Source organism: Phalangium opilio, unplaced genomic scaffold (assembly GCF_054372755.1).
Source record: "Phalangium opilio isolate 3A_F unplaced genomic scaffold, DU_Popi_V2 ptg000019l_1, whole genome shotgun sequence".
Taxonomy (NCBI): domain Eukaryota; kingdom Metazoa; phylum Arthropoda; class Arachnida; order Opiliones; family Phalangiidae; genus Phalangium; species Phalangium opilio.
Window position 1 is genome coordinate 4,680,113 of NW_028324152.1, and position 139,804 is coordinate 4,819,916.

Below are 139,804 nucleotides of genomic sequence, written 5' to 3' on the forward strand. Positions count from 1 at the left end.
AGAAATCGTTGTCACGGATTTTGTATCTTGATGAAAAAAAAACATGCGATTTTTTCGGTACACTTTTGAATGCATTTTTTTCTGGACAAATTTTTGACCCAGTTCAGCTTAATTACCTACATAATACTCATTAAAAGTGATTTCATCTCGATTGATCAATAAATAAAAATGTACCTCGATTTTTAATAACATTTTTGAAAACGACGTTTCTCGACCAGAGAAGCACATTTTGAGTATTTTTTCAATATTTTCAAATATAACCACTGAAACAATTATTTTTGTACTTTTTGCTTTAATTCAAGCAAATGTAACGATATTCATTCAAAAAACTGTTTCAATTCAATTTTCAATAAGAATCGTTGTCACGGATTTTGTATCTTGAAGAAAAAAAACATGCAATTTTTTCGGTACACGTTTGAATGCATTTTCTTCTGGACAAATTTTTGACCGAATTCGGCTTAATTACCTATAAAATACTCATTAAAAGTGATTTCATATCGATTGATCAATAAATAAAAATGTACCTCGATTTTTAATACCTTTTTCAAAATCGACGTTTCTCGACCAGAAAAGCACATTTTGAGAATTTTTTCACTATTTTCAAATATAACCACTGAAACCATTATTTTTGTATTTTTTGCTGCAATTCAAGCAAATGTAACGATATTCATTCAAAAAACGGTTCAAAATGAATTTTCAGTAAGAAATCGTTGTCACGGATTTTGTATCTTGATGAAAAAAAACATGCGATTTTTTCGGTACACTTTTGAATGCATTTTTTTCTGGACAAATTTTTGACCCAATTCAGCTTAATTACCTACATAATACTCATTAAAAGTGATTTCATCTCGATTGATCAATAAATAAAAATGTACCTCGATTTTTAATAACATTTTCGAAAACGACGTTTCTCGACCAGAGAAGCACATTTTGAGTATTTTTTCAATATTTTCAAATATAACCACTAAAACAATTATTTTTGTACTTTTTGCTTTAATTCAAGCAAATGTAACGATATTCATTCAAAAAACTGTTTAAATTCAATTTTCAAGAAGAAATCGTTGTCACGGATTTTGTATCTTGAAGAAAAAAAACATGCGATTTTTTCGGTACACTTTTGAATGCATTTTTTTCTGGACAAATTTTTGACCCAGTTCAGCTTAATTACCTACATAATACTCATTAAAAGTGATTTCATCTCGATTGATCAATAAATAAAAATGTACCTCGATTTTTAATAACATTTTCGAAAACGACGTTTCTCGACCAGAGAAGCACATTTTGAGAATTTTTTCACTATTTTCAAATATAACCACTGAAACCATTATTTTTGTATTTTTTGCTGCAATTCAAGCAAATGTAACGATATTCATTCAAAAAACGGTTGAAAATGAATTTTCAGTAAGAAATCGTTGTCACGGATTTTGTATCTTGATGAAAAAAAACATGCGATTTTTTCAGTACACTTTTGAATGCATTTTTTTCTGGACAAATTTTTGACCCAATTCAGCTTAATTACCTACGTAATACTCATTAAAAGTGATTTCATCTCGATTGATCAATAAATAAAAATGTACCTCGATTTTTAATAACATTTTCGAAAACGACGTTTCTCGACCAGAGAAGCACATTTTGAGTATTTTTTCAATATTTTCAAATATAACTACTGAAACCAATATTTTTGTACTTTTTGCTTTAATTCAAGCAAATGTAACGATATTCATTCAAAAAACTGTTTAAATTCAATTTTCAAGAAGAAATCGTTGTCACGGATTTTGTATCTTGAAGAAAAAAAACATGCGATTTTTGGTTAACAGCCGAATGCGCTAACCATTGCGCCACGGAAGCCCAAAAAATAAATGTTCGTCAGGTATTGTGGGAAAACTTTGACTTTTTACGTCACATCTGAGGCCTCACAACACCGCTCCTGGGTGGGCTCGAACCACCGACCTTTCGGTTAACAGCCGAACGCACTAAGCAGTGCGCCATGGAAGCTTAGAATTTAAAATGTTGTCAGGTATTGTAGAAAAACTTTGGCTTTTTACGTTCCTTCTGAGATCTCACAACACCGCTCCCGGGTGGGCCCGAACCACCAACCTTTCGGTTAACAGATGAACGCGATAACCGTTGCGCAACGGAAGCCCAAAAATTATATCGTCGTCAGGTATTGTGGAAAAACTTTGACTTTTTACGTCACATCTGAGACCTCACAACACCGCTCCCGGATGGGCTCGAACCACCAACCTTTCAGTTAACAGCCGAACGCGCTAACCATTGAGCCACGGAAAGTTAGAATATAAAATGTTGTCATGTATTGTGGAAAACTTATGACTTTTTACGCTACATCTGAGACCCCACAACACCGCTCCCGGGTGGGCCCGAACCACCAACCTTTCGGTTAACAGATGAACGCGATAACCGTTGCGCAACGGAAGCCCAAAAATTATATCGTCGTCAGGTATTGTGGAAAAACTTTGACTTTTTACGTCACATCTGAGACCTCAACACCGCTCCCAGATGGGCTCGAACCACCAACCTTTCAGTTAACAGCCGAACTCGCTAACCATTGCGCCACGGAAGCTCAGAAATTCAATGGTTGTCAGGTATTGTGGAAAAACTTTGACTTTTTACGTCACATCTGAGAACTCACAACACCGCTCCCGTATGGGCTCGAACCACCAACCTTTCGGTTAACAGCCGAACTCGCTAACCATTGCGCCACGGAAGCCCAAAAATTAAATGGCCGTCAGGTATTGTGGAAAAACTTTGACTTTTTACGTCACATATGAGACTCCACAACACCGCTCCGGGATGGGCTCGAACCACCAACCTTTCGGTTAACAGCCGAATGCGCTAACCATTGCGCCACGGAAGCCCAAAAAATAAATGTTCGTCAGGTATTGTGGGAAAACTTTGACTTTTTACGTCACATCTGAGGCCTCACAACACCGCTCCCGGGTGGGGTCGAACCACCGACCTTTCGGTTAACAGCCGAACGCACTAAGCATTGCGCCATGGAAGCTTAGAATTTAAAATGTTGTCAGGTATTGTAGAAAAACTTTGGCTTTTTACGTTCCTTCTGAGATCTCACAACACCGCTCCCGGGTGGGCCCGAACCACCAACCTTTCGGTTAACATATGAACGCGATAACCGTTGCGCAACGGTAGCCCAAAAATTATATCGTCGTCAGGTATTGTGGAAAAACTTTGACTTTTTACGTCACATCTGAGACCTCACAACACCGCTCCCGGATGGGCTCGAACCACCAACCTTTCAGTTAACAGCCGAACGCGCTAACCATTGAGCCACGGAAGCTCAGGAATTCAATGGTTGTCAGGTTTTGTGGAAAAACTTTGACTTTTTACGTCACATCTGAGACCTCACAACACCGCTCCCGTATGGGCTCGAACCACCAACCTTTCGGTTAACAGCCGAACGCGCTAACCATTGCGCCACGGAAGCCTAAAAATTAAATGGCCGTCAGGTATTGTGGAAAAACTTTGACTTTTTACGTCACATATGAGACTCCAAAACACCGCTCCGGGATGGGCTCGAACAACCAACCTTTCGCTTAACAGCCGAATGCGCTAACCATTGCGCCACGGAAGCCCAAAAAATATATGTTCGTCAGGTATTGTGGGAAAACTTTGACTTTTTACGTCACATCTGAGGCCTCACAACACCGCTCCCGGGTGGGCTCGAACCACCGACCTTTCGGTTAACAGCCGAACGCACTAAGCATTGCGCCACGGAAGCTTAAAATTTAAAATGTTGTCAGGTATTGTGGAAAACGTATGACTTTTTACGCCACATCTGAGACCCCACAACACCTCTCCCGGGTGGGCTGGAACCACCAACCTTTCGATTAACAGCCGAACGCGCTAATCATTGCGCCACGGAAGCCCAAAAATTAAATGGCCGTCAGGTATTGTGGAAAAACTTTGACTTTTTACGTCACATCTAAGACTCCACAACACCGCTCCGGGATGGGCTCGAACCACCAACCTTTCGGTTAACAGCCGAATGCGCTAACCATTGCGCCACGGAAGCCCAAAAATTAAATGGCCGTCAGGTATTGTGGAAAACTTATGACTTTTTACGAGACATCAGAGACCCCACAACACCTCTCCCGGGTGGGCTGGAACCACCAACCTTTCGATTAACAGCCGAACGCGCTAACCATTGCGCCACGGAAGCCCAAAAATAAAATGGCCGTCAGGTATTGTGGAAAAACTTTGACTTTTTACGTTACATTTGAGATCTCACAACACCGCTCCCGGGTGGGCTAGAACGACCAACCTTTCAATTAACAGCCGAACGCGCTAACCATTGACCCACGGAAGCTCAGAAATTAAATGGTTGTCAGGTATTGTGGAAAAACTTTGACTTTTTACGTCACATCTGAGACCTCACAACACCGCTCTCGGATGGGCTCGAACCACCAACCATTCGGTTAACAGCCGAACGCACTAAGCATTGCGCCACGGAAGCTCAGAAATTCAATGGTTGTCAGGTATTGTCGAAAAACTTTGACTTTTTACGTCACATCTGAGACCTCACAACACCGCTCCCGTATGGGCTCGAACCACCGACCTTTCGGTTAACAGCCGAACGCACTAAGCATTGCGCCATGGAAGCTTAGGATTTAAAATGTTGTCAGGTATTGTAGAAAAACTTTGGCTTTTTACGTTCCTTCTGAGATCTCACAACACCGCTCCCGGGTGGGCCCGAACCACCAAACTTTCGGTTAACAGCCGAACGCACTAACCATTGCGCCACGGAAGCCCAAAAATTAAATGGCCGTCAGGTATTGTGGAAAAACTTTGACTTTTTATGTTACATATGAGACTCCACAACACCGCTCCGGGATGGGCTCGAACCACCAACCTTTCGGTTAACAGCCGAATGCGCTAACCATTGCGCCACGGAAGCCCAAAAAATAAATGTTCGTCAGGTATTGTGGGAAAACTTTGAATTTTTACGTCACATCTGAGGCCTCACAAGACCGCTCCCGGGTGGGCTCGAACCACCGACCTTTCGGTTAACAGCGGAACGCACTAAGCATTGCGCCATGGAAGCTTAGAATTTAAAATGTTGCCAGGTATTGTGGAAAAACTTTGGCTTTTTACGTTCCTTCTGAGATCTCACAACACCGCTCCCGGGTGGCCCGAACCACCAACCTTTCGGTTAACAGATGAACGCGATAACCGTTGCGTAACGGAAGCCCAAAAATTATATCGTCGTCAGGTATTGTGGAAAAACTTTGACTTTTTACGTCCAATCTGAGACCTCAAAACACCGCTCCCGGATGGGCTCGAACCACCAACCTTTCGGTTAACAGCCGAACGCGATAACCGTTGCGCAACGGAAGCCCAAAAATTATATCGTCGTCAGGTATTGTGGAAAAACTTTGGCTTTTTACGTTCCTTCTGAGATTTCACAACACCGCTCCCGGGTGGCCCGAACCACCAACCTTTCGGTTAACAGATAAACGCGATAACCGTTGCGCAACGGAAGCCCAAAAATTATATCGTCGTCAGGTATTGTGGAAAAACTTTGACCTTTTACGTCACATCTGAGACCTCACAACACCGCTCCCGGATGGGCTCGAACCTCCAACCTTTCAGTTAACAGCCGAACGCGCTAACCATTGAGCCACGGAAGCTCAGAAATTCAATGGTTGTCAGGTATTGTGGAAAAACTTTGACTTTTTACGTTACATTTGAGATCTCACAACACCGCTCCCGGGTGGGCTCGAACGACCAACCTTTCGGTTAACAGCCGAACGCGCTAACCATTGACCCACGGAAGCTCAGAAATTAAATGGTTGTCAGGTATTGTGGAAAAACTTTGACTTTTTACGTCACATCTGAGACCTCACAACACCGCTCTCGGATGGGCTCGAACCACCAACCATTGGGTTAACAGCCGAACGCACTAAGCATTGCGCCACGGAAAATTAGAATTTAAAATGTTGTCAGGTATTGTGGAAAAACTTTTATATTCTGGGTTACAGCTGACACCTCACAACACCGCTCCCAGATGGGCTCGAACCACCACCCTTTTCGTTAACAGCCGAACGCACTAAGCATTGCGCCACAGAAGCTTAAAATTTAAAATGTTGTCAGGTATTGTGGAAAACTTATGACTTTTTACGCCACATCTGAGACCCCACAACACCTCTCCCGGGTGGGCTGGAACCACTAACCTTTCGATTAACAGCCGAACGCGCTAACCATTGCGCCACGGAAGCCCAAAATTTAAATGGCCGTCAGGTATTGTGGAAAAACTTTGACTTTTTACGTCACATCTGAGACTCCACAACACCTCTTCCGGGTGGGCTGGAACCACTAACCTTTCGATTAACAGCCGAATGCGCTAACCATTGCGCCACGGAAGCCCAAAAAATAAATGTTCGTCAGGTATTGTGGGAAAACTTTGACTTTTTACGTCACATCTGAGGCCTCACAACACCGCTCCCGGGTGGGCTCGAACCACCGACCTTTCGGTTAACAGCCGAACGCACTAAGCATTGCGCCATGGAAGCTTAGAATTTAAAATGTTGTCAGGTATTGTGGAAAAACTTTGGCTTTTTACGTTCCTTCTGAGATCTCACAACACCGCTCCCGGGTGGCCCGAACCACCAACCTTTCGGTTAACAGATGAACGCGATAACCGTTGCGCAACGGAAGCCCAAAATTTATATCGTCGTCAGGTATTGTGGAAAAACTTTGACCTTTTACGTCACATCTGAGACCTCACAACACCGCTCCCTGATGGGCTCGAACCTCCAACCTTTCAGTTAACAGCCGAACACGCTAACCATTGAGCCACGGAAGCTCAGAAATTCAATGGTTGTCAGGTATTGTGGAAAAACTTTGACATTTTACGTTACATTTGAGATCTCACAACACCGCTCCCGGGTGGGCTCGAACGACCAACCTTTCGGTTAACAGCCGAACGCGCTAACCATTGACCCACGGAAGCTCAGAAATTAAATGGTTGTCAGGTATTGTGGAAAAACTTTGACTTTTTACGTCACATCTGAGACCTCACAACAACGCTCTCGGATGGGCTCGAACCACCAACCATTCGGTTAACAGCCGAACGCACTAAGCATTGCGCCACGGAAGCCCAAAAAATAAATGTTCGTCAGGTATTGTGGAAAAATTTTGACTTTTTACGTCACATATGAGACTCCACAACACCGCTCCGGGATGGGCTCGAACCACCAACCTTTCGGTTAACAGCCGAATGCGCTAACCATTGCGCCACGGAAGCCCAAAAATAAATGTTCGTCAGGTATTGTGGGAAAACTTTGACTTTTTACGTCACATCTGAGGCCTCACAACACCGCTCCCGGGTGGGCTCGAACCACCAACCTTTCGGTTAACAGCCGAACGCACTAAGCATTGCGCCACGGAAAATTAGAATTTAAAATATTTTCATGTATTGTGGAAAACTTATGACTTTTTACGCTACATCTGAGACCCCACAACACCGCTCCCGGGTGGGCCCGAACCACCAACCTTTCGGTTAACAGATGAACGCGATAACCGTTGCGTAACGGAAGCCCAAAAATTATATCGTCGTCAGGTATTGTGGAAAAACTTTGACTTTTTACGTCACATCTGAGACCTCAACACCGCTCCCAGATGGGCTCGAACCACCAACCTTTCAGATAACAGCCGAACGCGCTAACCATTGAGCCAAGGAAGCTCAGAAATTCAATGGTTGTCAGGTATTGTGGAAAAACTTTGACTTTTTACGTCACATCTGAGACCTCACAACACCGGTCCCGTATGGGCTCGATCCACCAAACTTTCGGTTAACAGCCGAACGCGCTAACCATTGCGCCACGGAAGCCCAAAAATTAAATGGCCGTCAGGTATTGTGGAAAAAGTTTGACTTTTTACGTCACATATGAGACTCCACAACACCGCTCCGGGATGGGCTCGAACCACCAACCTTTCGGTTAACAGCCGAATGCGCTAACCATTGCGCCACGGAAGCCCAAAAAATATATGTTCGTCAGGTATTGTTGGAAAACTTTGACTTTTTACGTCACATCTGAGGCCTCACGACACCGCTCTCGGGTGGGCTCGAACCACCGACCTTTCGGTTAACAGCCGAACGCGCTAACCATTGAGCCACGGAAGCTCAGAAATTAAACGGTTGTCAGGTATTGTGGAAAAACTTTGACTTTTTACGTCACATCTGAGACCTCAAAACACCGCTCCCGGATAGGCTCGAACCACCAACCATTCGGTTAACAGCCGAACGCACTAAGCATTGCGCCACGGAAAATTAGAATTTAAAATGTTTTCATGTATTGTGGAAAACTTATGACTTTTTACGCTACATCTGAGACCCCACAACACCGCTCCCGGATGGGCTCGAACCACCAACCTTTCAGTTAGCAGCCGAACGCGCTAACCATTGAGCCACGGAAGCTCAGAAATTCAATGGTTGTCAGGTATTGTGGAAAAACTTTGTCTTTTTACGTCACATCTGAGACCTCACAACACCGCTCCCGTATGGGCTCGAACCACCAACCTTTCGTTTAACAGCCGAACGCGCTAACCATTGCGCCACGGAAGCCCAAAAATTAAATGGCCGTCAGGTATTGTGGAAAAACTTTGACTTTTTACGTCACATCTGAGACTCCACAACACCTCTCCCGGGTGGGCTGGAACCACTAACCTTTCGATTAACAGCCGAATGCGCTAACCATTGCGCCACGGAAGCCCAAAAAATAAATGTTCGTCAGATATTGTGGGAAAACTTTTTACGTCACATATACGTCCACAATACATGACAACTTTTTAAATTCTAATTTTCCGTGGCGCAATGCTTAGTGCGTTCGGCTGTTAACCGAAAGGTTGGTGGTTCGAGCCCATCCGGGAGCGGTGTTGTGAGGTCTCAGATGTGACTTAAAAAGTCAAAGTTTTCCCACCATACCTGACAACCATTTAATTTCTGAGCTTCCGTGGCTCAATGGTTAGCGCGTTCGGCTGTTAACCGAAATGTTGGTCGTTCGAGCCCACCCGGGAGCGGTGTTGTGAGGTATCAAATGTAACGTAAAAAGGCAAAATTTTTACACAATACCTGACAACATTTTAAATTCTAAGCTTCCGTGGCGCAATTCTTAGTGCGTTCGGCTGTTAACCGAAAGGTTGGTGGTTCAAGCCCATCCGGGAGCGGTGTTGTGAGGTCTCAGATGTGACGTAAAAAGTCAAAGTTTTTCCACAATACCTGACAACCATTGAATTTCTGAACTTCCGTGGCTCAATGGTTAGCGCGTTCGGCTGTTAACTGAAAGGTTGGAGGTTCGAGCCCATCCGGGAGCGGTGTTGTGAGGTCTCAGATGTGACGTAAAAAGTCAAAGTTTTTCCACAATACCTGACGACGATATAATTTTTGGGCTTCCGTTGCGCAACGGTTATCGCGTTCATCTGTTAACCGAAAGGTTGGTGGTTCGGGCCCACCCGGGAGCGGTGTTGTGAGATCTCAGAAGGAACGTAAAAAGCCAAAGTTTTTCTACAATACCTGACAACATTTTAAATTCTAAGCTTCCATGGCGCAATGCTTAGTGCGTTTGGCTGTTAACCGAAAGGTCGGTGGTTCGAGCCCATCCGGGAGCGGTGTTGTGAGGCTTAAGATATGACGTAAAAAGTCAAAGTTTTTCCACAATACCTGACGGCCATATAATTTTTGGGCTTCCGTTACGCAACGGTTATCGCGTTCATCTGTTAACCGAAAGGTTGGTGGTTCGGGCCCACCCGGGAGCGGTGTTGTGGGGTCTCAGATGTAGCGTAAAAAGTCATAAGTTTTCCACAATACATGAAAACATTTTAAATTCTAATTTTCCGTGGCGCAATGCTTAGTGCGTTCGGCTGTTAGCCGAATGGTTGGTGGTTCGAGCCCATCCGGGAGCGGTGTTGTGAGGTCTCAGATGTGACGTAAAAAGTCAAAGTTTTTCCACAATACCTGACAACCATTTAATTTCTGAGCTTCCGTGGCTCAATGGTTAGCGCGTTCGGCTGTTAACCGAAAGGTTGGTCGTTCGAGCCCACCCGGGAGCGGTGTTGTGAGATATCAAATGTAACGTAAAAAGTCAAAGTTTTTCCACAATACCTGACAACATTTTAAATTCTAAGCTTCCGTGGCGCAATTCTTAGTGCGTTCGGCTGTTAACCGAAAGGTTGGTGGTTCAAGCCCATCCGGGAGCGGTGTTGTGAGGTCTCAGATGTGACGTAAAAAGTCAAAGTTTTTCCACAATACCTGACAACCATTGAATTTCTGAGCTTCCGTGGCTCAATGGTTAGCGCGTTCGGCTGTTAACTGAAAGGTTGGAGGTTCGAGCCCATCCGGGAGCGGTGTTGTGAGGTCTCAGATGTGACGTAAAAAGTCAAAGTTTTTCCACAATACCTGACGACGATATAATTTTTGGGCTTCCGTTGCGCAACGGTTATCGCGTTCATCTGTTAACCGAAAGGTTGGGGGTTCGGGCCAACCCGGGAGCGGTGTTGTGAGATCTCAGAAGGAACGTAAAAAGCCAAAGTTTTCCCACAATACCTGACGCACATTTATTTTTTGGGCTTCCGTGGCGCAATGGTTAGCGCATTCGGCTGTTAACCGAAAGGTTGGTGGTTCGAGCCCATCCCGGAGCGGTGTTGTGGAGTCTCATATGTGACGTAAAAATTCAAAGTTTTTCCACAATACCTGACGGCCATTTAATTTTTGGGCTTCCGTGGCGCAATGGTTAGCGAGTTGGTGGTTCGAGCCCATACGGGAGCGGTGTTGTGAGGTCTCAGATGTGACGTAAAAAGTCAAAGTTTTTCCACAATACCTGACAACCATTGAATTTCTGAGCTTCCTTGGCTCAATGGTTAGCGCGTTCGGCTGTTAACTGAAAGGTTGGAGGTTCGAGCCCATCCGGGAGCGGTGTTGTGAGGTCTCAGATGTGACGTAACAAGTCGGGAAAACCAAAATATTACCTCTCCGTGTCGAGAAGATTATATAAACTTAAGTAACCAATGAAAACGTCGACCTTTTTGCCCTCATCTTTTCCCGCGCTTTGCGCTTCCGCATTTCATCCTTACTCTCAACATTATCTTCCTCCATTTTACATACAAAAATCGAATACTCACAAAAAGAAGCGGCAAAAACCTGCTGGCTCTTTACAACCACTTAATTTGACTTAATATCCAACTTCCAAACACAAATATTTACTGGTAGATAAATTGACAACCTACAAGCAAAGAAAAATTCTCAAGAATGGCTCCCGCAAATTTAAAAGGTCTATTTTCAACTATTTTTTTTTAAATTTTTGGTCTAACTGTTATCTACACCTAGATGGTTTTCAGTGAAACAAACAAGGAGCATAAACACAATAATGGAAGCTTCAGTTTTATTTAAAACATGTAAAACAATTATCATCTCTGCAAATAACTTACACATGTCTTTTTTACCAATGCCTAACCGTTTGGATTTTTCTAAAGCAATCTCAGCACCAAAAAATATTTTTTGATACAAAATAAATGTTTTATATTCTTATTAAGAATAAAACAAGAGGATAAAAAAGATCTGTCCTCTCGTAATTTTTTAAGCTTTTATCAAGATTACTCTATACAACAGTAACAAGGAGTATAAACCCATTAGTGGAAGCAGTATTTTTTTTCCGAAACAATCTCGCTTATGTTTATCCTCTCTAGGCTTCGCTAAATACGTATTTCTCTTACGTAAAATATTAATAGACAGGCAAGGATTCATACCATTAAAGAAGGAGAGCAATATTATCCATATTTTCATTTCATATACAGAGAAAAGAAATTATTATGTTTCTGAGAGGAGCTTCCCATTTTTGTTGTTGTTTTGAAAAATATATCGCAATGCACGGGCCTTAATAGATATAGGAGGCAATGAAGGAAATATATCGCATGCACGGGCCTTGGTAGATGTAGGAGGCAATGATAATCTCTCTCTTTGCACGAGAGGTTTATCTTTAATATTTAAATAAATATAATTATTTTTAATTATTTTAATCTTCAATAATTAACATTAATAATAGTTAAATCGTTTAAAATAAAGTTATACCTATTATCATCTCAAACTTTGCTAATATTGACGTTTAAAGTGAAGGGTACCCCTCTTGCCCGCTTTTTTCAAATTTGGGGTATATATACGATTCGTTTCCATTATAATAGTAAGGAAAAAGCGCAATTGCGAAAACCTTTGGTGGAGATCCCACCTTAGGGAGGCTAGACGTTTCTCGTAACCCTAGCTGATCGCCGCGTATATCCTAAAACCAAACGATGATAATGGAGTAGAAGCCAATGATATAGATTGGTGTCTATGTGGAATAGACTTTGTGGATGGTGGTGTTAGAAGCCCAGTGTAAGTGCAGACTGGTGTCAATGTGGGATTGACAAAGAATAGAAGATGGTGGTGGTGGAAGCCAGAAAAGTACCAGACCGGTGTTCATATAGGATGGACGAAGACCAAACATGGTGGTGTGAGAACTCAAGTATAGAATAGCCAAAGGAGAGAAATACAATTTTCCAAATTTCTGTGAACTGTCAATGCGGTCCGGAAATTGGGAACACGTTTGCTCCGATACGCAAACTGCGAACGCGGTCACGTGGGTGTAACAACGGACAGACAGACACACAGACAGACACACACACACACACACACACAGACAGACACGGCCGTTACAGAACTTCTCCTGGACTACGTCACACGGAGAGGTAAAAAGTCAAAGTTTTTCCACAATACCTGACGACGATATAATTTTTGGGCTTCCGTTGCGCAACGGTTATCGCGTTCATCTGTTAACCGAAATATTGGTGGTTCGGGCCACCCGGGAGCGGTGTTGTGAGATCTCAGAAGGACCGTAAAAAGCCAAAGTTTTTCCACAATACCTGACAACATTTTAAATTCTAAGCTTCCATGGCGCAATGGTTAGTGCGTTCGGCTGTTAACCGAGAGGTCGGTGGTTCGAGCCCACCCGAGAGCGGTGTTGTGAGGCCTCAGATGTGACGTAAAAAGTCAAAGTTTTCCCACAATACCTGACGAACGTTTATTTTTTGGGCTTCCGTGGCGCAATGGTTAGCGCGTTAGGCTGTTAACCGAAAGGTTGGTGGTTCGAGCCCATCCCGGAGCGGTGTTGTGGAGTCTCATATATGACGTAAAAATTCAAAGTTTTTCCACAATACCTGACGGCCATTTAATTTTTGGGCTTCCGTGGCGCAATGGTTAGCGAGTTCGGCTGTTAACCGAAAGGTTGGTGGTTCGAGCCCATACGGGAGCGGTGTTGTGAGTTCTCAGAGGTGACGTAAAAAGTCAAAGTTTTTCCACAATACCTGACAACCATTGAATTTCTGAGCTTCCTTGGCTCAATGGTTAGCGCGTTCGGCTGTTAACTGAAAGGTTGGTGGTTCGAGCCCATCTGGGAGCGGTGTTGAGGTCTCAGATGTGACGTAAAAAGTCAAAGTTTTTCCACAATACCCTACGACGATATAATTTTTGGGCTTCCGTTGCGCAACGGTTATCGCTATCATCTGTTAACCGAAAGGTTGGTGGTTCGGGCCCACCCGGGAGCGGTGTTGTGGGGTCTCAGATGTAGCGTAAAAAGTCATAAGTTTTCCACAATACATGACAACCTTTTAAATTCTAATTTCCCGTGGCGCAATGCTTAGTGCGTTCGGCTGTTAACCAAAAGGGTGGTGGTTCTAGCCCATCTGGGAGCGGTGTTGTGAGGTGTCAGCTGTTACCCAGAATATAAAAGTTTTTCCACAATAACTGAAGACCATTTAATTTTTGGGCTTCCTTTGCGCAATGGTTATCGAGTTCATCTGTTAACCGAAAGGTTGGTGGTTCCAGCCCACCCGGGAGAGGTGTTCTGGGGTCTCAGATGTAGCGTACAAAGTCATAAGTTTTCCACAATACATGACAACATTTTAAATTCTAATTTTCCGTAATGCAATGCTTAGTGTGTTCGGCTGTTAACCGAAAGGTTGGTGGTTCGAGCCCATCCGGGAGCGGTGTTGTGTGGTCTCAGATGTGACAAAAAAGTCAAAGTTTTTCCACAATACCTGACAACCATTGAATTTCTGAGCTTCCGTTGCGCAATGGTTATCGCGTTCATCTGTTAACCGAAAGGTTGGTGGTTCGGGCCCACCCGGGAGCGGTGTTGTGAGATCTCAAAAGTAACGTAAAAAGCCAAAGTTTTTCCACAATACCTGACAACATTTTAAATTCTAAGCTTCCATGGCGCAATGGTTAGCGCATTCGGCTGTTAACCGAAAGGTTGGTGGTTCGAGCCCATCCCGGAGCGGTTTTGTGGAGTCTCAGACGTGACGTAAAAAGTCAAAGTTTTTCCACAATACCTATTGGATGTGGAACATATTGGACTATAACCTACTCAAAGGACATCCCCGTATCTCTAGTAGAACCTGAGTTATGGCATGTTTTTGAACATTTCGCTTAATTACTCGGCAAATGCTTGTCGTAGCACTAAGTTTATAGTATGGTTGGATGGGCGGACAAATTGGATTATAACACACTCAAAGGACATCCCTGTATCTCTTGTAGAACCAGAGGGTAAACGAGTGCGAGAGGGTGGGTTAGCTAAACGAGTGCGACAGGGTGGGGCTAGCTAAAAGTGTGCGACAGGGTTGGTTAGCTGAACGAGTGCCACAGGGTGGGTTAGCTAAACGAGTGCGACAGGGTGGGTTAGCTAAACGAGTGCGACAGGGTGGGTTAGCTAAACGAGTGCGACAGGGTGGGTTAGCTAAACGAGTGCGACAGGGTGGGTTAGCTAAACGAGTACGACAGGGTGGGTTAGCTAAACGAGTGCGACAGGGTGGGTTAGCTAATCGAGTGCGACAGGGTGGGTTAGCTAAACGAGTGCGACAGGGTGGGTTAGCTAATCGAGTGCGACAGGGTGGGTTAGCTAATCGAGTGCGACAGGGTGGGTTAGCTAAACGAGTGCGACAGGGTGGGTTAGCTAAACGAGTGCGATAGGGTGGGTTAGCTAAACGAGTGCGACAGAGTGGGTTAGCTAAACGAGTGCGACAGGGTGGGTTAGCTAAACGAGTGCGACAGAGTGGGTTAGCTAAACGAGTGCGACAGGGTGGGTTAGCTAAACGAGTGCGACAGGGTGGGTTAGCTAAACGAGTGCGACAGGGTGGGTTAGCTAAACGAGTACGACAGGGTGGGCTAGCTAAACGAGTGCGAGAGGGTGGGTTAGCTAAACGAGTGCGACAGGGTGGGTTAGCTAAACGAGTGCGACAGGGTGGGTTTAGCCAAACGAGAGAGCCATGTTTGTCGTAGCCGTAAGCTTTTATTAAGGGTGGATGGGGGACAAATTGGACTATAACATACTCAAATGACATCCCCGTATCTCTAGTAAAACCAGAGTTACGAGCCTCCAAAATAAAGTGTAATGTTAATCCTATGGAGTGTATGTTCACGAACATTATGCTTAATTACTCGGCCCTGATTTCCCTGAATTTTCCCTGAGGTTTTTGTCAACTATTTATTTCCCTGATTTTTCCAGATTTTCCCGGTTTTCCAGGTTTGTATGAGCCCTGATTCGAAATAAATTTATATTTTTGTTGTGGCTCGTTTTGTGAAGGAAAAGTAGGGCAGATTTCAGAAGAATGCTTCGACTAGTGTAGAAGTTGCAGGTGAGTTCTCCTTGTTTGTCATTCAATGGTACTAATTACGTTGTTAGTTTATAATATTGAATATCGATAATGGTATGGAAATGGTTCTCTGCTATATTTGATTTCGGTAATGGTTGGAAATGAGATAACGTTTCTTAATCGGGAATGGGAATGGTTGGTATTTGGAAACCACGGATCGGTAACGTATGGGGAGGTTGATGAAATCTATGGGTGGAATTGGTAAACAAAAATTTGAACAAGAGTGGTAGGGATATGGTAACGTTTGAAACTGAAATGCAGCTCTCTAAACCTTAGAGTATATCGTAGTGGTATCTATGCTCCTTGGTTTTCCGTTCCAAAACTTCCGTTGGCTGGGATCTCCGTCGAAAAGAAAAATGGCGATATGGTGGACGTAGAAACACGTTGCAATTCTTATATTAAAGATACTGGGAATAAATTTGTCCAAATCGTTTTAATTTAACCACGGAATTCTCACTCACACATATCACAACAAAACATCATTGACGATGATTTAAATGTTTTGTAGAAAACTAGAAACCCCGACTAAAAGCCAACTTTTTAGCCAAGGCTTAATTTACACCGTTCCGACAGAAGCAGACGTGAGCCATTTTCGCTCCCAAAATCACAAGATAAAAATAGTTCTACACCGGATGTGTGTAAGTTAATGCGCGTGGGCGCTAAAAAATGGGGTAACTATTTCTTTGGGAGTTAAGCGGTGTATGAATCCGCTGAGCTTTACGGCGAAACTTTGTTGTTACGGGCTTTTTAACCAGTTTCGTACTTCGGGTTATTATGAACTCCTGGTGGGACAAAGTTCAACTCCGGTACTAGCAAAAGCAAAACCTAAACGCTAGTTCAGCATAACCAAAAACTAAACAGAAATTCGTTTACTGATCATAAACAAAACTACTAAAACATAGCACCAGCGATAGCGATTAAATGAAATCCAAAACTTATTTACTTGAAAAGTATTAATGTTCATCAAAATAATATCAAAAATAAACATAAGCAAATTATCATCTTAAAAACAGATCAAGAGCAGCGCTATCCAGTTAACTGTAACCTAAACAAAAGTCCACACGAATAATCAATCATTATATGGACTAACAAGATTATGATACTTTACGAAATCATTTTTTAAAAAAATAGACTCTAGTCTTTAAACATATTAACCACAATACATAAAAAGAATAGAACAAAACACAAAATTTACAGAGCGCTCTAAATTAACTTCAAAGTGAATTCACATTAATCCATTTACTTTTTAATAACCCTACGCGTAACTAGATCTCTAGGTCGTAGTACTCTACTATCACTAAGATCATCACGATCATCCTGATCGTCATTATCGAATGGTTTAATTTCATTGTTTCCTATTAAACCTATACTGGTAGGGTGACTATCATTTTTCCGTTTGGTCGGTACCGAAATTTTGTCACCATTACCCGAATGCGTACTGTCAGCCTCGTAACCCTGCGCAAGGGCTGATACTGCCAGCCTTTGTCTTTGGACGTACGGTTTTAGCTCTGAAACATGATATGTTCCAGGCAATTCTTTGCCATTTGGGTGAGCCAACCTGTACGTTAGTTTTGATAACTTTTTCGAAATTTTAAAGGGACCTTCGTACTTATCCTCTAATTTCTTACTAAAGTCATCCGCAGCGCTGGATAAAAAATGTGTTTTACGTAACACTAAATTTCCATCCTGGAACTCGAAATCACGATGACTTCGGTCATAGTACGCTTTTTGCTTTTGTTGAGCAATTTTAATGCGGTCTTTAGCCTTTTCAACAGCTTCCTCCACTACCGAAGCTACTCTGAGACCATAAAAACTCTCAGTCTCAGGCACTAAATATTCTTCCGGATTTTTATCTTTCAGAACGCTACTGGCCGTTCTCAGTTCGCGACCAAACATCAAGAACGCAGGGGTGTATCCTGTCGTCTCTTGACGAGCGGTCCTAATAGCCATGGCGAACTGGGAAATGCCTTTGTCCTAATCTTTGTGATTATCCTCTACATAGGATACTACCATAGTTCCTATGATTCTATTAAACCTTTCTGTTAGGTTACCCTGAGATGAATATAAGGACGTATAGCGTTGTTTGACCTGCAACGTCTCGAAAACCTTTTTGAAAATACGAGAAACAAACTGTCGGCCATTGTCGCTTACTACGCAGGTGGGCAATCCAAATCGCGTAAAAATGTCACCGATAAGATGACGCACAATAGGCTTAGTAGTAGCGGTCCTTAACGGGAATATCTCCACCCATTTGGTTAAGGTGTCTGACACCACTTATCATTTTCTAAATATTGAAAAATCGCGCTCATTTCTTTGTCGTTACGCTGTGCTTGTATAATGTCGTCGCGGTCAAACTTGACTAATACCGGGCTAGAATGAGGGATGCTAGATGTTATTGCACTAAGAATACCTATATCACAGTCGGAGTTACGCGTTAATTGTTCATCCCTATTTAGGATCCTTGATTGTTCAACTACCGCTGAAGTTTCGGTATGCTCGTCTTGTTCCGGTATCCGCGAGAGGGCGTCAGCTACAACATTATCTTTGCCGGGTATATGGTTTACAGTGAAATCAAAAGCTTGTAGCCTTGCGTTCCACCTGGCAAATTTGCCGGTGGGGTCTCGCGCGCGGTAAAGCCAGCGTATTGCACTGTGATCGGTAAAAACTTCAAATTTTGACCCTTTATGTATGGGCGGAACTTCTCTACTGCCCAGACGACAGCTAAACATTCCCGCTCAGTCGTGGAATATTTTCTTTCCGTGTCGCTAAGTGAGCGGCTAGCGAATTGGACGACGTGTCGCTTTCCCTTTATTTTCTGCGACAGCACTGCTTCCAATCCAAGGTAGGAAGCGTCCGTGTGTAGTATGAAGGGCTGTGTATAGTCCGTTGAACTTAACACTGAGGCCGACGACAATTCTTTCTTCAAGGTATAAAGGTACGTCCGCACTAGGCGTAAATTTTCGCTCGCCACGCTACGTACGCTACGCTCGCCACGCACGCATCGTTACGTAATAAGTCAGTGTTTTTCCACAATACCTGACGAACATTTAATTTTTGGGCTTCCGTGGCGCAATGGTTAGCGCGTTCAGCTGTTAACCGAAAGGTTGGTGGTTCGAGCCCACCTGGGAGCGGTGTTTTGGGATCTCAAGTGTAACGTAAAAAGCCAAAGTTTTTCCACAATACCTGACGACCATTTAATTTTTGGGCTTCCGTGGCGCAATGGTTAGCGCGTTCGGCTGTTAACCGTAAGGTTGGTGGTACGAGCCCATCCGGGAGCGGTGATGTGAGGTCTCAGATGTTACGTAAAAAATCAGTGTTTTTCCACAATACCTGACGAACATTTAATTTTTGGGCTTCCGTGGCGCAATGGTCATCGCGTTCAGCTGTTAACCGAAGGGTTGGTGGTTCGAGCCCACCCGGTAGAGGTGTTGTGGGGTCTCAGAAGTAGCGTGAAAATTCATAACTTTTCTACAATAACTGACAACCACTTAATTTCTGAGCTTCCGTGGCTCAAAGGTTAGCGCGTTCGGCTGTTAACCGAAAGGTTGGTGGTACGAGCCCATCCGGGAGCGGTGTTGTGAGGTGTCAGATGTAACCCAAAATATAAATGTTATTCCACAATACCTGAAGACCACTTAATTTTTGGGCTTCCGTTGCGAAATGGTTTGCGCGTTCGGCTGTTAACAGAAAGGTTGGTGGTTCGAGCACACCCGGGAGCGGTGCTGTGATGTCTCAGATGTTACGTAAAAAGTCAGTGTTTTTCCACAATACCTGACGAACATTTAATTTTTGGGCTTCCGTGGCGCAATGGTTAGCGCGTTCAGCTGTTAACCGAAAGGTTGGTGGTTCGAGCCCACCCGGGAGAGGTGTTGTGGGGTCTCAGATGTAGCGTGAAAAGTCATAACTTTCTACAATAACTGACAACCATTTAATTTCTGAGCTTCCGTGGCTCAAAGGTTAGCGCGTTCGGCTGTTAACCGAAAGGTTGGTGGTACGAGCCCATCCGGGAGCGGTGTTGTGAGGTGTCAGATGTAACCCAAAATATAAATGTTATTCCACAATACCTGAAGACCACTTAATTTTTGGGCTTCCGCTGCGCAATGGTTTGCGCGTTCGGCTGTTAACAGAAAGGTTGGTGGTTCGAGCACACCCGGGAGCGGTGCTGTGAGGTCTCAGATGTTACGTAAAAAGTCAGTGTTTTTCCACAATACCTGACGAACATTTAATTTTTGGGCTTCCGTGGCGCAATGGTTAGCGCGTTCGGCTGTTAACCGAAAGGTTGGTAGTACGTGCCCATCCGGGAGCGGTGTTGTGAGTTGTCAGATGTAACCCAAAATATAAATGTTATTCCACAATACCAGAAGACCACTTAATTTTTGGGCTTCCGTTGCGCAATGGTTCGCGCGTTCGGCTGTTAACAGAAAGGTTGGTTGGTCGAGCACACCCGGGAGCGGTGCTGTGAGGTCTCAGATGTTACATAAAAAGTCCGTGTTTTTCCACAATACCTGACGAACATTTAATTTTTGGGCTTCCGTGGCGCAATGGTTAGAACGTTCAGCTGTTAACCGAAATGTTGGTGGTTCGAGCCCACCCGGGAGAGGTGTTGTGGGGTCTCAGATGTAGCGTGAAAAGTCATAACGTTTCCACAATACCTGACGACCATTTAATTTTTGGGCTTCCGTGGCGCAATGGTTAGCGCGTTCGGCTGGTAACCGTAAGGTTGGTGGTACGAGCCCATCCGGGAGCGGTGCTGTGAGGTTTCAGATGTTACGTAAAAAATCAGTGTTTTTCCACAATACCTGACGAACATTTAATTTTTGGGCTGCCGTGGAGCAATGGTCATCGCGTTCAGCTGTTAACCGAAGGGTTGGTGGTTCGAGCCCACCCGGTAGAGGTGTTGTGGGGTCTCAGAAGTAGCGTGAAAATTCATAACTTTTCTACAATAACTGACAACCATTTAATTTCTGAGCTTCCGTGGCTCAAAGGTTAGCGCGTTCGGCTGTTAACCGAAAGGTTGGTAGTACGAGCCCATCCGGGAGCGGTGTTGTGAGTTGTCAGATGTAACCCAAAATATAAATGTTATTCCACAATACCAGAAGACCACTTAATTTTTGGGCTTCCGTTGCGCAATGGTTTGCGCGTTCGGCTGTTAACAGAAAGGTTGGTGGTTCGAGCACACCCGGGAGCGGTGCTGTGAGGTCTCAGATGTTACATAAAAAGTCAGTGTTTTTCCACAATACCTGACGAACATTTAATTTTTGGGCTTCCGTGGCGCAATGGTTAGAACGTTCAGCTGTTAACCGAAATGTTGGTGGTTCGAGCCCACCCGGGAGAGGTGTTGTGGGGTCTCAGATGTAGCGTGGAAAGTCATAACGTTTCCACAATACCTGAAAAACATTTAATTTCTGAGCTTCCGTGGCGCAATGGTTAGCGCGTTCGGCTGTTAACCGAAAGGTTGGTAGTACGAGCCCACCCGGGAGCGGTGTTGTGAGTTGTCAGATGTAACCCAAAATATAAATGTTATTCCACAATACCAGAAGACCACTTAATTTTTGGGCTTCCGTTGCGCAATGGTTTGCGCGTTCGGCTGTTAACAGAAAGGTTGGTGGTTCGAGCACACCCGGGAGCGGTGCTGTGAGGTCTCAGATGTTACGTAAAAAGTCAGTGTTTTTCCACAATACCTGACGAACATTTAATTTTTGGGCTTCCGTGGCGCAATGGTTAGAACGTTCAGCTGTTAACCGAAATGTTGGTGGTTCGAGCCCACCCGGGAGAGGTGTTGTGGGGTCTCAGATGTAGCGTGAAAAGTCATAACGTTTCCACAATACCTGAAAAACATTTAATTTCTGAGTTTCCGTGGCTCAATGGTTTGCGCGTTCGGCTGTTAACAGAAAGGTTGGTGGTTCGAGCACACCCGGGAGCGGTGCTGTGAGGTCTCAGATGTTACGTAAAAAGCCAAAGTTTTTCCACAATACCTGACGACCATTTAATTTTTGGGCTTCCGTGGCGCTATGGTTAGCGCGTTCGGCTGTTAACCGTAAGGTTGGTGGTACGAGCCCATCCGGGAGCGGTGCTGTGAGGTCTCAGATGTTACGTAAAAAGTCAGTGTTTTTCCACAATACCTGACGAACATTTAATTTTTGGGCTTCCGTGGCGCAATGGTCATCGCGTTCAGCTGTTAACCGAAGGGTTGGTGGTTCGAGCCCACCCGGGAGAGGTGTTGTGGGGTCTCAGAAGTAGCGTGAAAAGTCATAACTTTTCTACAATAACTGACAACCATTTAATTTCTGAGCTTCCGTGGCTCAATGGTTAGCGCGTTCGGCTGTTATCCAATAGGTTGGTGGTTCGAGCCCACCCGGGAGCGGTGTTTTGGGATCTCAAATGTAACGTAAAAAGCCAAAGTCTTTCCACAATCCCTGACGACCATTTAATTTCTGGGCTTCCGTGGCGCAATGGTTAGCGCGTTCGGCTGTTATCCGAAAGGTTGGTAGTACGAGCTTATCCGGGAGCGGTGTTGTGAGTTGTCAGATGTAACCCAAAATATAAATGTTATTCCACAATACCTGAAGACCACTTAATTTTTGGGCTTCCGTTGCGCAATGGTTAGCGCGTTCAGCTGTTAACCGAAAGGTTGGTGGTTCGAGCCCACCCGGGAGAGGTGTTGTGGGGTCTCAGATGTAGCGTGAAAAGTCAAAACTTTTTCACAATACGTGACAACCATTTAATTTCTGAGTTTCCGTGGCGCAATGGTTGGCGCGGTCGGCTGTTGACCAATAGGTTGGTGGTTCGAGCACACCCGGGAGCGGTGCTGTGAGGTCTCAGATGTTACGTAAAAGGTCAGTGTTTTTCCACAATACCTGACGAACATTTAATTTTTGGGCTTCCGTGGCGCAATGGTTAGAACTTTCAGCTGTTAACCGAAATGTTGGTGGTTCGAGCCCACCCGGGAGAGGTGTTGTGGGGTCTCAGATGTAGCGTGAAAAGTCATAACGTTTCCACAATACCTGAAAAACATTTAATTTCTGAGTTTCCGTGGCTCAATGGTTAGCGCGTTCGGCTGTTAACCAATAGGTTGGCGGTTCGAGCCCACCTGGGAGCGGTGTTTTGGGATCTCAAGTGTAACGTAAAAAGCCAAAGTTTTTCCACAATACCTGACGACCATTTAATTTTTGGGCTTCCGTGGCGCAATGGTTAGCGCGTTCGGCTGTTAACCGTAAGGTTGGTGGTACGAGCCCATCCGGGAGCGGTGCTGTGAGGTCTCAGATGTTACGTAAAAAGTCAGTGTTTTTCCACAATACCTGACGAACATTTAATTTTTGGGCTTCCGTGGCGCAATGGTCATCGCGTTCAGCTGTTAACCGAAGGGTTGGTGGTTCGAGCCCACCCGGGAGAGGTGTTGTGGGGTCTCAGAAGTAGCGTGAAAAGTCATAACTTTTCTACAATAACTGACAACCATTTAATTTCTGAGCTTCCGTGGCTCAATGGTTAGCGCGTTCGGCTGTTATCCAATAGGTTGGTGGTTCGAGCCCACCCGGGAGCGGTGTTTTGGGATCTCAAATGTAACGTAAAAAGCCAAAGTCTTTCCACAATCCCTGACGACCATTTAATTTTTGGGCTTCCGTGGCGCAATGGTTAGCGCGTTCGGCTGTTAACCGAAATGTTGGTGGTTCGAGCCCACCCGGGAGAGGTGTTGTGGGGTCTCAGATGTAGCGTGAAAAGTCATAACGTTTCCACAATACCTGAAAAACATTTAATTTCTGAGTTTCCGTGGCTCAATGGTTAGCGCGTTCGGCTGTTAACCAATAGGATGGTGGTTCGAGCCCACCTGGGAGCGGTGTTTTGGGATCTCAAGTGCAACGTAAAAAGCCAAAGTTTTTCCACAATACCTGACGACCATTTAATTTTTGGGCTTCCGTGGCGCAATGGTTAGCGCGTTCGGCTGTTAACCGTAAGGTTGGTGGTACGAGCCCATCCGGGAGCGGTGCTGTGAGGTCTCAGATGTTACGTAAAAAGTCAGTGTTTTTCCACAATACCTGACGAACATTTAATTTTTGGGCTTCCGTGGCGCAATGGTCATCGCGTTCAGCTGTTAACCGAAAGGTTGGTGGTTCGAGCCCACCCGGCAGAGGTGTTGTGGGGTCTAAGAAGTAGCGTGAAAAGTCATAACTTTTCTACAATAACTGACAACAATTTAATTTCTGAGCTTCCGTGGCTCAATGGTTAGCGCGTTCGGCTGTTAACCAATAGGTTGGTGGTTCGAGCCCACACGGGAGCGGTGTTTTGGGATCTCAAATGTAACGTAAAAAGCCAAAGTCTTTCCACAATCCCTCACGACCATTTAATTTTTGGGCTTCCGTGGCGCAATGGTTAGCGCGTTCGGCTGTTAACCGAAAGGTTGGTGGTACGAGCCCATCCGGGAGCGGTGCTGTGAGGCCTCAGATGTTAGGTAAAAAGTCAAAACTTTTCCACAATACCTGACGACCATTTAATTTTTGGGCTTCCGTGGCGCAATGGTTAGCGCGTTCGGCTGTTAACCGAAAGGTTGGTAGTACGAGCTTATCCGGGAGCGGTGTTGTGAGTTGTCAGATGTAACCCAAAATATAAATGTTATTCCACAATACCTGAAGACCACTTAATTTTTGGGCTTCCGTTGCGCAATGGTTTGCGCGTTCGGCTGTTAACAGAAAGGTTGGTGGTTCGAGCACACCCGGGAGCGGTGCTGTGAGGTCTCAGATGTTACGTAAAAAGTCAGTGTTTTTCCACAATACCTGACGAACATTTAATTTTTGGGCTTCCGTGGCGCAATGGTTAACGCGTTCAGCTGTTAACCGAAAGGTTGGTGGTTCGAGCCCACCCGGGAGAGGTGTTGTGGGGTCTCAGATGTAGCGTGAAAAGTCAAAACTTTTTCACAATACGTGACAACCATTTAATTTCTGAGCTTCCGTGGCGCAATGGTTGGCGCGGTCGGCTGTTGACCAATAGGTTGGTGGTTCGAGCCCATCCAGGAGAGGTGTTGTGGGGTCTCAGATGTAGCGTAAAAAGTCAAAACTTTTCCACAATACGTGACAACCATTTAATTTCTGAACTTCCGTGGCTCAATGGTTAGCGCGTTCGGCTGTTAATCAATAGGTTGGTGGTTCGAACCCACCCGGGAGCGGTGTTGTGAGGTCTCTGATGTGACGTAAAAAGTCAAAGTTTTTCCACAATACCTGACGACCATATCATTTTTGGGCTTCCGTGTGGCAATGGTTAGCGCGCTCAGCTGTTATTCAAAAGGTTGGTGGTTCGAGCCCACCTGGGAGCGGTGTTGTGAGGTATCATTTGTAACGTAAAAAGTCAGAGTTTTTCCACAATACCTGACGAACATTTAATTTTTGGGCTTCCGCGGCGCAATGGTTAGCGCGTTCAGCTGTTAACCGAAAGGTTGGTGGTTCGAGCCCACCCGGGATAGGTGTTGTGGGGTCTCAGATCTACCGTGAAAAGTCATAAGTTTTCCACAATACCTGACAACCATTTAATTTCTGAGCTTCCGTGGCGCAATGGTTAGCGCGTTCAGCTGTTAACCGAAAGGTTAATGGTTCGAGCCCACCCGGAAGAGATGTTGTGGGGTCTCAGATGTAGCGTGAAAAGTCATAACTTTTCCACAATACCTGACAACTATTTAATTTCTGAGCTTCCGTGGCTCAATGGTAGGCGCGTTCGGCTGTTAACCAATAGGTTGGTGGTTCGAGCCCACCCGGGAGAGGTGTTGTGGGGTCTCAGATGTAGCGTGAAAAGTCATAACTTTTCCACAATACCTGAAAAACATTTCATTTCCGAGTTTCCGTGGCTCAATGATTAGCGCGTTCGGCTGTAAACCAACAGGTTGGTGGTTCGAGCCCACCCGGGAGCGGTGTTTTGGGATCTCAAATGAAACGTAAAAAGCCAAAGTTTTTCCGCAATACCTGTCGACCATTTATTTTTTGGGCTTCCGTGGCGCAATGGTTAGCGCGTTCGGCTGTTAACCGAAAGGTTGTTGGTTAGAGCCCACCCGGGATAGGTGTTGTAGGGTCTCAGATGTGCCGTGAAAAGTCATAACTTTTCCACAATACCTGACAACCATTTAATTTCTGAGCTTCCGTGGCTCAATGGTTAGCGCGTTCGGTTCTTAACCAACAGGTTGGTGGTTCGAGCACACCCGGGAGAGGTGTTGTGGGGTCTCAGATGTAGCGTGAAAAGTCATAGCATTTCCACAATACCTGACAACCATTTAATTTCTGAGCTTCCGTGGCTCAATGGTTAGCGCGTTCGGCTGTTAACCAATAGGTTGGTGGTTCGAACCCACCCGGGAGCGGTGTTGTGAGGTCTCTGATGTGACGTAAAAAGTCAAAGTTTTTCCACAATACCTGACGACCATATCATTTTTGGGCTTCCGTGTGGCAATGGTTAGCGCGCTCAGCTGTTATTCAAAAGGTTGGTGGTTCGAGCCCACCTGGGAGCGGTGTTGTGAGGTATCAGTTGTAACGTAAAAAGTCAGAGTTTTTCCACAATACCTGACGAACATTTAATTTTTGGGCTTCCGTGGCGCAATGGTTTGCGCGTTCAGCTGTTAACCGAAAGGTTCGTGGTTCGAGCCCACCCGGGATAGGTGTTGTGGGGTCTCAGATCTACCGTGAAAAGTCATAACTTTTCCACAATACCTAACAACTATTTAATTTCTGAGCTTCCGTGGCTCAATGGTTGGCGCGTTCAGCTGTTAACCGAAAGGGTGGTGTATCGAGCCCACCCGGGAGAGATGTTGTGGGGTCTCAGATGTAGCCTGAAAAGTCATAACTTTTCCACAATACCTGAAAAACAATTAATTTCTGAGTTTCCGTGGCTCAATGGTTAGCGCGTTCGGCTGTTAACCAATAGGTTGGTGGTTCGAACCCACCCGGGAGCGGTGTTGTGAGGTCTCTGATGTGACGTAAAAAGTCAAAGTTTTTCCAAAATACCTGACGACCATATCATTTTTGGGCTTCCGTGTGGCAATGGTTAGCGCGCTCAGCTGTTATTCAAAAGGTTGATGGTTCGAGCCCACCTGGGAGCGGTGTTGTAAGGTATCAGTTGTAACGTAAAAAGTCAGAGTTTTTCCACAATACCTGACGAACATTTAACTTTTGGGCTTCCGTGGCGCAATGGTTTGCGCGTTCAGCTGTTAACCGAAAGGTTCGTGGTTCGAGCCCACCCGGGATAGGTGTTGTGGGGTCTCAGATCTACCGTGAAAAGTCATAACTTTTCCAAAATACCTGACAACCATTTAATTTCTGAGCTTCCGTGGCTCAATGGTTAGCGCGTTCGGCTGTTAACCAATAGGTTGGTGGTTCGAGCCCACCCGGGAGAGGTGTTGTGGGGTCTCAGATGTAGCGTAAAAAGTCAAAACTATTCCACAATATGTGACAACCATTTAATTTCAGAGTTTCCGTGGCTCAATGGTTAGCGCGTTCGGCTGTTAACCAATAGGTTGGTGGTTCGAACCCACCCGGGAGCGGTGTTGTGAGGTCTCTGATGTGACGTAAAAAGTCAAAGTTTTTCCACAATACCTGACGACCATATCATTTTTGGGCTTCCGTGTGGCAATGGTTAGCGCGCTCAGCTGTTATTCAAAAGGTTGGTGGTTCGAGCCCACCTGGGAGCGGTGTTGTGAGGTATCAGTTGTAACGTAAAAAGTCAGAGTTTTTCCACAATACCTGACGAACATTTAATTTCTGAGTTTCCGTGGCTCAATGGTTAGCGCGTTCGGCTGTTAACCAATAGGTTGGTGGTTCGAACCCACCCGGGAGCGGTGTTGTGAGGTCTCTGATGTGACGTAAAAAGTCAAAGTTTTTCCAAAATACCTGACGACCATATCATTTTTGGGCTTCCGTGTGGCAATGGTTAGCGCGCTCAGCTGTTATTCAAAAGGTTGATGGTTCGAGCCCACCTGGGAGCGGTGTTGTAAGGTATCAGTTGTAACGTAAAAAGTCAGAGTTTTTCCACAATACCTGACGAACATTTAACTTTTGGGCTTCCGTGGCGCAATGGTTTGCGCGTTCAGCTGTTAACCGAAAGGTTCGTGGTTCGAGCCCACCCGGGATAGGTGTTGTGGGGTCTCAGATCTACCGTGAAAAGTCATAACTTTTCCAAAATACCTGACAACCATTTAATTTCTGAGCTACCGTGGCTCAATGGTTAGCGCGTTCGGCTGTTAACCAATAGGTTGGTGGTTCGAGCCCACCCGGGAGAGGTGTTGTGGGGTCTCAGATGTAGCGTAAAAAGTCAAAACTATTCCACAATATGTGACAACCATTTAATTTCAGAGTTTCCGTGGCTCAATGGTTAGCGCGTTCGGCTGTTAACCAATAGGTTGGTGGTTCGAACCCACCCGGGAGCGGTGTTGTGAGGTCTCTGATGTGACGTAAAAAGTCAAAGTTTTTCCACAATACCTGACGACCATATCATTTTTGGGCTTCCGTGTGGCAATGGTTAGCGCGCTCAGCTGTTATTCAAAAGGTTGGTGGTTCGAGCCCACCTGGGAGCGGTGTTGTGAGGTATCAGTTGTAACGTAAAAAGTCAGAGTTTTTCCACAATACCTGACGAACATTTAATTTCTGAGTTTCCGTGGCTCAATGGTTAGCGCGTTCGGCTGTTAACCAATAGGTTGGTGGTTCGAACCCACCCGGGAGCGGTGTTGTGAGGTCTCTGATGTGACGTAAAAAGTCAAAGTTTTTCCAAAATACCTGACGACCATATCATTTTTGGGCTTCCGTGTGGCAATGGTTAGCGCGCTCAGCTGTTAACCGAAAGGTTCGTGGTTCGAGCCCACCCGGGATAGGTGTTGTGGGGTCTCAGATCTACCGTGAAAAGTCATAACTTTTCCAAAATACCTGACAACCATTTAATTTCTGAGCTTCCGTGGCTCAATGGTTAGCGCGTTCGGCTGTTAACCAATAGGTTGGTGGTTCGAGCCCACCCGGGAGAGGTGTTGTGGGGTCTCAGATGTAGCGTAAAAAGTCAAAACTATTCCACAATATGTGACAACCATTTAATTTCAGAGTTTCCGTGGCTCAATGGTTAGCGCGTTCGGCTGTTAACCAATAGGTTGGTGGTTCGAACCCACCCGGGAGCGGTGTTGTGAGGTCTCTGATGTGACGTAAAAAGTCAAAGTTTTTCCACAATACCTGACGACCATATCATTTTTGGGCTTCCGTGTGGCAATGGTTAGCGCGCTCAGCTGTTATTCAAAAGGTTGGTGGTTCGAGCCCACCTGGGAGCGGTGTTGTGAGGTATCAGTTGTAACGTAAAAAGTCAGAGTTTTTCCACAATACCTGACGAACATTTAATTTCTGAGTTTCCGTGGCTCAATGGTTAGCGCGTTCGGCTGTTAACCAATAGGTTGGTGGTTCGAACCCACCCGGGAGCGGTGTTGTGAGGTCTCTGATGTGACGTAAAAAGTCAAAGTTTTTCCAAAATACCTGACGACCATATCATTTTTGGGCTTCCGTGGCGCAATGGTTAGCGCGTTCGGCTGTTAATCGAAAGGTTAGTGGTTCCAGCCCACCCGGGAGAGGTGTTGTGGGGTCTCAGATGTGGCGTAAAAAGTCATAACTTTTCCAAAATACCTGACAACCATTTAATTTCTGAGCTTCCGTGGCTCAATGGTTAGCGCGTTCGGCTGTTAACCAATAGGTTGGTGGTTCGAGCCCACCCGGGAGAGGTGTTGTGGGGTCTCAGATGTAGCGTAAAAAGTCAAAACTATTCCACAATATGTGACAACCATTTAATTTCAGAGTTTCCGTGGCTCAATGGTTAGCGCGTTCGGCTGTTAACCAATAGGTTGGTGGTTCGAACCCACCCGGGAGCGGTGTTGTGAGGTCTCTGATGTGACGTAAAAAGTCAAAGTTTTTCCACAATACCTGACGACCATATCATTTTTGGGCTTCCGTGTGGCAATGGTTAGCGCGCTCAGCTGTTATTCAAAAGGTTGGTGGTTCGAGCCCACCTGGGAGCGGTGTTGTGAGGTATCAGTTGTAACGTAAAAAGTCAGAGTTTTTCCACAATACCTGACGAACATTTAATTTCTGAGTTTCCGTGGCTCAATGGTTAGCGCGTTCGGCTGTTAACCAATAGGTTGGTGGTTCGAACCCACCCGGGAGCGGTGTTGTGAGGTCTCTGATGTGACGTAAAAAGTCAAAGTTTTTCCAAAATACCTGACGACCATATCATTTTTGGGCTTCCGTGTGGCAATGGTTAGCGCGCTCAGCTGTTATTCAAAAGGTTGATGGTTCGAGCCCACCTGGGAGCGGTGTTGTAAGGTATCAGTTGTAACGTAAAAAGTCAGAGTTTTTCCACAATACCTGACGAACATTTAACTTTTGGGCTTCCGTGGCGCAATGGTTTGCGCGTTCAGCTGTTAACCGAAAGGTTCGTGGTTCGAGCCCACCCGGGATAGGTGTTGTGGGGTCTCAGATCTACCGTGAAAAGTCATAACTTTTCCAAAATACCTGACAACCATTTAATTTCTGAGCTTCCGTGGCTCAATGGTTAGCGCGTTCGGCTGTTAACCAATAGGTTGGTGGTTCGAGCCCACCCGGGAGAGGTATTGTGGGGTCTCAGATGTAGCGTAAAAAGTAAAAACTTTTCCACAATATGTGACAACCATTTAATTTCAGAGTTTCCGTGGCTCAATGGTTAGCGCGTTCGGCTGTTAACCAATAGGTTGGTGGTTCGAACCCACCCGGGAGCGGTGTTGTGACAGCTGAAGGCGCTAACCATTGCGCCACGGAAGCTCAAAAATGATATGGTCGTCAGGTATTGTGGAAAAACTTTGACTTTTTACGTCAAATCAGAGACCTCCCAAGTACTGACTGCGCTCGACGCTGCTTAACTTCGGTGATCGGACGAGAACCGGTGTTTTCAGAGTGATATGGCCGTTTCCGAGAGTGCTAGTTAATAATTCGAATTTAAATTAAGTGAGACAAATTAACCTTCATCTTTTTAAACATTAACAAAAAGAAAATATGTTTGCTTTTTTCATATCTATTGGAATTTAAAAGAGGAAAAAAGGTGAAAATGCCAACGGCGCGCAGTGTTCCTAAGTGGTCTCCCTCCCAAGTACTGACTGCGCTCGACGCTGCTAAACTTCTGTGATCGGACGAGAACCGGTGTTTTCAGCGTGATATGGCCGTTGCCGAGAGTGCTAGATAATAATTTGAATTTAATTAACCTTCATCTTTATAAAACAATAACAAAAAGAAGATATGTTTGGTTTTTTCATATCTGGTGGAATTTAAAAGAGGAAACAAAAAGGAAAAAGCCAACGGCACGCAGTGTTCCCAAGTACCGACTGCGCTCGACGCTGCTTAACTTCGGTGATCGGACGAGAACCGGTGTTTTCAGAGTGATATGGCCGTTGCCGAGAAAGCTAGTTAATAATTCGAATTTAAATTAAGTGAGACAAATTAACCATCATCTTTTTAAAACAATAACAAAAAGAAAATATGTTTGGTTTTTTCATATCTATTGGGACTTAAAAGACAAAAAAAAGTGAAAAAGCTAACGGAACGCAGTGTTCCTTAGTGGTCTCCCTCCCAAGTACTGACTGCGCCCGACGCTGCTTAACTTCGGTGATCGGACAAGAAACGGTGTATTCAGCGTGATATGGCCGTTGCCGAGAGTGCTAGTTAATAATTTGAATTTTTTAACCTTCATCTTTATAAAACAATAACAAAAAGAAGATATGTTTGCTTTTTTCATATCTGGTGGAATTTTAAAGAGGAAACAAAAAGGAAAAAGCCAACGGCACGCTGTGTTACCAAGTACTGACTGCGCTAGACGCTGCTTAACTATGGTGATCGGACGAGAAACGGTGTATTCAGCGTGATATGGCCGTTGCCGAGAGTGCTAGTTAATAATTTGAATTTAATTAACCTTCATCTTTATAAAACTATAACAAAAAGAAGATATGTTTGCTTTTTTCATATCTGGTGGAATTTTAAAGAGGAAAAAAAATGGAAAAAGCCAACGGCACGCTGTGTTACCAAGTACTGACTGCGCTCGACGCTGCTTAACTATGGTGATCGGACGAGAAACGGTGTTTTCAGTGTGATATGGCCGTTGCCAAGAGTGCTAGTTAATAATTCGAATTTAAATTAAGTGAGGCAAATTAACCTTCATCTTTTTAAACAATAACAAAATGAAGATATGTTTGGTTTTTTCATATCTGGTGGAATTTAAAAGAGGAAACATAAAGGAAAAAGCCAACGGCACGCAGTGTTCCCAAGCACTGACTGCGCTCGACGCTGCTTAACTTCGGTGATCGGACGAGAACCGGGGTTTTCAGCGTGATATGGCCGTTGCCAAGAGTGCTAGTTAATAATTCGAATTTAAATTAAGTGAAACAAATTAACCTTCATCTTTTTAAAACTATAACAAAAAGAAAATATGTTTGCTTTTTTCATATCTATTGGAATTTAAAAGAGGAAAATAAAGTCAAAAAGCCAACGGAACGCAGTGTTCCTAAGTGGTCTCCCTCCCAAGTTCTGACTGCGCTCGACGCTGCTTAACTTCGGTGATCGGACGAGAACCGGTGTTTTCAGAGTGATATGGCCGTTGCCGAGAGTGCAAGCTAATAATTCGAATTTAAATTAAGTGAAACAAATTAACCTTCATCTTTTTAAAACAATAACAAAAAGATAATATATTTGCTTTTTTCATATCTATTGGAATTTAAAAGAGGAAAAAAAGTCAAAAACCAAAGGAACACAGTGCTCCTAAGTGGTCTCCCTCCCAAGTACTGACTGCACTCGACGCTGCTCAACTTCGGTGATCGGACGAGAAACGGTGTATTCAGAGTGATATGGCCGTTGCCGAGAGTGCTAGTTAATTTGAATTTAATTAACCTTCATCTTTATAAAACAATAACAAAAAGAAGATATGTTTGCTTTTTTCATATCTGGTGGAATTTTAAAGAGGAAACAAAAAGGAAAAAGCCAACGGCACGCTGTGTTACCAATTACTGACTGCGCTCGACGCTGCTTAACTATGGTGATCGGACGAGAACCGGTGTATTCAGTGTGATATGGCCGTTGCCAAGAGTGCTAGTTAATAATTCGAATTTAAATTAAGTGAGACAAATTAACCTTCATCTTTTTAAAACAATATCAAAAAGAAAATAAGTTTGCTTTTTTCATATCTATTGGAATTTAAAAGACAAAAAAAAAAGTGAAAAAGCTAAAGGCACGGAGTGTTCCTAAGTGGTCTCCCTCCCAAGTACTGACTGCGCTCGACGCTGCTTAACTTCGGTAATCGGACGAGAAACGGTGTATTCAGCGTAGAAATCGCTGAACGCGCTAACCATTGCGCCACGGAAGCCCAAAAATTAAATGTCGTCAGGTATTGTTGAAAAACTTCGTCTTTTGAAGTTACATTTGAGACCTCACAACACCGCTCCCAGGTGGCTCGAACCACCAACCTTTCGATTAACAGCCGAACGCGCTAACCATTGAGCCACAGAAGCTCAGAAATTAAATGGTTGTCAGGTATTGTGGAAAACTTATGACTTTTAACGCTACATCTTAGACCCCACAACACCTCTCCCGGGTGGGCTGGAACCACCAACCTTTCGGTTAACAGCCGAATGCGCTAACCATTGCGCCACGGAAGCCCAAAAATTAAATAGTCGTCAGGTATTGTTGAAAAACTTTGACTTTTTACGTAACATCTGAAACCTCACAGCACCGCTCCCGGGTGTGCTCGAACCACCAACCTTTCAGATAACATCCGAACGCGCTAACCATTGAGTCACGGAACCTCAGAAATTAAATGGTTGTCCGGTATTGTGAAAAAGTTTGACTTTTTACGTCACATCTGAGACCTCACAACACCGCTCTCCGAATGGGATCGAACCATCAACTTCTCGGTTAACATCCGAACGCACTAAGCATTGCGCCACGGAAGCTTAGAATTAAAAATGTTGTCAGGTATTGTGTACAAACTTTGACTTTTTACGTAACATCTGAAACTTCACATCACCGCTCCCGGGTGTGCTCGAACCACCAACCTTTCGGATAACAGCCGAACGCGCTAACCATTGAGCCACGGAAGCTCAGAACTTAAATAGTTGTCAGGTATTGTGGAAAACTTATGACTCTTTACGCTACATCTGAGACCTCATAACACCGCTCCCGGATGGGCTCGAACCACCAAACTATCGGTTTAAAGCCGAACGCCGTATTGATTGAGCCAAGGAAGCTCTGAAATTAAATGGTCGTCAGGAATTGTGGAAAAACTTTGACTTTATACGTCAAATCTGAGACCTCACAACACCGCTCTCAGATGGGCTCGAACCACCAACCTTTCGGTTAACAGCCGAATGCGCTAACCATTGCGCCACGGAAGCCCAAAAATTAAATAGTCGTCAGGTATTGTTGAAAAACTTTGACTTTTTACGTAACATCTGAAACCTCACAGCACCGCTCCCGGGTGTGCTCGAACCACCAACCTTTCAGATAACATCCGAACGCGCTAGCCATTGAGCCACGGAACCTCAGAAATTAAATGGTTGTCCGGTATTGTGAAAAAGTTTGACTTTTTACGTCACATCTGAGACCTCACAACACCGCTCTCCGAATGGGATCGAACCATCAACTTCTCGGTTAACATCCGAACGCACTAAGCATTGCGCCACTAAAGCTTAGAATTAAAAATGTTGTCAGGTATTGTGGACAAACTTTGACTTTTTACGTAACATCTGAAACCTCACATCACCGCTCCCGGGAAGCTCAGAACTTAAATGGTTGTCAGGTATTGTGGAAAACTTATGACTCTTTACGCTACATCTGAGACCTCACAACACCGCTCCCGGATGGGCTCGAACCACCAAACTATCGGTTTAAAGCCGAACGCCGTATTGATTGAGCCAAGGAAGCTCTGAAATTAAATGGTCGTCAGGAATTGTGGAAAAACTTTGACTTTATACGTCAAATCTGAGACCTCACAACACCGCTCCCGGATGGGCTCGAACCACCAACCTTTTGGTTAACAGCCGAATGCGATAACCATTGCGCCACGGAAGCCCAAAAATTAAATGGTCGTGAGGGATTGTGGAAAGACTTTGGCTTTTTACGTTACATTTGAGATCCCAAAACACCGCTCCCGTGTGGGCTCGAACCACCAACCTATTGGATAACAGCCGAACGCGCTAACCATTGAGCCACGGAAGCTCAGAAATGAAATGGTTGTCAGTTATTGTAGAAAAGTTATGACTTTTCACGCTACTTCTTAGACCCCACAACACCTCTGCCGGGTGGGCTCGATCCACCAACCTTTCGGTTAACAGCTGAACGCGATGACCATTGCGCCACGGAACCTCAGAAATTAAATGGTTGTCCGGTATTGTGAAAAAGTTTGACTTTTTACGTCACATCTGAGACCTCACAACACCGCTCTCCGAAGGGGATCGAACCATCAACTTCTCGGTTAACATCCGACCGCACTAAGCATTGCGCCACGGAAGCTTAAAATTAAAAATGTTGTCAGGTATTGTGGACAAACTTTGACTTTTTACGTAACATCTGACACCTCACATCACCGCTCCCGGGTGTGCTCGAACCACCAACCTTTCGGATAACAGCCGAACGCGCTAACCCTTTAGCCACGGAAGCTCAGAACTTAAATGTTTGTCAGGTATTGTGGAAAACTTATGACTCTTTACGCTACATCTGAGACCTCACAACACCGCTCCCGGATGGGCTCGAACCACCAAACTATCGGTTTAAAGCCGAACGCCGTATTGATTGAGCCAAGGAAGCTCTGAAATTAAATGGTCGTCAGGAATTGTGGAAAAACTTTGACTTTATACGTCAAATCTGAGACCTCACAACACCGCTCCCGGATGGGCTCGAACCACCAACCTTTCGGTTAACAGCCGAATGCGCTAACCATTGCGCCACGGAAGCCCAAAAATTAAATAGTCGTCAGGTATTGTTGAAAAACTTTGACTTTTTACGTAACATCTGAAACCTCACAGCACCGCTCCCGGGTGTGCTCGAACCACCAACCTTTCAGATAACATCCGAACGCGCTAACCATTGAGCCACGGAACCTCAGAAATTAAATGGTTGTCCGGTATTGTGAAAAAGTTTGACTTTTTACGTCACATCTGAGACCTCACAACACCGCTCTCCGAATGGGATCGAACCATCAACTTCTCGGTTAACATCCGAACGCACTAAGCATTGCGCCACTAAAGCTTAGAATTAAAAATGTTGTCAGGTATTGTGGACAAACTTTGACTTTTTACGTAACATCTGAAACCTCACATCACCGCTCCCGGGTGTGCTCGAACCACCAACCTTTCGGATAACAGCCGAACGCGCTAACCATTGAGCCACGGAAGCTCAGAACTTAAATGGTTGTCAGGTATTGTGGAAAACTTATGACTCTTTACTCTACATCTGAGACCTCACAACACCGCTCCCGGATGGGCTCGAACCACCAAACTATCGGTTTAAAGCCGAACGCCGTATTGATTGAGCCAAGGAAGCTCTGAAATTAAATGGTCGTCAGGAATTGTGGAAAAACTTTGACTTTATACGTCAAATCTGAGACCTCACAACACCGCTCCCGGATGGGCTCGAACCACCAACCTTTTGGTTAACAGCCGAATGCGATAACCATTGCGCCACGGAAGCCCAAAAATTAAATAGTCGTCAGGTATTGTTGAAAAACTTTGACTTTTTACGTAACATCTGAAACCTCACAGCACCGCTCCCGGGTGTGCTCGAACCACCAACCTTTCAGATAACATCCGAACGCGCTAACCATTGAGCCACGGAACCTTAGAAATTAAATGGTTGTCCGGTATTGTGAAAAAGTTTGACTTTTTACGTCACATCTGAGACCTCACAACACCGCTCTCCGAATGGAATCGAACCATCAACTTCTCGGTTAACATCCGAACGCACTAAGCATTGCGCCACGGAAGCTTAGAATTAAAAATGTTGTCAGGTATTGTGGACACACTTTGACTTTTTACGTAACATCTGAAACCTCACATCACCGCTCCCGGGTGTGCTCGAACCACCAACCTTTCGGATAACAGCCGAACGCGCTAACCATTGAGCCACGGAAGCTCAGAACTTAAATGGTTGTCAGGTATTGTGGAAAACGTATGACTCTTTACGCTACATCTGAGACCCCACAACACCTCTCCCGGGTGGGCTTGAACCACCAACCTTTCGGTTAACAGCCGAACGCGCTAACCATTGCGCCACGGAAGCCCAAAAATTAAATCGTCGTCAGGTATTGTTGAAAAACTTTGGCTTTTAACGTTACATTTGAGATCTCACAACACCACTTCCGGGTGTTCTCGAGACACCAACCTTTCGGTTAACAGCCGACCGCGCTAACCATTGAGCCACGGAAGCTCAGAAATAAAATGGTTGTCAGGTATTGTGGAAAACGACTTTTTACGCTACATCTGAGACCCCACAACACCTCTCCCGGGTGGGCTGGAACCACCAACCTTTCGGATAACAGCCGAACGCGCTAACCATTGCGCCACGGAAGCCCAAAAATTAAATGGTCGTGAGGGATTGTGGAAAGACTTTGGCTTTTTACGTTACATTTGAGATCCCAAAACACCGCTCCCGTGTGGGCTCGAACCACCAACCTATTGGATAACAGCCGAACGCGCTAACCATTGAGCCACGGAAAACCAAAAATTAAATGTTCGTCAGGTATTTTGGAAAAACTCTGACTTTTTACGTCACATCTGAGACTTTTGAATGTATTTTTTCTGGACAAATTTTTGACCGTATTCAGCTTAATTACCTACTAAATACTCAATAAAAGTGATTTCATCTCGATTGAACAATAAATAAAAATGTACCTCGATTTTTAAACCATTTTCAAAATCGACGTTTCTCGACCAGAAAAGCACATTTTGAGAATTTTTTCACTATTTTCAAATATAACCACTGAAATAATTATTTTAGTATTTTTTGCTATAATTCAAGCAAATATAACGATATTCATTCAAAAAACTGTTCAAATTCAATTTTCAGTAAAAAATCGTTGTCACGGATTTTGTATCTTGAAGAAAAAAAACATGCGATTTTTTCGGTACACTTTTGAATGCATTTTCTTCTGGACAAATTTTTGACCGAATTCGGCTTAATTACCTATAAAATACTCATTAAAAGTGATTTCATCTCGATTGATCAATAAATAAAAATGTACCTCGATTTTTAATACCTTTTTCAAAATCGACGTTTCTCGACCAGAAAAGCACATTTTGAGAATTTTTTCACTATTTTCAAATATAACCACTGAAACCATTATTTTTGTATTTTTTGCTGCAATTCAAGCAAATGTAACGATATTCATTCAAAAAACGGTTCAAAATGAATTTTCAGTAAGAAATCGTTGTCACGGATTTTGTATCTTGATGAAAAAAAACATGCGATTTTTTCGGTACACTTTTGAATGCATTTTTTTCTGGACAAATTTTTGACCCAATTCAGCTTAATTACCTACAAAATACTCATTAAAAGTGATTTCATCTCGATTGATCCATAAATAAAAATGTACCTCGATTTTTAATAACATTTTCGAAAACGACGTTTCTCGACCAGAGAAGCACATTTTGAGTATTTTTTCAATATTTTCAAATATAACCACTGAAACCATTATTTTTGTACTTTTTGCTTTAATTCAAGCAAATGTAACGATATTCATTCAAAAAACTGCTTAAATTCAATTTTCAAGAAGAAATCGTTGTCACGGATTTTGTATCTTGAAGAAAAAAAACATGCGATTTTTTCGGTACACTTTTGAATGCATTTTTTCTGGACAAATTTTTGACCGTATTCAGCTTAATTACCTACTAAATACTCAATAAAAGTGATTTCATCTCGATTGATCAATAAATAAAAATGTACCTCGATTTTTAAACCATTTTCAAAATCGACGTTTCTCGACCAGACAAGCACATTTTGAGAATTTTTTCACTATTTTCAAATATAACCACTGAAACCATTATTTTTGTATTTTTTGCTATAATTCAAGCAAATATAACGATATTCATTCAAAAAACTGTTCAAATTCAATTTTCAGTAAAAAATCGTTGTCACGGATTTTGTATCTTGAAGAAAAAAAACATGCGATTATATCGTCGTCAGGTATTGTGGAAAAACTTTGACTTTTTACGTCACATCTGAGACCTCAACACCGCTCCCAGATGGGCTCGAACCACCAACCTTTCAGTTAACAGCCGAACGCGCTAACCATTGCGCCACGGAAACCCAAAAAATAAATGTTCGTCAGGTATTGTGGGAAAACTTTGACTTTTTACAGCACATCTGAGGCCTCACAAGACCGCTCCCGGGTGGGCTCGAACCACCGACCTTTCGGTTAACAGCCGAACGCACTAAGCATTGCGCCATGGAAGCTTAGAATTTAAAATGTTGTCAGGTATTGTGGAAAAACTTTGGCTTTTTACGTTCCTTCTGAGATCTCACAACACCGCTCCCGGGTGGCCCGAACCACCAACCTTTCGGTTAACAGATGAACGCGATAACCGTTGCGCAACGGAAGCCCAAAAATTATATCGTCGTCAGGTATTGTGGAAAAACTTTGACTTTTTACGTCCAATCTGAGACCTCACAACACCGCTCCCGGATGGGCTCGAACCACCAACCTTTCGGTTAACAGCCGAACGCACTAAGCATTGCGCCACGGAAGCTTAGAATTTAAAATGTTGTCAGGTATTGTGGTAAAACTTTGACATTTTACGTTACATCTGAGACCCCACAACACCGCTCCCGGGTGGGCCCGAACCACCTACCTTTCGGTTAACAGATGAACGCGATAACCGTTGCGCAACGGAAGCCCAAAAATTATATCGTCGTCAGGTATTGTGGAAAAACTTTGGCTTTTTACGTTCCTTCTGAGATCTCACAACACCGCTCCCGGGTGGCCCGAACCACCAACCTTTCGGTTAACAGATGAACGCGATAACCGTTGCGCAACGGAAGCCCAAAAATTATATCGTCGTCAGGTATTGTGGAAAAACTTTGACCTTTTACGTCACATCTGAGACCTCACAACACCGCTCCCGGATGGGATCGAACCTCCAACCTTTCAGTTAACAGCCGAACGCGCTAACCATTGACCCACGGAAGCTCAGAAATTAAATGGTTGTCAGGTATTGTGGAAAAACTTTGACTTTTTAAGTCACATCTGAGACCTCACAACACCGCTCTCGGATGGGCTCGAACCACCAACCATTCGGTTAACAGCCGAACGCACTAAGCATTGCGCCACGGAAAATTAGAATTTAAAATGTTGTCAGGTATTGTGGAAAAACCTTTATATTCTGGGTTACAGCTGACACCTCACAACACCGCTCCCAGATGGGCTCGAACCACCACCCTTTTGGTTAACAGCCGAACGCACTAAGCATTGCGCCACGGAAGCTTAAAATTTAAAATGTTGTCAGGTATTGTGGAAAACTTATGACTTTTAACGCCACATCTGAGACCCCACAACACCTCTCCGGGATGGGCTCGAACCACCAACCTTTCGGTTAACAGCCGAATGCGCTAACCATTGCGCCACGGAAGCCCAAAAAATAAATGTTCCTCAGGTATTGTGGGAAAACGTTGACTTTTTACGTCACATCTGAGGCCTCACAACACCGCTCCCGGGTGGGCTCGAACCACCGACCTTTCGGTTAACAGCCGAACGCACTAACCAACTAAGCATTGCGCCGAGGAAAATTAGAATTTAAAATGTTGTCATGTATTGTGGACGTATATGTGACGTAAAAAGTCAAAGTTTTTCCACAATACCTGACGGCCATTTAATTTTTGGGCTTCCGTGGCGCAATGGTTAGCGCGTTCGGCTGTTAAACGAAAGGTTGGTGGTTCGAGCCCATACGGGAGCGGTGTTGTGAGGTCTCAGATGTGACGTAAAAAGACAAAGTTTTTCCACAATACCTGACAACCATTGAATATCTGAGCTTCCGTGGCTCAATGGTTAGCGCGTTCGGCTGTTAACTGAAAGGTTGGTGGTTCGAGCCCATCCGGGAGCGGTGTTGTGAGGTCTCAGATGTGACGTAAAAAGTCAAAGTTTTTCCACAATACCTGACGACGATATAATTTTTGGGCTTCCGTTGCGCAACGGTTATCGCGTTCATCTGTTAACCGAAAGGTTGGTGGTTCGGGCCCACCCGGGAGCGGTGTTGTGAGATCTCAGAAGGAACGTAAAAAGCCAAAGTTTTTCTAAAATACCTGACAACATTTTAAATTCTAAGCTTCCATGGCGCAATGCTTAGTGCGTTCGGCTGTTAACCGAAAGGTCGGTGGTTCGAGCCCACCCGGGAGCGGTGTTGTGAGGTCTCAGATGTGACGTAAAAAGTCAAAGTTTTCCCACAATACCTGACGAACATTTATTTTTTGGGCTTCCGTGGCGCAATGGTTAGCGCATTCGGCTGTTAACCGAAAGGTTGGTGGTTCGAGCCCATCCCGGAGCGGTGTTGTGGAGTCTCATATGTGACGTAAAAATTCAAAGTTTTTCCACAATACCTGACGGCCATTTAATTCTTGGGCTTCCGTGGCGCAATGGTTAGCGAGTTCGGCTGTTAACCGAAAGGTTGGTGGTTCGGGCCCACCCGGGAGCGGTGTTGTGAGGTCTCAGATGTGACGTTAAAAGTCAAAGTTTTTCCACAATACCTGACAACCATTGAATTTCTGAGCTTCCTTGGTTCAATGGTTAGCGCGTTCGGCTGTTAACTGAAAGGTTGGTGGCTCGAGCCCATCTGGGAGCGGTGTTGAGGTCTCAGATGTGACGTAAAAAGTCAAAGTTTTTCCACAATACCTGAGGACGATATAATTTTTGGGCTTCCGTTACGCAACGGTTATCGCGTTCATCTGTTAACCGAAAGGTTGGTGGTTCGGGCCCACCCGGGAGCGGTGTTGTGGGGTCTCAGATGTAGCGTAAAAGTCATACGTTTTCCACAATACATGAAAACATTTTAAATTCTAATTTTCCGTGGCGCAATGCATAGTGCGTTCGGCTGTTAACCGAAAGGTTGGTGGTTCGAGCCCATCCGGGAGCGGTGTTGTGAGGTCTCATATGTGACGTAAAAAGTCAAAGTTTTTCCACAAAACCTGACGACGATATAATTTTTGGGCTTCCGTTGCGCAACGGTTATCGCGTTCATCTGTTAACCGAAAGGTTGGTGGTTCGGGCCACACGGGAGCGGTGTTGTGAGATCTCAGAAGGGACGTAAAAAGCCAAAGTTTTTCCACAATACCTGACAACATTTTAAATTCTAAGCTTCCATGGCGCAATGCTTAGTGCGTTCGGCTGTTAACCGAAAGGTCGGTGGTTCGAGCCCACCCGGGAGCGGTGTTGTGGAGTCTCATATGTGACGTAAAATGTCAAAATTTTTCCACAATACCTGACGAACATTTATTTTTTGGGCTTCCGTGGCGCAATGGTTAGCGCAATCGGCTGTTAACCGAAAGGTTGGTGGTTCGGGCCCACCCGGGAGAGGTGTTGTGGGGTATCAGATGTAGCGTAAAAAGTCATAAGTTTTCCACAATACATGACAACATTTTAAATTCTAATTTTCCGTGGCGCAATGCTTAGTGCGTTCGGCTGTTAACCGAATGGTTGGTGGTTCGAGCCCATCCGAGAGCGGTGTTGTGAGGTCTCAGATGTGACGTAAAAAGTCAAAGTTTTTCCACAATACCTGACGACGATATAATTTTTGGGCTTCCGTTGCGCAACGGTTATCGCGTTCATCTGTTAACCGAAAGGTTGGTGGTTCGGGCCACACGGGAGCGGTGTTGTGAGATCTCAGAAGGAACGTAAAAAGCCAAAGTTTTTCCACAATACCTGACAACATTTTAAATTCTAAGCTTCCATGGCGCAATGCTTAGTGCGTTCGGCTGTTAACCGAAAGGTCGGTGGTTCGAGCCCACCCGGGAGCGGTGTTGTGAGGCCTCAGATGTGACGTAAAAAGTCAAAGTTTTCCCACAATACCTGAGGACCATTTATTTTTTGGGCTTCCGTGGCGCAATGGTTAGCGCATTCGGCTGTTAACCGAAAGGTTGGTGGTTCGAGCCCATCCCGGAGAGGTGTTGTGGGGTCTCAGATGTGGCGTAAAAAGTCATAAGTTTTCCACAATACCTGACAACATTTTAAATTTTAAGCTTCCGTGGCGCAATGCTTAGTGCGTTCTACTGTTAACCAAAAGGGTGGTAGTTCGTGCCCATCTGGGAGCGGTGTTGTGAGGTGTCAGCTGTAACCCAGAATATAAAAGTTTTTCCACAATACCTGACAACATTTTAAATTCTTTAGCTTCCGTGGCGCAATGCTTAGTGCGTTCGGCTGTTAACCGAAAGGTCGGTGGTTCGAGCCCACCCGGGAGCGGTGTTGTGAGGCCTTAGATGTGACGTAAAAAGTCAAAGTTTTCCCACAATACCTGACAACCATTGAATTTCTGAGCTTCCGTAGCTCAATGGTTAGCGCGTTCGGCTGTTAACTGAAAGGCTGGAGGTTCGAGCCCATCCGGGAGCGGTGTTGTGAGGTCTCAGATGTGACGTAAAAAGTCAAAGTTTTTCCACAATACCTGACGACGATATAATTTTTGGGCTTCCGTTGCGCAACGGTTATCGCGTTCATCTGTTAACCGAAAGGTTGGTGGTTCGGGCCACCCGGGAGCGGTGTTGTGAGATCTCAGAAGGAACGTAAAAAGCCAAAGTTTTTCCACAATACCAGACAACATTTTAAATTCTAAGCTTCCATGGCGCAATGCTTAGTGCGTTCGGCTGTTAACCGAAAGGTCGGTGGTTCGAGCCCACCCGGGAGCGGTGTCGTGAGGCCTCATATGTGACGTAAAAAGTCAAAGTTTTTCCACTATACCTGACGGTCATTTAATTTTTGGGCTTCCAAGGCGCAATGGTTAGCGCGTTCGGCTGTTAACCGAACGGTTGGTGGTTCGAGCCCATCCCGGAGCGGTGTTGTGGAGTCTCATATGTGACGTAAAAAGTCAAAGTTTTTCCACAATACCTGACGGCCATTTAATTTTTGGGCTTCCGTGGCGCAATGGTTAGCGCGTTCGGCTGTTAACCGAAAGGTTGGTGGTTCGAGCCCATACGGGAGCGGTGTTGTGAGGTCTCAGATGTGACGTAAAAAGACAAAGTTTTTCCACAACACCTGACAACCATTGAATTTCTGAGCTTCCGTGGCTCAATGGTTAGCGCGTTCGGCTGTTAACTGAAAGGTTGGTGGTTCGAGCCCATCCGGGAGCGGTGTTGTGAGGTCTCAGATGTGACGTAAAAAGTCAAAGTTTTTCCACAATACCTGACGACGATATAATTATTGGGCTTCCGTTGCGCAACGGTTATCGCGTTCATCTGTTAACCGAAAGGTCGGTGGTTCGAGCCCACCCGGGAGCGGTGTCGTGAGGCCTCATATGTGACGTAAAAAGTCAAAGTTTTTCCACTATACCTGACGGTCATTTAATTTTTGGGCTTCCAAGGCGCATTGGTTAGCGCGTTCGGCTGTTAACCGAACGGTTGGTGGTTCGAGCCCATCCCGGAGCGGTGTTGTGGAGTCTCATATGTGACGTAAAAAGTCAAAGTTTTTCCACAATACCTGACGGCCATTTAATTTTTGGGCTTCCGTGGCGCAATGGTTAGCGCGTTCGGCTGTTAACCGAAAGGTTGGTGGTTCGAGCCCATACGGGAGCGGTGTTGTGAGGTCTCAGATGTGACGTAAAAAGACAAAGTTTTTCCACAATACCTGACAACCATTGAATTTCTGAGCTTCCTTGGCTCAATGGTTAGCGCGTTCGGCTGTTAACTGAAAGGTTGGTGGTTCGAGCCCATCCGGGAGCGGTGTTGTGAGGTCTCAGATGTGACGTAAAAAGTCAAAGTTTTTCCACAATACCTGACGACGATATAATTATTGGGCTTCCGTTGCGCAACGGTTATCGCGTTCATCTGTTAACCGAAAGGTTGGTGGTTCGGGCCCACCCGGGAGCGGTGTTGTGAGATCTCAGAAGGAACGTTAAAAGCCAAAGTTTTTCTACAATACCTGAAAACATTTCAAATTCTAAGCTTCCATGGCGCAATGCTTAGTGCGTTTGGCTGTTAACCGAAAGGTCGGTGGTTCGAGCCCACCCGGGAGCGGTGTTGTGAGGCCTCAGATGTGACGTAAAAAGTCAAAGTTTTCCCACAATACCTGACGAACATTTATTTTTTGGGCTTCCGTGGCGCAATGGTTAGCGCACTCGGCTGTTAACCGAAAGGTTGGTGGTTCGAACCCATCCCGGAGCGGTGTTGTGGAGTCTCATATGTGACGTAAAAAGTCAAAGTTTTTCCACAATACCTGACGGCCATTTAATTTTTGGGCTTCCGTGGCGCAATGGTTAGCGAGTTCGGCTGTTAACCAAAAGGTTGGTGGTTCGAGCCCATACGGGAGCGGTGTTGTGAGTTCTCAGATGTGACGTAAAAAGTCAAAGTTTTTCCACAATACCTGACAACCATTGAATTTCTGAGCTTCCTTGGCTCAATGGTTAGCGCGTTCGGCTCTTAACTGAAAGGTTGGTGGTTCGAGCCCATCTGGGAGCGGTGTTGTGGAGTCTCATATGTGACGTAAAAAGTCAAAATTTTTCCACAATACCTGACGAACATTTATTTTATGGGCTTCCGTGGCGCAATGGTTAGCGCAATCGGCTGTTAACCGAAAGTTTGGTGGTTCGGGCCCACCCGGGAGAGGTGTTGTGGGGTCTCAGATGTAGCGTAAAAAGTCATAAGTTTTCCACAATACATGACAACGTTTTAAATTCTAATTTTCCGTGGCGCAATGCTTAGTGCGTTCGGCTGTTAACCGAATGGTTGGTGGTTCGAGCCCATCCGAGAGCGGTGTTGTGAGGTCTCAGATGTGACGTAAAAAGTCAAGGTTTTTCCACAATACCTGACAACCATTTAATTTCTGAGCTTCCGTGGGTCAATGGTTAGCGCGTTCGGCTGTTAACCGAAAGGTTGGTCGTTCGAGCCCACCCGGGAGCGGTGTTGTGAGATCTCAAATGTAACGTAAAAAGTCAAAGTTTTTCCACAATACCTGACAACCATTGAATTTCTGAGCTTCCGTGGCTCAATGGTTAGCGCGTTCGGCTGTTAACTGAAAGGTTGGAGGTTCGAGCCCATCCGGGAGCGGTGTTGTGAGGTCTCAGATATGACGTAAAAAGTCAAAGTTTTTCCACAATACCTGACGACGATATAATTTTTGGGCTTCCGTTGCGCAACGGTTATCGCGTTCATCTGTTAACCGAAAGGTTGGTGGTTCGGGCCACCCGGGAGCGGTGTTGTGAGATCTCAGAAGGAACGTAAAAAGCCAAAGTTTTTCCACAATACCTGACAACATTTTAAATTCTAAGCTTCCATGGCGCAATGCTTAGTGCGTTCGGCTGTTAACTGAAAGGTCGGTGGTTCGAGCCCACCCGGGAGCGGTGTTGTGAGGCCTCAGATGTGACGTAAAAAGTCAAAGTTTTCCCACAATACCTGACGAACATTTATTTTTTGGGCTTCCGTGGCGCAATGGTTAGCGCATTCGGCTGTTAACCGAAAGGTTGGTGGTTCGAGCACATCCCGGAGAGGTGTTGTGGGGTCTCAGATGTGGCGTAAAAAGTCATAAGTTTTCCACAATACCTGACAACATTTTAAATTTTAAGCTTCCGTGGCGCAATGCTTAGTGCGTTCGGCTGTTAACCAAAAGGGTGGTGGTTCGAGCCCATCTGGGAGCGGTGTTGTGAGGTTTCAGCTGTAACCCAGAATATAAAAGTTTTTCCACAATACCTGAAAACATTTTAAATTCTAAGCTTCCATGGCGCAATGCTTAGTGCGTTCGGCTGTTAACCGAAAGGTTGGTGGTTCGAGCCCATCCGGGAGCGGTGTTGTGAGGTCTCAGATGTGACGTAAAAAGTCAAAGTTTTTCCACAATACCTGACAACCATTGAATTTCTGAGCTTCCGTGGCTCAATGGTTAGCGCGTTCGGCTGTTAACTGAAAGGTTGGAGGTTCGAGCCCATCCGGGAGCGGTGTTGTGAGGTCTCAGATGTGACGTAAAAAGTCAAAGTTTTTCCACAATACCTGACGACGATATAATTTTTGGGCTTCCGTTGCGCAACGGTTATCGCGTTCATCTGTTAACCGAAAGGTTGGTGGTTCGGGCCACCCGGGAGCGGTGTTGTGAGATCTCAGAACGAACGTAAAAAGCCAAAGTTTTTCCACAATACCTGACAACATTTTAAATTCTAAGCTTCCATGGCGCAATGCTTAGTGCGTTCGGCTGTTAACCGAAAGGTCGGTGGTTTGAGCCCACCCGGGAGCGGTGTTGTGAGGCCTCAGATGTGACGTAAAAAGTCAAAGTTTTCCCACAATACCTGACGAACATTTATTTTTTGGGCTTCCGTGGCGCAATGGTTAGCGCATTCGGCTGTTAACCGAAAGGTTGGTGGTTCGAGCCCATCCCGGAGCGGTGTTGTGGAGTCTCATATGTGACGTAAAAAGTCAAAATTTTTCCACAAAACCTGACGACGATATAATTTTTGGGCTTCCGTTGCGCAACGGTTATCGCGTTCATCTGTTAACCGAAAGGTTGGTGGTTCGGGCCACACGGGAGCGGTGTTGTGAGATCTCAGAAGGGACGTAAAAAGCCAAAGTTTTTCCACAATACCTGACAACATTTTAAATTCTAAGCTTCCATGGCGCAATGCTTAGTGCGTTCGGCTGTTAACCGAAAGGTCGGTGGTTCGAGCCCACCCGGGAGCGGTGTTGTGGAGTCTCATATGCGACGTAAAAAGTCAAAGTTTTTCCACAAAACCTGACGACGATATAATTTTTGGGCTTCCGTTGCGCAACGGTTATCGCGTTCATCTGTTAACCGAAAGGTTGGTGGTTCGGGCCACCCGGGAGCGGTGTTGTGAGATCTCAGAACGAACGTAAAAAGCCAAAGTTTTTCCACAATACCTGACAACATTTTAAATTCTAAGCTTCCATGGCGCAATGCTTAGTGCGTTCGGCTGTTAACCGAAAGGTCGGTGGTTTGAGCCCACCCGGGAGCGGTGTTGTGAGGCCTCAGATGTGACGTAAAAAGTCAAAGTTTTCCCACAATACCTGACGAACATTTATTTTTTGGGCTTCCGTGGCGCAATGGTTAGCGCATTCGGCTGTTAACCGAAAGGTTGGTGGTTCGAGCCCATCCCGGAGCGGTGTTGTGGAGTCTCATATGTGACGTAAAAAGTCAAAATTTTTCCACAAAACCTGACGACGATATAATTTTTGGGCTTCCGTTGCGCAACGGTTATCGCGTTCATCTGTTAACCGAAAGGTTGGTGGTTCGGGCCACACGGGAGCGGTGTTGTGAGATCTCAGAAGGGACGTAAAAAGCCAAAGTTTTTCCACAATACCTGACAACATTTTAAATTCTAAGCTTCCATGGCGCAATGCTTAGTGCGTTCGGCTGTTAACCGAAAGGTCGGTGGTTCGAGCCCACCCGGGAGCGGTGTTGTGGAGTCTCATATGTGACGTAAAATGTCAAAATTTTTCCACAATACCTGACGAACATTTATTTTTTGGGCTTCCGTGGCGCAATGGTTAGCGCAATCGGCTGTTAACCGAAAGGTTGGTGGTTCGGGCCCACCCGGGAGAGGTGTTGTGGGGTATCAGATGTAGCGTAAAAAGTCATAAGTTTTCCACAATACATGACAACATTTTAAATTCTAATTTTCCGTGGCGCAATGCTTAGTGCGTTCGGCTGTTAACCGAATGGTTGGTGGTTCGAGCCCATCCGAGAGCGGTGTTGTGAGGTCTCAGATGTGACGTAAAAAGTCAAAGTTTTTCCACAATACCTGACGACGATATAATTTTTGGGCTTCCGTTGCGCAACGGTTATCGCGTTCATCTGTTAACCGAAAGGTTGGTGGTTCGGGCCACACGGGAGCGGTGTTGTGAGATCTCAGAAGGAACGTAAAAAGCCAAAGTTTTTCCACAATACCTGACAACATTTTAAATTCTAAGCTTCCATGGCGCAATGCTTAGTGCGTTCGGCTGTTAACCGAAAGGTCGGTGGTTCGAGCCCACCCGGGAGCGGTGTTGTGAGGCCTCAGATGTGACGTAAAAAGTCAAAGTTTTCCCACAATACCTGAGGACCATTTATTTTTTGGGCTTCCGTGGCGCAATGGTTAGCGCATTCGGCTGTTAACCGAAAGGTTGGTGGTTCGAGCCCATCCCGGAGAGGTGTTGTGGGGTCTCAGATGTGGCGTAAAAAGTCATAAGTTTTCCACAATACCTGACAACATTTTAAATTTTAAGCTTCCGTGGCGCAATGCTTAGTGCGTTCTACTGTTAACCAAAAGGGTGGTAGTTCGTGCCCATCTGGGAGCGGTGTTGTGAGGTGTCAGCTGTAACCCAGAATATAAAAGTTTTTCCACAATACCTGACAACATTTTAAATTCTTTAGCTTCCGTGGCGCAATGCTTAGTGCGTTCGGCTGTTAACCGAAAGGTCGGTGGTTCGAGCCCACCCGGGAGCGGTGTTGTGAGGCCTTAGATGTGACGTAAAAAGTCAAAGTTTTCCCACAATACCTGACGAACATTTATTTTTTGGGCTTGCGTGGCGCAATGGTTAGCGCATTCGGCTGTTAACCGAAAGGTTGGTGGTTCGAGCCCATCCCGGAGCGGTGTTGTGGAGTCTCATATGTGACGTAAAAAGTCAAAGTTTTTCCACAATACCTGACGGCCATTTAATTTTTGGGCTTCCGTGGCGCAATGGTTAGCGCGTTCGGCTTTTAACCGAAAGGTTGGTTGGTCGAGCCCATACGGGAGCGGTGTTGTGAGGTCACAGATGTGACGTAAAAAGTCAAAGTTTTTCCACAATAACTGACAACCATTGAATTTCTGAGCTTCCGTGGCTCAATGGTTAGCGCGTTCGGCTGTTAACTGAAAGGTTGGTGGTTCGAGCCCATCCGGGAGCGGTGTTGTGAGGTCTCAGATGTGACGTAAAAAGTCAAAGTTTTTCCACAATACCTGACGACGATATAATTTTTGGGCTTCCGTTGCGCAACGGTTATCGCGTTCATCTGTTAACCGAAAGGTTGGTGGTTCGGGCCCACCCGGGAGCGGTGTTGTGAGATCTCAGAAGGAACGTAAAAAGCAAAAGTTTTTCCACAATACCTGACAACATTTTAAATTTTAAGCTTCCGTGGCGCAATGCATAGTGCGTTCGGCAGTTAACCAAAAGGGTGGTGGTTCGAGCCCATCTGGGAGCGGTGTTGTGAGGTGTCAGCTGTAACCCAGAATATAAAAGTTTTTCCACAATACCTGAAGACCATTTAATTTTTGGGCTTCCTTTGCGCAATGGTTATCGCGTTTATCTGTTAACCGAACGGTTGGTCGTTCGAGCCCACCTGGGAGCGGTGTTGTGAGATCTCAAATGTAACGTAAAAAGTCAAAGTTTTTCCACAATACCTGACGAACGTTTAATTTTTGGGCTTCCGTTGCGCAATGGTTATCGCGTTCATCTGTTAACCGAAAGGTTGGTGGTTCCAGCCCACCCGGGAGAGGTGTTGTGGGGTCTCAGATGTAGCGTACAAAGTCATAAGTTTTCCACAATACATGACAACATTTTAAATTCTAATTTTCCGTGATGCAATGCTTAGTGTCTTCGGCTGTTAACCGAAAGGTTGGTGGTTCGAGCCCATCCGGGAGCGGTGTTGTGAGGTCTCAGATGTGACGTAAAAAGTCAAAGTTTTTCCACAATACCTGACAACCATTTAATTTCTGAGCTTCCGTGGCTCAATGATTAGCGCGGTCGGCTGTTAACCGAAAGGTTGGTCGTTCGAGCCCACCCGGGCGCGGTGTTGTGAGATCTCAAATGTAACGTAAAAAGTCAAAGTTTTTCCACAATACCTGACAACATTTTAAATTCTAAGCTTCCGTAGCGCAATGCTTAGTGCGTTCGGCTGTTAACCGAAAGGTTGGTGGTTCGAGCCCATCCGGGAGCGGTGTTGTGAGGTCTCAGATGTGACGTAAAAAGTCAAAGTTTTTCCACAATACCTGACGACGATATAATTTTTGGGCTTAAATTCAAATTATTAACTAGCACTCTCGGCAACGAACATATCACGCTGAGTAAACCGGTTCTCGTCCGATCACCGAAGTTAAGCAGCGTCGAGCGCAGTCAGTACTTGGGAGGGAGACCTCTTAGGAACGCTGCGTGCCGTTGATTTTTTCACTTTTTTTTTCTCTTTTAAATTTCAATAGACATGAAAAAAGCAAACATGTTTTTTTGTTATTGTTTTAAAATGATGAAGGTTAATTTGTCTCACTTAATTTAAATTCAAATTATTAACTAGCACTCTCGGCAACGACCATATCACGCTGAATACACCGGTTCTCGTCCGATCAACGAAGTTAAGCAGCGTCGAGCGCAGTCAGTACTTGGGAGGGAGACCACTTAGGAACACTGCGTGCCGTTGATTTTTTAATTTTTTTTTTTCTTTTAAATTTTAATAGATATGAAAAAAGCAAACATGTTTTTTTTGTTATTGTTTTAAAATGATGAAGGTTAATTTGTCTCACTTAATTTAAATTCGAACTATTAACTAGCACTCTCGGCAACGGCCATATCACGCTGAAAACACCGGTTCTCGTCCGATCACCGAAGTTAAGCAGCGTCGAGCGCATACAGTACTTGGGAATACTGCGTGCCGTTTGCTTTTTCACTTTTGTTTCCTCTTTCAAATTCCACCAGATATGAAAACAGCAAACATATCTTCTTTTTGTTATTGTTTTATAAAGATGAAAGTTAATTAAATTCAAATTATTAACTAGCACTCTCGGCAATGGCCATATCACGCTGAAAACACCGGTTCTCGTCCGATAACCGAAGTTAAGCAGCGTCGAGCGCAGTCACTACTTGGGAGGGAGACCACTTAGGAACACTGCGTGCCGTTGGCTTTTTCACTTTTTTTTTCCTCTTTTAAATTTTAATAGATATGAAAAAAGCAAACATGTTTTCTTTTTCTTATTGTTTTAAAATGATGAACGTTAATTTGTCTCACTTAATTTAAATTCGAATTATTAACTAGCACTCTCGGCAACGGCCATATCACGCTGAAAACACCGGTTCTCGTCCGATCACCGAAGTTAAGCAGCGTCGAGCGCATACAGTACTTGGGAATACTGCGTGCCGTTTGCTTTTTCACTTTTGTTTCCTCTTTCAAATTCCACCAGATATGAAAACAGCAAACATATCTTCTTTTTGTTATTGTTTTATAAAGATGAAAGTTAATTAAATTCAAATTATTAACTAGCACTCTCGGCAACGGCCATATCACGCTGAAAACACCGGTTCTCGTCCGATCATCGAAGTTGAGCAGCGTCGAGCGCATACAGTACTTGGGAGGGAGACCACTAAGGAACACTGCGTGCCGTTGGCTTTTTCACTTTTTTTTCCTCTTTTAAATTCCAATAGATATGAAAAAAGCAAACATGTCTTCTTTTTGTTATTGTTTTATAAAGATGAAGGTTAATTAAATTCAAATTATTAACAAGCACTTTCGGCAACGACCATATCACGCTGAATACACCAGTTCTCGTCCGATAACCGAAGTAAAGAAGCGTCGAGCGCAGTCAGTACTTGGGAGGGAGACCACTTAGGAACACTGCGTGCCGTTGGCTTTTTCACTTTTTTTTCCTCTTTTAAATTTTAATAGATATGAAAAAAGCAAACATGTTTTCTTTTTGTTATTGTTTCAAAATGATGAAGGTTAATTTGTCTCACTTAATTTAAATTCGAATTATTAACTAGCACTCTCGGCAACGGCCATATCACGCTGAGAACACCGGTTCTCGTCCGATCGCCGACGTTAGCAGCGTCGAGCGCAGTCAGTACTTGGGAATACAGCGTGCCGTTGGCTTTTTCACTTTTTTTTCCTCTTTTAAATTCCAATAGATATGAAAAAAGCAAACATATCTTCTTTTTGTTATTGTTTTATAAAGATGAAGGATAATTAAATTCAAATATTTAACTAGCACTCTCGGCAACGACCATATCACGCTGAATACACCGGTTTTCGTCCGATCAACGAAGTTAAGCAGCGTCGAGCGCAGTCAGTACTTGGGAGGGAGACCACTTAGGAACACTGCGTGCCGTTGATTTTTTCACTTTTTTTTTCTCTTTTAAATTTTAATAGATATAAAAAAAGCAAACATGTTTTCTTTTTCTTTTTGTTTTAAAATGATGAACGTTAATTTGTCTCACTTAATTTAAATTCGAATTATTAACTAGCACTCTCTGCAACGGCCATATCACGCTGAAAACACCGGTTCTCGTCCGATCACCGAAGTTAAGCAGCGTCGAGCGCATACAGTACTTGGGAATACTGCGTGCCGTTTGCGTTTTCACTTTTGTTTCCTCTTTCAAATTCCACCAGATATGAAAACAGCAAACATATCTTCTTTTTGTTATTGTTTTATAAAGATGAAAGTTAATTAAATTCAAATTATTAACTAGCACTCTCGGCAACAGCCATATCACGCTGAAAACACCGGTTCTCGTCCGATAACCGAAGTTAAGCAGCGTCGAGCGCAGTCACTACTTGGGAGGGAGACCACTTAGGAACACTGCGTGCCGTTGGCTTTTTCACTTTTTTTCCTCTTTTAAATTTTAATAGATATGAAAAAAGCAAACATGTTTTCTTTTTCTTATTGTTTTAAAATGATGAAGGTTAATTTGTCTCACTTAATTTAAATTCGAATTATTAACTAGCACTCTCGGCAACGGCCATATCACGCTGAGAACACCGGTTCTCGTCCGATCGCCGACGTTAGCAGCGTCGAGCGCAGTCAGTACTTGGGAATACAGCGTGCCGTTGGCTTTTTCACTTTTTTTTCCTCTTTTAAATTCCAATAGATATGAAAAAAGCAAACATATCTTCTTTTTGTTATTGTTTTATAAAGATGAAGGTTAATTAAATTCAAATTATTAACTCGCACTCTCGGCAACGGCCATATCATGCTGAAAACACCGGTTTTCGTCCGATAACCGAAGTTAAGCAGCGTCGAGCGCAGTCACTACTTGGGAGGGAGACCACTTAGGAACACTGCGTGCCGTTGGCTTTTTCACTTTTTTTCCTCTTTTAAATTTTAATAGATATGAAAAAAGCAAACATGTTTTCTTTTTCTTATTGTTTTAAAATGATGAAGGTTAATTTGTCTCACTTAATTTAAATTCGAATTATTAACTAGCACTCTCGGCAACGGCCATATCACGCTGAGAACACCGGTTCTCGTCCGATCGCCGACGTTAGCAGCGTCGAGCGCAGTCAGTACTTGGGAATACAGCGTGCCGTTGGCTTTTTCACTTTTTTTTCCTCTTTTAAATTCCAATAGATATGAAAAAAGCAAACATATCTTCTTTTTGTTATTGTTTTATAAAGATGAAGGTTAATTAAATTCAAATTATTAACTCGCACTCTCGGCAACGACCATATCACGCTGAATACACCGGTTCTCGTCCGATCAACGAAGTTAAGCAGCGTCGAGCGCAGTCAGTACTTGGGAGGGAGACCACTTAGGAACACTGCGTGCCGTTGATTTTTTCACTTTTTTTTTCTCTTTTAAATTTTAATAGATATAAAAAAAGCAAACATGTTTTTTTTGTTATTGTTTTAAAATGATGAAGGTTAATTTGTCTCACTTAATTTAAATTCGAATTATTAACTAGCACTCTCGGCAACGGCCATATCACGCTGAAAACACCGGTTCTCGTCCGATCACCGAAGTTAAGCAGCGTCGAGCGCATACAGTACTTGGGAATACTGCGTGCCGTTTGCTTTTTCACTTTTTTTTCCTCTTTCAAATTCCACCAGATATGAAAACAGCAAACATATCTTCTTTTTGTTATTGTTTTATAAAGATGAAAGTTAATTAAATTCAAATTATTAACTCGCACTCTCGGCAACGGCCATATCATGCTGAAAACACCGGTTTTCGTCCGATAACCGAAGTTAAGCAGCGTCGAGCGCAGTCACTACTTGGGAGGGAGACCACTTAGGAACACTGCGTGCCGTTGGCTTTTTCACTTTTTTTTCCTCTTTTAAATTTTAATAGATATGAAAAAAGCAAACATGTTTTCTTTTTCTTTTTGTTTTAAAATGATGAACGTTAATTTGTCTCACTTAATTTAAATTCGAATTATTAACTAGCACTCTCGGCAACGGCCATATCACGCTGAAAACACCGGTTCTCGTCCGATCACCGAAGTTAAGCAGCGTCGAGCGCATACAGTACTTGGGAATACTGCGTGCCGTTTGCGTTTTCACTTTTGTTTCCTCTTTCAAATTCCACCAGATATGAAAACAGCAAACATATCTTCTTTTTGTTATTGTTTTATAAAGATGAAAGTTAATTAAATTCAAATTATTAACTAGCACTCTCGGCAACAGCCATATCACGCTGAAAACACCGGTTCTCGTCCGATAACCGAAGTTAAGCAGCGTCGAGCGCAGTCACTACTTGGGAGGAAGACCACTTAGGAACACTGCGTGCCGTTGGCTTTTTCACTTTTTTTCCTCTTTTAAATTTTAATAGATATGAAAAAAGCAAACATGTTTTCTTTTTCTTATTGTTTTAAAATGATGAAGGTTAATTTGTCTCACTTAATTTAAATTCGAATTATTAACTAGCACTCTCGGCAACGGCCATATCACGCTGAGAACACCGGTTCTCGTCCGATCGCCGACGTTAGCAGCGTCGAGCGCAGTCAGTACTTGGGAATACAGCGTGCCGTTGGCTTTTTCACTTTTTTTTCCTCTTTTAAATTCCAATAGATATGAAAAAAGCAAACATATCTTCTTTTTGTTATTGTTTTATAAAGATGAAGGTTAATTAAATTCAAATTATTAACTAGCACTCTCGGCAACGACCATATCACGCTGAATACACCGGTTCTCGTCCGATCAACGAAGTTAAGCAGCGTCGAGCGCAGTCAGTACTTGGGAGGGAGACCACTTAGGAACACTGCGTGCCGTTGATTTTTCACTTTTTTTTTCTCTTTTAAATTTTAATAGTAATAAAAAAAGCAAACATGTTTTTTTTGTTATTGTTTTAAAATGATGAAGGTTAATTTGTCTCACTTAATTTAAATTCGAATTATTAACTAGCACTCTCGGCAACGGCCATATCACGCTGAAAACACCGGTTCTCGTCCGATCACCGAAGTTAAGCAGCGTCGAGCGCATACAGTACTTGGGAATACTGCGTGCCGTTTGCTTTTTCACTTTTTTTTCCTCTTTCAAATTCCACCAGATATGAAAACAGCAAACATATCTTCTTTTTGTTATTGTTTTATAAAGATGAAAGTTAATTAAATTCAAATTATTAACTCGCACTCTCGGCAACGGCCATATCATGCTGAAAACACCGGTTTTCGTCCGATAACCGAAGTTAAGCAGCGTCGAGCGCAGTCACTACTTGGGAGGAAGACCACTTAGGAACACTGCGTGCCGTTGGCTTTTTCACTTTTTTTCCTCTTTTAAATTTTAATAGATATGAAAAAAGCAAACATGTTTTCTTTTTCTTATTGTTTTAAAATGATGAAGGTTAATTTGTCTCACTTAATTTAAATTCGAATTATTAACTAGCACTCTCGGCAACGGCCATATCACGCTGAGAACACCGGTTCTCGTCCGATCGCCGACGTTAGCAGCGTCGAGCGCAGTCAGTACTTGGGAATACAGCGTGCCGTTGGCTTTTTCACTTTTTTTTCCTCTTTTAAATTCCAATAGATATGAAAAAAGCAAACATATCTTCTTTTTGTTATTGTTTTATAAAGATGAAGGTTAATTAAATTCAAATTATTAACTAGCACTCTCGGCAACGACCATATCACGCTGAATACACCGGTTCTCGTCCGATCAACGAAGTTAAGCAGCGTCGAGCGCATACAGTACTTGGGAATACTGCGTGCCGTTTGCTTTTTCACTTTTTTTTCCTCTTTCAAATTCCACCAGATATGAAAACAGCACTTAAGTTAATTAAATTCAAATTATTAACTCGCACTCTCGGCAACGGCCATATCATGCTGAAAACACCGGTTCTCGTCCGATAACCGAAGTTAAGCAGCGTCGAGCGCAGTCACTACTTGGGAGGGAGACCACTTAGGAACACTGCGTGCCGTTGGCTTTTTCACTTTTTTTTCCTCTTTTAAATTTTAATAGATATGAAAAAAGCAAACATGTTTTCTTTTTCTTTTTGTTTTAAAATGATGAACGTTAATTTGTCTCACTTAATTTAAATTCGAATTATTAACTAGCACTCTCGGCAACGGCCATATCACGCTGAACACACCGGTTCTCGTCCGATCACCGAAGTTAAGCAGCGTCGAGCGCATACAGTACTTGGGAATACTGCGTGCCGTTTGCGTTTTCACTTTTGTTTCCTCTTTCAAATTCCACCAGATATGAAAACAGCAAACATATCTTCTTTTTGTTATTGTTTTATAAAGATGAAAGTTAATTAAATTCAAATTATTAACTAGCACTCTCGGCAACAGCCATATCACGCTGAAAACACCGGTTCTCGTCCGATAACCGAAGTTAAGCAGCGTCGAGCGCAGTCACTACTTGGGAGGGAGACCACTTAGGAACACTGCGTGCCGTTGGGTTTTTCACTTTTTTTTCCTCTTTTAAATTCCAATAGATATGAAAAAAGCAAACATATCTTCTTTTTGTTATTGTTTTATAAAGATGAAGGTTAATTAAATTCAAATTATTAACTAGCACTTTCGGCAACGACCATATCACGCTGAATACACCGGTTCTCGTCCGATCACCGAAGTTAAGCAGCGTCGAGCGCAGTCAGTACTTGGAAGGGAGACCACTTAGGAACACTGCGTGCCGTTGGCTTTTTCACTTTTTTTTCCTCTTTTAAATTTTAATAGATATGAAAAAAGCAAACATGTTTTCTTTTTCTTATTGTTTCAAAATGATGAAGGTTAATTTGTCTCACTTAATTTAAATTCGAATTATTAACTAGCACTCTCGGCAACGGCCATATCACGCTGAGAACACCGGTTCTCGTCCGATCGCCGACGTTAGCAGCGTCGAGCGCAGTCAGTACTTGGGAATACAGCGTGCCGTTGGCTTTTTCACTTTTTTTTCCTCTTTTAAATTCCAATAGATATGAAAAAAGCAAACATATCTTCTTTTTGTTATTGTTTTATAAAGATGAAGGTTAATTAAATTCAAATTATTAACTAGCACTCTCGGCAACGACCATATCACGCTGAATACACCAGTTCTCGTCCGATCAACGAAGTTAAGCAGCGTCGAGCGCAGTCAGTACTTGGGAGGGAGACCACTTAGGAACACTGCGTGCCGTTGATTTTTTCACTTTTTTTTTCTCTTTTAAATTTTAATAGATATGAAAAAAGCAAACATGTTTTTTTTGTTATTGTTTTAAAATGATGAAGGTTAATTTGTCTCACTTAATTTAAATTCGAATTATTAACTAGCACTCTCGGCAACCGCCATATCACGCTGAAAACACCGGTTCTCGTCCGATCACCGAAGTTAAGCAGCGTCGAGCGCATACAGTACTTGGGAATACTGCGTGCCGTTTGCTTTTTCATTTTTTTTTCCTCTTTCAAATTCCACCAGATATGAAAACAGCAAACATATCTTCTTTTTGTTATTGTTTCATAAAGATGAAAGTTAATTAAATTCAAATTATTAACTCGCACTCTCGGCAACGGCCATATCACGCTAAAAACACCGGTTCTCGTCCGATAACCGAAGTTAAGCAGCGTCGAGCGCAGTCACTACTTGGGAGGGAGACCAATTAGGAACACTGCGTGCCGTTGGCTTTTTCACTTTTTTTTCCTCTTTTAAATTTTAATAGATATGAAAAAAGCAAACATGTTTTCTTTTTCTTATTGTTTTAAAATGATGAAGGTTAATTTGTCTCACTTAATTTAAATTCGAATTATTAACTAGCACTCTCGGCAACGGCCATATCACGCAGAGAACACCGGTACTCGTCCGATCGCCGACGTTAGCAGCGTCGAGCGCAGTCAGTACCAGGGAATACTGCGTGCCGTTGGCTTTTTCACTTTTGTTTCCTCTTTTAAATTCCACTCGATATGAAAAAAGCAAACATATCTTCTTTTTTTTTGTTTTATAAAGATGAAGGTTAATTTGTCTCACTTCATTTAAATTCGAATTATTAACTAGCACTCTCGGCAACGGCCATATCACGCTGCAAACACCGGTTCTCGTCCGATCACCGAAGTTAAAAAGCGTCGAGCGCATACAGTACTTGGGAATACTGCGTGCCGTTGGTTTTTCACTTTTGTTTTCTCTTTTAAATTCCACCCGATATGAAAAAAGCAAACATATCTTTTTTTGTTATTGTTTTATAAAGATGAAAGTTAATTAAATTCAAATTATTAACTAGCACTCTCGGTAACGGCCATATCACGCTGAATACACAGCTTCTCGTCCGATAACCGAAGTTAAGCAGCGTCGAGCACAGTCAGTACTTGGGAGGGAGACCACTTAGGAACACTGCGTGCCGTTGATTTTTTCACTTTTTTTTTCCTCTTTTAAATTTTAATAGATATGAAAAAGCAAACATGTTTTTTTGTTATTGTTTTAAAATGATGAAGGTTAATTTGTCTCACTTAATTTAAATTCGAATTTTTAACTAGCACTCTCGGCAACGGCCATATCACGCTGAGAACACCGGTTCTCGTCCGATCGCCGACGTTAGCAGCGTCGAGCGCAGTCAGTACTTGGGAATACTGCGTGCCGTTGGCTTTTTCACTTTTGTTTCCTCTTTTAAATTCCACCAGATATGAAAAAAGCAAACATATCTTCTTTTTGTTATTGTTTTTTAAAGATAAAGGTTTAATAAATTAAAATTATTAACTATCACTCTCGGCAACGGCCATATCACGCTGAAAACACCGGTTCTCGTCCGATCACCGAAGTTAAGCAGCGTCGAGCGCATACAGTACTTGGGAATACTGCGTGCCGTTGGTTTTTCACTTTTGTTTTCTCTTTTAAATTCCACCCGATATGAAAAAAGCAAACATATCTTTTTTTGTTATTGTTTTATAAAGATGAAAGTTAATTAAATTCAAATTATTAACTAGCACTCTCGGCAACGGCCATATCACGCTGAATACACCGCTTCTCGTCCGATAACCGAAGTTAAGCAGCGTCGAGCGCAGTCAGTACTTGGGAGGGAGACCACTTAGGAACACTGCGTGCCGTTGATTTTTTCACTTTTTTTTCCTCTTTTAAATTTTAATAGATATGAAAAAGCAAACATGTTTTTTTGTTATTGTTTTAAAATGATGAAGGTTAATTTGTCTCACTTAATTTAAATTCGAATTTTTAACTAGCACTCTCGGCAACGGCCATATCACGCTGAGAACACCGGTTCTCGTCCGATCGCCGACGTTAGCAGCGTCGAGCGCAGTCAGTACTTGGGAATACAGCGTGCCGTTGGCTTTTTCACTTTTTTTTCCTCTTTTAAATTCCAATAGATATGAAAAAAGCAAACATATCTTCTTTTTGTTATTGTTTTATAAAGATGAAGGTTAATTAAATTCAAATTATTAACTAGCACTCACGGCAACGACCATATCACGCTGAATACACCAGTTCTCGTCCGATCAACGAAGTTAAGCTTCGTCGAGCGCAGTCAGTACTTGGGAGGGAGACCACTTAGGAACACTGCGTGCCGTTGATTTTTTCACTTTTTTTTCTCTTTTAAATTTTAATAGATATGAAAAAAGCAAACATGTTTAAAGTTTTTCCACAATACCTGACAACCATTGAATTTCTGAGCTTCCGTGGCTCAATGGTTAGCGCGTTCGGCTGTTAACTGAAAGGTTGGAGATTCGAGCCCATCCGGGAGCGGTGTTGTGAGGTCTCAGATGTGACGTAAAAAGTCAAAGTTTTTCCACAATACCTGACGACGATATAATTATTTTGCTTCCGTTGCGCAACGGTTATCGCGTTCATCTGTTAACCGAAAGGTTGGTGGTTCGGGCCCACCCGGGAGCGGTGTTGTGAGATCTCAGAAGGAACGTTAAAAGCCAAAGTTTTTCTACAATACCTGAAAACATTTTAAATTCTAAGCTTCCATGGCGCAATGCTTAGTGCGTTCGGCTGTTAACCGAAAGGTCGGTGGTTCGAGCCCACCCGGGAGCGGTGTTGTGAGGCCTCAGATGTGACGTAAAAAGTCAAAGTTTTCCCACAATACCTGACGAACATTTATTTTTTGGGCTTCCGTGGCGCAATGGTTAGCGCATTCGGCTGTTAACCGAAAGGTTGGTGGTTCGAACCCATCCCGGAGCGGTGTTGTGGAGTCTCATATGTGACGTAAAAAGTCAAAGTTTTTCCACAATACCTGACGGCCATTTAATTTTTGGGCTTCCGTGGCGCAATGGTTAGCGAGTTTGGCTGTTAACCAAAAGGTTGGTGGTTTGAGCCCATACGGGAGCGGTGTTGTGAGTTCTCAGATGTGACGTAAAAAGTCAAAGTTTTTCCACAATACCTGACAACCATTGAATTTCTGAGCTTCCTTGGCTCAATGGTTAGCGCGTTCGGCTCTTAACTGAAAGGTTGGTGGTTCGAGCCCATCTGGGAGCGGTGTTGTGGAGTCTCATATGTGACGTAAAAAGTCAAAATTTTTCCACAATACCTGACGAACATTTATTTTGTGGGCTTCCGTGGCGCAATGGTTAGCGCGTTCGGCTGTTAACCGAAAGGTTGGTCGTTCGAGCCCACCCGGGAGCGGTGTTGTGAGATATCAAATGTAACGTAAAAAGTCAAAGTTTTTCCACAATACCTGACAACATTTTAAATTCTAAGCTTCCGTGGCGCAATGCTTAGTGCGTTCGGCTGTTAACCGAAAGGTTGGTGGTTCGAGCCCATCCGGGAGCGGTGTTGTGAGGTCTTAGATGTGACGTAAAAAGTCAAAGTTTTTCCACAATACCTGACAACCATTGAATTTCTGAGCTTCCGTAGCTCAATGGTTAGCGCGTTCGGCTGTTAACTGAAAGGCTGGAGGTTCGAGCCCATCCGGGAGCGGTGTTGTGAGGTCTCAGATGTGACGTAAAAAGTCAAAGTTTTTCCACAATACCTGACGACGATATAATTTTTGGGCTTCCGTTGCGCAACGGTTATCGCGTTCATCTGTTAACCGAAAGGTTGGTGGTTCGGGCCACCCGGGAGCGGTGTTGTGAGATCTCAGAAGGAACGTAAAAAGCCAAAGTTTTTCCACAATACCAGACAACATTTTAAATTCTAAGCTTCCATGGCGCAATGCTTAGTGCGTTCGGCTGTTAACCGAAAGGTCGGTGGTTCGAGCCCACCCGGGAGCGGTGTCGTGAGGCCTCATATGTGACGTAAAAAGTCAAAGTTTTTCCACTATACCTGACGGTCATTTAATTTTTGGGCTTCCAAGGCGCAATGGTTAGCGCGTTCGGCTGTTAACCGAACGGTTGGTGGTTCGAGCCCATCCCGGAGCGGTGTTGTGGAGTCTCATATGTGACGTAAAAAGTCAAAGTTTTTCCACAATACCTGACGGCCATTTAATTTTTGGGCTTCCGTGGCGCAATGGTTAGAGCGTTCGGCTGTTAACCGAAAGGTTGGTGGTTCGAGCCCATACGGGAGCGGTGTTGTGAGGTCTCAGATGTGACGTAAAAAGACAAAGTTTTTCCACAACACCTGACAACCATTGAATTTCTGAGCTTCCGTGGCTCAATGGTTAGCGCGTTCGGCTGTTAACTGAAAGGTTGGTGGTTCGAGCCCATCCGGGAGCGGTGTTGTGAGGTCTCAGATGTGACGTAAAAAGTCAAAGTTTTTCCACAATACCTGACGACGATATAATTATTGGGCTTCCGTTGCGCAACGGTTATCGCGTTCATCTGTTAACCGAAAGGTCGGTGGTTCGAGTCCACCCGGGAGCGGTGTCGTGAGGCCTCATATGTGACGTAAAAAGTCAAAGTTTTTCCACTATACCTGACGGTCATTTAATTTTTGGGCTTCCAAGGCGCAATGGTTAGCGCGTTCGGCTGTTAACCGAACGGTTGGTGGTTCGAGCCCATCCCGGAGCGGTGTTGTGGAGTCTCATATGTGACGTAAAATGTCAAAGTTTTTCCACAATACCTGACGGCCATTTAATTTTTGGGCTTCCGTGGCGCAATGGTTAGCGCGTTCGGCTGTTAACCGAAAGGTTGGTGGTTCGAGCCCATACGGGAGCGGTGTTGTGAGGTCTCAGATGTGACGTAAAAAGACAAAGTTTTTCCACAATACCTGACAACCATTGAATTTCTGAGCTTCCGTGGCTCAATGGTTAGCGCGTTCGGCTGTTAACTGAAAGGTTGGTGGTTCGAGCCCATCCGGGAGCGGTGTTGTGAGGTCTCAGATGTGACGTAAAAAGTCAAAGTTTTTCCACAATACCTGACGAACATTTATTTTATGGGCTTCCGTGGCGCAATGGTTAGCGCAATCGGCTGTTAACCGAAAGTTTGGTGGTTCGGGCCCACCCGGGAGAGGTGTTGTGGGGTCTCAGATGTAGCGTAAAAAGTCATAAGTTTTCCACAATACATGACAACATTTTAAATTCTAATTTTCCGTGGCGCAATGCTTAGTGCGTTCGGCTGTTAACCGAATGGTTGGTGGTTCGAGCCCATCCGAGAGCGGTGTTGTGAGGTCTCAGATGTGACGTAAAAAGTCAAGGTTTTTCCACAATACCTGACAACCATTTAATTTCTGAGCTTCCGTGGGTCAATGGTTAGCGCGTTCGGCTGTTAACCGAAAGGTTGGTCGTTCGAGCCCACCCGGGAGCGGTGTTGTGAGATCTCAAATGTAACGTAAAAAGTCAAAGTTTTTCCACAATACCTGACAACCATTGAATTTCTGAGCTTCCGTGGCTCAATGGTTAGCGCGTTCGGCTGTTAACTGAAAGGTTGGAGGTTCGAGCCCATCCGGGAGCGGTGTTGTGAGGTCTCAGATGTGACGTAAAAAGTCAAAGTTTTTCCACAATACCTGACGACGATATAATTTTTGGGCTTCCGTTGCGCAACGGTTATCGCGTTCATCTGTTAACCGAAAGGTTGGTGGTTCGGGCCACCCGGGAGCGGTGTTGTGAGATCTCAGAAGGAACGTAAAAAGCCAAAGTTTTTCCACAATACCTGACAACATTTTAAATTCTAAGCTTCCATGGCGCAATGCTTAGTGCGTTCGGCTGTTAACTGAAAGGTCGGTGGTTCGAGCCCACCCGGGAGCGGTGTTGTGAGGCCTCAGATGTGACGTAAAAAGTTAAAGTTTTCCCACAATACCTGACGAACATTTATTTTTTGGGCTTCCGTGGCGCAATGGTTAGCGCATTCGGCTGTTAACCGAAAGGTTGGTGGTTCGAGCACATCCCGGAGAGGTGTTGTGGGGTCTCAGATGTGGCGTAAAAAGTCATAAGTTTTCCACAATACCTGACAACATTTTAAATTTTAAGCTTCCGTGGCGCAATGCTTAGTGCGTTCGGCTGTTAACCAAAAGGGTGGTGGTTCGAGCCCATCTGGGAGCGGTGTTGTGAGGTTTCAGCTGTAACCCAGAATATAAAAGTTTTTCCACAATACCTGACAACATTTTAAATTCTAAGCTTCCATGGCGCAATGCTTAGTGCGTTCGGCTGTTAACCGAAAGGTTGGTGGTTCGAGCCCATCCGGGAGCGGTGTTGTGAGGTCTCAGATGTGACGTAAAAAGTCAAAGTTTTTCCACTATACCTGACAACCATTGAATTTCTGAGCTTCCGTGGCTCAATGGTTAGCGCGTTCGGCTGTTAACTGAAAGGTTGGAGGTTCGAGCCCATCCGGGAGCGGTGTTGTGAGGTCTCAGATGTGACGTAAAAAGTCAAAGTTTTTCCACAATACCTGACGACGATATAATTTTTGGGCTTCCGTTGCGCAACGGTTATCGCGTTCATCTGTTAACCGAAAGGTTGGTTGTTCGGGTCACCCGGGAGCGGTGTTGTGAGATCTCAGAACGAACGTAAAAAGCCAAAGTTTTTCCACAATACCTGACAACATTTTAAATTCTAAGCTTCCATGGCGCAATGCTTAGTGCGTTCGGCTGTTAACCGAAAGGTCGGTGGTTTTAGCCCACCCGGGAGCGGTGTTGTGAGGCCTCAGATGTGACGTAAAAAGTCAAAGTTTTCCCACAATACCTGACGAACATTTATTTTTTGGGCTTCCGTGGCGCAATGGTTAGCGCATTCGGCTGTTAACCGAAAGGTTGGTGGTTCGAGCCCATCCCGGAGCGGTGTTGTGGAGTCTCATATGTGACGTAAAAAGTCAAAATTTTTCCACAATACCTGACGAACATTTATTTTTTGGGCTTCCGTGGCGCAATGGTTAGCGCAATCGGCTGTTAACCGAAAGGTTGGTGGTTCGGGCCCACCCGGGAGAGGTGTTGTGGGGTCTCAGATGTAGCGTAAAAAGTCAAAGTTTTTCCACAAAACCTGACGACGATATAATTTTTGGGCTTCCGTTGCGCAACGGTTATCGCGTTCATCTGTTAACCGAAAGGTTGGTGGTTCGGGCCACACGGGAGCGGTGTTGTGAGATCTCAGAAGGGACGTAAAAAGCCAAAGTTTTTCCACAATACCTGACAACATTTTAAATTCTAAGCTTCCATGGCGCAATGCTTAGTGCGTTCGGCTGTTAACCGAAAGGTCGGTGGTTCGAGCCCACCCGGGAGCGGTGTTGTGGAGTCTCATATGTGACGTAAAAAGTCAAAGTTTTTCCACAAAACCTGACGACGATATAATTTTTGGGCTTCCGTTGCGCAACGGTTATCGCGTTCATCTGTTAACCGAAAGGTTGGTGGTTCGGGCCACACGGGAGCGGTGTTGTGAGATCTCAGAAGGGACGTAAAAAGCCAAAGTTTTTCCACAATACCTGATAACATTTTAAATTCTAAGCTTCCATGGCGCAATGCTTAGTGCGTTCGGCTGTTAACCGAAAGGTCGGTGGTTCGAGCCCACCCGGGAGCGGTGTTGTGGAGTCTCATATGTGACGTAAAATGTCAAAATTTTTCCACAATACCTGACGAACATTTATTTTTTGGGCTTCCGTGGCGCAATGGTTAGCGCAATCGGCTGTTAACCGAAAGGTTGGTGGTTCGGGCCCACCCGGGAGAGGTGTTGTGGGGTATCAGATGTAGCGTAAAAAGTCATAAGTTTTCCACAATACATGACAACATTTTAAATTCTAATTTTCCGTGGCGCAATGCTTAGTGCGTTCGGCTGTTAACCGAATGGTTGGTGGTTCGAGCCCATCCGAGAGCGGTGTTGTGAGGTCTCAGATGTGACGTAAAAAGTCAAAGTTTTTCCACAATACCTGACGACGATATAATTTTTGGGCTTCCGTTGCGCAACGGTTATCGCGTTCATCTGTTAACCGAAAGGTTGGTGGTTCGGGCCACACGGGAGCGGTGTTGTGAGATCTCAGAAGGAACGTAAAAAGCCAAAGTTTTTCCACAATACCTGACAACATTTTAAATTCTAAGCTTCCATGGCGCAATGCTTAGTGCGTTCGGCTGTTAACCGAAAGGTCGGTGGTTCGAGCCCACCCGGGAGCGGTGTTGTGAGGCCTCAGATGTGACGTAAAAAGTCAAAGTTTTCCCACAATACCTGAGGACCATTTATTTTTTGGGCTTCCGTGGCGCAATGGTTAGCGCATTCGGCTGTTAACCGAAAGGTTGGTGGTTCGAGCCCATCCCGGAGAGGTGTTGTGGGGTCTCAGATGTGGCGTAAAAAGTCATAAGTTTTCCACAATACCTGACAACATTTTAAATTTTAAGCTTCCGTGGCGCAATGCTTAGTGCGTTCTACTGTTAACCAAAAGGGTGGTAGTTCGTGCCCATCTGGGAGCGGTGTTGTGAGGTGTCAGCTGTAACCCAGAATATAAAAGTTTTTCCACAATACCTGACAACATTTTAAATTCTTTAGCTTCCGTGGCGCAATGCTTAGTGCGTTCGGCTGTTAACCGAAAGGTCGGTGGTTCGAGCCCACCCGGGAGCGGTGTTGTGAGGCCTTAGATGTGACGTAAAAAGTCAAAGTTTTCCCACAATACCTGACAACCATTGAATTTCTGAGCTTCCGTAGCTCAATGGTTAGCGCGTTCGGCTGTTAACTGAAAGGCTGGAGGTTCGAGCCCATCCGGGAGCGGTGTTGTGAGGTCTCAGATGTGACGTAAAAAGTCAAAGTTTTTCCACTATACCTGACGGTCATTTAATTTTTGGGCTTCCGTTGCGCAACGGTTATCGCGTTCATCTGTTAACCGAAAGGTTGGTGGTTCGGGCCACCCGGGAGCGGTGTTGTGAGATCTCAGAAGGAACGTAAAAAGCCAAAGTTTTTCCACAATACCAGACAACATTTTAAATTCTAAGCTTCCATGGCGCAATGCTTAGTGCGTTCGGCTGTTAACCGAAAGGTCGGTGGTTCGAGCCCACCCGGGAGCGGTGTCGTGAGGCCTCATATGTAACGTAAAAAGTCAAAGTTTTTCCACTATACCTGACGGTCATTTAATTTTTGGGCTTCCAAGGCGCAATGGTTAGCGCGTTCGGCTGTTAACCGAACGGTTGGTGGTTCGAGCCCATCCCGGAGCGGTGTTGTGGAGTCTCATATGTGACGTAAAAAGTCAAAGTTTTTCCACAATACCTGACGGCCATTTAATTTTTGGGCTTCCGTGGCGCAATGGTTAGCGCGTTCGGCTGTTAACCGAAAGGTTGGTGGTTCGAGCCCATACGGGAGCGGTGTTGTGTGGTCTCAGATGTGACGTAAAAAGACAAAGTTTTTCCACAACACCTGACAACCATTGAATTTCTGAGCTTCCGTGGCTCAATGGTTAGCGCGTTCGGCTGTTAACTGAAAGGTTGGTGGTTCGAGCCCATCCGGGAGCGGTGTTGTGAGGTCTCAGATGTGACGTAAAAAGTCAAAGTTTTTCCACAATACCTGACGACGATATAATTATTGGGCTTCCGTTGCGCAACGGTTATCGCGTTCATCTGTTAACCGAAAGGTCGGTGGTTCGAGCCCACCCGGGAGCGGTGTCGTGAGGCCTCATATGTGACGTAAAAAGTCAAACTTTTTCCACTATACCTGACGGTCATTTAATTTTTGGGCTTCCAAGGCGCAATGGTTAGCGCGTTCGGCTGTTAACCGAACGGTTGGTGGTTCGAGCCCATCCCGGAGCGGTGTTGTGGAGTCTCATATGTGACGTAAAAAGTCAAAGTTTTTCCACAATACCTGACGGCCATTTAATTTTTGGGCTTCCGTGGCGCAATGGTTAGCGCGTTCGGCTGTTAACCGAAAGGTTGGTGGTTCGAGCCCATACGGGAGCGGTGTTGTGAGGTCTCAGATGTGACGTAAAAAGACAAAGTTTTTCCACAATACCTGACAACCATTGAATTTCTGAGCTTCCGTGGCTCAATGGTTAGCGCGTTCGGCTGTTAACTGAAAGGTTGGTGGTTCGAGCCCATCCGGGAGCGGTGTTGTGAGGTCTCAGATGTGACGTAAAAAGTCAAAGTTTTTCCACAATACCTGACGACGATATAATTATTGGGCTTCCGTTGCGCAACGGTTATCGCGTTCATCTGTTAACCGAAAGGTTGGTGGTTCGGGCCCACCCGGGAGCGGTGTTGTGAGATCTCAGAAGGAACGTTAAAAGCCAAAGTTTTTCTACAATACCTGAAAACATTTTAAATTCTAAGCTTCCATGGCGCAATGCTTAGTGCGTTTGGCTGTTAACCGAAAGGTCGGTGGTTCGAGCCCACCCGGGAGCGGTGTTGTGAGGCCTCAGATGTGACGTAAAAAGTCAAAGTTTTCCCACAATACCTGACGAACATTTATTTTTTGGGCTTCCGTGGCGCAATGGTTAGCGCACTCGGCTGTTAACCGAAAGGTTGGTGGTTCGAACCCATCCCGGAGCGGTGTTGTGGAGTCTCATATGTGACGTAAAAAGTCAAAGTTTTTCCACAATACCTGACGGCCATTTAATTTTTGGGCTTCCGTGGCGCAATGGTTAGCGAGTTCGGCTGTTAACCAAAAGGTTGGTGGTTCGAGCCCATACGGGAGCGGTGTTGTGAGTTCTCAGATGTGACGTAAAAAGTCAAAGTTTTTCCACAATACCTGACAACCATTGAATTTCTGAGCTTCCTTGGCTCAATGGTTAGCGCGTTCGGCTCTTAACTGAAAGGTTGGTGGTTCGAGCCCATCTGGGAGCGGTGTTGTGGAGTCTCATATGTGACGTAAAAAGTCAAAATTTTTCCACAATACCTGACGAACATTTATTTTATGGGCTTCCGTGGCGCAATGGTTAGCGCAATCGGCTGTTAACCGAAAGTTTGGTGGTTCGGGCCCACCCGGGAGAGGTGTTGTGGGGTCTCAGATGTAGCGTAAAAAGTCATAAGTTTTCCACAATACATGACAACATTTTAAATTCTAATTTTCCGTGGCGCAATGCTTAGTGCGTTCGGCTGTTAACCGAATGGTTGGTGGTTCGAGCCCATCCGAGAGCGGTGTTGTGAGGTCTCAGATGTGACGTAAAAAGTCAAGGTTTTTCCACAATACCTGACAACCATTTAATTTCTGAGCTTCCGTGGGTCAATGGTTAGCGCGTTCGGCTGTTAACCGAAAGGTTGGTCGTTCGAGCCCACCCGGGAGCGGTGTTGTGAGATCTCAAATGTAACGTAAAAAGTCAACGTTTTTCCACAATACCTGACAACCATTGAATTTCTGAGCTTCCGTGGCTCAATGGTTAGCGCGTTCGGCTGTTAACTGAAAGGTTGGAGGTTCGAGCCCATCCGGGAGCGGTGTTGTGAGGTCTCAGATGTGACGTAAAAAGTCAAAGTTTTTCCACAATACCTGACGACGATATAATTTTTGGGCTTCCGTTGCGCAACGGTTATCGCGTTCATCTGTTAACCGAAAGGTTGGTGGTTCGGGCCACCCGGGAGCGGTGTTGTGAGATCTCAGAAGGAACGTAAAAAGCCAAAGTTTTTCCACAATACCTGACAACATTTTAAATTCTAAGCTTCCATGGCGCAATGCTTAGTGCGTTCGGCTGTTAACTGAAAGGTCGGTGGTTCGAGCCCACCCGGGAGCGGTGTTGTGAGGCCTCAGATGTGACGTAAAAAGTCAAAGTTTTCCCACAATACCTGACGAACATTTATTTTTTGGGCTTCCGTGGCGCAATGGTTAGCGCATTCGGCTGTTAACCGAAAGGTTGGTGGTTCGAGCACATCCCGGAGAGGTGTTGTGGGGTCTCAGATGTGGCGTAAAAAGTCATAAGTTTTCCACAATACCTGACAACATTTTAAATTTTAAGCTTCCGTGGCGCAATGCTTAGTGCGTTCGGCTGTTAACCAAAAGGGTGGTGGTTCGAGCCCATCTGGGAGCGGTGTTGTGAGGTTTCAGCTGTAACCCAGAATATAAAAGTTTTTCCACAATACCTGAGAACATTTTAAATTCTAAGCTTCCATGGCGCAATGCTTAGTGCGTTCGGCTGTTAACCGAAAGGTTGGTGGTTCGAGCCCATCCGGGAGCGGTGTTGTGAGGTCTCAGATGTGACGTAAAAAGTCAAAGTTTTTCCACAATACCTGACAACCATTGAATTTCTGAGCTTCCGTGGCTCAATGGTTAGCGCGTTCGGCTGTTAACTGAAAGGTTGGAGGTTCGAGCCCATCCGGGAGCGGTGTTGTGAGGTCTCAGATGTGACGTAAAAAGTCAAAGTTTTTCCACAATACCTGACGACGATATAATTTTTGGGCTTCCGTTGCGCAACGGTTATCGCGTTCATCTGTTAACCGAAAGGTTGGTGGTTCGGGCCACCCGGGAGCGGTGTTGTGAGATCTCAGAACGAACGTAAAAAGCCAAAGTTTTTCCACAATACCTGACAACATTTTAAATTATAAGCTTCCATGGCGCAATGCTTAGTGCGTTCGGCTGTTAACCGAAAGGTCGGTGGTTTGAGCCCACCCGGGAGCGGTGTTGTGAGGCCTCAGATGTGACGTAAAAAGTCAAAGTTTTCCCACAATACCTGACGAACATTTATTTTTTGGGCTTCCGTGGCGCAATGGTTAGCGCATTCGGCTGTTAACCGAAAGGTTGGTGGTTCGAGCCCATCCCGGAGCGGTGTTGTGGAGTCTCATATGTGACGTAAAAAGTCAAAATTTTTCCACAATACCTGACGAACATTTATTTTTTGGGCTTCCGTGGCGCAATGGTTAGCGCAATCGGCTGTTAACCGAAAGGTTGGTGGTTCGGGCCCACCCGGGAGAGGTGTTGTGGGGTCTCAGATGTAGCGTAAAAAGTCAAAGTTTTTCCACAAAACCTGACGACGATATAATTTTTGGGCTTCCGTTGCGCAACGGTTATCGCGTTCATCTGTTAACCGAAAGGTTGGTGGTTCGGGCCACACGGGAGCGGTGTTGTGAGATCTCAGAAGGGACGTAAAAAGCCAAAGTTTTTCCACAATACCTGACAACATTTTAAATTCTAAGCTTCCATGGCGCAATGCTTAGTGCGTTCGGCTGTTAACCGAAAGGTCGGTGGTTCGAGCCCACCCGGGAGCGGTGTTGTGGAGTCTCATATGTGACGTAAAAAGTCAAAGTTTTTCCACAAAACTTGACGACGATATAATTTTTGGGCTTCCGTTGCGCAACGGTTATCGCGTTCATCTGTTAACCGAAAAATGGGTGGTTCGGGCCACACGGGAGCGGTGTTGTGAGATCTCAGAAGGAACGTAAAAAGCAAAAGTTTTTCCACAATACCTGACAACATTTTAAATTTTAAGCTTCCGTGGCGCAATGCTTAGTGCGTTCGGCAGTTAACCAAAAGGGTGGTGGTTCGAGCCCATCTGGGAGCGGTGTTGTGAGGTGTCAGCTGTAACCCAGAATATAAAAGTTTTTCCACAATACCTGAAGACCATTTAATTTTTGGGCTTCCTTTGCGCAATGGTTATCGCGTTCATCTGTTAACCGAACGGTTGGTCGTTCGAGCCCACCTGGGAGCGGTGTTGTGAGATCTCAAATGTAACGTAAAAAGTCAAAGTTTTTCCACAATACCTGACGAACGTTTAATTTTTGGGCTTCCGTTGCGCAATGGTTATCGCGTTCATCTGTTAACCGAAAGGTTGGTGGTTCCAGCCCACCCGGGAGAGGTGTTGTGGGGTCTCAGATGTAGCGTACAAAGTCATAAGTTTTCCACAATACATGACAACATTTTAAATTCTAATTTTCCGTGATGCAATGCTTAGTGTCTTCGGCTGTTAACCGAAAGGTTGGTGGTTCGAGCCCATCCGGGAGCGGTGTTGTGAGGTCTCAGATGTGACGTAAAAAGTCAAAGTTTTTAAACAATACCTGACAACCATTTAATTTCTGAGCTTCCGTGGCTCAATGATTAGCGCGGTCGGCTGTTAACCGAAAGGTTGGTCGTTCGAGCCCACCCGGGCGCGGTGTTGTGAGATCTCAAATGTAACGTAAAAAGTCAAAGTTTTTCCACAATACCTGACAACATTTTAAATTCTAAGCTTCCGTAGCGCAATGCTTAGTGCGTTCGGCTGTTAACCGAAAGGTTGGTGGTTCGAGCCCATCCGGGAGCGGTGTTGTGAGGTCTCAGATGTGACGTAAAAAGTCAAAGTTTTTCCACAATACCTGACGACGATATAATTTTTGGGCTTAAATTCAAATTATTAACTAGCACTCTCGGCAACGACCATATCACGCTGAGTAAACCGGTTCTCGTCCGATCACCGAAGTTAAGCAGCGTCGAGCGCAGTCAGTACTTGGGAGGGAGACCTCTTAGGAACACTGCGTGCCGTTGATTTTTTCACTTTTTTTTCTCTTTTAAATTTCAATAGACATGAGAAAAGCAAACATGTTTTTTTGTTATTGTTTTAAAATGATGAAGGTTAATTTGTCTCACTTAATTTAAATTCAAATTATTAACTAGCACTCTCGGCAACGACCATATCACGCTGAATACACCGGTTCTCGTCCGATCAACGAAGTTAAGCAGCGTCGAGCGCAGTCAGTACTTGGGAGGGAGACCACTTAGGAACACTGCGTGCCGTTGATTTTTTCACTTTTTTTTCTCTTTTAAATTTTAATAGATATGAAAAAAGCAAACATGTTTTTTTTGTTATTGTTTTAAAATGATGAAGGTTAATTTGTCTCACTTAATTTAAATTCGAACTATTAACTAGCACTCTCGGCAACGGCCATATCACGCTGAAAACACCGGTTCTCGTCCGATCACCGAAGTTAAGCAGCGTCGAGCGCATACAGTACTTGGGAATACTGCGTGCCGTTTGCTTTTTCACTTTTGTTTCCTCTTTCAAATTCCACCAGATATGAAAACAGCAAACATATCTTCTTTTTGTTATTGTTTTATAAAGATGAAAGTTAATTAAATTCAAATTATTAACTAGCACTCTCGGCAATGGCCATATCACGCTGAAAACACCGGTTCTCGTCCGATAACCGAAGTTAAGCAGCGTCGAGCGCATACAGTACTTGGGAGGGAGACCACTAAGGAACACTGCGTGCCGTTGGCTTTTTCACTTTTTTTTCCTCTTTTAAATTCCAATAGATATGAAAAAAGCAAACATGTCTTCTTTTTGTTATTGTTTTATAAAGATGAAGGTTAATTAAATTCAAATTATTAACTAGCACTTTCGGCAACGACCATATCACGCTGAATACACCGGTTCTCGTCCGATCACCGAAGTTAAGCAGCGTCGAGCGCAGTCAGTACTTGGGAGGGAGACCACTTAGGAACACTGCGTGCCGTTGGCTTTTTCACTTTTTTTTCCTCTTTTAAATTTTAATAGATATGAAAAAAGCAAACATGTTTTCTTTTTCTTATTGTTTTAAAATGATGAACGTTAATTTGTCTCACTTAATTTAAATTCGAATTATTAACTAGCACTCTCGGCAACGGCCATATCACGCTGAAAACACCGGTTCTCGTCCGATCACCGAAGTTAAGCAGCGTCGAGCGCATACAGTACTTGGGAATACTGCGTGCCGTTTGCGTTTTCACTTTTGTTTCCTCTTTCAAATTCCACCAGATATGAAAACAGCAAACATATCTTCTTTTTGTTATTGTTTTATAAAGATGAAAGTTAATTAAATTCAAATTATTAACTAGCACTCTCGGCAACAGCCATATCACGCTGAAAACACCGGTTCTCGTCCGATAACCGAAGTTAAGCAGCGTCGAGCGCAGTCACTACTTGGGAGGGAGACCACTTAGGAACACTGCGTGCCGTTGGCTTTTTCACTTTTTTTTCCTCTTTTAAATTTTAATAGATATGAAAAAAGCAAACATGTTTTCTTTTTCTTATTGTTTTAAAATGATGAAGGTTAATTTGTCTCACTTAATTTAAATTCGAATTATTAACTAGCACTCTCGGCAACGGCCATATCACGCTGAAAACACCGGCTCTCGTCCGATCATCGAAGTTGAGCAGCGTCGAGCGCATACAGTACTTGGGAGGGAGACCACTAAGGAACACTGCGTGCCGTTGGCTTTTTCACTTTTTTTTCCTCTTTTAAATTCCAATAGATATGAAAAAAGCAAACATATCTTCTTTTTGTTATTGTTTTATAAAGATGAAGGTTAATTAAATTCAAATTATTAACTAGCACTTTCGGCAACGACCATATCACGCTGAATACACCGGTTCTCGTCCGATCACCGAAGTTAAGCAGCGTCGAGCGCAGTCAGTACTTGGAAGGGAGACCACTTAGGAACACTGCGTGCCGTTGGCTTTTTCACTTTTTTTTCCTCTTTTAAATTTTAATAGATATGAAAAAAGCAAACATGTTTTCTTTTTCTTATTGTTTCAAAATGATGAAGGTTAATTTGTCTCACTTAATTTAAATTCGAATTATTAACTAGCACTCTCGGCAACGGCCATATCACGCTGAGAACACCGGTTCTCGTCCGATCGCCGACGTTAGCAGCGTCGAGCGCAGTCAGTACTTGGGAATACAGCGTGCCGTTGGCTTTTTCACTTTTTTTTCCTCTTTTAAATTCCAATAGATATGAAAAAAGCAAACATATCTTCTTTTTGTTATTGTTTTATAAAGATGAAGGTTAATTAAATTCAAATTATTAACTAGCACTCTCGGCAACGACCATATCAAGCTGAATACACCAGTTCTCGTCCGATCAACGAAGTTAAGCAGCGTCGAGCGCAGTCAGTACTTGGGAGGGAGACCACTTAGAAACACTGCGTGCCGTTGATTTTTTCACTTTTTTTTTCTCTTTTAAATTTTAATAGATATGAAAAAAGCAAACATGTTTTTTTTGTTATTGTTTTAAAATGATGAAGGTTAATTTGTCTCACTTAATTTAAATTCGAATTATTAACTAGCACTCTCGGCAACGGCCATATCACGCTGAAAACACCGGCTCTCGTCCGATCGCCGACGTTAGCAGCGTCGAGCGCAGTCAGTACTTGGGAATACAGCGTGCCGTTGGCTTTTTCACTTTTTTTTCCTCTTTTAAATTCCAATAGATATGAAAAAAGCAAACATATCTTCTTTTTGTTATTGTTTTATAAAGATGAAGGTTAATTAAATTCAAATTATTAACTAGCACTCTCGGCAACGACCATATCACGCTGAATACACCGGTTCTCGTCCGATCAACGAAGTTAAGCAGCGTCGAGCGCAGTCAGTACTTGGGAGGGAGACCACTTAGGAACACTGCGTGCCGTTGATTTTTTCACTTTTTTTTTCTCTTTTAAATTTTAATAGATATAAAAAAAGCAAACATGTTTTTTTTGTTATTGTTTTAAAATGATGAAGGTTAATTTGTCTCACTTAATTTAAATTCGAATTATTAACTAGCACTCTCGGCAACGGCCATATCACGCTGAAAACACCGGTTCTCGTCCGATCACCGAAGTTAAGCAGCGTCGAGCGCATACAGTACTTGGGAATACTGCGTGCCGTTTGCTTTTTCACTTTTTTTTCCTCTTTCAAATTCCACCAGATATGAAAACAGCACTTAAGTTAATTAAATTCAAATTATTAACTCGCACTCTCGGCAACGGCCATATCATGCTGAAAACACCGGTTCTCGTCCGATAACCGAAGTTAAGCAGCGTCGAGCGCAGTCACTACTTGGGAGGGAGACCACTTAGGAACACTGCGTGCCGTTGGCTTTTTCACTTTTTTTACCTCTTTTAAATTTTAATAGATATGAAAAAAGCAAACATGTTTTCTTTTTCTTTTTGTTTTAAAATGATGAACGTTAATTTGTCTCACTTAATTTAAATTCGAATTATTAACTAGCACTCTCGGCAACGGCCATATCACGCTGAAAACACCGGTTCTCGTCCGATCACCGAAGTTAAGCAGCGTCGAGCGCATACAGTACTTGGGAATACTGCGTGCCGTTTGCGTTTTCACTTTTGTTTCCTCTTTCAAATTCCACCAGATATGAAAACAGCAAACATATCTTCTTTTTGTTATTGTTTTATAAAGATGAAAGTTAATTAAATTCAAATTATTAACTAGCACTCTCGGCAACAGCCATATCACGCTGAAAACACCGGTTCTCGTCCGATAACCGAAGTTAAGCAGCGTCGAGCGCAGTCACTACTTGGGAGGGAGACCACTTAGGAACACTGCGTGCCGTTGGCTTTTTCACTTTTTTTTCCTCTTTTAAATTTTAATAGATATGAAAAAAGCAAACATGTTTTCTTTTTCTTATTGTTTTAAAATGATGAAGGTTAATTTGTCTCACTTAATTTAAATTCGAATTATTAACTAGCACTCTCGGCAACGGCCATATCACGCTGAAAACACCGGCTCTCGTCCGATCATCGAAGTTGAGCAGCGTCGAGCGCATACAGTACTTGGGAGGGAGACCACTAAGGAACACTGCGTGCCGTTGGCTTTTTCACTTTTTTTTCCTCTTTTAAATTCCAATAGATATGAAAAAAGCAAACATATCTTCTTTTTGTTATTGTTTTATAAAGATGAAGGTTAATTAAATTCAAATTATTAACTAGCACTTTCGGCAACGACCATATCACGCTGAATACACCGGTTCTCGTCCGATCACCGAAGTTAAGCAGCGTCGAGCGCAGTCAGTACTTGGAAGGGAGACCACTTAGGAACACTGCGTGCCGTTGGCTTTTTCACTTTTTTTTCCTCTTTTAAATTTTAATAGATATGAAAAAAGCAAACATGTTTTCTTTTTCTTATTGTTTCAAAATGATGAAGGTTAATTTGTCTCACTTAATTTAAATTCGAATTATTAACTAGCACTCTCGGCAACGGCCATATCACGCTGAGAACACCGGTTCTCGTCCGATCGCCGACGTTAGCAGCGTCGAGCGCAGTCAGTACTTGGGAATACAGCGTGCCGTTGGCTTTTTCACTTTTTTTTCCTCTTTTAAATTCCAATAGATATGAAAAAAGCAAACATATCTTCTTTTTGTTATTGTTTTATAAAGATGAAGGTTAATTAAATTCAAATTATTAACTAGCACTCTCGGCAACGACCATATCAAGCTGAATACACCAGTTCTCGTCCGATCAACGAAGTTAAGCAGCGTCGAGCGCAGTCAGTACTTGGGAGGGAGACCACTTAGAAACACTGCGTGCCGTTGATTTTTTCACTTTTTTTTTCTCTTTTAAATTTTAATAGATATGAAAAAAGCAAACATGTTTTTTTTGTTATTGTTTTAAAATGATGAAGGTTAATTTGTCTCACTTAATTTAAATTCGAATTATTAACTAGCACTCTCGGCAACGGCCATATCACGCTGAAAACACCGGCTCTCGTCCGATCGCCGACGTTAGCAGCGTCGAGCGCAGTCAGTACTTGGGAATACAGCGTGCCGTTGGCTTTTTCACTTTTTTTTCCTCTTTTAAATTCCAATAGATATGAAAAAAGCAAACATATCTTCTTTTTGTTATTGTTTTATAAAGATGAAGGTTAATTAAATTCAAATTATTAACTAGCACTCTCGGCAACGACCATATCACGCTGAATACACCGGTTCTCGTCCGATCAACGAAGTTAAGCAGCGTCGAGCGCAGTCAGTACTTGGGAGGGAGACCACTTAGGAACACTGCGTGCCGTTGATTTTTTCACTTTTTTTTTCTCTTTTAAATTTTAATAGATATAAAAAAAGCAAACATGTTTTTTTTGTTATTGTTTTAAAATGATGAAGGTTAATTTGTCTCACTTAATTTAAATTCGAATTATTAACTAGCACTCTCGGCAACGGCCATATCACGCTGAAAACACCGGTTCTCGTCCGATCACCGAAGTTAAGCAGCGTCGAGCGCATACAGTACTTGGGAATACTGCGTGCCGTTTGCTTTTTCACTTTTTTTTCCTCTTTCAAATTCCACCAGATATGAAAACAGCACTTAAGTTAATTAAATTCAAATTATTAACTCGCACTCTCGGCAACGGCCATATCACGCTGAAAACACCGGTTCTCGTCCGATAACCGAAGTTAAGCAGCGTCGAGCGCAGTCACTACTTGGGAGGGAGACCAATTAGGAACACTGCGTACCGTTGGCTTTTTCACTTTTTTTTCCTCTTTTAAATTTTAATAGATATGAAAAAAGCAAACATGTTTTCTTTTTCTTATTGTTTTAAAATGATGAAGGTTAATTTGTCTCACTTAATTTAAATTCGAATTATTAACTAGCACTCTCGGCAACGGCCATATCACGCAGAGAACACCGGTACTCGTCCGATCGCCGACGTTAGCAGCGTCGACCGCAGTCAGTACCAGGGAATACTGCGTGCCGTTGGCTTTTTCACTTTTGTTTCCTCTTTTAAATTCCACCCGATATGAAAAAAGCAAACATATCTTCTTTTTTTTTGTTTTATAAAGATGAAGGTTAATTTGTCTCACTTCATTTAAATTCGAATTATTAACTAGCACTCTCGGCAACGGCCATATCACGCTGCAAACACCGGTTCTCGTCCGATCACCGAAGTTAAAAAGCGTCGAGCGCATACAGTACTTGGGAATACTGCGTGCCGTTGGTTTTTCACTTTTGTTTTCTCTTTTAAATTCCACCCGATATGAAAAAAGCAAACATATCTTTTTTTGTTATTGTTTTATAAAGATGAAAGTTAATTAAATTCAAATTATTAACTAGCACTCTCGGTAACGGCCATATCACGCTGAATACACAGCTTCTCGTCCGATAACCGAAGTTAAGCAGCGTCGAGCACAGTCAGTACTTGGGAGGGAGACCACTTAGGAACACTGCCGACCGTTGATTTTTTCACTTTTTTTTTTCCTCTTTTAAATTTTAATAGATATGAAAAAGCAAACATGTTTTTTTGTTATTGTTTTAAAATGATGAAGGTTAATTTGTCTCACTTAATTTAAATTCGAATTTTTAACTAGCACTCTCGGCAACGGCCATATCACGCTGAGAACACCGGTTCTCGTCCGATCGCCGACGTTAGCAGCGTCGAGCGCAGTCAGTACTTGGGAATACTGCGTGCCGTTGGCTTTTTCACTTTTGTTTCCTCTTTTAAATTCCTCCAGATATGAAAAAAGCAAACATATCTTCTTTTTGTTATTGTTTTATAAAGATAAAGGTTTAATAAATTAAAATTATTAACTATCACTCTCGGCAACGGCCATATCACGCTGAAAACACCGGTTCTCCTCCGATCACCTAAGTTAAGCAGCGTCGAGCGCATACAGTACTTGGGAATACTGCGTGCCGTTGGTTTTTCACTTTTGTTTTCTCTTTTAAATTCCACCCGATATGAAAAAAGCAAACATATCTTTTTTTGTTATTGTTTTATAAAGATGAAAGTTAATTAAATTCAAATTATTAACTAGCACTCTCGGCAACGGCCATATCACGCTGAATACACCGCTTCTCGTCCGATAACCGAAGTTAAGCAGCGTCGAGCGCAGTCAGTACTTGGGAGGGAGACCACTTAGGAACACTGCGTGCCGTTGATTTTTTCACTTTTTTTTCCTCTTTTAAATTTTAATAGATATGAAAAAGCAAACATGTTTTTTTGTTATTGTTTTAAAATGATGAAGGTTAATTTGTCTCACTTAATTTAAATTCGAATTTTTAACTAGCACTCTCGGCAACGGCCATATCACGCTGAGAACACCGGTTCTCGTCCGATCGCCGACGTTAGCAGCGTCGAGCGCAGTCAGTACTTGGGAATACAGCGTGCCGTTGGCTTTTTCACTTTTTTTTCCTCTTTTAAATTCCAATAGATATGAAAAAAGCAAACATATCTTCTTTTTGTTATTGTTTTATAAAGATGAAGGTTAATTAAATTCAAATTATTAACTAGCACTCACGGCAACGACCATATCACGCTGAATACACCAGTTCTCGTCCGATCAACGAAGTTAAGCTTCGTCGAGCGCAGTCAGTACTTGGGAGGGAGACCACTTAGGAACACTGCGTGCCGTTGATTTTTTCACTTTTTTTTTCTCTTTTAAATTTTAATAGATATGAAAAAAGCAAACATGTTTTTTTTGTTATTGTTTTAAAATGATGAAGGTTAATTTGTCTCACTTAATTTAAATTCGAATTATTAACTAGCACTCTCGGCAACGGCCATATCACGCTGAAAACACCGGTTCTCGTCCGATCACCGAAGTTAAGCAGCGTCGAGCGCATACAGTACTTGGGAATACTGCGTGCCGTTTGCTTTTTCACTTTTTTTTCCTCTTTTAAATTCCACCAGATATGAAAACAGCAAACATATCTTCTTTTTGTTATTGTTTTATAAAGATGAAAGTTAATTAAATTCAAATTATTAACTCGCACTCTCGGCAACGGCCATATCACGCTGAAAACACCGGTTCTCGTCCGATAACCGAAGTTAAGCAGCGTCGAGCGCAGTCAGTACTTGGGAGGGAGACCTCTTAGGAACACTGCGTGCCGTTGATTTTTTCACTTTTTATTTCTCTTTTAAATTTCAATAGATATGAAAAAAGCAAACATGTTTTTTTGTTATTGTTTTAAAATGATGAAGGTTAATTTGTCTCACTTAATTTAAATTCGAATTATTAACTAGCACTCTCGGCAACGGCCATATCACGCTGAGAACACCGGTTCTCGTCCGATCGCCGACGTTAGCAGCGTCGTGCGCAGTCAGTACGTGGGAATACTGCGTGCCGTTGGCTGTTTCACTTTTTTTTCCTCTTTTAAATTCCAATAGATATGAAAAAAGCAAACATATCTTCTTTTTGTTATTGTTTTATAAAGATGAAGGTTAATTAAATTCAATTTATTAACTAGCACTCTCGGGAACGACCATATCACGCTGAATACACCGGTTCTCGTCCGATAACCGAAGTTAAGCAGCGTCGAGCACAGTCAGTACTTGGGAGGGCGACCACTTAGGAACACTGCGTGCCGTTAGCTTTTTCACTTTTTATTCCTCTTTTAAATTCCAATAGATTTGAAAAAAGCAAACATATTTTCTTTTTGTTATTGTTTTAAAAAGATAAAGGATAATTTGTCTCACTTAATATAAATTCGAATTATTATCTAGCACTCTCGGCAACGGCCATATCACGCAGAGAACACCGGTACTCGTCCGATCGCCGACGTTAACAGCGTCGAGCGCAGTCAGTACCAGGGAATACTGCGTGCAGTTGGCTTTTTCACTTTTGTTTCCTCTTTTAAATTCCACCCGATATGACAAAAAAGCAAACATATCTTCTTTTTTTTTGTTTTATAAAGATGAAGGTTAAATAAATTAAAATTATTAACTATCACTCTCGGCAACGGCCATATCACGCTGAAAACACCGGTTCTCGTCCGATCACCGAAGTTAAGCAGCGTCGAGCGCATACAGTACTTGGGAATACTGCGTGCCGTTGGTTTTTCACTTTTGTTTTCTCTTTTAAATTCCACCCGATATGAAAAAAGCAAACATATCTTTTTTTGTTATTGTTTTATAAAGATGAAAGTTAATTAAATTCAAATTATTAACTAGCACTCTCGGCAACGGCCATATCACGCTGAATACACCGCTTCTCCTCCGATAACCGAAGTTAAGCAGCGTCGAGCGCAGTCAGTACTTGGGAGGGAGACCACTTAGGAACACTGCGTGCCGTTGATTTTTTCACTTTTTTTTCCTCTTTTAAATTTTAATAGATATGAAAAAGCAAACATGTTTTTTTTGTTATTGTTTTAAAATGATGAAGGTTAATTTGTCTCACTTAATTTAAATTCGAATTTTTAACTAGCACTCTCGGCAATGGCCATATCACGCTGAGAACACCGGTTCTCGTCCGATCGCCGACGTTAGCAGCGTCGAGCGCAGTCAGTACTTTGGGAATACTGCGTGCCGTTGGCTTTTTCACTTTTGTTTCCTCTTTTAAATTCCACCAGATATGAAAAAAGCAAACATATCTTCTTTTTGTTATTGTTTTATAAAGATAAAGGTTAAATAAATTAAATTTGTTAACTATCACTCTCGGCAACGGCCATATCACGCTGAAAACACCGGTTCTCGTCCGATCACCGAAGTTAAGCAGCGTCGTGCGCAGTCAGTACGTGGGAATACTGCGTGCCGTTGGCTTTTTCACTTTTTTTTCCTCTTTTAAATTCCAATAGATATGAAAAAAGCAAACATATCTTCTTTTTGTTATTGTTTTATAAAGATGAAGGTTAATTAAATTCAATTTATTAACTAGCACTCTCGGCAACGACCATATCACGCTGAATACACCGGTTCTCGTCCGATAACCGAAGTTAAGCAGCGTCGAGCACAGTCAGTACTTGGGAGGGCGACCACTTAGGAACACTGCGTGCCGTTAGCTTTTTCACTTTTTATTCCTCTTTTAAAACCCAAAAGATTTGAAAAAAGCAAACATATTTTCTTTTTGTTATTGTTTTAAAAAGATAAAGGATAATTTGTCTCACTTAATATAAATTCGAATTATTATCTAGCACTCTCGGCAACGGCCATATCACGCAGAGAACACCGGTACTCGTCCGATCGCCGACGTTAGCAGCGTCGAGCGCAGTCAGTACCAGGGAATACTGCGTGCCGTTGGCTTTTTCACTTTTGTTTCCTCTTTTAAATTCCACCCGATATGAAAAAAGCAAACATATCTTCTTTTTTTTTGTTTTATAAAGATGAAGGTTAATTTGTCTCACTTCATTTAAATTCGAATTATTAACTAGCACTCTCGGCAACGGCCATATCACGCTGCAAACACCGGTTCTCGTCCGATCACCGAAGTTAAGCAGCGTCGAGCGCATACAGTACTTGGGAATACTGCGTGCCGTTGGTTTTTCACTTTTGTTTTCTCTTTTAAATTCCACCCGATATGAAAAAAGCAAACATATCTTTTTTTGTTATTGTTTTATAAAGATGAACGTTAATTAAATTCAAATTATTAACTAGCACTCTCGGTAACGGCCACATCACGCTGAATACACCGCTTCTCGTCCGATAACCGAAGTTAAGCAGCGTCGAGCGCAGTCAGTACTTGGGAGGGAGACCACTTAGGAACACTGCGTGCCGTTGATTTTTTCACTTTTTTTTTCCTCTTTTAAATTTTAATAGATATGAAAAAGCAAACATGTTTTTTTGTTATTGTTTTAAAATGATGAAGGTTAATTTGTCTCACTTAATTTAAATTCGAATTTTTAACTAGCACTCTCGGCAACGGCCATATCACGCTGAGAACACCGGTTCTCGTCCGATCGCCGACGTTAGCAGCGTCGAGCGCAGTCAGTACTTGGGAATACTGCGTGCCGTTGGCTTTTTCACTTTTGTTTCCTCTTTTAAATTCCACCAGATATGAAAAAAGCAAACATATCTTCTTTTTGTTATTGTTTTATAAAGATAAAGGTTAAATAAATTAAAATTATTAACTATCACTCTCGGCAACGGCCATATCACGCTGAAAACACCGGTTCTCGTCCGATCACCGAAGTTAAGCAGCGTCGAGCGCATACAGTACTTGGGAATACTGCGTGCCGTTGGTTTTTCACTTTTGTTTTCTCTTTTAAATTCCACCCGATATGAAAAAAGCAAACATATCTTTTTTTGTTATTGTTTTATAAAGATGAAAGTTAATTAAATTCAAATTATTAACAAGCACTCTCGGCAACGGCCATATCACGCTGAAAACACCGGTTCTCGTCCGATCACCGAAGTTAAGCAGCGTCGTGCGCAGTCAGTACGTGGGAATACTGCGTGCCGTTGGCTTTTTCACTTTTTTTTCCTCTTTTAAATTCCAATAGATATGAAAAAAGCAAACATATCTTCTTTTTGTTATTGTTTTATAAAGATGAAGGTTAATTAAATTCAATTTATTAACTAGCACTCTCGGCAACGACCATATCACGCTGAATACACCGGTTCTCGTCCGATAACCGAAGTTAAGCAGCGTCGAGCACAGTCAGTACTTGGGAGGGCGACCACGTAGGAACACTGCGTGCCGTTAGCTTTTTCACTTTTTATTCCTCTTTTAAAACCCAAAAGATTTGAAAAAAGCAAACATATTTTCTTTTTGTTATTGTTTTAAAAAGATAAAGGATAATTTGTCTCACTTAATATAAATTCGAATTATTATCTAGCACTCTCGGCAACGGCCATATCACGCAGAGAACACCGGTACTCGTCCGATCGCCGACGTTAGCAGCGTCGAGCGCAGTCAGTACCAGGGAATACTGCGTGCCGTTGGCTTTTTCACTTTTGTTTCCTCTTTTAAATTCCACCCGATATGAAAAAAGCAAACATATCTTCTTTTTTTTTGTTTTATAAAGATGAAGGTTAATTTGTCTCACTTCATTTAAATTCGAATTATTAACTAGCACTCTCGGCAACGGCCATATCACGCTGCAAACACCGGTTCTCGTCCGATCACCGAAGTTAAGCAGCGTCGAGCGCATACAGTACTTGGGAATACTGCGTGCCGTTGGTTTTTCACTTTTGTTTTCTCTTTTAAATTCCACCCGATATGAAAAAAGCAAACATATCTTTTTTTGTTATTGTTTTATAAAGATGAACGTTAATTAAATTCAAATTATTAACTAGCACTCTCGGTAACGGCCACATCACGCTGAATACACCGCTTCTCGTCCGATAACCGAAGTTAAGCAGCGTCGAGCGCAGTCAGTACTTGGGAGGGAGACCACTTAGGAACACTGCGTGCCGTTGATTTTTTCACTTTTTTTTTCCTCTTTTAAATTTTAATAGATATGAAAAAGCAAACATGTTTTTTTGTTATTGTTTTAAAATGATGAAGGTTAATTTGTCTCACTTAATTTAAATTCGAATTTTTAACTAGCACTCTCGGCAACGGCCATATCACGCTGAGAACACCGGTTCTCGTCCGATCGCCGACGTTAGCAGCGTCGAGCGCAGTCAGTACTTGGGAATACTGCGTGCCGTTGGCTTTTTCACTTTTGTTTCCTCTTTTAAATTCCACCAGATATGAAAAAAGCAAACATATCTTCTTTTTGTTATTGTTTTATAAAGATAAAGGTTAAATAAATTAAAATTATTAACTATCACTCTCGGCAACGGCCATATCACGCTGAAAACACCGGTTCTCGTCCGATCACCGAAGTTAAGCAGCGTCGAGCGCATACAGTACTTGGGAATACTGCGTGCCGTTGGTTTTTCACTTTTGTTTTCTCTTTTAAATTCCACCCGATATGAAAAAAGCAAACATATCTTTTTTTGTTATTGTTTTATAAAGATGAAAGTTAATTAAATTCAAATTATTAACTAGCACTCTCGGCAACGGCCATATCACGCTGAAAACACCGGTTCTCGTCCGATCACCGAAGTTAAGCAGCGTCGTGCGCAGTCAGTACGTGGGAATACTGCGTGCCGTTGGCTTTTTCACTTTTTTTTCCTCTTTTAAATTCCAATAGATATGAAAAAAGCAAACATATCTTCTTTTTGTTATTGTTTTATAAAGATGAAGGTTAATTAAATTCAATTTATTAATGAGCATAAGGGTTTGAAATCTGTTTGAGCATAGGGGTATTGAAAATGTTTGTGCATAACTCTATGGAATCTGATGTGCACATGTCTATAACATCTCTTTTTGCGCGAGTCTACGATATTTCTTTGTGCACAAGCCTGTGATTTCTATTTGTACGAAATATTTTTATGCGTAGGTGTACGGAATATTTTTATGCACAATTGTACGGAATATTTTTGTGCACAGGTGTACGAACTGTTTTTGTTCACAGGTGTACGGAATAATATGGTGAAAATGGATACCAAATATTTTTGTGCACAGGTGTACGTGATATTTTTGTGCACAGGTTAACGTGATATTTTTGTGCAAATGGGTAAGGAAACGTTTTGAGCATAGGGTTATGGAATGTTTTTGTGCAGAGGTCAATGGAATATTTTTGTGTACAGGTATATGGAATGTTTTTGTGCAGAAGTCCGTGAAATATGTTTTGTGTACAGGTATATGACTCATGTTTGTGCACAAATCTATAGAATGTTTTGTACACCGGTCTAGGACATATGATTCTGCACAAGTCTATGGCATCAGTTTGTGCAAAAGTCTAAGGGATGTGTTTTTGCACAAATATTTGACATCTATTTTTTCACAAATATTTGACATCTATTTTTGCACAAGTCTATGGTATTTGTGTGTACAGGTCTACAAAATATGTTTGTGCACAAGTCTGAAGAATCTTTGTGTGCAAAAGTCTACGGAATCTCTTGTGCAAATGTCGATGACATCTCTTTTTGAGCAAGTCTATGAAATCAGTTTTTACACAAGCATATGACATCTGTTTGTGCACAAGTCTATAACATCGGATTGTGCAAAACCGTGTGACTTCTGTTTGTGTACAAGTCTGTGGAATCTATTTGGGCACGAGTCTACGTAATATATTTGTTCGCAAATCTATGGAATCTGTTTATGCGCTAGTCTACGGCATCTGTTTGTGCACGGGTCTACGGAAAATGTTTGTGCAAATTGGTCTGTTATATTTTTGAGCATATAGGGGTATGGAATGATTCTGAACAGGTCCAAGGCATGTTTTTGTGCACAGGTCCATGGAATATTTTTGTACACAGGTCTATGTCACATGTTTATACAAAAGCCAATAGAATATTTTGTGCATAGGTCAATGGAATCTTTTTCTGCACAGTTTAATGAAATATTTTTGTGCGTAGGTCTAGGGAATATTTCTGTGCAAATGGTTATGGAATAGTTTTGTGCTATGGGTATGAAATCTTTATGTACACAGGTCTAAGGAATCTTTATGTGCACAAGCCTATATAATGTTTTGTGCACAGTTCCATGAATTATTTTATGCACATCTCCATGAGATCTTTTGTGCACAGGTCTATGGAAACTTGATGTGCACAATTCTCTAGAAGGTTTTTTGTGCACAGGTCTATGACTTCTGTTTGTGCACAAAACTATGGAATCTGGGTTGAACATGTCTATGACATCTGTTGTACACAAGCCTGTGACTTCCACTTGTGTACAAGTCTACGGAATTTGTTTGTGCACATGGCTACGGAATCTGTGCACAGATCTCCGGAATCGGTTTGTACACAGGCCTACGGCATCTGTTTTTGCACAGGTTTACGGAATCTGTTTCTTTACAGGTCTACGGCATTTGTTTGTGCACAGGCCTACGGCATATTTTTTGAGCACAGGTCTAGGGAATAGTTTTGTGCAAATGGGTATGGAATCGTTTTGTGCAAATGGGTATGGAATTGTTTTGTGCAAATGGGTATGGAATCTTTTTGTAAACAGGTCTATGGAATCTTTATGTAAACAGGTCTATGGAATCTTTATGTAAACAGGTCTATGGAATCTTTATGTAAACCGGTCTATGGAATCTTTATGTAAACAGGTCTATGACTTCTGTTTGTAAACAAGTCTAAGACTTCTGTTTGTAAACAAGTCTAAGACTTCTGTTTTTCACTAGTCCATGGAATCTGATGTGTACATATCCATGACATCTCTTTTTGCGCAAGTCTATGACATCTGTTTGTGCACAACCCTGTGACTTCCGTTTGTGTACAAGTCTCCGGAATCTGTTTGTGAACATGTCTAGGGTATCTGTTTGTGCACAGGTCTACGGAATATTTTTGTGCTTAGGTCTACGGAATATTTTTGTGCACAGGCCTACTGAATCGGTTTGTGCAGAGGCCTAAGGAATCTGTTTTTGCAAAGGCCACTGCATCTGTTTGTGCGCAGGTCTAAAGAACATTTTTCTGCAAATGGATACGGGATATTTTTGTGCAAATGGATATGCAGTATTTTAGTGCACTGGTGTACGAGATATTCTTGAGCATATTTTCGAGCATATGGGTATGGAATGTTTTTGTGCAGAGGTCCATGGAATCTTTTTGTGTACAGGTATATACCATCTCTTTTTGCACAAGTTTATGACATCTGTTTGCGCGCAAGTCTATGACATCAGTTTGTACGCAAGTCTATGACATCAGTTTGTGCTCAATTCTAAGGGATCTGTTTGTGCACAAGTCTACGGGCTCTGTTTGTACACAATTATATGACATGTGTTCTCACAAGTCTATGGTATCTGTATGTGTACAGCTCTACGAAATATGTTTGTGCACAGGCAGGGCGACCACAGCAAAGCCTTGTAATAGTTATAGGAAAATAGGAAATTTATAATTGATTTGCAGGAAATTATAGGAAACTAGCTGTTACCCGCGGCATCGCTTGAGTGTAGTAAGAACTTCCATCTAGTATGGGTACATTTTACTGATTCGACTAATATTTTTGTAGCATCCTAGGAGCGAAGGCACTTGGCGTCGCCCATCGGCTCGTCGGGACATTTTTTTATTATTTACACGCAGACATTCTATAAAGAAGGGTTTTTTAATATCTGGCCGCCATTTGAAATGATGGCAACAAATCGATCCCGAAAGACCATTCAGCCCGTCTATAGGTTAAAGGAATCCAGTGTACTAAATATTTGTGAAATCGGTTGAAACGCGCGGACTTTCTTACAAAGAGAAGATTTGCTACATTTCTGGGCGCCATTTATTAAGATGGTAGCGGATTGGAAAAATCTTTCTAAGTACGCGCCTACTACTTACGAGTAACGTTCCTCCAAATTTTCAGCCTTCTGGGCCAAGCGGTTTGGGCTGGGCGATAATTATCAGTCAGTCAGGACTTTGATTTATATCATGAGTGAATCATATACTAGCTCCCTATAAGTTACTCAGCCACACTGGCCACTTTCGTCCCATTGAACCGAATTCCCATTCGACAGAAGGGGGGTTTTTTGGGGTCCCATTTGACCGAACGTAGCCAAAGGTGCGATTTCATTATAGTCCCATTGGACCGAAGTTCTATTGAACTGGAAGAAGACATACTGTGTGGTTTTGCATTAAATATATTTTTAATTTCACAACTTATTGTTGTTAAAATAAATGTGAGTTGAAAATGAATTACTGCACTTATTTTAACTACGTTTTAATTACGGCGAACCTCACCTACCCTAGATTAACCTAACCTAATCTAACCTAACCTAACCTAACCAAACGTAACCTAACCTAACCTAGTTTGGAGGTAAAAAGATTATTTATATGAGTATTAAAAGCCCGCCTCTTACCACGAACAACTTATGAGCAATAATAGAAATATTTTGGAAAAGATGTCAGATAAATAATTGAAGAATATTTTGGAAAAGGTGGCAGCTAATTAATAGGAGAATATTTTGGAATAGGTGGCAGCTAATTAATAGGAAAATCTTTTGGAAAAGGTGGCAGCTAATTAATAGGAGAGTATTTTAGAAAAGGTGGTAGCTAATTAAAAGGAGAATATTTTGAAAAATGTGGCAGCTAATTAGTAGGAGAATGTTTTGGAAAAGGTTGCAGCTAATTAGTAGGAGAATATTTTGGAAAAGGTGGCAGCTAATTAATAGGAGAATGTTTTGGAAAAGGTGGTAGCTAATTAAAAGGAGAATATTTTGGAAAAGGTGGTAGCTAGTTAAAAGGAGAATATTTTGGAAAATGTGGTAGCTAATTAGTAAGAGAATGTTTTGGAAAAGGTTGCAGCTAATTAATAGGAGAATATTTTGAAAAAGATGGCAGCTAATTAATAGGAAAATCTTTTGGAAAAGGTGGCAGCTAATTAATAGGATAATGTTTTGGAAAAGGTGGTAGCTATTTAAAGGGAGAATATTTAGGAAAAGGTGGTAGCTAATTAAAAGGAGCATATTTTGGAAAAGGTGTCAACGAATTATTGGAACCAAACCAAACCAAACCTAAACTAACCTAAGCTAACCTAACCTAACCTAACCTAACCTAACCTAACCTAACCTAACCTAACCTAACCTATGCTTACCTAACTTAACCTAACCCAACCCAACCCACCCGAAACCAAAATATTAAAATTTTAATTTAAAATTTAAAGACATTGATCGAACTACCATTAAGACTGTACTTCATTTTAAGCACAATTTGTTTATTAATTCTATATATCTCTTGCCTTGAAAGGAATGAAAGTGAGCGTTTTAATTAGTATCACGAAACATTTACTTTTAATATTATTAACATACCTTTCGGAGATTCGAACCAACAACCTATCGCTTCGCAGTCCAACATCGTATCCACTACACCACCGAATCGCTGACGGCTACAGTGTTTCAAGTTATATTCATGTATTTTTAGGGGCATATTCGGACGATTGGGATTTCGGTCCATCGGGAATGTAGCCATTGGGCTGGAAATCTAAAATCATTGCGGGATATTCGGTCGAATGGGATTTCGGTCCATTGGGAATTCAGTTGAAAGGAACGATACCCACTGGCCTAATGTATCCAGCGTTTTCTTCCCGCCAAAAAAGTGTTACCTATATGCGACCTACAGTGAGAGAAAATAACACTTCTCCCGGCGCTTACGTATTTCCGGTAAAAAATCGGAAAAGGAGATCAACCAATGAAACTTTGAACTGAAAGGTAGTTAGTATAAGCATACGACGTTTTAGAAATGTTGTGATTGTTTGCGGACGGTTTAGAGTCGTATCTTATCTTTGAAATTATTTTAATGGGTTAGTGTCGGCGCAATAGGAAGTTTTATTTTTTTCGTATTAAAATGGCAGAATTTTGGATTTTTTTTTGACAAAGCCCAAATGATAGAAACTCGTTGAAATTCAGACTTCAGAGCGTTGCCTACGGAATAAAAAATTTTATTCCGTAGGCAACATTCAGAGGCAGGAACTATTTATGGTGAGAGAACCAAACTTTTTCAAAAAATAAGAGCTAAACAACAACTAAATAGTCATCTCGAAAACCTTACTAAACTTTTTAATAATGCGTCTAAAGAACTAATAAAAAAACTTAAAGAAAGGTACAACCCATTTTTCACGAAGCCTGTTTTGAAACCAAAATTGTTTTTCAATAAGCAAAAGAATTAATGTGACGCAAAGAAGTCAAACCTCCAAAACCGTTAATACCATTTGGAACTATCGTCACTCAAGTTCTCGATATATTAATTTCAAAGCCCTAAGAGAGGGCAACGTCTACTATCACTTTCACCCGCCTCCCCTCCTCTCGACTACTATTCGGAAGAAAATGCTGGATACATTAGGCCAGTGTGACCAGGGAGGAGAGACTTGAGGTGTGACTGAGTAACTTATAGGGAGCTAGTATATGATTCACCCATGTTTATATAGATAAACTTAAACTTAAAACACGATCGGAATATCTGAATCACAGAAGCGTTAGCCTGTATTGTAATTCCACGGTGGCTGATTGCTAGTAGCTAGTGGAAATCGGCATTACTTTCTGTCAAAATTCTGTTTTGAGTGATATATAACAAAATCAAAAGTGAGAGCGCGCAAAATATCTACAATTTCAAAAAAAAGGATAATTATCGAAGTTATAGGAACTAATAGGAAGACGTCCGAAAATAGGAAAAATTATAAAATTTAGGAAATGTGGTCACCCAGCACAGGTCTACGGAATATGTTTGTGCACAGGTGTATAGATTGTTTTTGTACACAGGTCTACATAATAACTTTTTAGCCTAAGTCTTCGGAATCTATTTGTATTATTGCATCCACTATGCTTTGCACGTGAATTTGTTTTTATAAAGCCACCTTTGGCATAACCAATTGTTAAATATTTTATAATATACCATGCCACTGTTCAATTTTAAGTGGATATAACATATATTCATTAAATCTTTTTTCATGAATCTTTAACACGAATTATTATAAGACACCATTGTTAAATCTATTTTTTATTTGATTAAATTAAATTGTTATATTAAATTAAGCAGATAGGCACGGGGCTTACAAGTCACAATGTGACTTAGCCCCGTAGCAAACTGTAATGTAATGAAAAGTAAAAAATAAACATTTTTGAATTTGAATTTGAATTTGACGGGAAGGCAATTTGAGTTGGACTGGGCGTTGAAGCAATCAAGATTAATACTTCTATAATAGATGGTTAGGGCCATGTTAGTTCAAACGCGGTAACTAATAAACGAGCAACACCACAAGACTTAAATGGAGGGCCTCCTTTTCAGTATAAGCAGAAGTTGATGAATTCTTATCCTGGGAAGTATTGGACACTAAGGCATTATATAGTATCCATCCCTGCAAGTCAAAATTGCCTATGGCAATCGTAAATGAGGGTCGAAAGTTTCCCCCCACTAGGAAAACTATCTAATCTACTGAAAAAAATCCCAAGCCGAGAGGCTGTGGCACTCAAACTATGGGGCGTGTTCAAAACTTCTTCAGCGCCAATCGTTGAAAAGCCGTCTGGCTAGAACTCTATGAAAATGCATTACAATCCGTGGGCCTAGGACCCCACACTAGTTTGACCGGAATTTCTAGTAGTCTATTAAAACAGCTGTTCTTGTCACCGTTTCTGATTCGTTACCTCAAACCACAGGACACACCTTAAAGTTTCGTTTCTTGCCCGCTGCTGGCGCGCAAATCAGCCTGCCAGCTCAAAATGAACGAAGTGCCGTAGGTGGCGCGGTGATCGGACCTAATAAGAAGTTGGCTAACAGAGATGGTTCCGGATATGGTTAGAGTCCAATACTTCCCAGGATAAGAAGTCATAAACTTCTGGTACAAGTTTTAAAATACTAGTTTCTAAAGAGTTTTAATTCATATTAAGACTGAAGTGACAGATATTAATAAAAAATGTCTTTGTACACAAAGACGCGAAAAAGTAAGAGATAAGTGTAGAAAATTAATTGTTTGAAGTAACAGATATTCAAATTTTCATTTTTGTAGACGTGATTATAAAACATCAATTATTTGAAAAAATTTCTTATCTTAGTTTTTTTCACAAATATTTCAGAGAAACTACCTTGATACTACTGTTTATTTTCTAGAAACATTTGCTTCGAGGAAGTTCCAATACTCAGATACCTGAAAAATAGAGCTAGAAGAATTTATTTTTATATTTTAATATTGAAAATATTGCGAACCGAAAATTACATTCGCCCTTTGACTGTGATGTAGTTATTAGAGTCAAAAGGATATGTAGCTTGATCGTGATCTTTTGAGAAAGATACAACACGTCAATTTTTGAAAACTCGAAAACTTTAAAATTAACGAACACGTTTTGTTAAGTTTTCATGCTTATTTTATTTTGTCTGCTATGAACGATTTTCTGTCCATTTTATTCTCCTTCTAGGCCCGAATACTCAAACTATCACTAAATTTTAAAAAGGAACATAAAATGCATACGTTTTCTATTTTTAAAATGATGCACATGTTTAAGGATAAAATATATTACTTGAGGAATTTTGGTGAAAAAAACTAAGATAAGAAATTTTTTCAAATAATTGATGTTTTATAATCACGTCTACAAAAATGAAAATTTGAATATCTGTTACTTCAAACAATTAATTTTCTACACTTATCTCTTACTTTTTCGCGTCTTTGTGTACAAAGACATTTTTTATTAATCCAAAGGAGATCCCAGTATCTCTTGTAGAAGAAGAGTTATGAGCCTCCAAAGTTTAGTGCAAAAATCATAAGTAACATAATAAAAATAAGTGAGACGATACCAAAGTTGACGAACATTTTGCTTAATATCTCGGCCCTTGTTTGTCGTAGCTCAATGTTTTTAGTATGGTTAGATGGAGGACAATTTGGACTATAACATTTCCTAAGGACATCCCCGTATCTCTAGTAGGCACAGAGTTATGGGCCTGCAAAATATAGTCTAATGCATTTCCTATGGACGGGTTGTTTGTTTACGTTTAGCTTAATTACTCGTCCCCTGTTTGTCGTAGCTCAAAATTTTTAGTATGGTTAGATGGGGGACAAATTGTACTATAACATACTCAAAGGACATCCCCGTATCTCCAGTAGAAACAGAGTTACGAGCCTGCAAAGTATAGTCTAATGCATTTCCTATGGAGGGGGTTTGTTTCGTTATGTTTTGCTTAAGTACTCGGCCCCTGTTTGTCGTAGCCCAAAGTTTTTAGTATGGTTAGATGGGGGACAATTTGGACTAAAACATACTCAAAGGACATCCCCTATCTCCAGTAGAAACAGAGTTACGAGCCTGCAAAATATAGTCTAATGCATTTCCTACGTAGGGGTTGTTTGTTTACGTTTAGCTTAATTACTCGGCCCCTGTTTGTCTTAGCCCAAAGTTTTTAGTATGGTTAGATGGGGGACAATTTGGACTATAACATATCCTAAGGACATCCTCGTATCTCCAGTAGAAACAGAGTTACGAGCCTGCAAAGTATAGTCTAATGCATTTCCTATGGAGGGGGTTTGTTTCGTTACGTTTTGCTTAAGTACTCGGCCCCTGTTTGTCGTAGCCTAAAGTATTTAGTATGGTTAGATGGGGGACAATTTGGACTATAACATATCCTAAGGACATCCCCGTATCTCTAGTAGACACAGAGTTATGGGTCTGCAAATTATAGTCTAATGCATTTCCTATGGACGGTTTGTTTGTTTACGTTTAGCTTAATTACTCGGCCCCTGTTTGTCGTAGCTCAATGTTTTTAGTATGGTTAGATGGGGGACAAATTGGACTACAACATACTAAAAGGACATCCCCGTATCTCCAGTAGAAACAGAGTTACGAGCCTGCAAAGTATATTTTCAAAAATCAAAAGTAACCATCTAACAATAAGTGAGACAAAAAGTAAGTTGACGACGATATTGAGGTAGCCTCAAGTTTAAAGTATCCTTGTATGGGGAGCAAAGAGTACTATAACATATCCAAAGAAGATCCCAGTATCTCTTGTAGAACAAGAGTTATGAGCCTCCAAAGTTTAGTGCAAAAATCATAAGTAACATAATAAAAATAAGTGAGACGATACCAAAGTTGACGAACATTTTGCTTAATATCTCGGCCCTTGTTTGTCGTAGCTCAATGTTTTTAGTATGGTTAGATGGGGGACAAATTGGACTATAACATACTCAAAGGACATCCCCGTATCTCCAGTAGAAACAGAGTTACGAGCCTGCAAAGTATAGTCTAATGCATTTCCTATGGAGGGGGTTTGTTTCGTTATGTTTTGCTTAAGTACTCGGCCCCTGTTTGTCGTAGCCCAAAGTTTTTAGTATGGTTAGATGGGGGACAATTTGGACTAAAACATACTCAAAGGACATCCCCTATCTCCAGTAGAAACAGAGTTACGAGCCTGCAAAATATAGTCTAATGCATTTCCTACGTAGGGGTTGTTTGTTTACGTTTAGCTTAATTACTCGGCCCCTGTTTGTCATAGCCCAAAGTTTTTAGTATGGTTAGATGGGGGACAATTTGGACTATAACATATCCTAAGGACATCCTCGTATCTCCAGTAGAAACAGAGTTACGAGCCTGCAAAGTATAGTCTAATGCATTTCCTATGGAGGGGGTTTGTTTCGTTACGTTTTGCTTAAGTACTCGGCCCCTGTTTGTCGTAGCCTAAAGTATTTAGTATGGTTAGATGGGGGACAATTTGGACTATAACATATCCTAAGGACATCCCCGTATCTCTAGTAGACACAGAGTTATGGGTCTGCAAATTATAGTCTAATGCATTTCCTATGGACGGTTTGTTTGTTTACGTTTAGCTTAATTACTCGGCCCCTGTTTGTCGTAGCCCTAGTTCTTTGTATGGCTAGATGGGGGACAAATTGGTCTATAACATACTCAAAGGACATCCCCGTATCTCCAGTAGAAACAGAGTTACGAGCCTGCAAAGTATATTTTCAAAAATCAAAAGTAACCATCTAACAATAAGTGAGACAAAAAGTAAGTTGACGACGATATTGAGGTAGCCTCCAGTTTAAAGTATCCTTGTATGGGGAGCAAAGAGTACTATAACATATCCAAAGGAGATCCCAGTATCTCTTGTAGAACAAGAGTTATGAGCCTCCAAAGTTTAGAGCAAAAATCATAAGTAACATAATAAAAATAAGTGAGACGATACCAAAGTTGACGAACATTTTGCTTAATATCTCGGCCCCTGTTTGTCGTAGCTCAATGTTTTTAGTATGGTTAGATGGGGGACAATTTGGACTATATCACATCCTAAGGACATCCCCGTATCTCTAGTAGACACAGAGTTATGGGCCTGCAAAGTATAGTCTAATGCATTTCCTATGGACGGGCTGTTTGTTTACGTTTAGCTTAACTACTCGGCCCCTGTTTGTCGTAGCTCAATGTTTTTAGTATGGTTAGATGAAGGACAAATTGGACTATAACATATCGTAAGGACATCCCGGTATCTCTAGTAGACACAGAGTTATGGGCCTGCAAAGTATAGTCTAATGCATTTCCTATGGACGGGTTGTTTGTTTACGTTTAGCTTAATTACTCGGCCCCTGTTTGTCGTAGCTCAATGTTTTTAGTATGGTTAGATGGGGGACAAATTGGACTATAACATACTCAAAGGACATCCCCGTATCTCCAGTGGAAACAGAGTTACGAGCCTGCAAAATATAGTCTAACTCATTTCCTATGGAGGGGGTTTGTTTCTTTACGTTTTGCTTAAGTACTCGGCCCCTGTTTGTCATAGCCCAAAGTGTTTAGTATGGTTAGATGAAGGACAATTTGGACTATAAGATATCCTAAGGACATCCCCGTATCTCTAGTAGACACAGAGTTATGGGCCTGCAAAACATAGTCTAATGCATTTCCTTTGGACGGGTTGTTTGTTTACGTTTAGCTTAATTTCTCGGCCCCTGTTTGTCGTAGCTCAATGTTTTTAGTATGGTTAGATGGGGGACAAATTGGACTATAACATACTCAAAGGACATCCCCGTATCTCCAGTGGAAACAGAGTTACGAGCCTGCAAAATATAGTCTAACTCATTTCCTATGGAGGGGGTTTGTTTCTTTACGTTTTGCTTAAGTACTCGGCCCCTGTTTGTCGTAGCCCAAAGTGTTTAGTATGGTTAGATGAAGGACAATTTGGACTATAACATATCCTAAGGACATCCCCGTATCTCTAGTAGACACAGAGTTATGGGCCAGCAAAGCATAGTCTAACTCATTTCCTATGGAGGGGGTTTGTTTCTTTACGTTTTGCTTAAGTACTCGGCCCCTGTTTGTCGTAGCCCAAAGTTTTTAGTATGGTTAGATGAAGGACAATTTGGACTATAACATATCCTAAGGACATCCCCGTATCTCTAGTAGACACAGAGTTATGGGCCTGCAAAGCATAGTCTAATGCATTTCCTTTGGAAGGGTTGTTTGTTTACGTTTAGCTTAATTTCTTGGCCCCTGTTTGTCGTAGCTCAATGTTTTTAGTATGGTTAGATGGGGGACAAATTGGACTAAAACATACTAAAAGGACATCCCCGTATCTCCAGTAGAAAGAGAGTTACGAGCCAGCAAAGTTTAGTCTAATGCATTTTCTATGGAGGGGTTTGTTTGTTCACGTATTGCTTAATTACTTGACCCTGTTCTTTCGATTAAAAATAATAACATATCTTTAGTGTAGCGGTTATCGCATCCGCCTCACTCCCGGAAGGCCACAGGTTCGAAACCGCGAAGTTTTTTTTTATAATTATCCGAACATTTGTGTCAAGGTCACATTATTTACATCCCCGTATCTCTGGTAGAACCAGAGTTACGAGCCTCCAGAATTTAGTCTAATGTATTTCCTATGGAGGGGTTTGTTTGTTTACGATTAGCTTAATTACTCGACTACAGTTTGTCGTAGCCCTAATTCTTTGTATGGCTAGATGGGGGACAAATTGGTCTATAACATACTCAAAGGACATCCCCGTATCTCCAGTAGAAACAGAGTTACGAGCCTGCAAAGTATATTTTCAAAAATCAAAAGTAACCATCTAACAATAAGTGAGACAAAAAGAAAGTTGACGACGATATTGAGGTAGCCTCAAGTTTAAAGTATCCTTGTATGGGGAGCAAAGAGTACTATAACATATCCAAAGGAGATCCCAGTATCTCTTGTAGAACAAGAGTTATGAGCCTCCAAAGCTTAGTGCAAAAATCATAAGTAACATAATAAAAATAAGTGAGACGATACCAAAGTTGACGAACATTTTGCTTAATATCTCGGCCCCTGTTTATCGTAGCTCAATGTTTTTAGTATAATTAGATGGGGGACAATTTGGACTATATCACATCCTAAGGACATCCCCGTATCTCTAGTAGACACAGAGTTATGGGCCTGCAAAGTATAGTCTAATGCATTTCCTATGGACGGGCTGTTTGTTTACGTTTAGCTTAACTACTCGGCCCCTGTTTGTCGTAGCTCAATGTTTTTAGTATGGTTAGATGAAGGACAAATTGGACTATAACATATCGTAAGGACATCCCGGTATCTCTAGTAGACACAGAGTTATGGGCCTGCAAAGTATAGTCTAATGCATTTCCTATGGACGGGTTGTTTGTTTACGTTTAGCTTAATTACTCGGCCCCTGTTTGTCGTAGCTCAATGTTTTTAGTATGGTTAGATGGGGGACAAATTGGACTATAACATACTCAAAGGACATCCCCGTATCTCCAGTGGAAACAGAGTTACGAGCCTGCAAAATATAGTCTAACTCATTTCCTATGGAGGGGGTTTGTTTCTTTACGTTTTGCTTAAGTACTCGGCCCCTGTTTGTCCTAGCCCAAAGTTGTTAGTATGGTTAGATGAAGGACAATTTGGACTATAACATATCCTAAGGACATCCCCGTATCTCTAGTAGACACAGAGTTATGGGCCTGCAAAGCATAGTCTAATGCATTTCCTTTGGAAGGGTTGTTTGTTTACGTTTAGCTTAATTTCTTGGCCCCTGTTTGTCGTAGCTCAATGTTTTTAGTATGGTTAGATGGGGGACAAATTGGACTAAAACATACTAAAAGGACATCCCCGTATCTCCAGTAGAAAGAGAGTTACGAGCCTGCAAAGTTTAGTCTAATGCATTTTCTATGGAGGGGTTTGTTTGTTCACGTATTGCTTAATTACTTGACCCTGTTCTTTCGATTAAAAATAATAACATATCTTTAGTGTAGCGGTTATCGCATCCGCCTCACTCCCGGAAGGCCACAGGTTCGAAACCGCGAAGTTTTTTTTTATAATTATCCGAACATTTGTGTCAAGGTCACATTATTTACATCCCCGTATCTCTGGTAGAACCAGAGTTACGAGCCTCCAGAATTTAGTCTAATGTATTTCCTATGGAGGGGTTTGTTTGTTTACGATTAGCTTAATTACTCGACTACAGTTTGTCGTAGCCCTAATTCTTTGTATGGCTAGATGGGGGACAAATTGGTCTATAACATACTCAAAGGACATCCCCGTATCTCCAGTAGAAACAGAGTTACGAGCCTGCAAAGTATATTTTCAAAAATCAAAAGTAACCATCTAACAATAAGTGAGACAAAAAGAAAGTTGACGACGATATTGAGGTAGCCTCAAGTTTAAAGTATCCTTGTATGGGGAGCAAAGAGTACTATAACATATCCAAAGGAGATCCCAGTATCTCTTGTAGAACAAGAGTTATGAGCCTCCAAAGCTTAGTGCAAAAATCATAAGTAACATAATAAAAATAAGTGAGACGATACCAAAGTTGACGAACATTTTGCTTAATATCTCGGCCCCTGTTTGTCGTAGCTCAATGTTTTTAGTATGGTTAGATGGGGGACAATTTGGACTATAACATATCCTAAGGACATCCTCGTATCTCCAGTAGAAACAGAGTTACGAGCCTGCAAAGTATAGTCTAATGCATTTCCTATGGAGGGGGTTTGTTTCGTTACGTTTTGCTTAAGTACTCGGCCCCTGTTTGTCGTAGCCTAAAGTATTTAGTATGGTTAGATGGGGGACAATTTGGACTATAACATATCCTAAGGACATCCCCGTATCTCTAGTAGACACAGAGTTATGGGTCTGCAAATTATAGTCTAATGCATTTCCTATGGACGGTTTGTTTGTTTACGTTTAGCTTAATTACTCGGCCCCTGTTTGTCGTAGCCCTAGTTCTTTGTATGGCTAGATGGGGGACAAATTGGTCTATAACATACTCAAAGGACATCCCCGTATCTCCAGTAGAAACAGAGTTACGAGCCTGCAAAGTATATTTTCAAAAATCAAAAGTAACCATCTAACAATAAGTGAGACAAAAAGTAAGTTGACGACGATATTGAGGTAGCCTCCAGTTTAAAGTATCCTTGTATGGGGAGCAAAGAGTACTATAACATATCCAAAGGAGATCCCAGTATCTCTTGTAGAACAAGAGTTATGAGCCTCCAAAGTTTAGTGCAAAAATCATAAGTAACATAATAAAAATAAGTGAGACGATACCAAAGTTGACGAACATTTTGCTTAATATCTCGGCCCCTGTTTGTCGTAGCTCAATGTTTTTAGTATGGTTAGATGGGGGACAATTTGGACTATATCACATCCTAAGGACATTCCCGTATCTCTAGTAGACACAGAGTTATGGGCCTGCAAAGTATAGTCTAATGCATTTCCTATGGACGGGCTGTTTGTTTACGTTTAGCTTAACTACTCGGCCACTGTTTGTCGTAGCACAATGTTTTTAGTATTGTTAGATGAAGGACAAATTGGACTATAACATATCGTAAGGACATGCCGGTATCTCTAGTAGACACAGAGTTATGGGCCTGCAAAGTATAGTCTAATGCATTTCCTATGGACGGGTTGTTTGTTTACGTTTAGCTTAATTACTCGGCCCCTGTTTGTCGTAGCTCAATGTTTTTAGTATGGTTATATGGGGGACAAATTGGACTATAACATACTCAAAGGACATCCCCGTATCTCCAGTGGAAACAGAGTTACGAGCCTGCAAAATATAGTCTAACTCATTTCCTATGGAGGGGGTTTGTTTCTTTACGTTTTGCTTAAGTACTCGGCCCCTGTTTGTCCTAGCCCAAAGTTGTTAGTATGGTTAGATGAAGGACAATTTGGACTATAACATATCCTAAGGACATCCCCGTATCTCTAGTAGACACAGAGTTATGGGCCTGCAAAGCATAGTCTAATGCATTTCCTTTGGAAGGGTTGTTTGTTTACGTTTAGCTTAATTTCTTGGCCCCTGTTTGTCGTAGCTCAATGTTTTTAGTATGGTTAGATGGGGGACAAATTGGACTAAAACATACTAAAAGGACATCCCCGTATCTCCAGTAGAAAGAGAGTTACGAGCCTGCAAAGTTTAGTCTAATGCATTTTCTATGGAGGGGTTTGTTTGTTCACGTATTGCTTAATTACTTGACCCTGTTCTTTCGATTAAAAATAATAACATATCTTTAGTGTAGCGGTTATCGCATCCGCCTCACTCCCGGAAGGCCACAGGTTCGAAACCGCGAAGTTTTTTTTTATAATTATCCGAACATTTGTGTCAAGGTCACATTATTTACATCCCCGTATCTCTGGTAGAACCAGAGTTACGAGCCTCCAGAATTTAGTCTAATGTATTTCCTATGGAGGGGTTTGTTTGTTTACGATTAGCTTAATTACTCGACTACAGTTTGTCGTAGCCCTAATTCTTTGTATGGCTAGATGGGGGACAAATTGGTCTATAACATACTCAAAGGACATCCCCGTATCTCCAGTAGAAACAGAGTTACGAGCCTGCAAAGTATATTTTCAAAAATCAAAAGTAACCATCTAACAATAAGTGAGACAAAAAGAAAGTTGACGACGATATTGAGGTAGCCTCAAGTTTAAAGTATCCTTGTATGGGGAGCAAAGAGTACTATAACATATCCAAAGGAGATCCCAGTATCTCTTGTAGAACAAGAGTTATGAGCCTCCAAAGCTTAGTGCAAAAATCATAAGTAACATAATAAAAATAAGTGAGACGATACCAAAGTTGACGAACATTTTGCTTAATATCTCGGCCCCTGTTTGTCGTAGCTCAATGTTTTTAGTATGGTTAGATGGGGGACAATTTGGACTATAACATATCCTAAGGACATCCTCGTATCTCCAGTAGAAACAGAGTTACGAGCCTGCAAAGTATAGTCTAATGCATTTCCTATGGAGGGGGTTTGTTTCGTTACGTTTTGCTTAAGTACTCGGCCCCTGTTTGTCGTAGCCTAAAGTATTTAGTATGGTTAGATGGGGGACAATTTGGACTATAACATATCCTAAGGACATCCCCGTATCTCTAGTAGACACAGAGTTATGGGTCTGCAAATTATAGTCTAATGCATTTCCTATGGACGGTTTGTTTGTTTACGTTTAGCTTAATTACTCGGCCCCTGTTTGTCGTAGCTCTAGTTCTTTGTATGGCTAGATGGGGGACAAATTGGTCTATAACATACTCAAAGGACATCCCCGTATCTCCAGTAGAAACAGAGTTACGAGCCTGCAAAGTATATTTTCAAAAATCAAAAGTAACCATCTAACAATAAGTGAGACAAAAAGTAAGTTGACGACGATATTGAGGTAGCCTCCAGTTTAAAGTATCCTTGTATGGGGAGCAAAGAGTACTATAACATATCCAAAGGAGATCCCAGTATCTCTTGTAGAACAAGAGTTATGAGCCTCCAAAGTTTAGTGCAAAAATCATAAGTAACATAATAAAAATAAGTGAGACGATACCAAAGTTGACGAACATTTTGCTTAATATCTCGGCCCCTGTTTGTCGTAGCTCAATGTTTTTAGTATGGTTAGATGGGGGACAATTTGGACTATATCACATCCTAAGGACATCCCCGTATCTCTAGTAGACACAGAGTTATGGGCCTGCAAAGTATAGTCTAATGCATTTCCTATGGACGGGGTTTGTTTCGTTACGTTTTGCTTAAGTACTCGGCCCCTGTTTGTCGTAGCCTAAAGTATTTAGTATGGTTAGATGGGGGACAATTTGGACTATAACATATCCTAAGGACATCCCCGTATCTCTAGTAGACACAGAGTTATGGGCCTGCAAAGTATAGTCTAATGCATTTCCTATGGACGGGCTGTTTGTTTACGTTTAGCTTAACTACTCGGCCCCTGTTTGTCGTAGCACAATGTTTTTAGTATGGTTAGATGAAGGACAAATTGGACTATAACATATCGTAAGGACATGCCGGTATCTCTAGTAGACACAGAGTTATGGGCCTGCAAATTATAGTCTAATGCATTTCCTATGGACGGGTTGTTTGTTTACGTTTAGCTTAATTACTCGGCCCCTGTTTGTCGTAGCTCAATGTTTTTAGTATGGTTATATGGGGGACAAATTGGACTATAACATACTCAAAGGACATCCCCGTATCTCCAGTGGAAACAGAGTTACGAGCCTGCAAAATATAGTCTAACTCATTTCCTATGGAGGGGGTTTGTTTCTTTACGTTTTGCTTAAGTACTCGGCCCCTGTTTGTCCTAGCCCAAAGTTTTTAGTATGGTTAGATGAAGGACAATTTGGACTATAAGATATCCTAAGGACATCCCCGTATCTCTAGTAGACACAGAGTTATGGGCCTGCAAAGCATAGTCTAATGCATTTCCTTTGGACGGGTTGTTTGTTTACGTTTAGCTTAATTTCTCGGCCCCTGTTTGTCGTAGCTCAATGTTTTTAGTATGGTTAGATGGGGGACAAATTGGAGTAAAACATACTAAAAGGACATCCCCGTATCTCCAGTAGAAAGAGAGTTACGAGCCTGCAAAGTATAGTCTAATGCATTTTCTATGGAGGGGTTTGTTTGTTCACGTATTGCTTAATTACTTGACCCTGTTCTTTCGATTAAAAATAATAACATATCTTTAGTGTAGCGGTTATCGCATCCGCCTCACTCCCGGAAGGCCACAGGTTCGAAACCGCGAAGTTTTTTTTTATAATTATCCGAACATTTGTGTCAAGGTCACATTATTTACATCCCCGTATCTCTGGTAGAACCAGAGTTACGAGCCTCCAGAATTTAGTCTAATGTATTTCCTATGGAGGGGTTTGTTTGTTTACGATTAGCTTAATTACTCGACTACAGTTTGTCGTAGCCCTAATTCTTTGTATGGCTAGATGGGGGACAAATTGGTCTATAACATACTCAAAGGACATCCCCGTATCTCCAGTAGAAACAGAGTTACGAGCCTGCAAAGTATATTTTCAAAAATCAAAAGTAACCATCTAACAATAAGTGAGACAAAAAGTAAGTTGACGACGATATTGAGGTAGCCTCAAGTTTAAAGTATCCTTGTATGGGGAGCAAAGAGTACTATAACATATCCAAAGGAGATCCCAGTATCTCTTGTAGAACAAGAGTTATGAGCCTCCAAAGTTTAGTGCAAAAATCATAAGTATCATAATAAAAATAAGTGAGACGATACCAAAGTTGACGAACATTTTGCTTAATATCTCGGCCCCTGTTTGTCGTAGCTCAATGTTTTTAGTATGGTTAGATGGGGGACAATTTGGACTATATCACATCCTAAGGACATCCCCGTATCTCTAGTAGACACAGAGTTATGGGCCTGCAAAGTATAGTCTAATGCATTTCCTATGGACGGGCTGTTTGTTTACGTTTAGCTTAACTACTCGGCCCCTGTTTGTCGTAGCACAATGTTTTTAGTATGGTTAGATGAAGGACAAATTGGACTATAACATATCGTATGGACATCCCGGTATCTCTAGTAGACACAGAGTTATGGGCCTGCAAAGTATAGCCTAATGCATTTCCTATGGACGGGTTGTTTGTTTACGTTTAGCTTAATTACTCGGCCCCTGTTTGTCGTAGCTCAATGTTTTTAGTATGGTTATATGGGGGACAAATTGGACTATAACATACTCAAAGGACATCCCCGTATCTCCAGTGGAAACAGAGTTACGAGCCTGCAAAATATAGTCTAACTCATTTCCTATGGAGGGGGTTTGTTTCTTTACGTTTTGCTTAAGTACTCGGCCCCTGTTTGTCCTAGCCCAAAGTTTTTAGTATGGTTAGATGAAGGACAATTTGGACTATAAGATATCCTAAGGACATCCCCGTATCTCTAGTAGACACAGAGTTATGGGCCAGCAAAGCATAGTCTAATGCATTTCCTTTGGACGGGTTGTTTGTTTACGTTTAGCTTAATTTCTCGGCCCCTGTTTGTCGTAGCTCAATGTTTTTAGTATGGTTAGATGGGGGACAAATTGGACTAAAACATACTAAAAGGACATCCCCGTATCTCCAGTAGAAAGAGAGTTACGAGCCTGCAAAGTATAGTCTAATGCATTTTCTATGGAGGGGTTTGTTTGTTCACGTATTGCTTAATTACTTGACCCTGTTCTTTCGATTAAAAATAATAACATATCTTTAGTGTAGCGGTTATCGCATCCGCCTCACTCCCGGAAGGCCACAGGTTCGAAACCGCGAAGTTTTTTTTTATAATTATCCGAACATTTGTGTCAAGGTCACATTATTTACATCCCCGTATCTCTGGTAGAACCAGAGTTACGAGCCTCCAGAATTTAGTCTAATGTATTTCCTATGGAGGGGTTTGTTTGTTTACGATTAGCTTAAATACTCGACTACAGTTTGTCGTAGCCCTAATTCTTTGTATGGCTAGATGGAAGACAAATTGGTCTATAACATACTCAAAGGACATCCCCGTATCTCCAGTAGAAACAGAGTTACGAGCCTGCAAAGTATATTTTCAAAAATCAAAAGTAACCATCTAACAATAAGTGAGACAAAAAGAAAGTTGACGACGATATTGAGGTAGCCTCAAGTTTAAAGTATCCTTGTATGGGGAGCAAAGAGTACTATAACATATCCAAAGGAGATCCCAGTATCTCTTGTAGAACAAGAGTTATGAGCCTCCAAAGCTTAGTGCAAAAATCATAAGTAACATAATAAAAATAAGTGAGACTATACCAAAGTTGACGAACATTTTGCTTAATATCTCGGCCCCTGTTTGTCGTAGCTCAATGTTTTTAGTATAATTAGATGGGGGACAATTTGGACTATATCACATCCTAAGGACATCCCCGTATCTCTAGTAGACACAGAGTAATGGGCCTGCAAAGTATAGTCTAATGCATTTCCTATGGACGGGCTGTTTGTTTACGTTTAGCTTAACTACTCGGCCCCTGTTTGTCGTAGCTCAATGTTTTTAGTATGGTTAGATGAAGGACAAATTGGACTATAACATATCGTAAGGACATCCCGGTATCTCTAGTAGACACAGAGTTATGGGCCTGCAAAGTATAGTCTAATGCATTTCCTATGGACGGGTTGTTTGTTTACGTTTAGCTTAATTACTCGGCCCCTGTTTGTCGTAGCTCAATGTTTTTAGTATGGTTAGATGGGGGACAAATTGGACTATAACATACTCAAAGGACATCCCCGTATCTCCAGTGGAAACAGAGTTACGAGCCTGCAAAATATAGTCTAACTCATTTCCTATGGAGGGGGTTTGTTTCTTTACGTTTTGCTTAAGTACTCGGCCCCTGTTTGTCGTAGCCCAAAGTTTTTAGTATGGTTAGATGAAGGACAATTTGAACTATAACATATCCTAAGGACATCCCCGTATCTCTAGTAGACACAGAGTTATGGGCCTGCAAAGCATAGTCTAACTCATTTCCTATGGAGGGGGTTTGTTTCTTTACGTTTTGCTTAAGTACTCGGCCCCTGTTTGTCGTAGCCCAAAGTTTTTAGTATGGTTAGATGAAGGACAATTTGGACTATAACATATCCTAAGGACATCCCCGTATCTCTAGTAGACACAGAGTTATGGGCCTGCAAAGCATAGTCTAATGCATTTCCTTTGGAAGGGTTGTTTGTTTACGTTTAGCTTAATTTCTTGGCCCCTGTTTGTCGTAGCTCAATGTTTTTAGTATGGTTAGATGGGGGACAAATTGGACTAAAACATACTAAAAGGACATCCCCGTATCTCCAGTAGAAAGAGAGTTACGAGCCTGCAAAGTATAGTCTAATGCATTTTCTATGGAGGGGTTTGTTTGTTCACGTATTGCTTAATTACTTGACCCTGTTCTTTCGATTAAAAATAATAACATATCTTTAGTGTAGCGGTTATCGCATCCGCCTCACTCCCGGAAGGCCACAGGTTCGAAACCGCGAAGTTTTTTTTTATAATTATCCGAACATTTGTGTCAAGGTCACATTATTTACATCCCCGTATCTCTGGTAGAACCAGAGTTACGAGCCTCCAGAATTTAGTCTAATGTATTTCCTATGGAGGGGTTTGTTTGTTTACGATTAGCTTAATTACTCGAATACAGTTTGTCGTAGCCCTAATTCTTTGTATGGCTAGATGGAAGACAAATTGGTCTATAACATACTCAAAGGACATCCCCGTATCTCCAGTAGAAACAGAGTTACGAGCCTGCAAAGTATATTTTCAAAAATCAAAAGTAACCATCTAACAATAAGTGAGACAAAAAGAAAGTTGACGACGATATTGAGGTAGCCTCAAGTTTAAAGTATCCTTGTATGGGGAGCAAAGAGTACTATAACATATCCAAAGGAGATCCCAGTATCTCTTGTAGAACAAGAGTTATGAGCCTCCAAAGCTTAGTGCAAAAATCATAAGTAACATAATAAAAATAAGTGAGACTATACCAAAGTTGACGAACATTTTGCTTAATATCTCGGCCCCTGTTTGTCGTAGCTCAATGTTTTTAGTATAATTAGATGGGGGACAATTTGGACTATATCACATCCTAAGGACATCCCCGTATCTCTAGTAGACACAGAGTTATGGGCCTGCAAAGTATAGTCTAATGCATTTCCTATGGACGGGCTGTTTGTTTACGTTTAGCTTAACTACTTGGCCCCTGTTTGTCGTAGCTCAATGTTTTTAGTATGGTTAGATGAAGGACAAATTGGACTATAACATATCGTAAGGACATCCCGGTATCTCTAGTAGACACAGAGTTATGGGCCTGCAAAGTATAGTCTAATGCATTTCCTATGGACGGGTTGTTTGTTTACGTTTAGCTTAATTACTCGGCCCCTGTTTGTCGTAGCTCAATGTTTTTAGTATGGTTAGATGGGGGACAAATTGGACTATAACATACTCAAAGGACATCCCCGTATCTCCAGTGGAAACAGAGTTACGAGCCTGCAAAATATAGTCTAACTCATTTCCTATGGAGGGGGTTTGTTTCTTTACGTTTTGCTTAAGTACTCGGCCCCTGTTTGTCGTAGCCCAAAGTTTTTAGTATGGTTAGATGAAGGACAATTTGAACTATAACATATCCTAAGGACATCCCCGTATCTCTAGTAGACACAGAGTTATGGGCCTGCAAAGCATAGTCTAACTCATTTCCTATGGAGGGGGTTTGTTTCTTTACGTTTTGCTTAAGTACTCGGCCCCTGTTTGTCGTAGCCCAAAGTTTTTAGTATGGTTAGATGAAGGACAATTTGGACTATAACATATCCTAAGGACATCCCCGTATCTCTAGTAGACACAGAGTTATGGGCCTGCAAAGCATAGTCTAATGCATTTCCTTTGGAAGGGTTGTTTGTTTACGTTTAGCTTAATTTCTTGGCCCCTGTTTGTCGTAGCTCAATGTTTTTAGTATGGTTAGATGGGGGACAAATTGGACTAAAACATACTAAAAGGACATCCCCGTATCTCCAGTAGAAAGAGAGTTACGAGCCTGCAAAGTTTAGTCTAATGCATTTTCTATGGAGGGGTTTGTTTGTTCACGTATTGCTTAATTACTTGACCCTGTTCTTTCGATTAAAAATAATAACATATCTTTAGTGTAGCGGTTATCGCATCCGCCTCACTCCCGGAAGGCCACAGGTTCGAAACCGCGAAGTTTTTTTTTATAATTATCCGAACATTTGTGTCAAGGTCACATTATTTACATCCCCGTATCTCTGGTAGAACCAGAGTTACGAGCCTCCAGAATCTAATGTATTTCCTATGGAGGGGTTTGTTTGTTTACGATTAGCTTAATTACTCGACTACAGTTTGTCGTAGCCCTAATTCTTTGTATGGCTAGATGGGGGACAAATTGGTCTATAACATACTCAAAGGACATCCCCGTATCTCCAGTAGAAACAGAGTTACGAGCCTGCAAAGTATATTTTCAAAAATCAAAAGTAACCATCTAACAATAAGTGAGACAAAAAGTAAGTTGACGACGATATTGAGGTAGCCTCAAGTTTAAAGTATCCTTGTATGGGGAGCAAAGAGTACTATAACATATCCAAAGGAGATCCCAGTATCTCTTGTACAACAAGAGTTATGAGCCTCCAAAGTTTAGTGCAAAAATCATAAGTAACATAATAAAAATAAGTGAGACGATACCAAAGTTGACGAACATTTTGCTTAATATCTCGGCCCCTGTTTGTCGTAGCTCAATGTTTTTAGTATGGTTAGATGGGGGACAATTTGGACTATATCACATCCTAAGGACATCCCCGTATCTCTAGTAGACACAGAGTTATGGGCCTGCAAAGTATAGTCTAATGCATTTCCTTTGGAAGGGTTGTTTGTTTACGTTTAGCTTAATTTCTTGGCCCCTGTTTGTCGTAGCTCAATGTTTTTAGTATGGTTAGATGGGGGACAAATTGGACTAAAACATACTTAAAGGACATCCCCGTATCTCCAGTAGAAAGAGAGTTACGAGCCTGCAAAGTTTAGTCTAATGCATTTTCTATGGAGGGGTTTGTTTGTTCACGAATTGCTTAATTACTTGACCCTGTTCTTTCGATTAAAAATAATAACATATCTTTAGTGTAGCGGTTATCGCATCCGCCTCACTCCCGGAAGGCCACAGGTTCGAAACCGCGAAGTTTTTTTTTATAATTATCCGAACATTTGTGTCAAGGTCACATTATTTACATCCCCGTATCTCTGGTAGAACCAGAGTTACGAGCCTCCAGAATCTAATGTATTTCCTATGGAGGGGTTTGTTTGTTTACGATTAGCTTAATTACTCGACTACAGTTTGTCGTAGCCCTAATTCTTTGTATGGCTAGATGGGGGACAAATTGGTCTATAACATACTCAAAGGACATCCCCGTATCTCCAGTAGAAACAGAGTTACGAGCCTGCAAAGTATATTTTCAAAAATCAAAAGTAACCATCTAACAATAAGTGAGACAAAAAGTAAGTTGACGACGATATTGAGGTAGCCTCAAGTTTAAAGTATCCTTGTATGGGGAGCAAAGAGTACTATAACATATCCAAAGGAGATCCCAGTATCTCTTGTAGAACAAGAGTTATGAGCCTCCAAAGTTTAGTGCAAAAATCATAAGTAACATAATAAAAATAAGTGAGACGATACCAAAGTTGACGAACATTTTGCTTAATATCTCGGCCCCTGTTTGTCGTAGCTCAATGTTTTTAGTATGGTTAGATGGGGGACAATTTGGACTATATCACATCCTAAGGACATCCCCGTATCTCTAGTAGACACAGAGTTATGGGCCTGCAAAGTATAGTCTAATGCATTTCCTATGGACGGGCTGTTTGTTTACGTTTAGCTTAACTACTCGGCCCCTGTTTGTCGTAGCTCAATGTTTTTAGTATGGTTAGATGAAGGACAAATTGGACTATAACATATCGTAAGGACATCCCGGTATCTCTAGTAGACACAGAGTTATGGGCCTGCAAAGTATAGTCTAATGCATTTCCTATGGACGGGTTGTTTGTTTACGTTTAGCTTAATTACTCGGCCCCTGTTTGTCGTAGCTCAATGTTTTTAGTATGGTTAGATGGGGGACAAATTGGACTATAACATACTCAAAGGACATCCCCGTATCTCCAGTGGAAACAGAGTTACGAGCCTGCAAAATATAGTCTAACTCATTTCCTATGGAGGGGGTTTGTTTCTTTACGTTTTGCTTAAGTACTCGGCCCCTGTTTGTCGTAGCCCAAAGTTTTTAGTATGGTTAGATGAAGGACAATTTGAACTATAACATATCCTAAGGACATCCCCGTATCTCTAGTAGACACAGAGTTATGGGCCTGCAAAGCATAGTCTAATGCATTTCCTTTGGACGGGTTGTTTGTTTACGTTTAGCTTAATTTCTCGGCCCCTGTTTGTCGTAGCTCAATGTTTTTAGTATGGTTAGATGGGGGACAAATTGGACTAAAACATACTAAAAGGACATCCCCGTATCTCCAGTAGAAAGAGAGTTACGAGCCTGCAAAGTATAGTCTAATGCATTTTCTATGGAGGGGTTTGTTTGTTCACGTATTGCTTAATTACTTGACCCTGTTCTTTCGATTAAAAATAATAACATATCTTTAGTGTAGCGGTTATCGCATCCGCCTCACTCCCGGAAGGCCACAGGTTCGAAACCGCGAAGTTTTTTTTTATAATTATCCGAACATTTGTGTCAAGGTCACATTATTTACATCCCCGTATCTCTGGTAGAACCAGAGTTACGAGCCTCCAGAATCTAATGTATTTCCTATGGAGGGGTTTGTTTGTTTACGATTAGCTTAATTACTCGACTACAGTTTGTCGTAGCCCTAATTCTTTGTATGGCTAGATGGGGGACAAATTGGTCTATAACATACTCAAAGGACATCCCCGTATCTCCAGTAGAAACAGAGTTACGAGCCTGCAAAGTATATTTTCAAAAATCAAAAGTAACCATCTAACAATAAGTGAGACAAAAAGTAAGTTGACGACGATATTGAGGTAGCCTCAAGTTTAAAGTATCCTTGTATGGGGAGCAAAGAGTACTATAACATATCCAAAGGAGATCCCAGTATCTCTTGTAGAACAAGAGTTATGAGCCTCCAAAGTTTAGTGCAAAAATCATAAGTAACATAATAAAAATAAGTGAGACGATACCAAAGTTGACGAACATTTTGCTTAATATCTCGGCCCCTGTTTGTCGTAGCTCAATGTTTTTAGTATGGTTAGATGGGGGACAATTTGGACTATATCACATCCTAAGGACATCCCCGTATCTCTAGTAGACACAGAGTTATGGGCCTGCAAAGTATAGTCTAATGCATTTCCTATGGACGGGCTGTTTGTTTACGTTTAGCTTAACTACTCGGCCCCTGTTTGTCGTAGCACAATGTTTTTAGTATGGTTAGATGAAGGACAAATTGGACTATAACATATCGTAAGGACATCCCGGTATCTCTAGTAGACACAGAGTTATGGGCCTGCAAAGTATAGTCTAATGCATTTCCTATGGACGGGTTGTTTGTTTACGTTTAGCTTAATTACTCGGCCCCTGTTTGTCGTAGCTCAATGTTTTTAGTATGGTTATATGGGGGACAAATTGGACTATAACATACTCAAAGGACATCCCCGTATCTCCAGTGGAAACAGAGTTACGAGCCTGCAAAATATAGTCTAACTCATTTCCTATGGAGGGGGTTTGTTTCTTTACGTTTTGCTTAAGTACTCGGACCCTGTTTGTCCTAGCCCAAAGTTTTTAGTATGGTTAGATGAAGGACAATTTGGACTATAACATATCCTAAGGACATCCCCGTATCTCTAGTAGACACAGAGTTATGGGCCTGCAAAGCATAGTCTAATGCATTTCCTTTGGACGGGTTGTTTGTTTACGTTTAGCTTAATTTCTCGGCCCCTGTTTGTCGTAGCTCAATGTTTTTAGTATGGTTAGATGGGGGACAAATTGGACTAAAACATACTAAAAGGACATCCCCGTATCTCCAGTAGAAAGAGAGTTACGAGCCTGCAAAGTATAGTCTAATGCATTTTCTATGGAGGGGTTTGTTTGTTCACGTATTGCTTAATTACTTGACCCTGTTCTTTCGATTAAAAATAATAACATATCTTTAGTGTAGCGGTTATCGCATCCGCCTCACTCCCGGAAGGCCACAGGTTCGAAACCGCGAAGTTTTTTTTTATAATTATCCGAACATTTGTGTCAAGGTCACATTATTTACATCCCCGTATCTCTGGTAGAACCAGAGTTACGAGCCTCCAGAATTTAGTCTAATGTATTTCCTATGGAGGGGTTTGTTTGTTTACGATTAGCTTAATTACTCGACTACAGTTTGTCGTAGCCCTAATTCTTTGTATGGCTAGATGGGGGACAAATTGGTCTATAACATACTCAAAGGACATCCCCGTATCTCCAGTAGAAACAGAGTTACGAGCCTGCAAAGTATATTTTCAAAAATCAAAAGTAACCATCTAACAATAAGTGAGACAAAAAGTAAGTTGACGACGATATTGAGGTAGCCTCAAGTTTAAAGTATCCTTGTATGGGGAGCAAAGAGTACTATAACATATCCAAAGGAGATCCCAGTATCTCTTGTAGAACAAGAGTTATGAGCCTCCAAAGTTTAGTGCAAAAATCATAAGTAACATAATAAAAATAAGTGAGACGATACCAAAGTTGACGAACATTTTGCTTAATATCTCGGCCCCTGTTTGTCGTAGCTCAATGTTTTTAGTATGGTTAGATGGGGGACAATTTGGACTATATCACATCCTAAGGACATCCCCGTATCTCTAGTAGACACAGAGTTATGGGCCTGCAAAGTATAGTCTAATGCATTTCCTATGGACGGGCTGTTTGTTTACGTTTAGCTTAACTACTCGGCCCCTGTTTGTCGTAGCACAATGTTTTTAGTATGGTTAGATGAAGGACAAATTGGACTATAACATATCGTAAGGACATCCCGGTATCTCTAGTAGACACAGAGTTATGGGCCTGCAAAGTATAGTCTAATGCATTTCCTATGGACGGGTTGTTTGTTTACGTTTAGCTTAATTACTCGGCCCCTGTTTGTCGTAGCTCAATGTTTTTAGTATGGTTATATGGGGGACAAATTGGACTATAACATACTCAAAGGACATCCCCGTATCTCCAGTGGAAACAGAGTTACGAGCCTGCAAAATATAGTCTAACTCATTTCCTATGGAGGGGGTTTGTTTCTTTACGTTTTGCTTAAGTACTCGGCCCCTGTTTGTCCTAGCCCAAAGTTTTTAGTATGGTTAGATGAAGGACAATTTGGACTATAACATATCCTAAGGACATCCCCGTATCTCTAGTAGACACAGAGTTATGGGCCTGCAAAGCATAGTCAAATGCATTTCCTTTGGACGGGTTGTTTGTTTACGTTTAGCTTAATTTCTCGGCCCCTGTTTGTCGTAGCTCAATGTTTTTAGTATGGTTAGATGGGGGACAAATTGGACTAAAACATACTAAAAGGACATCCCCGTATCTCCAGTAGAAACAGAGTTACGAGCCTGCAAAGTATAGTCTAATGCATTTTCTATGGAGGGGTTTGTTTGTTCACGTATTGCTTAATTACTTGACCCTGTTCTTTCGATTAAAAATAATAAGATATCTTTAGTGTAGCGGTTATCGCATCCGCCTCACTCCCGGAAGGCCACAGGTTCGAAACCGCGAAGTTTTTTTTTATAATTATCCGAACATTTGTGTCAAGGTCACATTATTTACATCCCCGTATCTCTGGTAGAACCAGAGTTACGAGCCTCCAGAATTTAGTCTAATGTATTTCCTATGGAGGGGTTTGTTTGTTTACGATTAGCTTAATTACTCGACTACAGTTTGTCGTAGCCCTAATTCTTTGTATGGCTAGATGGGGGACAAATTGGTCTATAACATACTCAAAGGACATCCCCGTATCTCCAGTAGAAACAGAGTTACGAGCCTGCAAAGTATATTTTCAAAAATCAAAAGTAACCATCTAACAATAAGTGAGACAAAAAGTAAGTTGACGACGATATTGAGGTAGCCTCAAGTTTAAAGTATCCTTGTATGGGGAGCAAAGAGTACTATAACATATCCAAAGGAGATCCCAGTATCTCTTGTAGAACAAGAGTTATGAGCCTCCAAAGTTTAGTGCAAAAATCATAAGTAACATAATAAAAATAAGTGAGACGATACCAAAGTTGACGAACATTTTGCTTAATATCTCGGCCCCTGTTTGTCGTAGCTCAATGTTTTTAGTATGGTTAGATGGGGGACAATTTGGACTATATCACATCCTAAGGACATCCCCGTATCTCTAGTAGACACAGAGTTATGGGCCTGCAAAGTATAGTCTAATGCATTTCCTATGGACGGGCTGTTTGTTTACGTTTAGCTTAACTACTCGGCCCCTGTTTGTCGTAGCACAATGTTTTTAGTATGGTTAGATGAAGGACAAATTGGACTATAACATATCGTAAGGACATCCCGGTATCTCTAGTAGACACAGAGTTATGGGCCTGCAAAGTATAGTCTAATGCATTTCCTATGGACGGGTTGTTTGTTTACGTTTAGCTTAATTACTCGGCCCCTGTTTGTCGTAGCTCAATGTTTTTAGTATGGTTATATGGGGGACAAATTGGACTATAACATACTCAAAGGACATCCCCGTATCTCCAGTGGAAACAGAGTTACGAGCCTGCAAAATATAGTCTAACTCATTTCCTATGGAGGGGGTTTGTTTCTTTACGTTTTGCTTAAGTACTCGGCCCCTGTTTGTCCTAGCCCAAAGTTTTTAGTATGGTTAGATGAAGGACAATTTGGACTATAACATATCCTAAGGACATCCCCGTATCTCTAGTAGACACAGAGTTATGGGCCTGCAAAGCATAGTCAAATGCATTTCCTTTGGACGGGTTGTTTGTTTACGTTTAGCTTAATTTCTCGGCCCCTGTTTGTCGTAGCTCAATGTTTTTAGTATGGTTAGATGGGGGACAAATTGGACTAAAACATACTAAAAGGACATCCCCGTATCTCCAGTAGAAACAGAGTTACGAGCCTGCAAAGTATAGTCTAATGCATTTTCTATGGAGGGGTTTGTTTGTTCACGTATTGCTTAATTACTTGACCCTGTTCTTTCGATTAAAAATAATAAGATATCTTTAGTGTAGCGGTTATCGCATCCGCCTCACTCCCGGAAGGCCACAGGTTCGAAACCGCGAAGTTTTTTTTTATAATTATCCGAACATTTGTGTCAAGGTCACATTATTTACATCCCCGTATCTCTGGTAGAACCAGAGTTACGAGCCTCCAGAATTTAGTCTAATGTATTTCCTATGGAGGGGTTTGTTTGTTTACGATTAGCTTAATTACTCGACTACAGTTTGTCGTAGCCCTAATTCTTTGTATGGCTAGATGGGGGACAAATTGGTCTATAACATACTCAAAGGACATCCCCGTATCTCCAGTAGAAACAGAGTTACGAGCCTGCAAAGTATATTTTCAAAAATCAAAAGTAACCATCTAACAATAAGTGAGACAAAAAGTAAGTTGACGACGATATTGAGGTAGCCTCAAGTTTAAAGTATCCTTGTATGGGGAGCAAAGAGTACTATAACATATCCAAAGGAGATCCCAGTATCTCTTGTAGAACAAGAGTTATGAGCCTCCAAAGTTTAGTGCAAAAATCATAAGTAACATAATAAAAATAAGTGAGACGATACCAAAGTTGACGAACATTTTGCTTAATATCTCGGCCCCTGTTTGTCGTAGCTCAATGTTTTTAGTATGGTTAGATGGGGGACAATTTGGACTATATCACATCCTAAGGACATCCCCGTATCTCTAGTAGACACAGAGTTATGGGCCTGCAAAGTATAGTCTAATGCATTTCCTATGGACGGGCTGTTTGTTTACGTTTAGCTTAACTACTCGGCCCCTGTTTGTCGTAGCACAATGTTTTTAGTATGGTTAGATGAAGGACAAATTGGACTATAACATATCGTAAGGACATCCCGGTATCTCTAGTAGACACAGAGTTATGGGCCTGCAAAGTATAGTCTAATGCATTTCCTATGGACGGGTTGTTTGTTTACGTTTAGCTTAATTACTCGGCCCCTGTTTGTCGTAGCTCAATGTTTTTAGTATGGTTATATGGGGGACAAATTGGACTATAACATACTCAAAGGACATCCCCGTATCTCCAGTGGAAACAGAGTTACGAGCCTGCAAAATATAGTCTAACTCATTTCCTATGGAGGGGGTTTGTTTCTTTACGTTTTGCTTAAGTACTCGGCCCCTGTTTGTCCTAGCCCAAAGTTTTTAGTATGGTTAGATGAAGGACAATTTGGACTATAACATATCCTAAGGACATCCCCGTATCTCTAGTAGACACAGAGTTATGGGCCTGCAAAGCATAGTCTAATGCATTTCCTTTGGACGGGTTGTTTGTTTACGTTTAGCTTAATTTCTCGGCCCCTGTTTGTCGTAGCTCAATGTTTTTAGTATGGTTAGATGGGGGACAAATTGGACTAAAACATACTAAAAGGACATCCCCGTATCTCCAGTAGAAACAGAGTTACGAGCCTGCAAAGTATAGTCTAATGCATTTTCTATGGAGGGGTTTGTTTGTTCACGTATTGCTTAATTACTTGACCCTGTTCTTTCGATTAAAAATAATAACATATCTTTAGTGTAGCGGTTATCGCATCCGCCTCACTCCCGGAAGGCCACAGGTTCGAAACCGCGAAGTTTTTTTTTACAATTATCCGAACATTTGTGTCAAGGTCACATTATTTACATCCCCGTATCTCTGGTAGAACCAGAGTTACGAGCCTCCAGAATTTAGTCTAATGTATTTCCTATTTAGGGGTTTGTTTGTTTACGATTAGCTTAATTACTCGACTACAGTTTGTCGTAGCCCTAATTCTTTGTATGGCTAGATGGGGGACAAATTGGTCTATAACATACTCAAAGGATATCCCCGTATCTCCAGTAGAAACAGAGTTACGAGCCTGCAAAGTATATTTTCAAAAATCAAAAGTAACCATCTAACAATAAGTGAGACAAAAAGTAAGTTGACGACGATATTGAGGTAGCCTCAAGTTTAAAGTATCCTTGTATGGGGAGCAAAGAGTACTATAACATATCCAAAGGAGATCCCAGTATCTCTTGTAGAACAAGAGTTATGAGCCTCCAAAGTTTAGTGCAAAAATCATAAGTAACATAATAAAAATAAGTGAGACGATACCAAAGTTGACGAACATTTTGCTTAATATCTCGGCCCCTGTTTGTCGTAGCTCAATGTTTTTAGTATGGTTAGATGGGGGACAATTTGGACTATATCACATCCTAAGGACATCCCCGTATCTCTAGTAGACACAGAGTTATGGGCCTGCAAAGTATAGTCTAATGCATTTCCTATGGACGGGCTGTTTGTTTACGTTTAGCTTAACTACTCGGCCCCTGTTTGTCGTAGCACAATGTTTTTAGTATGATTAGATGAAGGACAAATTGGACTATAACATATCGTAAGGACATCCCGGTATCTCTAGTAGACACAGAGTTATGGGCCTGCAAAGTATAGTCTAATGCATTTCCTATGGACGGGTTGTTTGTTTACGTTTAGCTTAATTACTCGGCCCCTGTTTGTCGTAGCTCAATGTTTTTAGTATGGTTATATGGGGGACAAATTGGACTATAACATACTCAAAGGACATCCCCGTATCTCCAGTGGAAACAGAGTTACGAGCCTGCAAAATATAGTCTAACTCATTTCCTATGGAGGGGGTTTGTTTCTTTACGTTTTGCTTAAGTACTCGGCCCCTGTTTGTCGTAGCTCAATGTTTTTAGTATGATTAGATGGAAGACAATTTGGACTATATCATATCCTAAGGAAATCCCCGTATCTCTAGTAGACACAGAGTTATGGGCCTGCAAAGTATAGTCTAATGCATTTCCTATGGACGGGCTGTTTGTTTACGTTTAGCTTAACTACTCGGCCCCTGTTTGTCGTAGCTCAATGTTTTTAGTATGGTTAGATGGGGGACAAATTGGACTAAAACATACTAAAAGGACATCCCCGTATCTCCAGTAGAAACAGAGTTACGAGCCTGCAAAATATAGTCTAATGCATTTTCTATGGAGGGGTTTGTTTGTTCACGTATTGCTTAATTACTTGACCCTGTTCTTTCGATTAAAAATAATAACATATCTTTAGTGTAGCGGTTATCGCATCCGCCTCACTCCCGGAAGGCCACAGGTTCGAAACCGCGAAGTTTTTTTTTATAATTATCCGAACATTTGTGTCAAGGTCACATTATTTACATCCCCGTATCTCTGGTAGAACCAGAGTTACGAGCCTCCAGAATTTAGTCTAATGTATTTCCTATGGAGGGGTTTGTTTGTTTACGATTAGCTTAATTACTCGACTACAGTTTGTCGTAGCCCTAATTCTTTGTATGGCTAGATGGGGGACAAATTGGTCTATAACATACTCAAAGGACATCCCCGTATCTCCAGTAGAAACAGAGTTACGAGCCTGCAAAGTATATTTTCAAAAATCAAAAGTAACCATCTAACAATAAGTGAGACAAAAAGTAAGTTGACGACGATATTGAGGTAGCCTCAAGTTTAAAGTATCCTTGTATGGGGAGCAAAGAGTACTATAACATATCCAAAGGAGATCCCAGTATCTCTTGTAGAACAAGAGTTATGAGCCTCCAAAGTTTAGTGCAAAAATCATAAGTAACATAATAAAAATAAGTGAGACGATACCAAAGTTGACGAACATTTTGCTTAATATCTCGGCCCCTGTTTGTCGTAGCTCAATGTTTTTAGTATGGTTAGATGGGGGACAATTTGGACTATATCACATCCTAAGGACATCCCCGTATCTCTAGTAGACACAGAGTTATGGGCCTGCAAAGTATAGTCTAATGCATTTCCTATGGACGGGCTGTTTGTTTACGTTTAGCTTAACTACTCGGCCCCTGTTTGTCGTAGCACAATGTTTTTAGTATGATTAGATGAAGGACAAATTGGACTATAACATATCGTAAGGACATCCCGGTATCTCTAGTAGACACAGAGTTATGGGCCTGCAAAGTATAGTCTAATGCATTTCCTATGGACGGGTTGTTTGTTTACGTTTAGCTTAATTACTCGGCCCCTGTTTGTCGTAGCTCAATGTTTTTAGTATGGTTATATGGGGGACAAATTGGACTATAACATACTCAAAGGACATCCCCGTATCTCCAGTGGAAACAGAGTTACGAGCCTGCAAAATATAGTCTAACTCATTTCCTATGGAGGGGGTTTGTTTCTTTACGTTTTGCTTAAGTACTCGGCCCCTGTTTGTCCTAGCCCAAAGTTTTTAGTATGGTTAGATGAAGGACAATTTGGACTATAACATATCCTAAGGACATCCCCGTATCTCTAGTAGACACAGAGTTATGGGCCTGCAAAGCATAGTCTAATGCATTTCCTTTGGACGGGTTGTTTGTTTACGTTTAGCTTAATTTCTCGGCCCCTGTTTGTCGTAGCTCAATGTTTTTAGTATGGTTAGATGGGGGACAAATTGGGCTAAAACATACTAAAAGGACATCCCCGTATCTCCAGTAGAAAGAGAGTTACGAGCCGGCAAAGTATAGTCTAATGCATTTTCTATGGAGGGGTTTGTTTGTTCACGTATTGCTTAATTACTTGACCCTGTTCTTTCGATTAAAAATAATAACATATCTTTAGTGTAGCGGTTATCGCATCCGCCTCACTCCCGGAAGGCCACAGGTTCGAAACCGCGAAGTTTTTTTTTATAATTATCCGAACATTTGTGTCAAGGTGACATTATTTACATCCCCGTATCTCTGGTAGAACCAGAGTTACGAGCCTCCAGAATTTAGTCTAATGTATTTCCTATGGAGGGGTTTGTTTGTTTACGATTAGCTTAATTACTCGACTACAGTTTGTCGTAGCCCTAATTCTTTGTATGGCTAGGTGGGGGACAAATTGGTCTATAACATACTCAAAGGACATCCCCGTATCTCCAGTAGAAACAGAGTTACGAGCCTGCAAAGTATATTTTCAAAAATCAAAAGTAACCATCTAACAATAAGTGAGACAAAAAGTAAGTTGACGACGATATTGAGGTAGCCTCAAGTTTAAAGTATCCTTGTATGGGGAGCAAAGAGTACTATAACATATCCAAAGGAGATCCCAGTATCTCTTGTAGAACAAGAGTTATGAGCCTCCAAAGTTTAGTGCAAAAATCATAAGTAACATAATAAAAATAAGTGAGACGATACCAAAGTTGACGAACATTTTGCTTAATATCTCGGCCCCTGTTTGTCGTAGCTCAATGTTTTTAGTATGGTTAGATGGGGGACAATTTGGACTATATCACATCCTAAGGACATCCCCGTATCTCTTGTAGACACAGAGTTATGGGCCTGCAAAGTATAGTCTAATGCATTTCCTATGGACGGGCTGTTTGTTTACGTTTAGCTTAACTACTCGGCCCCTGTTTGTCGTAGCACAATGTTTTTAGTATGGTTAGATGAAGGACAAATTGGACTATAACATATCGTAAGGACATCCCGGTATCTCTAGTAGACACAGAGTTATGGGCCTGCAAAGTATAGTCTAATGCATTTCCTATGGACGGGTTGTTTGTTTACGTTTAGCTTAATTACTCGGCCCCTGTTTGTCGTAGCTCAATGTTTTTAGTATGGTTATATGGGGGACAAATTGGACTATAACATACTCAAAGGACATCCCCGTATCTCCAGTGGAAACAGAGTTACGAGCCTGCAAAATATAGTCTAACTCATTTCCTATGGAGGGGGTTTGTTTCTTTACGTTTTGCTTAAGTACTCGGCCCCTGTTTGTCCTAGCCCAAAGTTTTTAGTATGGTTAGATGAAGGACAATTTGGACTATAACATATCCTAAGGACATCCCCGTATCTCTAGTAGACACAGAGTTATGGGCCTGCAAAGCATAGTCTAATGCATTTCCTTTGGACGGGTTGTTTGTTTACGTTTAGCTTAATTTCTCGGCCCCTGTTTGTCGTAGCTCAATGTTTTTAGTATGGTTAGATGGGGGACAAATTGGGCTAAAACATACTAAAAGGACATCCCCGTATCTTCAGTAGAAAGAGAGTTACGAGCCGGCAAAATATAGTCTAATGCATTTTCTATGGAGGGGTTTGTTTGTTCACGTATTGCTTAATTACTTGACCCTGTTCTTTCGATTAAAAATAATAACATATCTTTAGTGTAGCGGTTATCGCATCCGCCTCACTCCCGGAAGGCCACAGGTTCGAAACCGCGAAGTTTTTTTTTATAATTATTCGAACATTTGTGTCAAGGTCACATTATTTACATCCCCGTATCTCTGGTAGAACCAGAGTTACGAGCCTCCAGAATTTAGTCTAATGTATTTCCTATGGAGGGGTTTGTTTGTTTACGATTAGCTTAATTACTCGACTACAGTTTGTCGTAGCCCTAATTCTTTGTATGGCTACATGGGGGACAAATTGGTCTATAACATACTCAAAGGACATCCCCGTATCTCCAGTAGAAACAGAGTTACGAGCCTGCAAAGTATATTTTCAAAAATCAAAAGTAACCATCTAACAATAAGTGAGACAAAAAGTAAGTTGACGACGATATTGAGGTAGCCTCAAGTTTAAAGTATCCTTGTATGGGGAGCAAAGAGTACTATAACATATCCAAAGGAGATCCCAGTATCTCTTGTAGAACAAGAGTTATGAGCCTCCAAAGTTTAGTGCAAAAATCATAAGTAACATAATAAAAATAAGTGAGACGATACCAAAGTTCACGAACATTTTGCTTAATATCTCGGCCCCTGTTTGTCGTAGCTCAATGTTTTTAGTATGGTTAGATGGGGGACAATTTGGACTATATCACATCCTAAGGACATCCCCGTATCTCTAGTAGACACAGAGTTATGGGCCTGCAAAGTATAGTCTAATGCATTTCCTATGGACGGGCTGTTTGTTTACGTTTAGCTTAACTACTCGGCCCCTGTTTGTCGTAGCTCAATGTTTTTAGTATGGTTAGATGAAGGACAAATTGGACTATAACATATCGTAAGGACATCCCGGTATCTCTAGTAGACACAGAGTTATGGGCCTGCAAAGTATAGTCTAATGCATTTCCTATGGACGGCTTGTTTGTTTACGTTTAGCTTAATTTCTCGGCCCCTGTTTGTCGTAGCTCAATGTTTTTAGTATGGTTAGATGGGGGACAAATTGGACTATAACATACTCAAAGGACATCCCCGTATCTCCAGTGGAAACAGAGTTACGAGCCTGCAAAATATAGTCTAACTCATTTCCTATGGAGGGGGTTTGTTTCTTTACGTTTTGCTTAAGTACTCGGCCCCTGTTTGTCGTAGCTCAATGTTTTTAGTATGATTAGATGGAAGACAATTTGGACTATATCATATCCTAAGGAAATCCCCGTATCTCTAGTAGACACAGAGTTATGGGCCTGCAAAGTATAGTCTAATGCATTTCCTATGGACGGGCTGTTTGTTTACGTTTAGCTTAACTACTCGGCCCCTGTTTGTCGTAGCTCAATGTTTTTAGTATGGTTAGATGGGGGACAAATTGGACTAAAACATACTAAAAGGACATCCCCGTATCTCCAGTAGAAACAGAGTTACGAGCCTGCAAAATATAGTCTAATGCATTTTCTATGGAGGGGTTTGTTTGTTCACGTATTGCTTAATTACTTGACCCTGTTCTTTCGATTAAAAATAATAACATATCTTTAGTGTAGCGGTTATCGCATCCGCCTCACTCCCGGAAGGCCACAGGTTCGAAACCGCGAAGTTTTTTTTTATAATTATCCGAACATTTGTGTCAAGGTCACATTATTTACATCCCCGTATCTCTGGTAGAACCAGAGTTACGAGCCTCCAGAATTTAGTCTTATGTATTTCCTATGGAGGGGTTTGTTTGTTTACGATTAGCTTAATTACTCGACTACAGTTTGTCGTAGCCCTAATTCTTTGTATGGCTAGATGGGCGACAAATTGGTCTATAACATACTCAAAGGACATCCCCGTATCTCCAGTAGAAACAGAGTTACGAGCCTGCAAAGTATATTTTCAAAAATCAAAAGTAACCATCTAACAATAAGTGAGACAAAAAGTAAGTTGACGACGATATTGAGGTAGCCTCAAGTTTAAAGTATCCTTGTATGGGGAGCAAAGAGTACTATAACATATCCAAAGGAGATCCCAGTATCTCTTGTAGAACAAGAGTTATGAGCCTCCAAAGTTTAGTGCAAAAATCATAAGTAACATAATAAAAATAAGTGAGACGATACCAAAGTTGACGAACATTTTGCTTAATATCTCGGCCCCTGTTTGTCGTAGCTCAATGTTTTTAGTATGGTTAGATGGGGGACAATTTGGACTATATCACATCCTAAGGACATCCCCGTATCTCTAGTAGACACAGAGTTATGGGCCTGCAAAGTATAGTCTAATGCATTTCCTATGGACGGGCTGTTTGTTTACGTTTAGCTTAACTACTCGGCCCCTGTTTGTCGTAGCACAATGTTTTTAGTATGGTTAGATGAAGGACAAATTGGACTATAACATATCGTAAGGACATCCCGGTATCTCTAGTAGACACAGAGTTATGGGCCTGCAAAGTATAGTCTAATGCATTTCCTATGGACGGGTTGTTTGTTTACGTTTAGCTTAATTACTCGGCCCCTGTTTGTCGTAGCTCAATGTTTTTAGTATGGTTATATGGGGGACAAATTGGACTATAACATACTCAAAGGACATCCCCGTATCTCCAGTGGAAACAGAGTTACGAGCCTGCAAAATATAGTCTAACTCATTTCCTATGGAGGGGGTTTGTTTCTTTACGTTTTGCTTAAGTACTCGGCCCCTGTTTGTCCTAGCCCAAAGTTTTTAGTATGGTTAGATGAAGGACAATTTGGACTATAACATATCCTAAGGACATCCCCGTATCTCTAGTAGACACAGAGTTATGGGCCTGCAAAGCATAGTCTAATGCATTTCCTTTGGACGGGTTGTTTGTTTACGTTTAGCTTAATTTCTCGGCCCCTGTTTGTCGTAGCTCAATGTTTTTAGTATGGTTAGATGGGGGACAAATTGGGCTAAAACATACTAAAAGGACATCCCCGTATCTCCAGTAGAAAGAGAGTTACGAGCCGTCAAAGTATAGTCTAATGCATTTTCTATGGAGGGGTTTGTTTGTTCACGTATTGCTTAATTACTTGACCCTGTTCTTTCGATTAAAAATAATAACATATCTTTAGTGTAGCGGTTATCGCATCCGCCTCACTCCCGGAAGGCCACAGGTTCGAAACCGCGAAGTTTTTTTTTATAATTATCCGAACATTTGTGTCAAGGTCACATTATTTACATCCCCGTATCTCTGGTAGAACCAGAGTTACGAGCCTCCAGAATTTAGTCTAATGTATTTCCTATGGAGGGGTTTGTTTGTTTACGATTAGCTTAATTACTCGACTACAGTTTGTCGTAGCCCTAATTCTTTGTATGGCTACATGGGGGACAAATTGGTCTATAACATACTCAAAGGACATCCCCGTATCTCCAGTAGAAACAGAGTTACGAGCCTGCAAAGTATATTTTCAAAAATCAAAAGTAACCATCTAACAATAAGTGAGACAAAAAGTAAGTTGACGACGATATTGAGGTAGCCTCAAGTTTAAAGTATCCTTGTATGGGGAGCAAAGAGTACTATAACATATCCAAAGGAGATCCCAGTATCTCTTGTAGAACAAGAGTTATGAGCCTCCAAAGTTTAGTGCAAAAATCATAAGTAACATAATAAAAATAAGTGAGACGATACCAAAGTTGACGAACATTTTGCTTAATATCTCGGCCCCTGTTTGTCGTAGCTCAATGTTTTTAGTATGGTTAGATGGGGGACAATTTGGACTATATCACATCCTAAGGACATCCCCGTATCTCTAGTAGACACAGAGTTATGGGCCTGCAAAGTATAGTCTAATGCATTTCCTATGGACGGGCTGTTTGTTTACGTTTAGCTTAACTACTCGGCCCCTGTTTGTCGTAGCACAATGTTTTTAGTATGGTTAGATGAAGGACAAATTGGACTATAACATATCGTAAGGACATCCCGGTATCTCTAGTAGACACAGAGTTATGGGCCTGCAAAGTATAGTCTAATGCATTTCCTATGGACGGGTTGTTTGTTTACGTTTAGCTTAATTACTCGGCCCCTGTTTGTCGTAGCTCAATGTTTTTAGTATGGTTATATGGGGGACAAATTGGACTATAACATACTCAAAGGACATCCCCGTATCTCCAGTGGAAACAGAGTTACGAGCCTGCAAAATATAGTCTAACTCATTTCCTATGGAGGGGGTTTGTTTCTTTACGTTTTGCTTAAGTACTCGGCCCCTGTTTGTCCTAGCCCAAAGTTTTTAGTATGGTTAGATGAAGGACAATTTGGACTATAACATATCCTAAGGACATCCCCGTATCTCTAGTAGACACAGAGTTATGGGCCTGCAAAGCATAGTCTAATGCATTTCCTTTGGACGGGTTGTTTGTTTACGTTTAGCTTAATTTCTCGGCCCCTGTTTGTCGTAGCTCAATGTTTTTAGTATGGTTAGATGGGGGACAAATTGGGCTAAAACATACTAAAAGGACATCCCCGTATCTCCAGTAGAAAGAGAGTTACGAGCCGTCAAAGTATAGTCTAATGCATTTTCTATGGAGGGGTTTGTTTGTTCACGTATTGCTTAATTACTTGACCCTGTTCTTTCGATTAAAAATAATAACATATCTTTAGTGTAGCGGTTATCGCATCCGCCTCACTCCCGGAAGGCCACAGGTTCGAAACCGCGAAGTTTTTTTTTATAATTATCCGAACATTTGTGTCAAGGTCACATTATTTACATCCCCGTATCTCTGGTAGAACCAGAGTTACGAGCCTCCAGAATTTAGTCTAATGTATTTCCTATGGAGGGGTTTGTTTGTTTACGATTAGCTTAATTACTCGACTACAGTTTGTCGTAGCCCTAATTCTTTGTATGGCTACATGGGGGACAAATTGGTCTATAACATACTCAAAGGACATCCCCGTATCTCCAGTAGAAACAGAGTTACGAGCCTGCAAAGTATATTTTCAAAAATCAAAAGTAACCATCTAACAATAAGTGAGACAAAAAGTAAGTTGACGACGATATTGAGGTAGCCTCAAGTTTAAAGTATCCTTGTATGGGGAGCAAAGAGTACTATAACATATCCAAAGGAGATCCCAGTATCTCTTGTAGAACAAGAGTTATGAGCCTCCAAAGTTTAGTGCAAAAATCATAAGTAACATAATAAAAATAAGTGAGACGATACCAAAGTTGACGAACATTTTGCTTAATATCTCGGCCCCTGTTTGTCGTAGCTCAATGTTTTTAGTATGGTTAGATGGGGGACAATTTGGACTATATCACATCCTAAGGACATCCCCGTATCTCTAGTAGACACAGAGTTATGGGCCTGCAAAGTATAGTCTAATGCATTTCCTATGGACGGGCTGTTTGTTTACGTTTAGCTTAACTACTCGGCCCCTGTTTGTCGTAGCACAATGTTTTTAGTATGGTTAGATGAAGGACAAATTGGACTATAACATATCGTAAGGACATCCCGGTATCTCTAGTAGACACAGAGTTATGGGCCTGCAAAGTATAGTCTAATGCATTTCCTATGGACGGGTTGTTTGTTTACGTTTAGCTTAATTACTCGGCCCCTGTTTGTCGTAGCTCAATGTTTTTAGTATGGTTATATGGGGGACAAATTGGACTATAACATACTCAAAGGACATCCCCGTATCTCCAGTGGAAACAGAGTTACGAGCCTGCAAATTATAGTCTAACTCATTTCCTATGGAGGGGGTTTGTTTCTTTACGTTTTGCTTAAGTTCTCGGCCCCTGTTTGTCGTAGCCCAAAGTTTTTAGTATGGTTAGATGAAGGACAATTTGGACTATAACATATCCTAAGGACATCCCCGTATCTCTAGTAGACACAGAGTTATGGGCCTGCAAAGTATAGTCTAATGCATTTCCTATGGACGGCTTGTTTGTTTACGTTTAGCTTAATTACTCGGCCCCTGTTTGTCGTAGCTCAATGTTTTTAGTATCTTTAGATGGGGGACAAATTGGACTATAACATACTCAAAGGACATCCCCGTATCTCCAGTGGAAACAGAGTTACGAGCCTGCAAAATATAGTCCAACTCATTTCCTATGGAGGGGGTTTGTTTCTTTACGTTTTGCTTAAGTACTCGGCCCCTGTTTGTCGTAGCTCAATGTTTTTAGTATGATTAGATGGAAGACAATTTGGACTATATCATATCCTAAGGAAATCCCAGTATCTCTAGTAGACACAGAGTTATGGGCCTGCAAAGTATAGTCTAATGCATTTCCTATGGACGGGCTGTTTGTTTACGTTTAGCTTAACTACTCGGCCCCTGTTTGTCGTAGCTCAATGTTTTTAGTATGGTTAGATGGGGGACAAATTGGACTAAAACATACTAAAAGGACATCCCCGTATCTCCAGTAGAAACAGAGTTACGAGCCTGCAAAATATAGTCTAATGCATTTTCTATGGAGGGGTTTGTTTGTTCACGTATTGCTTAATTACTTGACCCTGTTCTTTCGATTAAAAATAATAACATATCTTTAGTGTAGCGGTTATCGCATCCGCCTCACTCCCGGAAGGCCACAGGTTCGAAACCGCGAAGTTTTTTTTTATAATTATCCGAACATTTGTGTCAAGGTCACATTATTTACATCCCCGTATCTCTGGTAGAACCAGAGTTACGAGCCTCCAGAATTTAGTCTAATGTATTTCCTATGGAGGGGTTTGTTTGTTTACGATTAGCTTAATTACTCGGCTAAAGTTTGTCGTAGCCCTAATTCTTAGTATGGCTAGATGGGGGACAAATTGGTCTATAACATACTCAAAGGACATCCCCGTATCTCCAGTAGAAACAGTGTTACGAGTCGCAAAGTATATTTTCAAAAATTAAAAGTAACCTTCTAACAATAAGTGAGACAAAAAGTAAGTTGACGACGATATTGAGGTAGCCTCAAGTTTAAAGTATCCTTGTATGGGGAGCAAAGAGTACTATAACATATCCAAAGGAGATCCCAGTATCTCTTGTAGAACAAGAGTTATGAGCCTCCAAAGTTTAGTGCAAAAATCATAAGTAACATAATAAAAATAAGTGAGACGATACCAAAGTTGACGAACATTTTGCTTAATATCTCGGCCCCTGTTTGTCGTAGCTCAATGTTTTTAGTATGGTTAGATGGGGGACAATTTGGACTATATCACATCCTAAGGACATCCCCGTATCTCTAGTAGACACAGAGTTATGGGCCTGCAAAGCATAGTCTAATGCATTTCCTTTGGACGGGTTGTTTGTTTACGTTTAGCTTAATTACTCGGCCCCTGTTTGTCGTAGCTCAATGTTTTTAGTATGGTTAGATGGGGGACAAATTGGACTATACCATACTCAAAGGACATCCCCGTATCTCCAGTGGAAACAGAGTTACGAGCCTGCAAAGTATAGTCTAATGCATTTCCTATGGAGGGGGTTTGTTTCGTTACGTTTTGCTTAAGTACTCGGCCCCTGTTTGTCGTAGCCCAAAGTTTTTAGTATGGTTAGATGGGGGACAATTTGGACTAAAACATACTCAAAGGACATCCCCTATCTCCAGTAGAAACAGAGTTACGAGCCTGCAAAATATAGTCTAATGCATTTCCTACGGAGGGGTTGTTTGTTTACGTTTAGCTTAATTACTCGGCCCCTGTTTGTCGTAGCCCAGAGTTTTTAGTATGGTTAGATGGGGGACAATTTGAACTATAACATATCCTAAGGACATCCTCGTATCTCCAGTAGAAACAGAGTTACGAGCCTGCAAAGTATAGTCTAATGCATTTCCTATGGAGGGGGTTTGTTTCGTTACGTTTTGCTTAAGTACTCGGCCCCTGTTTGTCGTAGCCTAAAGTTTTTAGTATGGTTAGATGGGGGACAATTTGGACTATAACATATCCTAAGGACATCCCCGTATCGCTAGTAGACACAGAGTTATGGGCCTGCAAAATATAGTCTAATGCATTTCCTATGGACGGGTTGTTTGTTTACGTTTAGCTTAATTACTCGGCCCCTGTTTGTCGTAGCTCAATATTTTTAGTATGGTTAGATGGGGGACAAATTGGACTATAACATACTCAAAGGACATCCCCGTATCTCCAGTAGAAACAGAGTTACGAGCCTGCAAAGTACAGTCTAATGCATTTCCTATGGAGGGGGTTTGTTTCGTTACGTTTTGCTTAAGTACTCGGCCCCTGTTTGTCGTAGCCCAAAGTTTTTAGTATGGTTAGATGGGGGACAATTTGGACTAAAACATACTCAAAGGACATCCCCTATCTCCAGTAGAAACAGAGTTACGAGCCTGCAAAATATAGTCTAATGCATTTCCTACGGAGGGGTTGTTTGTTTACGTTTAGCTTAATTACTCGGCCCCTGTTTGCCGTAGCCCAGAGTTTTTAGTATGGTTAGATGGGGGACAATTTGGACTATAACATATCCTAAGGACATCCTCGTATCTCCAGTAGAAACAGAGTTACGAGCCTGCAAAATATAGTCTAATGCATTTCCTATGGAGGGGGTTTGTTTCGTTACGTTTTGCTTAAGTACTCGGCCCCTGTTTGTCGTAGCCTAAAGTTTTTAGTATGGTTAGATGGGGGACAAATTGGACTATAACATACTCAAAGGACATCCCCGTATCTCCAGTGGAAACAGAGTTACGAGCCTGCAAAATATAGTCTAACTCATTTCCTATGGAGGGGGTTTGTTTCTTTACGTTTTGCTTAAGTTCTCGGCCCCTGTTTGTCGTAGCCCAAAGTTTTTAGTATGGTTAGATGAAGGACAATTTGGACTATAACATATCCTAAGGACATCCCCGTATCTCTAGTAGACACAGAGTTATGGGCCTGCAAAGCATAGTCTAATGCATTTCCTTTGGACGGGTTGTTTGTTTACGTTTAGCTTAATTACTCGGCCCCTGTTTGTCGTAGCTCAATGTTTTTAGTATGGTTAGATGGGGAACAAATTGGAATATAACATACTCAAAGGACATCGCCGTATCTACAGTAGAAACAGAGTTACGAGCCTGCAAAGTATAGTCTAATGCATTTTCTATGGAGGGGTTTGTTTGTTCACGTTTTGCTTAATTACTTGACCCTGTACTTTCGATTAAAAATAATAACATATCTTTAGTGTAGCGGTTATCGCATCCGCCTCACTCCCGGAAGGCCACAGGTTCGAAACCGCGAAGTTTTTTTTTTTTGCTTGGAACATGCAAAGACCTTTATAATTATCCGAACATTTGTGTCAAGGTCACATTATTTACATCCCCGTATCTCTGGTAGAACCAGAGTTACGAGCCTGCAAAGTTTATTTTCAAAAATCAAAAGTAACCTTCTAACAATAAGTGAGACAAAAAATAAGTTGACGACGATATTGAGGTAGCCTCAAGTTTAAAGTATCCTTGTATGGGGAGCAAAGAGTACTATAACATATCCAAAGGAGATCCCAGTATCTCTTGTAGAACAAGAGTTATGAGCCTCCAAAGTTTAGTGCAAAAATCATAAGTAACATAATAAAAATAAGTGAGACGATACCAAAGTTGACGAACATTTTGCTTAATATCTCGGCCCTTGTTTGTCGTAGCTCAATGTTTTTAGTATGGTTAGATGGAGGACAATTTGGACTATAACATTTCCTAAGGACATCCCCGAATCTCTAGTAGACACAGAGTTATGGGCCTGCAAGTCTGAAGAATCTTTATGTGCACACAAGTCTGAAGAATCTTTATGTGCACACAAGTCTGAAGAATCTTTATATGCACACAAGTCTGAAGAATCTTTATGTGCACACAAGTCTGAAGAATCTTTATGTGCACACAAGTCTGAAGAATCTTTATGTGCACACAAGTTTGAAGAATGTTTATGTGCCCAAGTGAAAAAACTTTATTTGCACAGGTCTATGACTTCTGTTTGTGAACAGGTCTTTGGAATCTGATTTGCTCATTTCTATGACATCTCTTTTTGCGCAAGTCAATAACATTTGTTTATGCACAAGTCTAAAACATCTGTTTGTACACAAGACTAAAACATCTGTTTGTTCGCAAGTCTAAAACATCTGTTTGTGCACAAGTCTAAAACATCTGTTTGTGCACAAGTCTAAATCATCAGTTTGTGCACAAGTCTAAATCATCAGTTTGTGCACAAGTCTAAATCATCTGTTTGGGAACAAGTCTATAACACCTGTTTGTGAGCAATTCTATAACACTTGCTTGTGAACAAGTCTATAACACCTGTGTATGAACAAGTCTATAACACCTGTGTGTGAACAAGTCTATAACATCTCTTTGTGCAAAAGTCTATAACATCTGTTTACTCACAAGTCTATGACATCTGTTTGTGCACACGCGAGTGACTTCTGTCTGAGCAAGGGTCTACGGAATATTTTTGAGCACGGGTCTACGGATTATTTTTGTGCAAATGGGTATGGAATCTTTTTGAGCATAAGGGTTTGAAATCTGTTTGAGCATAGGGGTATTGAAAATGTTTGTGCATAACTCTATGGAATCTGATGTGCACATGTCTATAACATCTCTTTTTGCGCGAGTCTACGATATTTCTTTGTGCACAAGCCTGTGATTTCTATTTGTACGAAATATTTTTATGCGTAGGTGTACGGAATATTTTTATGCACAATTGTACGGAATATTTTTGTGCACAGGTGTACGAACTGTTTTTGTTCACAGGTGTACGGAATAATATGGTGAAAATGGATACCAAATATTTTTGTGCACAGGTGTACGTGATATGTTTGTGCACAGGTGTACGTGATATTTTTGTGCACAGGTTAACGTGATATTTTTGTGCAAATGGGTAAGGAAACGTTTTGAGCATAGGGTTATGGAATGTTTTTGTGCAGAGGTCAATGGAATATTTTTGTGTACAGGTATATGGAATGTTTTTGTGCAGAAGTCCGTGAAATATGTTTTGTGTACAGGTATATGACTCATGTTTGTGCACAAATCTATAGAATGTTTTGTACACCGGTCTAGGACATATGATTCTGCACAAGTCTATGGCATCAGTTTGTGCAAAAGTCTAAGGGATGTGTTTTTGCACAAATATTTGACATCTATTTTTTCACAAATATTTGACATCTATTTTTGCACAAGTCTATGGTATTTTTGTGCACAGGTGTACGAACTGTTTTTGTTCACAGGTGTACGGAATAATATGGTGAAAATGGATACCAAATATTTTTGTGCACAGGTGTACGTGATATGTTTGTGCACAGGTGTACGTGATATTTTTGTGCACAGGTTAACGTGATATTTTTGTGCAAATGGGTAAGGAAACGTTTTGAGCATAGGGTTATGGAATGTTTTTGTGCAGAGGTCAATGGAATATTTTTGTGTACAGGTATATGGAATGTTTTTGTGCAGAAGTCCGTGAAATATGTTTTGTGTACAGGTATATGACTCATGTTTGTGCACAAATCTATAGAATGTTTTGTACACCGGTCTAGGACATATGATTCTGCACAAGTCTATGGCATCAGTTTGTGCAAAAGTCTAAGGGATGTGTTTTTGCACAAATATTTGACATCTATTTTTTCACAAATATTTGACATCTATTTTTGCAAAAATATTTGACATCTATTTTTGCACAAGTCTATGGTATTTGTGTGTACAGGTCTACAAAATATGTTTGTGCACAAGTCTGAAGAATCTTTGTGTGCAAAAGTCTACGGAATCTCTTGTGCAAATGTCGATGACATCTCTTTTTGAGCAAGTCTATGAAATCAGTTTTTACACAAGCATATGACATCTGTTTGTGCACAAGTCTATAACATCGGATTGTGCAAAACCGTGTGACTTCTGTTTGTGTACAAGTCTGTGGAATCTATTTGGGCACGAGTCTACGTAATATATTTGTGCGCAAATCTATGGAATCTGTTTATGCGCTAGTCTACGGCATCTGTTTGTGCACGGGTCTACGGAAAATGTTTGTGCAAATTGGTCTGTTATATTTTTGAGCATATAGGGGTATGGAATGATTCTGAACAGGTCCAAGGCATGTTTTTGTGCACAGGTCCATGGAATATTTTTGTACACAGGTCTATGTCACATGTTTATACAAAAGCCAATAGAATATTTTGTGCATAGGTCAATGGAATCTTTTTCTGCACAGTTTAATGAAATATTTTTGTGCGTAGGTCTAGGGAATATTTCTGTGCAAATGGTTATGGAATAGTTTTGTGCTATGGGTATGAAATCTTTATGTACACAGGTCTAAGGAATCTTTATGTGCACAAGCCTATATAATGTTTTGTGCACAGTTCCATGAATTATTTTATGCACATCTCCATGAGATCTTTTGTGCACAGGTCTATGGAAACTTGATGTGCACAATTCTCTAGAAGGTTTTTTGTGCACAGGTCTATGACTTCTGTTTGTGCACAAAACTATGGAATCTGGGTTGAACATGTCTATGTCATCTGTTGTACACAAGCCTGTGACTTCCACTTGTGTACAAGTCTACGGAATTTGTTTGTGCACATGGCTACGGAATCTGTGCACAGATCTCCGGAATCGGTTTGTACACAGGTCTACGGCATCTGTTTTTGCACAAGTTTACGGAATCTGTTTCTTTACAGGTCTACGGCATCTGTTTGTGCACAGGCCTACGGCATATTTTTTGAGCACAGGTCTAGGGAATAGTTTTGTGCAAATGGGTATGGAATCGTTTTGTGCAAATGGGTATGGAATTGTTTTGTGCAAATGGGTATGGAATCTTTTTGTAAACAGGTCTATGGAATCTTTATGTAAACAGGTCTATGGAATCTTTATGTAAACAGGTCTATGGAATCTTTATGTAAACCGGTCTATGGAATCTTTATGTAAACAGGTCTATGACTTCTGTTTGTAAACAAGTCTAAGACTTCTGTTTGTAAACAAGTCTAAGACTTCTGTTTTTCACTAGTCCATGGAATCTGATGTGTACATATCCATGACATCTCTTTTTGCGCAAGTCTATGACATCTGTTTGTGCACAACCCTGTGACTTCCGTTTGTGTACAAGTCTCCGGAATCTGTTTGTGCACATGTCTAGGGTATCTGTTTGTGCACAGGTCTACGGAATATTTTTGTGCTTAGGTCTACGGAATATTTTTGTGCACAGGCCTACTGAATCGGTTTGTGCAGAGGCCTAAGGAATCTGTTTTTGCAAAGGCCACTGCATCTGTTTGTGCGCAGGTCTAAAGAACATTTTTCTGCAAATGGATACGGGATATTTTTGTGCAAATGGATATGCAGTATTTTAGTGCACTGGTGTACGAGATATTCTTGAGCATATTTTCGAGCATATGGGTATGGAATGTTTTTGTGCAGAGGTCCATGGAATCTTTTTGTGTACAGGTATATACCATCTCTTTTTGCACAAGTTTATGACATCTGTTTGCGCGCAAGTCTATGACATCAGTTTGTACGCAAGTCTATGACATCAGTTTGTGCTCAATTCTAAGGGATCTGTTTGTGCACAAGTCTACGGGATCTGTTTGTGCACAAGTCTACGGGCTCTGTTTGTACACAATTATATGACATGTGTTCTCACAAGTCTATGGTATCTGTATGTGTACAGCTCTACGAAATATGTTTGTGCACAGGCAGGGCGACCACAGCAAAGCCTTGTAATAGTTATAGGAAAATAGGAAATTTATAATTGATTTGCAGGAAATTATAGGAAACTAGCTGTTACCCGCGGCATCGCTTGAGTGTAGTAAGAACTTCCATCTAGTATGGGTACATTTTACTGATTCGACTAATATTTTTGTAGCATCCTAGGAGCGAAGGCACTTGGCGTCGCCCATCGGCTCGTCGGGACATTTTTTTATTATTTACACGCAGACATTCTATAAAGAAGGGTTTTTTAATATCTGGCCGCCATTTGAAATGATGGCAACAAATCGATCCCGAAAGACCATTCAGCCCGTCTATAGGTTAAAGGAATCCAGTGTACTAAATATTTGTGAAATCGGTTGAAACGCGCGGACTTTCTTACAAAGAGAAGATTTGCTACATTTCTGGGCGCCATTTATTAAGATGGTAGCGGATTGGAAAAATCTTTCTAAGTACGCGCCTACTACTTACGAGTAACGTTCCTCCAAATTTTCAGCCTTCTGGGCCAAGCGGTTTGGGCTGGGCGATAATTATCAGTCAGTCAGGACTTTGATTTATATCATGAGTGAATCATATACTAGCTCCCTATAAGTTACTCAGCCACACTGGCCACTTTGGTCCCATTGAACCGAATTCCCATTCGACAGAAGGGGGGTTTTTTGGGGTCCCATTCGACCGAACGTAGCCAAAGGTGCGATTTCATTATAGTCCCATTGGACCGAAGTTCTATTGAACTGGAAGAAGACATACTGTGTGGTTTTGCATTAAATATATTTTTAATTTCACAACTTATTGTTGTTAAAATAAATGTGAGTTGAAAATGAATTACTGCACTTATTTTAACTACGTTTTAATTACGGCGAACCTCACCTACCCTAGATTAACCTAACCTAATCTAACCTAACCTAACCTAACCAAACGTAACCTAACCTAACCTAGTTTGGAGGTAAAAAGATTATTTATATGAGTATTAAAAGCCCGCCTCTTACCACGAACAACTTATTAGCAATAATAGAAATATTTTGGAAAAGATGTCAGATAATTAATTGAAGAATATTTTGGAAAAGGTGGCAGCTAATTAATAGGAGAATATTTTGGAATAGGTGGCAGCTAATTAATAGGAAAATCTTTTGGAAAAGGTGGCAGCTAATTAATAGGAGAGTATTTTAGAAAAGGTGGTAGCTAATTAAAAGGAGAATATTTTGGAAAATGTGGCAGCTAATTAGTAGGAGAATGTTTTGGAAAAGGTTGCAGCTAATTAGTAGGAGAATATTTTGGAAAAGGTGGCAGCTAATTAATAGGAGAATGTTTTGGAAAAGGTGGTAGCTAATTAAAAGGAGAATATTTTGGAAAAGGTGGTAGCTAGTTAAAAGGAGAATATTTTGGAAAATGTGGTAGCTAATTAGTAAGAGAATGTTTTGGAAAAGGTTGCAGCTAATTAATAGGAGAATATTTTGAAAAAGATGGCAGCTAATTAATAGGAAAATCTTTTGGAAAAGGTGGCAGCTAATTAATAGGTTAATGTTTTGGAAAAGGTGGTAGCTATTTAAAGGGAGAATATTTAGGAAAAGGTGGTAGCTAATTAAAAGGAGCATATTTTGGAAAAGGTGTCAACGAATTATTGGAACCAAACCAAACCAAACCTAAACTAACCTAACCTAAGCTAACCTAACCTAACCTAACCTAACCTAACCTAACCTATGCTTACCTAACTTAACCTAACCCAACCCAACCCACCCGAAACCAAAATATTAAAATTTTAATTTAAAATTTAAAGACATTGATGGAACTACCATTAAGACTGTACTTCATTTTAAGCACAATTTGTTTATTAATTCTATATATCTCTTGCCTTGAAAGGAATGAAAGTGAGCGTTTTAATTAGTATCACGAAACATTTACTTTTAATATTATTAACATACCTTTCGGAGATTCGAACCAACAACCTATCGCTTCGCAGTCCAACATCGTATCCACTACACCACCGAATCGCTGACGGCTACAGTGTTTCAAGTTATATTCATGTATTTTTAGGGGCATATTCGGACGATTGGGATTTCGGTCCATCGGGAATGTAGCCATTGGGCTGGAAATCTAAAATCATTGCGGGATATTCGGTCGAATGGGATTTCGGTCCATTGGGAATTCGGTTGAAAGGAACGATACCCACTGGCCTAATGTATCCAGCGTTTTCTTCCCGCCAAAAAAGTGTTACCTATATGCGACCTACAGTGAGAGAAAATAACACTTCTCCCGGCGCTTACGTATTTCCGGTAAAAAATCGGAAAAGGAGATCAACCAATGAAACTTTGAACTGAAAGGTAGTTAGTATAAGCCCAAATGATAGAAACTCGTTGATATTACTTGAGGAATTTTGGTGAAAAAAACTAAGATAAGAAATTTTTTCAAATAATTGATGTTTTATAATCACGTCTACAAAAATGAAAATTTGAATATCTGTTACTTCAAACAATTAATTTTCTACACTTATCTCTTACTTTTTCGCGTCTTTGTGTACAAAGACATTTTTTATTAATCCAAAGGAGATCCCAGTATCTCTTGTAGAACAAGAGTTATGAGCCTCCAAAGTTTAGTGCAAAAATCATAAGTAACATAATAAAAATAAGTGAGACGATACCAAAGTTGACGAACATTTTGCTTAATATCTCGGCCCTTGTTTGTCGTAGCTCAATGTTTTTAGTATGGTTAGATGGAGGACAATTTGGACTATAACATTTCCTAAGGACATCCCCGTATCTCTAGTAGGCACAGAGTTATGGGCCTGCAAAATATAGTCTAATGCATTTCCAATGGACGGGTTGTTTGTTTACGTTTAGCTTAATTACTCGGCCCCTGTTTGTCGTAGCTCAAACTTTTTAGTATGGTTAGATGGGGGACAAATTGGACTATAACATACTCAAAGGACATCCCCGTATCTCCAGTAGAAACAGAGTTACGAGCCTGCAAAGTATAGTCTAATGCATTTCCTATGGAGGGGGTTTGTTTCGTTATGTTTTGCTTAAGTACTCGGCCCCTGTTTGTCGTAGCCCAAAGTTTTTAGTATGGTTAGATGGGGGACAATTTGGACTAAAACATACTCAAAGGACATCCCTATCTCCAGTAGAAACAGAGTTACGAGCCTGCAAAATATAGTCTAATGCATTTCCTACGTAGGGGTTGTTTGTTTACGTTTAGCTTAATTACTCGGCCCCTGTTTGTCTTAGCCCAAAGTTTTTAGTATGGTTAGATGGGGGACAATTTGGACTATAACATATCCTAAGGACATCCTCGTATCTCCAGTAGAAACAGAGTTACGAGCCTGCAAAGTATAGTCTAATGCATTTCCTATGGAGGGGGTTTGTTTCGTTACGTTTTGCTTAAGTACTCGGCCCCTGTTTGTCGTAGCCTAAAGTATTTAGTATGGTTAGATGGGGGACAATTTGGACTATAACATATCCTAAGGACATCCCCGTATCTCTAGTAGACACAGAGTTATGGGTCTGCAAATTATAGTCTAATGCATTTCCTATGGACGGTTTGTTTGTTTACGTTTAGCTTAATTACTCGGCCCCTGTTTGTCGTAGCTCAATGTTTTTAGTATGGTTAGATGGGGGACAAATTGGACTACAACATACTAAAAGGACATCCCCGTATCTCCAGTAGAAACAGAGTTACGAGCCTGCAAAGTATATTTTCAAAAATCAAAAGTAACCATCTAACAATAAGTGAGACAAAAAGTAAGTTGACGACGATATTGAGGTAGCCTCAAGTTTAAAGTATCCTTGTATGGGGAGCAAAGAGTACTATAACATATCCAAAGGAGATCCCAGTATCTCTTGTAGAACAAGAGTTATGAGCCTCCAAAGTTTAGTGCAAAAATCATAAGTAACATAATAAAAATAAGTGAGACGATACCAAAGTTGACGAACATTTTGCTTAATATCTCGGCCCTTGTTTGTCGTAGCTCAATGTTTTTAGTATGGTTAGATGGGGGACAAATTGGACTATAACATACTCAAAGGACATCCCTGTATCTCCAGTAGAAACAGAGTTACGAGCCTGCAAAGTATAGTCTAATGCATTTCCTATGGAGGGGGTTTGTTTCGTTATGTTTTGCTTAAGTACTCGGCCCCTG

At 41.7% G+C, this 139,804-nt stretch overlaps 6 non-coding genes and 72 pseudogenes across 6 annotated transcripts; 72 read left to right on the forward strand and 6 right to left on the reverse strand.

The window, feature by feature from the left end:
- Nucleotides 1–8,382: 8,382 nt before the first annotated feature.
- TRNAS-GCU (transfer RNA serine (anticodon GCU)) lies at nt 8,383–8,455 on the reverse strand. The gene has a single exon. It is a non-coding gene; the product is annotated as a tRNA-Ser (tRNA).
- Nucleotides 8,456–20,388: 11,933 nt separating this feature from the next.
- Nucleotides 20,389–20,461, forward strand: TRNAT-GGU (transfer RNA threonine (anticodon GGU)). Its single transcript has one exon. It is a non-coding gene; the product is annotated as a tRNA-Thr (tRNA).
- Nucleotides 20,462–30,784: 10,323 nt separating this feature from the next.
- On the reverse strand, nt 30,785–30,903 carry LOC149700236 (5S ribosomal RNA; annotated as a pseudogene).
- A 122-nt stretch (nt 30,904–31,025) lies between these two features.
- Nucleotides 31,026–31,128, reverse strand: LOC149700237 (5S ribosomal RNA; annotated as a pseudogene).
- Nucleotides 31,129–31,264: 136 nt separating this feature from the next.
- Nucleotides 31,265–31,383, reverse strand: LOC149700238 (5S ribosomal RNA; annotated as a pseudogene).
- A 585-nt stretch (nt 31,384–31,968) lies between these two features.
- On the reverse strand, nt 31,969–32,071 carry LOC149700239 (5S ribosomal RNA; annotated as a pseudogene).
- A 137-nt stretch (nt 32,072–32,208) lies between these two features.
- On the reverse strand, nt 32,209–32,327 carry LOC149700240 (5S ribosomal RNA; annotated as a pseudogene).
- Nucleotides 32,328–45,286: 12,959 nt separating this feature from the next.
- On the forward strand, nt 45,287–45,359 carry TRNAK-CUU (transfer RNA lysine (anticodon CUU)). The gene has a single exon. It is a non-coding gene; the product is annotated as a tRNA-Lys (tRNA).
- A 5,539-nt stretch (nt 45,360–50,898) lies between these two features.
- On the forward strand, nt 50,899–51,017 carry LOC149700242 (5S ribosomal RNA; annotated as a pseudogene).
- A 134-nt stretch (nt 51,018–51,151) lies between these two features.
- On the forward strand, nt 51,152–51,270 carry LOC149700243 (5S ribosomal RNA; annotated as a pseudogene).
- Nucleotides 51,271–51,404: 134 nt separating this feature from the next.
- On the forward strand, nt 51,405–51,507 carry LOC149700244 (5S ribosomal RNA; annotated as a pseudogene).
- A 122-nt stretch (nt 51,508–51,629) lies between these two features.
- On the forward strand, nt 51,630–51,748 carry LOC149700245 (5S ribosomal RNA; annotated as a pseudogene).
- A 138-nt stretch (nt 51,749–51,886) lies between these two features.
- Nucleotides 51,887–51,989, forward strand: LOC149700246 (5S ribosomal RNA; annotated as a pseudogene).
- A 122-nt stretch (nt 51,990–52,111) lies between these two features.
- On the forward strand, nt 52,112–52,230 carry LOC149700247 (5S ribosomal RNA; annotated as a pseudogene).
- Nucleotides 52,231–52,352: 122 nt separating this feature from the next.
- On the forward strand, nt 52,353–52,471 carry LOC149700248 (5S ribosomal RNA; annotated as a pseudogene).
- A 361-nt stretch (nt 52,472–52,832) lies between these two features.
- LOC149700249 (5S ribosomal RNA) lies at nt 52,833–52,951 on the forward strand (annotated as a pseudogene).
- A 137-nt stretch (nt 52,952–53,088) lies between these two features.
- On the forward strand, nt 53,089–53,192 carry LOC149700250 (5S ribosomal RNA; annotated as a pseudogene).
- Nucleotides 53,193–53,313: 121 nt separating this feature from the next.
- On the forward strand, nt 53,314–53,432 carry LOC149700251 (5S ribosomal RNA; annotated as a pseudogene).
- A 360-nt stretch (nt 53,433–53,792) lies between these two features.
- LOC149700252 (5S ribosomal RNA) lies at nt 53,793–53,911 on the forward strand (annotated as a pseudogene).
- Nucleotides 53,912–54,271: 360 nt separating this feature from the next.
- Nucleotides 54,272–54,390, forward strand: LOC149700253 (5S ribosomal RNA; annotated as a pseudogene).
- A 135-nt stretch (nt 54,391–54,525) lies between these two features.
- Nucleotides 54,526–54,628, forward strand: LOC149700254 (5S ribosomal RNA; annotated as a pseudogene).
- A 122-nt stretch (nt 54,629–54,750) lies between these two features.
- On the forward strand, nt 54,751–54,869 carry LOC149700255 (5S ribosomal RNA; annotated as a pseudogene).
- A 137-nt stretch (nt 54,870–55,006) lies between these two features.
- Nucleotides 55,007–55,109, forward strand: LOC149700256 (5S ribosomal RNA; annotated as a pseudogene).
- Nucleotides 55,110–55,231: 122 nt separating this feature from the next.
- On the forward strand, nt 55,232–55,350 carry LOC149700257 (5S ribosomal RNA; annotated as a pseudogene).
- Nucleotides 55,351–55,710: 360 nt separating this feature from the next.
- On the forward strand, nt 55,711–55,829 carry LOC149700258 (5S ribosomal RNA; annotated as a pseudogene).
- A 134-nt stretch (nt 55,830–55,963) lies between these two features.
- On the forward strand, nt 55,964–56,066 carry LOC149700259 (5S ribosomal RNA; annotated as a pseudogene).
- Nucleotides 56,067–56,188: 122 nt separating this feature from the next.
- Nucleotides 56,189–56,307, forward strand: LOC149700260 (5S ribosomal RNA; annotated as a pseudogene).
- A 551-nt stretch (nt 56,308–56,858) lies between these two features.
- Nucleotides 56,859–56,977, forward strand: LOC149700261 (5S ribosomal RNA; annotated as a pseudogene).
- A 137-nt stretch (nt 56,978–57,114) lies between these two features.
- On the forward strand, nt 57,115–57,217 carry LOC149700262 (5S ribosomal RNA; annotated as a pseudogene).
- A 122-nt stretch (nt 57,218–57,339) lies between these two features.
- LOC149700263 (5S ribosomal RNA) lies at nt 57,340–57,458 on the forward strand (annotated as a pseudogene).
- Nucleotides 57,459–57,580: 122 nt separating this feature from the next.
- Nucleotides 57,581–57,699, forward strand: LOC149700264 (5S ribosomal RNA; annotated as a pseudogene).
- Nucleotides 57,700–58,060: 361 nt separating this feature from the next.
- On the forward strand, nt 58,061–58,179 carry LOC149700265 (5S ribosomal RNA; annotated as a pseudogene).
- A 360-nt stretch (nt 58,180–58,539) lies between these two features.
- On the forward strand, nt 58,540–58,658 carry LOC149700266 (5S ribosomal RNA; annotated as a pseudogene).
- Nucleotides 58,659–59,255: 597 nt separating this feature from the next.
- Nucleotides 59,256–59,374, forward strand: LOC149700267 (5S ribosomal RNA; annotated as a pseudogene).
- A 358-nt stretch (nt 59,375–59,732) lies between these two features.
- Nucleotides 59,733–59,835, forward strand: LOC149700268 (5S ribosomal RNA; annotated as a pseudogene).
- A 120-nt stretch (nt 59,836–59,955) lies between these two features.
- Nucleotides 59,956–60,074, forward strand: LOC149700269 (5S ribosomal RNA; annotated as a pseudogene).
- A 357-nt stretch (nt 60,075–60,431) lies between these two features.
- LOC149700270 (5S ribosomal RNA) lies at nt 60,432–60,550 on the forward strand (annotated as a pseudogene).
- Nucleotides 60,551–61,382: 832 nt separating this feature from the next.
- On the forward strand, nt 61,383–61,455 carry TRNAK-CUU (transfer RNA lysine (anticodon CUU)). The gene has a single exon. It is a non-coding gene; the product is annotated as a tRNA-Lys (tRNA).
- Nucleotides 61,456–69,020: 7,565 nt separating this feature from the next.
- On the forward strand, nt 69,021–69,093 carry TRNAK-CUU (transfer RNA lysine (anticodon CUU)). The gene has a single exon. It is a non-coding gene; the product is annotated as a tRNA-Lys (tRNA).
- A 3,482-nt stretch (nt 69,094–72,575) lies between these two features.
- LOC149700273 (5S ribosomal RNA) lies at nt 72,576–72,694 on the forward strand (annotated as a pseudogene).
- A 133-nt stretch (nt 72,695–72,827) lies between these two features.
- On the forward strand, nt 72,828–72,946 carry LOC149700274 (5S ribosomal RNA; annotated as a pseudogene).
- A 134-nt stretch (nt 72,947–73,080) lies between these two features.
- Nucleotides 73,081–73,183, forward strand: LOC149700275 (5S ribosomal RNA; annotated as a pseudogene).
- A 122-nt stretch (nt 73,184–73,305) lies between these two features.
- On the forward strand, nt 73,306–73,424 carry LOC149700276 (5S ribosomal RNA; annotated as a pseudogene).
- Nucleotides 73,425–73,546: 122 nt separating this feature from the next.
- On the forward strand, nt 73,547–73,665 carry LOC149700277 (5S ribosomal RNA). Its single transcript, XR_016382380.1, has one exon. It is a non-coding gene; the product is annotated as a 5S ribosomal RNA (ribosomal RNA).
- A 137-nt stretch (nt 73,666–73,802) lies between these two features.
- Nucleotides 73,803–73,905, forward strand: LOC149700278 (5S ribosomal RNA; annotated as a pseudogene).
- A 122-nt stretch (nt 73,906–74,027) lies between these two features.
- LOC149700279 (5S ribosomal RNA) lies at nt 74,028–74,146 on the forward strand (annotated as a pseudogene).
- A 137-nt stretch (nt 74,147–74,283) lies between these two features.
- LOC149700280 (5S ribosomal RNA) lies at nt 74,284–74,402 on the forward strand (annotated as a pseudogene).
- A 122-nt stretch (nt 74,403–74,524) lies between these two features.
- Nucleotides 74,525–74,643, forward strand: LOC149700281 (5S ribosomal RNA; annotated as a pseudogene).
- Nucleotides 74,644–75,004: 361 nt separating this feature from the next.
- Nucleotides 75,005–75,123, forward strand: LOC149700282 (5S ribosomal RNA; annotated as a pseudogene).
- Nucleotides 75,124–75,482: 359 nt separating this feature from the next.
- Nucleotides 75,483–75,601, forward strand: LOC149700283 (5S ribosomal RNA; annotated as a pseudogene).
- A 135-nt stretch (nt 75,602–75,736) lies between these two features.
- LOC149700284 (5S ribosomal RNA) lies at nt 75,737–75,839 on the forward strand (annotated as a pseudogene).
- An 88-nt stretch (nt 75,840–75,927) lies between these two features.
- Nucleotides 75,928–76,046, forward strand: LOC149700285 (5S ribosomal RNA; annotated as a pseudogene).
- Nucleotides 76,047–76,183: 137 nt separating this feature from the next.
- On the forward strand, nt 76,184–76,286 carry LOC149700286 (5S ribosomal RNA; annotated as a pseudogene).
- A 122-nt stretch (nt 76,287–76,408) lies between these two features.
- LOC149700287 (5S ribosomal RNA) lies at nt 76,409–76,527 on the forward strand (annotated as a pseudogene).
- Nucleotides 76,528–76,664: 137 nt separating this feature from the next.
- On the forward strand, nt 76,665–76,783 carry LOC149700288 (5S ribosomal RNA; annotated as a pseudogene).
- Nucleotides 76,784–76,905: 122 nt separating this feature from the next.
- Nucleotides 76,906–77,024, forward strand: LOC149700289 (5S ribosomal RNA; annotated as a pseudogene).
- Nucleotides 77,025–77,385: 361 nt separating this feature from the next.
- On the forward strand, nt 77,386–77,504 carry LOC149700290 (5S ribosomal RNA; annotated as a pseudogene).
- Nucleotides 77,505–77,863: 359 nt separating this feature from the next.
- Nucleotides 77,864–77,982, forward strand: LOC149700291 (5S ribosomal RNA; annotated as a pseudogene).
- A 135-nt stretch (nt 77,983–78,117) lies between these two features.
- Nucleotides 78,118–78,220, forward strand: LOC149700292 (5S ribosomal RNA; annotated as a pseudogene).
- Nucleotides 78,221–78,308: 88 nt separating this feature from the next.
- On the forward strand, nt 78,309–78,427 carry LOC149700293 (5S ribosomal RNA; annotated as a pseudogene).
- Nucleotides 78,428–79,725: 1,298 nt separating this feature from the next.
- LOC149700294 (5S ribosomal RNA) lies at nt 79,726–79,844 on the forward strand (annotated as a pseudogene).
- Nucleotides 79,845–80,201: 357 nt separating this feature from the next.
- On the forward strand, nt 80,202–80,320 carry LOC149700295 (5S ribosomal RNA; annotated as a pseudogene).
- A 135-nt stretch (nt 80,321–80,455) lies between these two features.
- On the forward strand, nt 80,456–80,558 carry LOC149700296 (5S ribosomal RNA; annotated as a pseudogene).
- Nucleotides 80,559–80,680: 122 nt separating this feature from the next.
- On the forward strand, nt 80,681–80,799 carry LOC149700297 (5S ribosomal RNA; annotated as a pseudogene).
- Nucleotides 80,800–81,157: 358 nt separating this feature from the next.
- LOC149700298 (5S ribosomal RNA) lies at nt 81,158–81,276 on the forward strand (annotated as a pseudogene).
- Nucleotides 81,277–81,637: 361 nt separating this feature from the next.
- On the forward strand, nt 81,638–81,740 carry LOC149700299 (5S ribosomal RNA; annotated as a pseudogene).
- A 120-nt stretch (nt 81,741–81,860) lies between these two features.
- On the forward strand, nt 81,861–81,979 carry LOC149700300 (5S ribosomal RNA; annotated as a pseudogene).
- A 359-nt stretch (nt 81,980–82,338) lies between these two features.
- On the forward strand, nt 82,339–82,441 carry LOC149700301 (5S ribosomal RNA; annotated as a pseudogene).
- Nucleotides 82,442–82,563: 122 nt separating this feature from the next.
- LOC149700302 (5S ribosomal RNA) lies at nt 82,564–82,682 on the forward strand (annotated as a pseudogene).
- Nucleotides 82,683–83,056: 374 nt separating this feature from the next.
- Nucleotides 83,057–83,159, forward strand: LOC149700303 (5S ribosomal RNA; annotated as a pseudogene).
- A 120-nt stretch (nt 83,160–83,279) lies between these two features.
- LOC149700304 (5S ribosomal RNA) lies at nt 83,280–83,398 on the forward strand (annotated as a pseudogene).
- Nucleotides 83,399–83,756: 358 nt separating this feature from the next.
- On the forward strand, nt 83,757–83,859 carry LOC149700305 (5S ribosomal RNA; annotated as a pseudogene).
- A 120-nt stretch (nt 83,860–83,979) lies between these two features.
- LOC149700306 (5S ribosomal RNA) lies at nt 83,980–84,082 on the forward strand (annotated as a pseudogene).
- A 122-nt stretch (nt 84,083–84,204) lies between these two features.
- On the forward strand, nt 84,205–84,323 carry LOC149700307 (5S ribosomal RNA; annotated as a pseudogene).
- A 374-nt stretch (nt 84,324–84,697) lies between these two features.
- Nucleotides 84,698–84,800, forward strand: LOC149700308 (5S ribosomal RNA; annotated as a pseudogene).
- Nucleotides 84,801–84,920: 120 nt separating this feature from the next.
- Nucleotides 84,921–85,039, forward strand: LOC149700309 (5S ribosomal RNA; annotated as a pseudogene).
- Nucleotides 85,040–85,397: 358 nt separating this feature from the next.
- LOC149700310 (5S ribosomal RNA) lies at nt 85,398–85,500 on the forward strand (annotated as a pseudogene).
- Nucleotides 85,501–85,620: 120 nt separating this feature from the next.
- LOC149700311 (5S ribosomal RNA) lies at nt 85,621–85,723 on the forward strand (annotated as a pseudogene).
- Nucleotides 85,724–139,804: the final 54,081 nt, after the last annotated feature.